The sequence below is a fragment of the Salvelinus alpinus genome, chromosome 26, assembly GCF_045679555.1.
Source record: "Salvelinus alpinus chromosome 26, SLU_Salpinus.1, whole genome shotgun sequence".
NCBI classification, from domain to species: Eukaryota; Metazoa; Chordata; class Actinopteri; order Salmoniformes; family Salmonidae; genus Salvelinus; species Salvelinus alpinus.
The window spans coordinates 11,232,910-11,354,805 of NC_092111.1; the positions used below are offsets into that span (position 1 = coordinate 11,232,910).

The 121,896-nt window shown below is 42.8% G+C and overlaps 6 protein-coding genes across 13 annotated transcripts in view; 5 read left to right on the plus strand and 1 right to left on the minus strand.

The window, feature by feature from the left end:
* The window catches only part of LOC139554695 (secretagogin-like), an 8,875-nt gene extending 1,753 nt beyond the window's left edge, over positions 1 to 7,122 (plus strand). The window contains exons 5-10 of the mRNA XM_071367732.1: positions 2,990 to 3,067; positions 4,282 to 4,337; positions 4,441 to 4,486; positions 4,641 to 4,700; positions 6,094 to 6,162; positions 6,452 to 7,122. Coding sequence (XP_071223833.1) covers positions 2,990 to 3,067; positions 4,282 to 4,337; positions 4,441 to 4,486; positions 4,641 to 4,700; positions 6,094 to 6,162; positions 6,452 to 6,580 — 438 coding nt within the window. The 3' untranslated portion in view covers positions 6,581 to 7,122. The remainder of the gene's footprint in view (positions 1 to 2,989; positions 3,068 to 4,281; positions 4,338 to 4,440; positions 4,487 to 4,640; positions 4,701 to 6,093; positions 6,163 to 6,451) is intronic.
* Positions 7,123 to 26,573: 19,451 nt separating this feature from the next.
* On the plus strand, positions 26,574 to 73,812 carry LOC139554697 (protein MTSS 1-like). Of its 6 annotated transcripts, XM_071367735.1 has the most exons (16): positions 26,574 to 27,058; positions 32,383 to 32,444; positions 34,589 to 34,662; positions 58,055 to 58,139; positions 58,386 to 58,477; positions 59,217 to 59,291; positions 59,829 to 59,840; positions 65,164 to 65,321; positions 66,109 to 66,216; positions 66,440 to 66,537; positions 67,055 to 67,265; positions 68,297 to 68,425; positions 68,760 to 69,011; positions 69,373 to 69,528; positions 70,708 to 70,864; positions 71,150 to 73,812. In XM_071367735.1, exons 1-16 carry the CDS (start codon positions 26,987 to 26,989, stop codon positions 71,782 to 71,784), a joined length of 2,376 nt encoding a protein of 791 aa, XP_071223836.1. In that variant the 5' UTR covers positions 26,574 to 26,986; the 3' UTR covers positions 71,785 to 73,812. The 6 variants fall into 6 exon arrangements, with proteins under 6 accessions (XP_071223836.1, XP_071223840.1, XP_071223839.1 ...); XM_071367739.1 differs by lacking the exon at positions 68,760 to 69,011 and having other exon boundaries at positions 26,575 to 27,058; XM_071367738.1 differs by lacking the exon at positions 68,297 to 68,425 and having other exon boundaries at positions 26,575 to 27,058.
* A 166-nt stretch (positions 73,813 to 73,978) lies between these two features.
* Positions 73,979 to 78,801, minus strand: ndufb9 (NADH:ubiquinone oxidoreductase subunit B9). Its single transcript, XM_071367745.1, has 4 exons — positions 78,605 to 78,801; positions 78,078 to 78,270; positions 75,018 to 75,131; positions 73,979 to 74,411 (listed from the first exon to the last, which is right to left on the minus strand). The coding sequence occupies exons 1-4, from the start codon at positions 78,691 to 78,693 to the stop codon at positions 74,280 to 74,282; spliced, it is 528 nt and encodes a 175-aa protein (XP_071223846.1). The 5' UTR covers positions 78,694 to 78,801; the 3' UTR covers positions 73,979 to 74,279.
* A 131-nt stretch (positions 78,802 to 78,932) lies between these two features.
* tatdn1 (TatD DNase domain containing 1) lies at positions 78,933 to 83,400 on the plus strand. The gene is made up of 12 exons (XM_071367744.1): positions 78,933 to 79,056; positions 79,547 to 79,612; positions 79,787 to 79,836; positions 80,113 to 80,176; positions 80,302 to 80,445; positions 80,608 to 80,650; positions 80,783 to 80,868; positions 80,960 to 81,000; positions 81,135 to 81,211; positions 81,316 to 81,386; positions 81,492 to 81,618; positions 81,841 to 83,400. Exons 1-12 carry the CDS (start codon positions 78,954 to 78,956, stop codon positions 81,941 to 81,943), a joined length of 975 nt encoding a protein of 324 aa, XP_071223845.1. The 5' UTR covers positions 78,933 to 78,953; the 3' UTR covers positions 81,944 to 83,400.
* Positions 83,401 to 83,885: 485 nt separating this feature from the next.
* Positions 83,886 to 88,765, plus strand: rnf139 (ring finger protein 139). 2 transcript variants are annotated; one of them, XM_071367743.1, is made up of 3 exons: positions 83,886 to 84,312; positions 85,773 to 87,482; positions 87,865 to 88,765. In XM_071367743.1, exons 1-3 carry the CDS (start codon positions 84,150 to 84,152, stop codon positions 87,897 to 87,899), a joined length of 1,908 nt encoding a protein of 635 aa, XP_071223844.1. In that variant the 5' UTR covers positions 83,886 to 84,149; the 3' UTR covers positions 87,900 to 88,765. The 2 variants fall into 2 exon arrangements, with proteins under 2 accessions (XP_071223844.1, XP_071223843.1); XM_071367742.1 differs by having other exon boundaries at positions 83,893 to 84,312; positions 85,773 to 88,622.
* Positions 88,766 to 95,538: 6,773 nt separating this feature from the next.
* On the plus strand, positions 95,539 to 121,006 carry tmem65 (transmembrane protein 65). 2 transcript variants are annotated; one of them, XM_071367733.1, is made up of 8 exons: positions 95,539 to 96,655; positions 107,649 to 107,723; positions 111,185 to 111,229; positions 113,161 to 113,228; positions 113,734 to 113,788; positions 116,626 to 116,668; positions 118,094 to 118,199; positions 118,432 to 121,006. In XM_071367733.1, the coding sequence occupies exons 1-8, from the start codon at positions 96,397 to 96,399 to the stop codon at positions 118,522 to 118,524; spliced, it is 744 nt and encodes a 247-aa protein (XP_071223834.1). In that variant the 5' UTR covers positions 95,539 to 96,396; the 3' UTR covers positions 118,525 to 121,006. The 2 variants fall into 2 exon arrangements, with proteins under 2 accessions (XP_071223834.1, XP_071223835.1); XM_071367734.1 differs by lacking the exon at positions 107,649 to 107,723 and having other exon boundaries at positions 95,552 to 96,655.
* The last annotated feature ends 890 nt before the right edge of the window (positions 121,007 to 121,896 follow it).

A 121,896-nucleotide genomic window follows, 5' to 3' on the forward strand; every position in this document is an offset into this window, starting at 1 on the left:
TTAGCTAGTTGTTGTCCACTTTCTAAGTAAACATCAATGAGTGGCTAGAGTTGTTCATGTTTACACAGTTGCTCTAGGTCTATGTTGACACGTGTTGCTTTAAGGGTCTTTCAGAAGGATGCCCCCTGTCCTCTTTTGTGGACAAGGCAATAGGGTTGGGCCTAATCAAAACAGTGCAGTTTTATCAGTTAGTTTATATCAATATGTTGAAAATGAAGTCCAAATGAATGAACTAAGTCTTATTGTTTGCCACACTAAGGTTATTTAATTAGAATGTGACTAGAATATCGTAAATAAGCACAAATATTGCACTGTCTGGAATAATCTAGCAATTATCAACGCGAAACCATTATATTGGATATCGCGATATTTGGAGCAGCATATCGCGATATTTGGAGCAGCATATCGTAGAAGAGCTCTTCCCAAATATTGCACCAACCCACAAGGCAAGGCACAAGTACTTTTCTTAGAATTTCCAAACAAACACATGGTTTATAATCCACAGTACATTTACTGAAGAGTAAATGGACAGGATGTACATACAGTACATTATACTATTTGTGAACACTTTGATTCAGAATAACAGACAAAAGTGTTATGGCACACATTTCTCCCCTTTTTGTATTCGGAGTGGCTGCAGATCCGACTTCTCTGGACCCCTCTTCCCGACAGCTAAAGGTCAGAAGCTTCTACGCATTGCAGGATTCTCTACTTTACGCATAGTCTCCACTCTGCTCGTTTAATAAAGTTAGATCAAAGCTGAATCAATGTCTGCAAAATCACGTAATGACAGTATTCTACATGCTGTATAATGATAGTACTCTACATAACAGAACTGAATATAATAGCATAGTATAACATTACTGTAAGTAAAAAAACATCACCTAATTTCTTATGAGATTTGTGTGAACCGTCGCATTTTTCTCTCATGTGGCCAAAACTCAAAAGTGTACGACACTAGCCAAAACATGTGTTTTGATTTAAACTAAACACAGGTATGCTACATTTGTACGTGAAGTAGAGGTAGAGAAACACTTGAGCAGAATGTAATTCAAATCTTCAGCTCTGGGGACAAGGGTTCCAGGGGGCAGGATGGGGCGGTTACCTGCGGATTTGCAACATCTGACTTTTTAATTTTGTATCTATTTATCCTTTATTTGACCGGGGGACCTCACGGGAGACCAAGGCCATGTTTACCAAGCGTCTCAGAGTAGTAGGACTACTTACAGTATCCAGGATCGGTTTTGTCTTTTAGATTATAATAAATGAATCCTAGATCAGGATACTATACAGTTGAAGTCGGAAGTTTACATACACCTCAGCCAAATACATTTAAACTCAGTTTTTCACAATTCCTGACATTTAATCCCAGTAAAAATTCCCTGTCTTAGGTCAGTTAGGATCACCTCTTTATTTTAGGAATGTGAATTGTCAGAATAATAGCAGAGAGAATTATTAATTTCAGCTTTTATTTCATTCATCACATTCCCAGTGGGTCAGAAGTTTACATACACTCAATTAGTATTTGGTAGCATTGCCTTTAAATTGTTTAACTTGGGTCAAACGTTTCTGGTAGCCTTCCACAAGCTTCCAACAATACGTTGGGTGAATTTTGGCCCACTCCTCTTGACAGAGCTGGTGTAACTGAGACAGGTTTGTAGGCCTCCTTGCTCGCACACGCTTTTTCAGTTCTGCCCACAAATTTTCTATAGGATTGAGGTCAGGGCTTTGTGATGGCCACTCCAATACCTTGACTTTGTTGTCCTTAAGCCATTTTGCCACAACTTTGGAAGTATGCTTGGGGTCATTGTCCATTTGGAAGACCCATTTGCGACCAAGCTTTAACTTCCTGACTGGTGTCTTGAGATGTTGCTTTAATATATCCACATAATTTTCCTTCCTCATGAGCCATCTGTTTTGTGAAGTGCACCAGTCCCTCCTGCAGCAAAGCACCCCCACAACATGATGCTGCCACCCCTGTGCTTCACGGTTGGGATGGTGTTCTTTGGCTTGCAAGCCTCCCCCTTTTTCCTCCAAACAAAACAGTGGTCATTATGGCCAAACAGTTCTATTTTTGTTTCATCAGACCAGAGGACATTTCTCCAAAATGTACATTATTTTTCCCCATGTACAGTTGCAAACTGTAGTCTGGCTTTTATATGGCGGTTTTGAAGCAGTGGCTTCTTCCTTGCTGAGTGGCCTTTCAGGTTATGTCGATATAGGACTCGATTTACTGTGGATATAGATACTTTGTACCTGTTTCCGCCATCATCTTCACAAGGTCCTTTGCTGTTGTTCTGGGATTGATTTGCTATTTTTGCACCAAAGTACGTTCATCTGTAGGAGACAGAACGCGTCTCCTTCCTGAGCGGTATGATGGCTGCATGGTCCCATGGTGTTTATACTTGTGTACTATTTTTTGTACAGACGAATTTGTACCTTCAGGCGTTTGGAAATTGCTCCCAAGGATGAACCAGACTTGTGAAGGTCTACAATTTTTTTTTGAGGTCTTGACAGATTTCTTTTGATTTTCCCATGATGTCAAGCAAAGAGGCACTGAGTTTGAAGGTAGGCCTTGAAATACATCCACAGGCACACCTCCAATTGACTCAAATTATGTCAATTAGCCTATCAGAATCTTCTAAAGCCATGACATCATTTTCTGGAATTTTCCAAGCTGTTTAAAGGCACAGTCAACTTAGTGTATGTAAACTTCTCACCCACTGGAATTGATACAGTGAATTTTGAGTGAAATAATCTGTAAACAATTGTTGGAAAAATTACTACATAACCGACTTGCCAAAGCTATAGTTTGTTTACAAGAAATTTGTGGAGTGGTTGAAAAACAAGTTTTAATGACTCCAACCTAAGTGTATGTAAACTTCCGACTTCAACTGTACCTATCCCAGATCAGCACTCCTACTCCGAGACGCTTGATAAATATGGGCCCAGGTTATCTCATCGGCTTTCTTCCTCTGTGTCCTAACAGGGTTTCCTGCAGGACCTGTTCCTCCAGCACAAAAAGACCATCTCCCCCAACAAACTGGAGGAGTACACCAACACCATGGTAACAACAAGCCCCAGCTCCTTTACTCTGTGCCTCCATCTGAGGACTCTTGAACTGTTGTCTCTCAAATGAGTATATGCTACCTTGTTCAATGGGCAATTAAATTTGGATGTTAAACTGATTTGTAATTTAAGTTTATTTTCTCTAAAAGGATGATTGGTAGAGCTATACACTGAGTGTACAAAACATTAGGAACATAGACTGACCAGGTGAATGCAGCTGAAAGCAATGATCCCTTATTGATGTCACCTGTTAAATCCACTTCAATCGGTGTAGAGAAAGGGGAGGAGACAGGTTAAAGAAGGATTTTTATGCCTTGAGACAATTTGAGACGTTGCGTATGTGTACCATTTAAAGGGTGAATGGGCATGACAAAATATTTAAGTGCCTTTGAACAGGGTATGGTAGTAGGTGCCAGGCACACCGGTTTGAGTGTGTCAAGAACTTCAACGCTGCTGGGTTTTTCCACACTCAACAGTTTCCTGCGTGTATCAAGAATGGTCCACCACACAAAGGCCATCTAGCCAACTTGACACAACTGTGTGAAGCAGTGGAATCAACATGGGCCAGCTTTGGACAGCCTTGTAGAGTCCATGCCCCAACGAATTGAGGCTGTTCTGTGGGCAAAAGGCGATGCAACTCAATATTAGGAAGGTGTTCCTAATATTTTGTTCACTCCGGGTATATTGTAATGCTACTATGCTAGTCAGTGTAGATAAGGAGTGCACTAAATGAGTTTTTTCTCATTGAAGCATGTCATTGGCTGTAATAATCTTGCCTATGAATCCCCTCAATAGTATTAGTAATTGGATGGTACTAGACTGTGATGGAAGGTGATCAGGTCTTTAAAGATATTCAGATAAAGTGATGTGATTTTCACTGTCTAACCATTGTCATTAATTGTGGACCATTAATTAATTACCTGAGACTGAGAGAAAGTTTGTGTGTGTGTGAGCACTTTTATATGTCAATGTCCTGTTGAGTTTGGTGTGTACAACATGGGAAATACACAGGAATCATTTGATTTAGATTATCTTCAGTACTGTTGTACAGTGTTACACATGACATGTCCCCAAGTAAAACGATCACCAAGTAAAATGCTGAGTATGTGTAAATGTACTTGGCGAAGAAAGGTGATTCTGATTCTAATGTGTATGTGCTTTGACAAAATGGCTAATGATTCTGATGCTTTATTCTGTTCATTTTCCCAACAGATGGAGATGTTTGACAAAAACAACGATGGCAGGCTGGATTTGAATGACCTAGCCAGGTACTAATTATCAAGCAATTGTATCCCCCACATTGCTAGGTGGCTCTTACTGTGTTTCTAATGGTTTGTGAGTCACGGAGCCCAACTGTTTTCCTTCTCCCAGAATCCTGGCTCTAAAAGAGAACTTCTTGCTGAAGTTTGACATGAATGTAAGTATAAAAATGTTTGATGAATTTCACTGATAACTTTCAGTCAGATAAGACGTTGTCAATTCACACTCCATCTTCAAATACTTACTGTAGTCCTCACTGGCTTGAATTAGAGGAACTAAATTGTGGGTGTTGTGGTACCACTCTGTTTCAGGCTTGCAGTCAAGAGGACCGGAAGAGGGACTTTGAGAAGATATTTGCTCACTATGATATTGTAAGTCATTATACAGTACGTTTAGCCACAACATAATTGCCTTCAACTTCAATTGGAATTGTACGGTTTATTGTGATAAGCATATTTCATGAAATTACAATGCTTCTGATTGTTCTTGTTGTGATTTTACTGATGCTTCATTGGCCTTAATTATAAAATATAATGTCAGTATAAATGAGATAGAATCCAGCTGTGTATTCTAACGGTTTTCATTGGTGGAAGGAGAGGAGGACCAAAATGCAGCGTGGTACGTATCCATAATATCTTTTAATGATAATGAATACAAAATACAAATAAAGAACAAGAGAATCAAAATGAAAACCGAAACAGTCCCGAATGGTGCAAACACTGAAACGGAAAACAGGAAACAATCACCCACACCACACAATGAAAAAGGCTACCTAAATATGGCTCCCAATCAGAGACAACGATAAACAGCTGCCTCTTATTGGGAACCACACCAGGCCAAACACATAGAAAACAAACAACCTAGAAAAAAGAACATAGACTGCCCACCCCAACTCACGCCCTGACCAACCTAACACAAAGACATAAAAAATAAACTAAGGTCAGAACGTGACATGGATTGAAAGTGGATCAGTACAGGGGCATAGGCACGGGTGGGTCTGGGTGCCCACCCACTGGGCAGCCAAGCCCACCCACTCAGATTGAGCAACATTTTTAAAAAATCTAATATTTTTCCCTAAACATGCAAACACCATCAGATAGAATTCATATCAAGCAGTGCACTGGGTTAGTCAGATTTGATTTAAACATAACAGAATAGATTACCTTTAATGACATTCACGCTCACAGGAGGGGTTGCCAAAAATAACTAACTGAAAGCCACACCCCCAATAAGCCATGAATATTACTGCATTGAGGCATAATATGTCACTGTGCTTGTGTGGATACATGCACCATGGCACTGCCTGTTTCATTTGTTCATTTGGCAAACAAGACAGCTCATCTAGTGCCTTTTATCACAGTCAACACATGCTAGATTTCCTCTCAGCCTTTTTGCAAAATATGTAGAATAGCATGAGATGAGCTATAAAACTGCACATTTTCCTCTCTGCCCCATGGCAAAATGTGTATAATTGCAGGAAATTAGCTATACATTTCTGCAGGTCCACCCACCAACGAATTCCTGGCTACACCACTGGATCAGTACTAAGATGTATTCACCTTACTTAATGAAGTGGAGGTCCTGTTGCAGTGCCATGCTCCTCTGTGCTTTGTGATTGTGGATGTGTGATGTAGTACATTGTCCCATTTAAAAATCTGAATTCTAAGCAGAATTGATATGCTGTCCTCTTTATAATCTCCCAAGGCATACCAGGTGGTAGTTTTCATAGCTTTTTCTGAAGTCAGCCATTTCTTTTGTTAACAGAGTAAGACGGATGCTTTGGAGGGTCCAGAGGTGGACGGCTTTGTCGAAGACATGATGGAACTGGTCAAAGTAAAACATTTAAAACAAAAGTTTTGCTATACCCTATTCTACAAATGTAGTTATATTATATAAACGTATGTATTAACTAAGATATCTGACGCGGTTATATTGATTATGCATTATTGTAAGTTATGGTCTCTGAATTGAGGCGTTGGTTCAGATCCCACTTCTGACACCTTGTTACTTTATATTTATATGGATGAGGCAAAGAGAATTGAGTCAAGGTAACAGTAGGTCCAACTGTATTAGACTGTGAAGGGTTTGAACGGTGAACATGCTTTCTTTATACCCAACATAGCCTACCATTAGTGGAACGGACCTGGACAAGTTCCGCAAGCTGCTCCTGGGTCACTGTGACATGAACGGTGATGGAAAGATTCAGAAGAATGAACTGACCCTGTGCCTCGGCTTGAAATACTCCAGTTAATAGTACTCCAAAGGAAGAATGACAGACATTTTCATTACCCTAGTTAGCACCACAGGCTAACCGCTAACTCACTGATAGCACGCCGCAATGCCATAGCTCATACCTTTTGGACAACCCAAGAGCATTGCATGATGGTTGGTTGAAAGGAAGTTGTTGCATAGGGTAGACCCATTGGGGAATTTGTTTTGTGATCCTTCATTTTGTTTGACTGGATCTGTTTTGATGACAATTATGATTAGCTTTGAGAGTGTTTGTGTGTGTGTGTGTGTGTGTGTGGTCCATGCACATTGCATACGCCTATAACTTGCAGAAATGTAGTGGTGATGTAAGTCTTTTGGGACGGAAGTTGTATTGGGATATTTGTGGGATATATGTTGACTTTATTACCATGATGGCTGCATTTGCTTTCCAGAACTGTAATGTTTTTGATGTGCAAGAAAATATGATGAAAATAACTGTCATTATGGTTTGACATTTCACCTAGTTTAAATGGTATTGGTAGACAACATGTAATGCAATACAGTGTATGATATGAACCACAATCTCTGTGTCCCTGGACATCTCCATGTTTCTCCATTCTGTAAGAACAGTCTGCAATCATAAGCACATACAGCTCTGTTAATGAACAAACTATTTATATAACCATAACTCAATTAGTAGTACATGTCTGATGTATACCCATTGTATCAGAGCAGACAATGCTGTGAGCCTTGGGCACAAAGGAAATATTGACCCGCAGCCGTGATGATGCCCGGGCTTCCATTCTCCATGAGCTCAGTCCTTTCATGCAATAATGGATTTTCACAGAGTTTCATTGCTTTAATGCTTGGTAACCAGAGCATTTCAAAAGCACAACAGACAAAATGCTATGGAAACGGATTGAACAGCAAATCAAAGCACCCATGGAAGAGATATACAAAGCAAACACGTCGGTAGTAAGTAGACCAGTATGGCTTTAAAAGCTTTTCATGAGTTCATTGGGCACTGTGTTATTCTGTGAAACCATAGTACACTGTTATTTGTGTCTAGTTGTAGGCTGATGTCATTGCTAAAAGCCCCACCAGATGCCTGCATGATTATGGCAAGTGAAGTGTCTCTAACTTAACAGCTGCTCACCAGCAGGACCATTACAGAGGACTGCGGTCAAGAGAATAATTATTGTGCCACTTGCTGTGCCTTCCTTGAAACTTGCTGTGCCCTCTAAAATTCCCAACCACAGTATGTATTTTTTGCTCTTAATTCAGTAGGAATACATTAGTCATGGTACTCAACAATACATGTATTTTGTCTCTTCTCTTAAATCAGTGCTTGTCCTGAGTGAAGTTGAAGCTTTCGAAGCACTTAAAAGAAAAATGTCAACAAAGAGATACTTTCTCCTAAAATATATAAATCAATGTACATAGACTGCTATTTAACTAGTCAGTTACCTGGCCTTGCCATTGTTAGAGAAGAGGCCAGCAATTGAGAAAAAAAATCCAGTTCAGATATTTGAGATGTATTCATTCATTACATTTACATTACATTTAAGTCATTTAGCAGATGCTCTTATCCAGAGCGACTTACAAATTGGTGCATTCACCTTATGATATCCAGTGGAACAACCACTTTACAATAGTGCATCTAACTCTTTTAAGGGGGGGGGGGGGGGTTAGAAGGATTACTTTATCCTATCCTAGGTATTCCTTAAAGAGGTGGGGTTTCAGGTGTCTCCGGAAGGTGGTGATTGACTCCGCTGACCTGGCGTCGTGAGGGAGTTTGTTCCACCATTGGGGTGCCAGAGCAGCGAACAGTTTTGACTGGGCTGAGCGGGAACTGTACTTCCTCAGAGGTAGGGAGGCGAGCAGGCCAGAGGTGGATGAACGCAGTGCCCTTGTTTGGGTGTAGGGCCTGATCAGAGCCTGAAGGTACGGAGGTGCCGTTCCCCTCACAGCTCCGTAGGCAAGCACCATGGTCTTGTAGCGGATGCGAGCTTCAACTGGAAGCCAGTGGAGAGAGCGGAGGAGCGGGGTGACGTGAGAGAACTTGGGAAGGTTGAACACCAGACGGGCTGCGGCGTTCTGGATGAGTTGTAGGGGTTTAATGGCACAGGCAGGGAGCCCAGCCAACAGCGAGTTGCAGTAATCCAGACGGGAGATGACAAGTGCCTGGATTAGGACCTGCGCCGCTTCCTGTGTGAGGCAGGGTCGTACTCTACGAATGTTGTAGAGCATGAACCTACAGGAACGGGTCACCGCCTTGATGTTAGTTGAGAACGACAGGGTGTTGTCCAGGATCACGCCAAGGTTCTTAGCACTCTGGGAGGAGGACACAATGGAGTTGTCAACCGTGATGGCGAGATCATGGAACGGGCAGTCCTTCCCCGGGAGGAAGAGCAGCTCTGTCTTGCCGAGGTTCAGCTTGAGGTGGTGATCCGTCGTCCACACTGATATGTCTGCCAGACATGCAGAGATGCGATTCGCCACCTGGTTATCAGAAGGGGGATTACCTCCTGGTTAATCACATTGTGGTTATGCCCTGTTCTTAAGGTGACCCATAGCGGTTTGGCATGTGTGACCAAAGATTGAAACCTGAAAATATCATGTCACAACCCATTCCTTGGATGGATCTTCCACCACGTTGCTAGACAAGATTTTAATCGATTGTAATGGGTGGAATGTAATCAATGGAATGGAGCAAACACATACTGTACAACCAAAAGTTGTGTTCATAATTGTTTTTCCACACTAGAAAAATGAACACACAACTTTAATTTGCATGCGCTTGATACTGTTCTGTTCATTCCATTCCAGCCATTACAATGAGCCTGTCCTCCCCATTGCGCCCTTCAGCCTCAGTCAGTCCATTCTCGCTCCCCCGTTGTCATTACAGGTGATTTCCCCATACAGCCACCTGATTCCTGTTATTTCCTCCAGCCCAGCCGGCACTGAGGGTAATGACACTGTGTGCTCCCTCTCCTGGTGCCTCCCCTTCAGACTAAGCCATTCTCCAATGTATCGGAAGCTTGTGCCAACACAAATCAGCCATAGAGGAAATGAAGACAGCCTCTAATCAAGATGTCTGTATCAAGGGATGATGGGAGGATTATTGGCACGTATTTGGAGTTGAGAGGAAAGAGGGGGATGCCAAAAGAGGGTTGCTGGTTGCAGGCTCTGCAGCTGAGCCACAGAAGAAACAGAGTTGGTGGGGTCTGATGGCTAAATTAAAGACTATGTAATATTTGCTGATGGCCTATAGCCTGGAGCTAATAATGTGCCCTTAGGTTCTCTGGGGTTCATAATCAAACCGCCCCTTTTCACATGATTGTCGACCTCTTGCCAGGGTCCTGTTTATATGTGAAGATGCTCCAAAACTATTCAAACCTGTCCAATAAGAAGTGTTTCATGTAGAAAAACATTTTTGCTACAGTGTGCATTAATGAACAGAACCAGGTGTTGGGATACTGACTTTCAGAGGGTAGTCTGAGTGTACATTGATCACACATTTCCTGCTGTGAGATAAGTTGAGTTATCTGTCTGAGTCATACACTATAGTTATACACTAAGTGTACAAAACGTCTGCTCTTTCCATGACATAGATTGACCAGGTGAATCCAGGTGAAAGCTATGATCCCTTATTGATGTCACTTGTTAGATCCACTTCAATCAGTGTAGAGGAAAGGGAGGGGGCAGGTTAAAGAAGGATTTGTAAGCCTTGAAAGAATTGAGACATGGATTGTGTATGTGTGCCATTCAGAAGGTGAATGGGCAAGATACAAGATCTAAGTGCCTTTGAACAGGGTATGGTAGTAGGTGCCAGGCGCACCAGTTTGTGTCAAGAACTGCAATGCTGCTGAGCTTTTCATGCTCAACAGTCCCATGTGTATTAAGAATGGTCCACCACCCAAAGGAAATCCAGCCACTTGAAACAACTGTGGGAAGCATCAAATCAAATCAAATTGTATTGGTCACACTTACTTGTTCAGCAGATGTTATTGCGGGTGTAGCGAAATGCTTGTGCTTCTAATTCCGACAGTGCAGCAATATCTAACAAGTAATATCTAACAATTTCACAACAAATACCTAATACACACAAATCTAAGTAAAGGAATGGAATTAAGAATATAGAAATATATGGATGAGCAATGCCAGAGCGGCATAGACTAAGATACAGTAGATAGTGTAGAATACAGTGTATACATATTAAATGAGTAATGCAAGATATGTAAAGTGTAACAGTGTGACATTATTAAAGTGACTAGTGTTCAATTTATTAAAGTGGCCAATGATTTCAAGTCTGTGTATGTCGACAGCAGCCTCTCTGCTAGTAATGGTTATTTAACAGTCTGATGGCCTTGAGATAGAAGCTGTTTTTCAGTATCTCCGTCCCAGCTTTGATGCACCTTTACTGAACTCGCCTTCTGGATGATTGTGGGGTAAACAGGCAGTGGCTCGGGTGGTCGTTGTCCTTGATGGTCTTCCTGTGACATCAGGTGCTGTAGGTGTCCTGAAGGGCAGGTAGTTTGCCCCCGGTGATGCGTGTTGCAGACCTCACTACCCTCTGGAGAGCCCTGCGGTTGTGGGTGGTGCAGTTGCCGTACCAGGTGGTGATACAGCCCGACAGGATGCTCTCAATTGTGCATCTGTAAAAGTTTGTGAGGGTTTTAAGCCTTTAAGGTGACAAGTCACATTTATTCAGCTTCCTGAGGTTGAAGAGGTGCTGTTGTGCCTTCTTCTCCACACTGTCTGTGTGGGTGGACCATTTCAATTTGTCAGTGATATGTACGCCCGAGGAACTTAAAACTTCCCACCTTCTCCACTGCTGTCCCGTTGATGTGGATAGGGGGGTGCTCCCTCTGCTGTTTCCTGAAGTCCACGATCATCTCCTTCTTTTTGTTGACGTTGAGTGAGAGGTTATTTTCCTGACACCACACTCCGAGAGCCCTCACCTCCTCACTGTAGGCTGTCTCGTTGTTGTTGGTAATCAAGCCTACTACTGTTGTGTCGTCTGCAAACTTGATGATTGAGGTGGAGGCGTACATGGCCTCACAGTCATGGGGGAACAGGGAGTACAGGAGGGGGCTGAGCACGCACCCTTGTGGGGCCCCAATGTTAAGGATCAGCGAAGTGGAGATGTTGTTTCCTACTTTCACCACCTGGGGGCAGCCCGTCAGGAAGTCCAGGACCCAATTGCACAGGGCGGAGTTCTGTGAGCTATAGTCAATGAACAGCCTTCCTACATAGGTATTCCTCTTGTCCAGATGGGATAGGGCAGTGGGATGGCGATTGCATTGTCTGTGGACCTATTGGGGCCTTAAGCAAATTGAAGTGGGTCTAGGGTGACAGGTAAGGTGGAGGTGATATGATTCTTGACTAGTTTCTCAAAGCACTTCATGATGACAGAAGTGAGTGCTATGGGGCGATAGTCATTTAGTTCAGTTAACTTTGCATTCTTGGGTACAGGAACAATGGGTGGCCATCTTGAAGCATGTGGGGACAGCAGACTGGGATAGGGAGAGTCAACATGGGCCAGCATCCCTGTGGAACGCTTTCAACACCTTGTAGAGTCCATGCCCCGACAAATTGAGGCTGTTCTGATGTTTTTTACACTCAGTGTAGTACCTGAATGTACTAATAATATTTTTTTAAAGCTGGGAGTGAAAATATAATCAGATACAAAATGGAGTAAATAAATATTATCACACCTGGCTTGATGATATGAATCATGGGACATCCAGTAAGAAATTCAACGTGTTATTTTCTAGTCACAGAACTTGACTGTGAATATCAGAATATTCATCAGGCCTTGAGGCAAAGATGCAGTAAATAGCAGACTACTAGGTAGAGGGTGTGAGGTGTTCCACGAGTGTTAATTTTATTGAATTACATATTCCTGAGGGAATTGGCTATATACTTTTCTTATTCAATTGCATTTTCCAAATGTCTGATTTCTGATTTCTCAGCCGCAATGTGTTTTCATTGTCAATATTGCATGCCTGATGTGATTTATTGTGAGGAAAATAAAGTATCTCTTGCAGCCTATGCCATTTTTGCAGTCATGTGAGGACCTCTTGTGGTAGTCTGTAGTACAGTATAATTAGTACCTTCCCTCATTCATAACCAATTAGAACCACAATCCTAACTCTAAACTTAACCCTAGCTCCCACATCCCAGTTCAACCCTAACATCAACCACAACCCTACCCCTAGCCCTAGCTTCATGTCCACATCCCAGTTCAACCCTAACATCAACCACAACCCTACCCCTAGCCCTAGCTTCATGTCCACATCCCAGTTCAACCCTAACATCAACCACAACCCTACCCCTAGCCCTAGCTTCATGTCCACATCCCAGTTCAACCCTAACCCTCAACCACAACCCTAACCTTAACCTTAGCTTCATGTCCACATCCCAGTTCAACCCTAACCCTCAACCACAACCCTAACCTTAACCTTAGCTTCATGTCCACATCCCAGTTCAACCCTAACCCTCAACCACAACCCTAACCTTAACCTTAGCTTCATGTCCACATTCCGGTTCAACCCTAACCCTCAACCACAACCCTAACCTTAGCTTCATGTCCACATTCCGGTTCAACCCTAACCCTCAACCACAACCCTAACCTTAACCTTAGCTTCATGTCCACATTCCGGTTCAACCCTAACCCTCAACCACAACCCTAACCTTAACCTTAGCTTCATGTCCACATTCCGGTTCAACCCTAACCCTCAACCACAACCCTAACCTTAACCTTAGCTTCATGTCCACATTCCGGTTCAACCCTAACCCTCAACCACAACCCTAACCTTAACCTTAGCTTCATGTCCACATTCCGGTTCAACCCTAACCCTCAACCACAACCCTAACCTTAACCTTGGTTTATCCTACTATATTTTTGTTTATCCTACTTTATTCTACTTTGTATCCTACTTTTCTCTTTGGACCTGTAAGGTGCTAAAGCTCAGCTCTACCTGGCTCTCCCTTTGGCACTTGGTGTAAAAGGTCAACTCTGGGTAGCGCTGGGTAGCTCTGGGTAGTTCTGGGTAGCTCTGGGTAGCGCTGGGTAGTTCTGGGTAGCTCTGGGTAGCTCTGGCTCAGTTACATCAGTTCGGTGAAAACCTTTTTGGCGACTTAAGCTTATTTTTATTTTGTTATGGAAACATGGCACTCTCGGCTACTTAGCACACATGCACTCACTCAAGCACACACATACACTCATCCACCCATCTACTCAAACACATACACTCATCCATCCACTCATCCATCCATCCATCCATCCACCCACCCACCCACACACACACACACACACATACTGTATATACATTTACGCTACACACACATCACAACTCTACCAGACTCTTATTGTTATTGCTAAATAGAGCACAATTTAAACACGTGCCCCCCAATCCACCCTTCCCCAAAACAAGTGTCAATATTGGACAATAAATTGTGCCTTTTTGTATTGTACGTATGCTAAAATGTTTTTTCTATTCTATTGAGCCATTTACTTTATGTTCGTATTGTTGTTGTATTGTCGAGGATGATCCATTTCGTTGGACAATACTTTGGTGCGTGTGTAAGATGTGTACCCTCCACATACAGTACGACTAATTAAACTTGAAACTTGATGGCGATAGTGTCAGTAAAATAACCACTAGGTGGCCATAGCTGCATTGGTTACACAGTACAGTACATTTAAACATAAAAAGGATAGTGAAAACATTGCCCATCTTGGCTTACCACTGTAAGGGGTAATGAGGCCTGGTTTAGCTTTGTGTCAATTTACTATGATAAAGTATTATGGCTACAAAGGAGATGGAATTATATTTATTGCCATTTCCTAAAGATTGGAAAGCTGCCGCGGTCATCCCCCTCTTCAAAGGGGTTGACACTCTAGACCCAAACTGCTACAGACCTATATCCATCCTGCCCTGCCTTTCTAAAGTCTTCAAAAGGCAAGTTAACAAACAGATCACCGACCATTTCGAATCCCACCGTGCCTTCTCCGCTGTGCAATCCGGTTTCCTAGCTGGTCACGGGTGCACCTCAGCCACGCTCAAGGTACTAAACAATATCATAACCGCCATTGATAAGAGACAATACTGTGCAGCCGTCTTTATCGACCTGGCCAAGGCTTTCGACTCTGTCAATCACCGTATTCTTATTGGCAGACTCAACAGCCTTGGTTTCTCAAATGACTGCCTCGCCTGGTTCACCAACTACTTCTCAGATAGAGTTCAGTGTGTCGAATCGGAGGGCCTGTTGTCCGGACCTCTGGCAGTCTCTATGAGGGTACCACAGGGTTCAATTCTCGGGCCGAATCTTTTCTCTGTATATATCAACGATGTCGCTCTTGCTGCGAGTGATTCCTTGATCCACCTCTACACAGACGACACCATTCTGTATACCTCTGGCCCTTCCTTGGACACTGTGTTACAAAACCTCCAAACGAGCTTCAATGCCATACAACACTCCTTTCGTGGCCTCCAACTGCTCTTAAACGCTAGTAAAACTAAATGCATGCTCTTCAACCGATCGCTGCCCGCACCCGCCCGCCCGACTAGCATCACTACTCTGGATGGTTCTGACTTAGAATATGTGGACAACTACAAATGCCTAGGTGTCTGGCTAGACTGTAAACTCTCCTTCCAGACTCATATCAAGCATCTCCAATCCAAAATTAAATAAGGAATCGGCTTCTTATTTCGCAACAAAGCCTCCTTCACTCACGCTGCCAAACATACCCTCGTAAAGCTGACTATCCTACCGATCCTCGACTTTGGCGATGTCATTTACAAAATATCCTCCAACACTCTACTCAGCAAACTGGATGCAGTCTATCACAGTGCCATCCGTTTTGTCACCAAAGCCCCATATACCACCCACCATTGCGACCTGTATGCTCTCATCGGCTGGCCCTCGCTACATATTCATCGCCAGACCCACTGGCTCCAGGTCATCTATAAGTCTTTGCTAGGTAAAGCACCGCCTTATCTCAGCTCACTGGTCACCATAACAACACCCACCCGTAGCACGCGCTTCAGCAGGTATATCTCACTGGTTATTCCCAAAGCCAACACCTCCTTTGAACGGCCTTTCCTTCCAGTTCTCTGCTGCCAATGACTGGAACAAATTGCAAAAATCTCCCTCACTAACTTTAAGCATCAGCTGTCTGAGCAGCTTACCAATCGCTGCAGCTGTACACAGCCCAACTGTAAATAGCCCATCACCTACCTCATCCCCATATTGTTTTTATTTACTTTTTTGCTCTTTTGCACACCAGTATTTCTACTTGCACATCATTATCTGCACATCTATCACTCCAGTGTTAATTTGCTAAATTGTAATTGCTTCGCTACTATGGCCTATTTATTACCTTACCTCCTTACTCCATTTGCACACACTGTATATAGATTTTTCTATTGTGTTATTGACTGTACTTTTGTTTATCCCACGTGTAACTCGGTGTTGTTTGTGTCGCACTGCTTTGCTTTATCTTGGCCAGGTCGCAGTTGTAAATGAGAACTTGTTCTCAACTGGCCTACCTGGTTAAATAAAGGTGAAATAAATTGGGGGAAAAAACATACTTTCTCTCCCTGTCCCTAACCCAGTGTTTCCCAACCCTGGTCCTCGAGTACCCCCAACAGTACACAGTTTTGTTGTAGCCCTTGACAAACACACCTCATTCAACTCATTGAGGGCTTGATGATTATTTGACAAATTCAATCAGGTGTGCTTGTCCAGGGTTACAATAAAAAGGTGTACTGTTGGCGATACTCGAGGACCAGGGTTGGGAAACACTGCCCTCACATGTTCCTCTTGATCTGCTCATCATCTTCTACTTGTTATACTCCCTCTCCAATCTCACAATAATAACATGCATTAATACCATTGTTTCATAGGCTTCACATTACTTAGGTTACAGTATTACAAGTATAAGTGATCACATGTAGAAAAAAGGAGGAAGGGAAGCGCTGCTAAGTTACACAATAGTAGGTTTTGGTAAACAGAAGGGGCTCTTTGGTTAAAGGGGTAAATTGGTCATCAAAAAGAAAGGAAGACCAAGGCACTTCATATAATTAATTAAAATGCCTTTATTTGTATGGCATGTTCAATGTTTAAAAATTCCGATGCGTTTCGGCTGCATGGTCTTCGACGGGGAGTAAATAAGTGATCACATATTTCAAATGAGCCTACTAGTTTTACAAATTAGGCTGCTGACAATGGCTAGAGGTTTATGGCTCTGTTTGACAGAATACACATTGTTGTTGGACATGATGTAGGCCAGGGTTCCCCGCAAGTTTTCTGAGCAATTTATATATAAGACTGTTGGAAAAGCATTCCAGGGGAAGCTGGTTGAGAGAATGCCAAGAGTGTGCAAAGCTGTCATCAAGGCAAAGGGTGGCTACTTTGAAGAATCACTTAACACTTTTTTGGTTAGTACATGATTCCATATGTGTTATTTCATAGTTTTGATGTCTTCACTATTATTCTACAATGTAGAAAATAGTACAAATAAAGAAAAACCCTTGAATGAGTAGGTGTCTCCAAACTTTTGACTGGTACTGTATATATACAGTGCCTTGCAAAAGTATTCATCGAGCTTGGCGTTTTTCCTATTTTGTTGCATTACAACCTGAAATTTAAATAGATTTTTATTTGGATGTAATCTAATGGACATACACAAAACAGTTTAAATTGGTGAAGTGAAATGGAAAAAATAACTTGTTTCAAAGAATTGAACTGAAAAATTAAAAACGGAAAAGTGGTGTGTGCATATGTATTCACCCCCTTCGCTATGAAGCCACTAAATAAGATCTGGTGCAACCAATTACCTTCAGATGTCACATAATTAGTTAAATGAAGTCCACCTTTGTGCAATCTAAGTGTCACATGATCTGTCACATGATCTCAGTATATATACACCTGTTCTGAAAGACGCCAGAGTCTGCAACACCGCTAAGCAAGGGGCACCACTAAGCAAGTGGCACCATGAAGATCAAGGAGCTCTCCAAACAGGTCAGGGACAAAGTTGTGGAGAAGTACAGATCATGGTTGGGTTATAAAAAAAATATCAGAAACTTTGAACGTCCCACAGAGCACCATTAAATCCATTATTGCACCACAACAAACCTGCCAAGAGAGGGCCGCCCACCAAAATTCACGGACCAGGCAAGGAGGGCATTAATCAGAGAGGCAACAAAGGGACCAAAGAAAACTGTGAAGAAGCTGCAAACCTCCACAGCGGAGATTAGAGTATCTGTCCATATGTTGCGTTTATGCACTAAAGGAAGGTGAGGAGTCAAACGCAGGAGAGCAGAAATGTCAGTGTAGCGTATATATTTTAATCAGGGCAAGTCCAAAAACACGGTACAGTACCATATCCCCAAAAACAATGGGAACTAACAGTAATCCCGTAAGGTGCAAAAACACAACGCACCTTACTATAATAACCACACGCGAAATACACTGAGGAAAGCCTCCACAAGCAACAAGAAAAATAATCCCGCACAAACCTAAGTGGGAAAACGGGGGTAAATATACACACAGAAATTAAAGCAAATGAAAACCAGGTGTGAGTGAACCAAAGACAAAACAAACGGAAAAGGAAACATGGATCGGTGATGGCTAGTAGGCCGTCGACGCCGACCGCCGAGCACATGCCCGAACAGGGAGAGGAACCACCTTCGGTGGTAGTCGTGACAGTACCCCCCCCCCCCCCCCCTGACGCGCGGCTCCCGCAGCGCGCCGACGCCAGTCTCGAGGGCGACCCGGAGGACGAGGCGCAGGGCGATCCGGATGGAGGCGGTGAAACTCCCTCAGCAGAGATGGGTCTAATACGTCCTCCACCGGCACCCAGCATCTCTCCTCCGGGCCGTACCCCTCCCAATCCACGAGGTACTGAAGACCCACCACCCGACGCCTTGAGTCCAGTATGGACCGAACTGCATACGCCGGGGCCCTCTTGATGTCCAGGGGGGGGCGGAGGGACTCAGCTTCTTGAAGCGGACCAGCCACCACCGGCCTGAGGAGAGACACATGAAACGAGGGATTAATACGGTACTAAGGGGGGAGCTGATAACCTGTAACACACCTCGTTTTTTCTCCTCAGGACTTTAAATGGCCCCACAAACCGTGGACCCAGCTTCCGGCAGGGCAGGCGGAGGGGCAGGTTTCTGGTCAAGAGCCAGACCCGGTCCCCTGGTGCAAACACCGGGGCCTCACTGCGGTGACGATCAGCGCTTGCCTTCTGTCGCCCTTCAGCCCGTTTCAGGCACCCGTGGGCGGCCTCTCAGGTCTCCTTTGAGCGCCTCAACCATTCGTCCACCATAGAAGTTTCGGTCTGGCTCTGATGCCATGGTACCAAAACCGACTGATACCCCAACACACACTGGAAGGGCGATAAGTTAGTAGGGGAGTGGCGGAGTGAGTTCTGGGCCATCTCTGCCCATGAAATGAACGTCGCCCACTCCCCTGGCCGATCCTGGCAATAAGACCGCAGAAACCTACCCACATCCTGATTTACTCTCTCCACCTGCCCATTACTCTCGGGGTGAAAACCTGAGGTAAGGCTGACCGAGACCCCCAGGCGCTCCATGAACGCCTTCCAAACCCTGGACGTGAATTGGGGACCCCGATCAGAAACTATGTCCTCAGGCACCCCGTAGTGCCGGAAGACGTGTGTAAACAGGGCCTCCACAGTCTGTAGGGCCGCAGGGAGACCGGACAAAGGGAGGAGATGACAAGACTTAGAAAACCAATCCACAACGACCAGGATCGTGGTGTTGCCGTGTTACGGAGGAAGATCGGTCAGGAAGTCCACCGACAGGTGTGACCAAGGCCGCTGTGGAACGGGAAGGGGTTGTAATTTCCCTCGGGGCAGGTGCCTAGAAGCCTTGCACTGAGCGCACACCGAGCAGGAGGACACATAAACCCTCACGTCCTTGGCCAAAGTGGACCACCAGTACTTACCACTAAGACTTCGCACCGTCCTACCGATGCCCGGATGACCAGAGGAGGGTGACGTGTGAGCCCACCAGATCAATCTGTCACGAACATCGAACGGAACGTACACCCGTCCAGCTGGACACTGAGGTGGAGTAGCCTCTGAACGTCACGCCCGCTCGATGTCCGCATCCACCTCCCATACCACCGGTGCCACCAGATAAAAGGCCGGAAGTATGGGAGTGGGATCGATTGACCTCTCCTCTGTATCATACAGTCGTGACAGTGCGTCCGCCTTAGTGTTCTGGGAAACCGGTCTATATGACATCGTAAACCTAAACCGGGTGAAAAACATAGCCCATCTTGCCTGGCGAGGGTTCAGTCTCCTCGCCGCCCGGATGTACTCTAGATTACGGTGGTCAGTCCAGATGAGAAAAGGGTGTTTAGACCCCTCAAGTCCTGACGACAGCCAACAAATCCCGGTCCCCCACGTCATAGGTTCGCTCCGCCGGGCTGAGCTTCCTCGAAAAGAAAGCACAGGGGCGGAGCTTCGGTGGTGTACCCGAGCGCTGTGAGAGCACGGCTCCAATCCCAGCCTCGGACACGTCCACCTCCACTATGAATGCCAAAGAGGGATCCGGATGGGCCAGCACGGGAGCCGAGGTAAACAGAGCCTTCAGGTGACCAAAAGCTCTGTCCGCCTCAGCCGACCACCGCAGACGCACCGGTCCCCCCTTCAGCAGTGAGGTAATGGGAGCAGCCACCTGCCCAAAAACCCGGATAAACCTCCGGTAGTAGTTGGCAAACCCTAAAAATCGCTGCACTTCCTTTACCGTGGTGGGAGTTGGCCAATTACGCACGGCTGCAATGCGGTCACACTCCATCACCAACCCCAATGTGGAAATGCGATATCCTAGGAAGGAGACGGCCTGTTGGAAGAACAAGCATTTCTCAGCCTTGACGCACAGGTCATGCTCCAACAGTCACCCAAGTACTCTGCGCACCAGAGACACATGCGCAGCGCGTGTAGCGGAATATATCAGAATGTCATCGATATAAACCACCACACCCTGCCCGTGCAGGTCCCTGAGAATCTCGTCTACAAAGGATTGGAAGACTGCTGGAGCATTCTTCAACCAGTACGGCATGACGAGGTACTCAAAATGGCCTGATGTGGTACTAAACGCTGTCTTCCACTAATCTCCCTCCCGGATACGCACCAAGTTATACGTGCTCCTGAAATCCAGTTTTGTGAAGAAGCGTGCCCCATGAAATGACTCAATCGCCGTGGCGATGAGAGGTAGCGGGTAACTGTACCCCACTGTAATGAAATTTAGACCTCTATAGTCAATGCACGGGCGCAGACCTCCCTCCTTCTTCTTCACGAAAAAGAAACTCGAGGAGGCAGGTGACACGGAGGGCTGAATGTACCACTGCCCCAGAGATTCAGAGACATATATCTCCATAGCCACCGTCTCCTCCTGTGACAGGGGATATACGTGACTCCTGAGAAGTGCGGCGTCTACCAGGAGATTTATCGCACAATCCCCTTGTCGATGAGGTGGTAATTGAGTCGCCTTCTTTTTACAGAAGGCGATAGCCAAATCGGCATATTCTGAGGGAATGCGCACGGTGGAGACTTGGTCTGGACTCTCCACCGTTGTAGCACCATTGGAAACTCCTACACACCTGCCCGAGCACTCCTCTGACCACCCCTTCAGAGCCCTCTGTTGCCACGAAATCTTGGGGTTGTGACGGACCAACCAGGGTATCCCCAGCACCACAGGAAACGCAGGAGAATCAATAAGGAAGAGACTAATTCTCTCCCCATGACTCCCCTGCGTAACCATGTCCAGTGGAGCCGTGGCTTCCCTGATTAGCCCTGACCCTAATGGTCGGCTATCTAAAGAGTGCACTGGGAAGGGCTTATCAACCTGAACAAGGGGGATCCCTAGACTATAAGCAAACCACGGTCAATAAAATTCCCCACTGCGCCTGAATCTACTAGCGCCTTATGCTGGGAATGTGTGGCAAACTCAGGAAAATAAATCAACACATACATGTGAGCAACAGGGGACTCTGGGTGAGTCTGGTGCCTACTCACCTGGGTGCCCGAACAGTGCCCTGACTGTCGTCTCAACTCCCAGAAGAGCTCCTCCAGCACCGGTCAGCAGTGTGCCCTCTCCGACCTCATCTGGTGCAGGAAAGGGCTCCTCTTCCGGTCGCCCTCGCTGCAGCACCTCCGAGCTCCATGGGCGTCGGAGCAGAGGGGCTGTGGGATAAAACGGACAGAGCCCGATCCGGACATCCGCGGGTGGCCAGCAAGTTGTCCAGCCGAATGGAAATGTCCACCAGCTGGTCCAAAGTGAGGGTGGTATCTCTACAGGCTAGTTCCCTACAGACGTCCTCACGCAAACTACTCCTATAGTGATCGATCAAGGCCCTGTCGTTCCATCCCGCGCCGGCGGCCAAGGTCCGGAACTCCAGGGCGAAGTCCTGCGCGCTCCTTGTCTCCTGCCTGAGATGGAACAGACGTTCACCCGCCACTCGGCCCTCCGGTGGGTGGTCGAACACTGCCCGAAAGCGAAGGGTGAACTCTGGGTAGTGGTCCCTCGCCGAGTCTCCATCATTCCAGACCGCGTTGGCCCACTCCAGGGCTTTGCCTGAGAGGCAGGAAACGAGGGCGTTCACGCTCTCACGTCCCGAAGGAGCCGGGTGCACGGTTCCCAGGTAGAGCTCCAGCTGGAGAAAGAACCCCTGACACCCGGCAGCCGTCCCATCGTACTCCCTCAGGAGCGCGAGCCGAATGCCACTGGAGCCAGGTGACGAATGAGAGGGTTGTGGGGATGGTTGTAGTGTGGCTGGTTGAGGAAGGCCACCTCTCTCCCACCTGTCCATCGTCGCCATCACCTGATCCATTGCTGTTCCCAGACGCTGCAGTACGGCCGTATGTTGTTGGACGCGCTCCTCCATTGATGTCGGGAGAGCGTCTGCTCCTGCTGACTCCATCATGCGGGTGCGGGATTCTGTTGCGTTTACGCACTGAAGGAAGGTGAGGAGTCAAACGCAGGAGAGCAGAAATGTCAGTGTAGCGTATATATTTTAATCAGGGCAAGTCCAAAAACACGGTACAGTACAATCCCCCAAAACAATGGGAACTAACAGTACTCCCGTAAGGCGCAAAAACACAACGCACCTTACTATAATAACCACACGCGAAATACACTGAGGAAAGCCTCCACAAGCAACAAGAAAAATAATCCCGCACAAACCTAAGTGGGGAAACAGAGGTAAATATACACACAGAAATTAAAGTAAATGAAAACCAGGTGTGAGTGAACCAAAGACAAAACAAACGGAAAAGGAAACATGGATCGGTGATGGCTAGTAGGCCGGCGACGCCGACCGCCGAGCACCGCCCGAACAGGGAGAGGAACCACCTTCGGTGGAAGTCGTGACACCATAGGACCTCTTTAAGCCGTACACTCCACAGAGCTGGGCTTTACCGAAGAGTGGCCAGAAAAAAAAACATTGCTTAAAACTTGTTTGGGATAGGGGGCAGCATTTTCACGTTTGGATGAAAAGCGTGCCCAGAGTAAACTGCCTGCTACTCAGTCCCAGTTGCTAATATATGCATATTATTGGTAGATTTTGATAGAAAACACTCTGAAGTTTCTAAAACTGTTTGAATGATGTCTGTGAGTATAACAGAACTCATATGGCAGGCGAAAACCTGAGAAAAATCTAACCAGGAATTGGGAAATCTGAGGTTTGTAGTTTTTCAACTCTTGGCCTATCAAATACACAGTGCCTATGGGGTCATATTGCACTTCCTAAGGCTTCCACTAGATGTCAACAGTCTTTAGAACCTTGTTTGATGCTTCCACTGTGAGGTGCGGGCGAATGAGAGGGGATTGAGTAAGGTCTCTCCCAGAGTGCCACGAGCTGACCATGCACATTCATGTGAGAGTTAGCTTGAGTTCCATTGCATTTCTGAAGACAAAAGAATTCTCCGGTTGGAACATTATTGAATATTTATGTTAAAAACATCCTAAAGATTGATTCTATACTTCGTTTGACATGTTTCTACGGACTGTAACGGAACTTTTTGACTTTTCGTCTGCTCCTAGTGATCGCGTGTCATGAATTTGGAATACTGGGCTAAACGCGTTAACAAAAAGGAGGTGTTTGGACATAAATCATGAACTTTATCGAACAAATCAAACATTTATTTTGGAACTGGGATTCCTGGGAGTGCATTCTGATGAAGATCATCAAAGGTAAGTGAATATTTATAATGCTATTCTGACTTCTGTTGACTCCAAAACATGGCGGATATCTTTATGGCTTATTTGGGCTCTGAGCGCTGTACTCAGATTATAGCATGGTGTGTTTTTTCCGTAAAGTGTTTTTGAAATCTAACACAGCGGTTGCATTAAGGAGAAGTATATCTTTAATTCTGTGAATAACACTTGTATCTTTTATCGATGTTTATTATGAGTATTTCTGTAAATTGATGTGGCTCTGTGCAAATTCACAGGATGTTTTGGAGGCAAAGCCAAATGTAAACTCAGGTTTTTGGATATAAATATGAACTTGATCGAACAAAACCTACATGTATTGCGTAACGTTGTCCCGGGAGTGTCATCTGATGAAGAATATCAAAGGTTAGTGATTAATTGTATCTCTATTTCTGCTTTTTGTGACTCCTCTCTTTGGTTGGAAAATCGCTGTATGCTTTCTGTGACTAATTGCTGACCTAACATAATGATATGTTCTGCTTTCGCCGAAAAGCCTTTTTGAAATCGGACACTGTGGTTGGATTAACGAGAATGTTATCTTTAAAATGGTGTCTAATACTTATGTTTGAGAAATTTGAATTATGAGATTTATGTTGATTGAATTTGGCGCTCTGCAATTTAGCGGAACCCCGGTCCTAGACAGCCTTATTCTAAAATAACCAAACACGTTTGGTGTTCGCCAAAAGGCATGTGGGAGACTCCCCAAACATATGGAGAAGGTACTCTGGTCAGATGAGACTCTGGTCAGATGAGAAAAACCTGTTTGTCTTCCAGAGATTTGAAACTGGGACGGAGGTTCACCTTCCAGCAGGACAATGACCCTAAGCATACTGCTGAAGCAACACTCGAATGGTTTAAGGGGAAACATTTAAATGTCTTGGAATGGCCTAGTCAAAGCCTCAATCCAATTGAGAATCTGTGGTATGACTTAAAGATTGTAGAACCCATCCAACTTGAAGGAGCTGGAGCAGTTTTGCCTTGAAGGTCTGTATGGAGGAGTGGGCCAAAATCCCTGCTGCAGTGTGTGCAAACCTGGTCAAGAACTACAGGAAACGTATGATCTCTGTAATTGCAAACAAAGGTTTCTGTACCAAATATTAAGTTCTGTTTTTCTTAAGTATCAAATACTTATGTCATGCAATAAAATGCTAATTAATTACTTAAAAATCATACAATGTGATTTTCTGGATTTTTGTTTTAGATTCCGTCTCTCACAGTGTACCTATGATAAAAATTACAGACCTCTACATGCTTTGTAAGTAGGAAAACCTGCAAAATCGGCAGTGTATCAAATACTTGTTCTCCCCACTGTAAGTATTTAGACCCTTTACTCAGCACTTTGTTGAAGTACCTTTGGCTGCGATTACAGCCTCGAGCCTTCTTGGGTATGACGTTACAAGCTTGGCACACCTGTATTTGGTGAGTTTCTCCCATTTTTCTCTGCAGATCCTCTCAAGCTCTGTCAGGTTGGATGGGCAGTGTCGCTACACAGCTATTTTCAGGTCTCTCCAGAGATGTTCGATCGGACACTCAAGGACATTCAGAGACTTGTCCCGAAGCCACTCCTGCGTTGTCTTGGCTGTGTGCTTAGGGTCGTTGTCCTGTTGGAAGGTGAACCTTCACCCCAGTCTGAGGTCCTGAGCACTCTGGAGCAGGTTTTCATCAAGGATGTACTTTGCTCCGTTTATCTTTCCCCTCAATCCTGACTAGTCTGCCAGTCCCTGCCTCTGAAAAACATCCCCACAGCATGATGCTGCCACCACCATGTTTCACAATAGGGATGGTGCCAGGTTTCCTCCAGATGTGACACTTGGTTTTCAGGTCAAAGAGTTCAATCTTGGTTTCGTCAGACCAGAGAATCTTGTTTCTCATGTCCTGAGAGTCCTTTAGGTGCTTTTTGGCAAACTCCAAGTGGGCTGTCATGTGCCTTTTACTGAGTGCTGCAGAGATGGTTGTCCTTCTGGAAGGTTCTCCAATCTCCACAGAGGAACGCTTGAGCTCTGTCAGAGTGACCATCGGGTTCTTGGTCACCTCCCTGACCAAGGCCCTTCTCCCCCGCTTGCTCAGTTTTGCCGGGCTGTCAGCTCTAGGAAGAGTCTTGGTGGTTCTAAACTTCTTCCATTTAAGAATGATGGAGGCCAATGTGTTCTTACGGACCTTCAATGCCGCACAATTTTTTTGCTACGCTTTCCGAGATCTGTGCCTCGACACAATTCTGTCTCTGAGCTCTATGGACAATTCCTTGGACCTCATGGCTTGGTTTTTACTCTGACATGCACTGTCAACTGTGGGACCTTATATAGACAGGTGTGAGTGCCTTTCTAATTCATGTTGTGCACCGGTGCCTCCCACTCCTTTTTCTATTCTGGTTAGAGACAGTTTGCGCTGTTCTGTGAAGGGAGTAATGCACAGCATTGTACGAGATCTTCAGTTTCTTGGCAATTTCTCTCATAGAATAGCTTTCCCACTCATAATATAGAGAGATATGTGATAGTATACAAATTTAAGCAAGATTTGTAATGATTATGTTTTAGTCAAATATTATATATGTTTGGGCTTCTTGCAGTCAATTTTCAGTCTATAAATGATATGAAATCTAAATATCGCATGACATCTAAGGATTAGGCCTACTGTATAAGATGTGATATAAAAAAAAGTTTCGTTTTTTCCAAACCCTTTGTAATTTATTATGATCCATGCACCGCGATGCATAGAAGTAGGCCTACAGTATCCTTGTACTAGCCTCAAAAGGAGGGGCGACGCGGACGCGCGCTCAAGGTTTGCATGCTGGCGCGCATGGGTAAAACACTTGCAGTTCGCATGTCAGCTGTGGCAAGAAACTTCATTAAACCTCGACTATGCCGTGATAGTACTCGAATTGTTTTCGTTTTTATCACACGTTTTTAGACAACTGGTATTTCCTATTTGTATTCTTCTTTCAGTATGGTCTTAAAAGCAAAAACATGGAATGTATATCTGTGTGGAAACTAACGTGGGGTTTAAATCTCACGGCTGTTTTGCTTTCCATCGTTCGGGTGTGCTACATACAGGATACTGCAGCAAGTCTTTGAAAGGATATTTGCCCTTAAAATATACTTTACTATTGAGTTTCTTTTTTCAGTCAGTTTTGGAGGACAGAATACACATTTTTACTACAGTTTTGGCAAGATAATACATTGCTGAAAATGGAGACTGTCATTGAAAGAGAATGCAGTGCACTCGGAGGACTTTTTCAAACAGTGATAGGCGACATGAAGGTAACACTTCGGGGACTCATGTATTCATTGTTTATCTTAATATTTATTTATTTTTCGTAGGGTATTATCTTCATTTTAATTTTCAAAAGAATAATACGTTTTTTTGATATGGCAGTACGTGCCCTCGTATGGTTATACCTAATCGATATGACATTGACTGTGATAGATAAAGGGCATGCAATTACATTTGATTTTGCAGAATACGATACAAATTCAAAGAGTGGCAAGCCGGCAAATTATTGTGTACAGCCTAGGCTACTAAATTGCGCTCACGGGGGGACTGCATTGAATCGAGACACGCACGGTGGGTGTGTTCTGATTCGTTGACAACAAACGGTTGCATATAAAAGGCTAAATGATCCAGGATATGGATTAGAAAAGAATGTTCTAAAACCACGTCAATCAAGTAGCAGTAAATGCATGTCCTGAAGGTTTCCCCTTGACTTTTGTCCTGAGGAGAGCAATAAAATGTGTCACTGTTGAGATGTGACACTCATTTAGGCTACGCATCTGTTTTATTTAGCTTTTCTCATAAACTCAACAGTTGGAAATGAAAGAAATGCTATTTTTGCACAATGTCATCTCAGAAGGAAGCATGACAATTTGTATTTTCTATGCTTAGCCTAATAAGCAGAGAGAAAAAAAATTATAGAAAAAATCATATTGTCGCACGCTCCAGTCTGCCTGAAAGTGTTGGCGCGCCTATTCTTACCTGTTCCCACCTGTTCCTCTGACAACTGAATGCAGTGAAATGGTGGCAGGCGAATTCAAAAGGGTGTGAACTGTGAAAGTTTGCCCTTTAGCTGTGGCTGAGTGCATTTTGGGGTTTGTGGTGGACCCCTCCCACCCCCCAATATTACAACCTACTGTATGTGTTGTGATAATTGCGTTGTTTGCTCTATAACCTGTTATTTCATATGCCTTGCGACCGTGATATATAGGTGTAAAGGGTCGAGACAATAAGAGGACACAGTGGAAGTATAAATTCAACCACACCTTTGTTTTATCACAAAACCAGATAACAACCTCTGTCCAGCGAAGTCCACAAAGCATATTGCATGTACAGTAACAGACAAGTTAATGTTTCCATTTCAACTTCATCAAATCACCTCTGCTTAGTCTAATACAGTGACAACTAAAAGATACCAAAAACTATTTAGGGCAATCAACGTAAGCTAAATATGTGGCTAGCCATGGTTCTGATTTGTGTGTGTGTGTGTGTGTGCGCGTGCTCCTGCAAGTAGAAAAACATGTTGACTCACCCTACTTGTAGAGAAACGCCAAAGCCATCCTCCTCTCTTGACGAAACAGTTTATCACTCTGTCATACAGTACACACTTATTTTTTGTTGTCCTAGGCTAACTAGCTAAAATGCTTACTCGCTAGCCTAGTTAACATTAGCCTTCTACATCTAGCTACATATTGAACTTCCATCCTCTCAGGCCAGGGGCACAACAATGTATGAATGATTGGATCAGAATTGCCTTTATAATCATTGGCCAGTATGGAGAATTAAGTAAAACCACAAGTCCAAATCTCTAGCCATGGCTAATGTAGGAAAGGGACAATTTTAGCCACCAGAGGACAACAACACAACGAGATGCAACAATTCAAGTTTTTCTGTTAAATCTGTTAAATTTGTCAAGGGGGGCCGATGCTCGCTGGCTTCCCTTGCCTTCAATGCTACGGGCGGCAACAATGTCATACTCGTTTTGACCAGACAGCGTCAGATAGAGGGCCTGCACATACGGAGGGGCGCTGTTTCGCTCGCTCAGGTGCTTTCTCCGGTGAAATACATTCAGCCATTTGCAAATTGAAGGAAAATGATGAAACACAGAGAGGCGAAAGATAAATCATTTTTTTATTGGTCAGTTGTTTTGGGAAGCCAGGCTTCCTTTGGCATCCATGAATACGTGCCACTGGTGGCGGATAAACATTTGATGTAGGAGAATAGAGATTGAGATTCCAAACAAATGAAAACCGTGATGTCCATGATCTGGTTTGAGAAACTTTTGCAAAGCCATGTGATCAACTCCGCATTAACTATAAATTGTTTCAGAGAAATAATGGGACAAACATTAGAGAAATGGGCAACTTTTGTAGATTCTGATGACGACAAATGCTTTCCAATGGTCTAACATTAGGCAGAAATATGTTCATTCATGATAGCCTTCTACAGCCATTTCAGGCATAGGTTTCACTGGACCTGTGTAATAAACCATTTTCGTAGGTGGAGGGCTTTTCCAAAGGGCACCAGGAATTACACTCTGGTCTGCTGGCGGATGTGTACATGTGTGGGTGGGGATTGTCTGTGTGTGCCTATATTTGCTCGCCAATGTTTGTGCTTAAATTGAATCAGCGTGCTGGTTGGTGTGCGTGTGTGTTAATACATCATTCATTTAGATACTGTTCACACATCCCTTATTGTCTAAGCAGACATATTACCTTTCATCTGTTTAACTGGAACCAATCCTACATGCCTTTTCTGAGCTCCAAGCATTCTTTAAACTGAGTATAAATACTGCAGTATGAATGACAAAAAAATCATGGAATTCAGTGATAATTGAATCATTTCAGAATTGGTTCTATAGAGGTTTACTTTTAGGTTTTATTTGTGAGTTGTGCTACTTCATGGATCTGTTTTCTGGATACATTAAGCCTAGTCCTGAAATAAAACCGGCTACTCAATGGAGAGTCTAGGACTAGGCCTAATACTGTTTGTGTCTGGGAAACCGGCCCATAATGCTTTATTCTCTATTACCCCTTCAAATGTATACGTGTTTGAGCACCATTACATTATTAATCTGTTGGCTTGAGGTTGAAGGTAATGCTATTGAGGGCATTGGATGTAGGCCTACTTTGGTTTATTAATAAAGTATTTATATTAAATCAGAGTGGATCATCACTCTGGCTAAAATAATCCTCTCACTGGGGGGTTGGGGTGAAATGACTAGATGAAGCATAGAACTGAAATGGATGGAAAAGATAACCAGATACAACGCAGAGCTCTAGGGTTTATGACCATAAATTGATGGATCCATGAGAAGTCTTGTTGAACATAGAGCCATGTTCTTCTTACCCATTTCATTTCTGAGATGAGCACCATGCGTTAGAGTTGCCTGAGTCAAAGCCTGATCTTTTTGTTTGCCTGACTCAATGCATTTTAAATGATCTGCATTTATTCAGTCACTGCATTGAATCTGAAATGCCGTTTGCGATGCTAAAATGATGATCTCTCAGTAGGAAATCAACGCATCGAAGCCATATAAGTGAGTGGCGTGGTGAATTCATGCAGTGCATACTTCATGTTATTCCTCGCCCAGCGACGTAAAGGATGGGTGCCAGGGAGATTGAAGTGCAGCGTCATTGCCTCGATCGTGTTGTCACGGTAACCAATGTGGAGGGCTAGTGCCGTGGATGAACAAAAGGATGCCTGAGTGAGGCACTGAGAGACGGCAGACTTCACATGTATTCCTCCTCTCAGGGGAGTGCGGCTAGGGCACTAATCAATCACTCAATACATATCACCTTGACAACGACAAGTCTGACAGTGTGCTATCTCGTTAACCCCACCGCCCCGTAGTGTGATTGTTCGGCCCCATTATCAACTCATGGCTGTGATCCATTGCTATCACAGTAAAAAGGCTTACGGTGTATATTTTCTACTGTGTTTTCTGTGTTCAAAACAATAGGGTTGTGGGTAGTTATTTGAATTGAGTAGTCTTTTCAGAGAGTGAATTGAAATGCAGATCTTGTATCTCAAATACACCATGTTCATGTGTTATCACATATTTACTCAAAGAGCGGAGGAAGTTGAGCTGGAATTGAATTGACTCACCTAAGTAGTTTAACCCCTGTCTGTATTCCTGTGCAGGTCTCTTCATCAGTCATGGACACACTTAAGCACTTTTACACACACACACACACACACACACACACACCACACACACCACACACCACACACCACACACACACACACACACTTCTAAGAAGACACTTGTGTTTGCCCACTCAGCGAGCATGTCACTCCCAGCTAGAGGCTGTTCCCTGTTGACTTCCACGGTCTCTTGCCTTCCAGCTGTGGTGTGGCCTTGTTAGCTTCACCCAGACTGCCCTGGTGACAGATGTTTACTGCATGGCCCCCAGACTATAGCTGGCTAGCTACCACTCTGGCCTTTCACCACCACAGCCCTGAACTTAGACGTTAGAGGCCTGGGAGGGGAGGACAAGGTGCTTCAATCAGAGGCCAACATGTCTTTAGACAGGCAGGCTAACCTACAGTCACCTGCTTCTAAGAGTAGTGTCAGTCCTATATGGTACATTTCAGGTCCCGTGTGGCTCAGTTGGTAAGAGCATGGCGCTTGCAACGCCAGGGTTGTGGGTCCGATTCCCACGGTGGACCAGTAAGAACATGTATGTGCTCTGGATAAGAGCGTCTGCTAAAAATGACTAAAGTGTAAAGTAAAAATGTTTAGGGCTGCAGGTAGCCTAGTGGTTAAGAGCACTGGGACAATAACTGAAAGGTTGCTGGTTTGAATCCATGAACCGACTGGGTGAAAAATCTGTCAATGTGTCTGAGCAAGGCACTTAACCGTAATTGCTCTGGATAAGAGTGTCTGCTAAATGACAAAAATATACATTTGCAATGTTCTTGCACCTCATACTGAATAAGCCTTCAAGGTATTAGCACTAACAACAAAGGCAACACTCAATCGATGGGATTCTTATGATGTTTGAAGCATATTTAAGCAATGAGGCCCAAGGGGGTGTGGTATATGGCCAATATACCACGGCTAAGGGCTCTTCTTAAGCGCAATGCATAATGCCTGGATACAGCCCGTAGCCGTATATTGGCCATATACCACAACACCCCCGAGGTGCCTTATTACTATTATAAACTGGTTACCAACGTAATTGGTATATGGTCTGATATACTACGGCTTTCAGCCAATCAGCATTCAGGGCTTGAACCACCCAGTTTATAATCTACTTTTTAGAACTCTTCGGTTTACTGTAGTTCAACTTCACTCAGGTTAGCCTACTTTCTCAACAGAGATACCGCAATGCAGTATTGGGACTTTGAATTGAACCCAATTTGATCCTAACTGTATCCATATTGCCTGTGGGCTATTGTTTTACATACACTGAAAGTGAGAGTGGGGTCTACAATCTCAGTATGGGTCTATGGATTTACTTTATTGATCTCTCCCATTGTTGCTCTTGTATATGTGAGATTTTTCAGACATGAGCTTGTGGACATGTTGCATTAGAAATGTTTTTGTGTGTACTCCTCGTCCTCACATGTTCCTCTTTTATGTCCTCAGAGCAGTTACCCGGTGTGGGATGACTTCATCAGCAAGGCCGGGAAGCTACAATCACAGCTCAGGTAAACAAACAAACAAAACAACACAACAAAGAAACACGGACTTACTGCACATCTCTACACACACACACACACACGCACACGCACACGCACACGCACACGCACACGCACACACACAGGCACACACACACAGGCACACTCCATTTACCCAACCTCATAGAAACAAAAACAAAAAATCCTTCTTCTTCAAATGTTCCTTGTTATCTGTCTAGAATTTCACACTCACCCTGCCCTGGTCTTGTCAGCGTGTTTCTGGATCACAGTTGCACACAGTCACAGCTGAAGGTCATGAGGGAAGGAAGAAAAAAAGGGAAAAACTTAATGAACCTTTCATCAACTGAGATTAACGATCAAATCATAAAGTCATTATCTCAGCGTGGTGGATCAGCGCAGCGCGCCAGAAGCTTTTATTTCAGGCCAAGGGTTACACTGGGTTAACCCGCTGAAAAACATCTTTACTTCCTTGTCCCGCTGAGGTTTGTGGAAGAAAAGGGTTCCTGAGAAATCCTGCCACTGATGTGACAGAAGCCAGCTGGAAATGTCCTCCTCCTAGCCTCTTGGCCTTTTGCTCATTCAACAAGTCTTCTTGCATCCATAGCTCTATAGTCTCACCCTTTACTCTCCGCAGGTAAAGCGAAACGTGCTAACATTACAAACAATACATGCATTTTTCTAGTTTTCTATTTTTCAGCTCTTTCTCACCACATGGTAAATGGTGTGTCTACAATAGCATGTGTGTGAAGCATTTTTTTTTTGCGTCTGTGTACAGCACTGTGCATGTACGTGCTTACGTGACACACACCTCTGTAATCTAGAACAGTAGCAGTGGCACGGTGCACCAACTACATGCTATAGGGAGTGAGTTCCGGAGTGCCAAAGGGCAGATAACCATAACCTCTGCAGTGCCAATTGTGTGCGACCTAGTCCGGGTGTTTTCCTAACACCATTTTAAAGGAGAATTTTGCTTTTTAAAATGGCATGTTATAGAAGGGTCCAGACCCTTTTATTTTAGCGATTCCTCATCCTCGTTGTGCAGCTCTGAAAAAAACATGAATTAATACTCCGAAAACAGCCAAGTAAGTCCTTTTAGAGCCCCCATACTGCACAACGAGGATGCGCGGAAGTGAATCGCTGGTTGGGGTAAGTGAAATTGATAAAAAAGTGTCTGGACCCTTCTACAACTTGCCATTTACATCCAAAATAAAAAAGTGTGTATAAAAAGGCCAAATTCTCCTTTTAAATAGCTCATCTGAATTTAGAGTAGACATGCCCACTCTTTAAGAAACCATGCTCTGCTTTAAATAACGAAGAATGCATGCATCCACTTAGCCTTGTGTTTTTCTGAGCTCAAATGAATAGTCGTTACTTCATTAAGAATGAGAGAAAAGCAACCCTTTGATTGCACATTGTACAACAGAGTACCATCATGCAGCATGTGGCTCAGTTGAATTTCCTAACCTGAAATGATTTATAACATCAAATTGGTGGATGATACCTTGCCTACCTACTGACTTCAATTTCAGCTCAGTTTCTTGTCAACAAAGGTCAGTCTCTACTTTATACAATTTCAGGGAGGGCTGGAACAGACAATTTAGTAATGGATTTGTTTCTCTGGCTGCATGGTAATCTTAAAATGCAGAAATGCAAGGGCGTAGAGGTAAAAATAAATAAAAAAAAGCCTCAACAATAATCCAGATTAAATCTACCGTGACCCCTTTATCCATAGTTTTGTACGCCATGCAGTGTGGTTGCTTATGGTTACCACCTAAGGGGGTTTGAAATTGTGTAAATACGGGGATGGTTGAAGGTTAACATTTTCATATAGTTAGATGGTGAATACTCATGAAAGGTAATGCAAAAAAATGGGAATCTAGTTGGATGGGGGGGGGGGGGGGGGCAATAGAGGTAGATGGAGGGACCCACCCCACCTATATAATTGTAGGGTAAACACTGACCCAACTTGACCAGACTACTAACTCTGTCCACCCCTTTCCCAACGCATATGGTGCTACTAGTGAAGTGATTCAAACCATGGTGAATATGGGTGTTGTATGGTTGTAGGCCTATGTTGTACATATGTTGTATTGTATGTTCTGCTGCCAATAATAATCAGAATGGTGACCAGCTGTGTCTTTCTCATCTCCCAGGACGACAGTTGTCGCGGTAGCCGCCTTCCTGGACGCCTTTCAGAAAGTGGCTGATCTGGCAACCGGCAGCAGAGGTAAGCAGATGTACCTCATAGTCGGGGGGCTGTGAAGTGTGTGTGTGTGGTTTGGAGGACGAATGGCAGTGGGGTATTGTGGGGGCTGGTCGTGATGCTAAGGACACATATTGACAGAGGAAATCACGTTTTCTCCTGGTTGCTGTTGCAGTCTTTCATGTTCTATACATGTATAAGACTTGTCTTAATCATTTAGAATGATTTACAAAGACCCACATCGTAATAATGTATGTGCCCCTCTTTAGACAGCTCTCTGCTTAACCTTTCATTTGGACTTCCAAGAGCCACTAATAGTCATGCTCACTCACCCTCCTGTTAACCTCTAACCTCTAACCTGCCTTTCTGGCAGACACTTGAGCACTGAGCTGTCCACCTCTTTGATGGATGCATGTACAGTATGTTCATGTCTTGGAAACTATGTTTCCTCATACCCACTATCCTAATACACTATGACAGTGTTTTTGTCAACAAACAGCAAAATTTCAACATAACTGGAGCTGCCTTGTCATTTCTGAAGGCATGACCTAACTGACGATGTGGGGAATATTTTTGCTATACACACTTTTATGTGGTAACAGTGAGTGTATTACATTTATGACAGCCTTACGAATGCTATATGAATGTTTTTCTGAAGGAGTAGTCTCCCTCACCCTCAACAATCGGAACTGTCAATCTAATGCGACGTCAAGCTTCCATCAGCAGGATTTGTGGTCCTAATGTTGTTGACAGAGTGGTTGTAAGATGCAGGAAGAGTGGGTTTGTGGTCAGGTCGGGTTGGTCTCTCTGCCCACTACAGAGCGCTGTCATGGCCACTGCCTGTCACGGTGACAGAGCGAGCCACGACCAGGCAGTCACTCTTCGCTTGGCTAATTTAAGGGTCAGTAGGACAGTGGAGCTTTTTCATTTAATGTGAGGGGTGTCACATCTTAAAGAACTGTCATGTTCCATCAAACACTTTTAAGTGTTTCAAGTGTTAACATGAGAATATGGTTCAAGAACACTGGCCACACCATCCTGGGCGGTTGAACCGTGGTTGTGGTCGCGTCTGTGACGGTGCAGCTTTGTTTTGTGGTGAGACTGAGCACCTCCGAGGGTTTACAGTTGAAGTTCACAGGGAGGGCATGTCCTGAATAGAATGGACTTCATTTGGAGACTTTTGTCACTTTAAGTGGTAAGGTGGGATACTCGGCAGTGGACAGAGTGAAGTGAGAATGGTGACCTCCTTTTCCTCTCCTCTCCTTCTTTTCTCCCTCCTTTCTAATATGTAGGCTACTACCCACAATGATTTCCAAGGTTTTATGACATAACAAAGGAAGCCCACAGGCCTTTAATATCAATATGTAAAATGTAAGCATTTTTTTTTTATCTCCCTTGGCTTTCATTATAAAACCCCTCTGATTCTTCAGTAATATGTTATCCATTCCAATCCAAATACATGTTTTTTCAATACATCAGTAATGACATATTGTAATGCCACATGTTTTTATTCAATCCTGTAATGGCTATTGAATCTGGCTGCCATAGATTCAGTGCAATCATTACGTAAGCTACATAACCCTATTTATACATTTCCGCATATTCATATCCTCTGCTGTAAATTATTGCAGCTAGACAATCAGACGCTCACAACTCAAAGGCCACAGTGAGAGGCCTTTCAACACAAAGGATGAAAGGTCAAAATTTGACAATACCTTTCAACTGTGTAGGTGTTTGGGAATATCAACCCAACACAGTGGAAATAGCCACCAGTGCTAAATAAAAGCATTTTCTTAATGCTGAGCACCTTAATCCAGTTTGTCTATGTCATAACTTTCAATACCAGTTTTAGAATAGGCTATTATATAATGTGGCCTAGGACAGCGATTCTCAACTGGTGGGTCGTGAGGTTTTGAATGGGTCACGGTTATCTGAGTAAAAAAACGACTTAAACCAGGTAGAAAGTGTGTTGAAATGTCAGTGTACTTACATTTTTAAATCATTTAATCTCTGAACAATATTTCTTCAATCACAGTATTTTCAATATAGAGTTTAGAAACGCTATTTTGGTTGATTTCTTTTGTTGGTCTCAAACCAGTGAGTTTAACTTTCTTCATCAACAATATGGGCAAAATGTTTTTATTGACAATGAAAGAGGTGGGAATGTTGTTCCCTTGTCATATAATTGCTACATTTTAATATCAGTATGGCATTAAAAATAGTTTTCCAGATTGTACTTTGGCGAGTATTGCGTCGCAACTGAGACAACCTGGTTCAATTTGGGTCCCGAGGCAAAACCAGTTGAGAACCACAGGCCGAGGAGAGGAGGTTGACGAATGAGATTGTCTGCCACAGTGTATGTATGTTTACAGATGTTTTTGTTGTACGATAGGACCGTATTTTCTCCATGTCAACATACATTGTCATATAGACATGAAAATGTCATTATGGGAGGTTCCGTAGTTAGCCACACTGCACCGTGATTAGCCATTGGCCGTTTTTGTGTGCTAGTCCCTAGACGGGGGAGATTGACTGAGTGTAGGGAGGCCCATTTTTCAATCTAAAGTGGAGTACACCTAAAATAGCAGTGCTTTGCCCTCCTTTCATTCTTCCCTTTCATTACTCGGTCTGGGTGTGGTGTGAGACAGCCCGTATGATGACCATGTAAGGTCAGGGCCCAACACAACGTCCAGTCACGGTTTTGTTTATGCAACCCACAAGGCCACTAATGTTTGTTTCTTTTGTGCCCTTTGTTTGTGCCTTGTGCGTCTTTTGTTCCAATGCGTGTTATGTACAGTATTATCCACTTACGCAGTCGCGCAGCCTTTTGAGGAACTATGAGGTTCCTAAAGGACAGGCCTACAATTGTCAGTGCACCTCCCAGATTGTTTGAACTAGCGACTAAGACAGCCACACTACTCCAGTCCACACCCCTATCCTTTACCTTTAATCCAGGATAAACAGTCCTTCGGGAGGCTACGCTAAACCCCCACCTCATTTTCATATTTATCTGCGTCTCAAAGAGGCCGTCGCGAACGGATGGCCATATGTGCTTGGCTCCTGTCCTGTCCTTCCACACAGCAGCTAGTCACAGCCAGACCGGTGCTCATGGCAACAAGTATGGAAATCAGGAGGGCTGGTCCCACCTCTGGAGCCATGCTGTAGGAGTCCTTAGCAGCTCAGCGGTGGGAGACGGCATAAGCAATAGACAATAGGAGTAGACCATTATGAAGAGCAGTGTGTGAAGACACCTGACATAGGACTTTGTTCATGTTGATGCACCCTTGTTCAGTGTGATGGGAGTTTGATTTCAATTTCCAATGGATATGAACACAGTACAGTCTCAATGAGGTTTGCTTGCGTTGGATCATGTGATCAACCCTTTGTGTTAATTAATGGCCATTTGGCGCTCAACTCTACGGCTAAATGCATCATAGAACTAGAAATTACAGAACAGTCATCACTGCCAAAAGCATGTGCTAAACACATGTTTGCTACACTCACATTGAAGTCTCAGTTTGTATGCGACAAGCATTCAACAGCTAAATCCGGCCTACTTCCTCTGACACAGCACCGTTAATGTCTTTATATGAAAACCAGGAGACGCAGTCATTCTGTCTGCTCTATTTCTACATCCAGCACCTATTTGCTATGTATTGTGTGGCTGTGGTTGCCATGGCGCCCCACTGCCAGGAAGGATTCCTTTCTTTAAGAGCTCGGGGTGTTGTGGCAGATGTCAGCAACCCTTCTGTGTTGCCTTTGAGAGAATTAGATCCTGCAGGTAAAAAGGGCTAGCCTGGTCCCAGATCTGTTTGTGCTGCCTTGCCAGCTCACTCACGTGACAATGAGTATAGCAGTTGTCAAGACAGCACAAATACAGTGGCGTAGTGGAGTTTCGCGGGGCCCCCCACAAGGTGCGAGCAAGGCCCCCCGTGGGGCAGAGAGAAAAATGTGCAGTATTATAGCTCATCTCATGCTTCAGTATTTTACACATTTTGCCATGAGGCTGAGAGGAAGTGTTGCTGTTTTAGAGCTTAGGGATTCTTGAAAGATGGGACAATCTAAACTTTTTTTCCCACAAATATTTGTCATACTTTTAACCCAAAAAGGTATATATATTTTGATAGACCAAAGTAGCAGCTATCAAACCATGTAAAGGAACAACCTTCTATTGATTTATTTTTCATAAAATGTAACTAACTGGATTTTTGTCAACTCCGTCAGTCACCATGAAAGGCATTTCATTTTTACAATTATTGTCCAACAAGTGTTTAAAGGCCTTGATTGTTTCATTCTAACATTAGATTATTCAAATAGGGTATACAAATCACCAAACGTCTTTTTGTTTTATTTTATAGCACTACTAAAAGCTCCAGGGCTAATTAGATTTAGAACATAAAACAACATTTATAAAGCAAACATTATCCATTAGGTCCAGCACAGCAAATTGTTTAAGCATATGTTGCAGATCTGTGATTATAATATTTTTTCAGAATACGAAAAAATATATATTGACTCCATCAGTGACGCAGTTGACAAGCTCTGACGGAGTTGACAACATATACTCATAACAGACATTTTTGCCTCTAAAAGTTAAATACAAACATCTGTAAAATATGGAAAATTATTAATTTGGAAATCCCCAATAAAAACAACCATTTTATCAGATCTTTCAGCACTCTGACGGAAATGATGTCAGACAAAAATCTGACGGAGTCGATGTTTTACGGAGTTGACAAACATTTTCTTTTTCATCTGTTGCTTTATGACTATAAAAAACGAATTAAATGTAACATATTTGAACCAAAATTCATATTCTATCAGGCAGAAGGAGTTGACAGTTTATGGTTGTGACCATGGTGATTCCAATATTGTTTGTTTAAATCTATCAAAAGTAGAGAATTTTACAGACCATTAGTGGTCTTGTTGCACTACATTTAATGAGGACATGAATAAGGGGTCCTTATGGTGTAGCTGTCCCTGCTCATTCCTGATTCATTTACGATTTTAGACAACTCTGATGCAGTTGACCAAATCTCCAAACACATCTTTTAGGAATCACAGTTTTGAGATACATATTCTTTAAAGTCACAAAGGGCTATTGCAAGAAACTACCATGAGATAATTGAGTTAATATCCATTATTGACCCATTTTTATATATATATATAGAGAGAGAGCTTTTTGGGGAGTTTGAAAATGAGCTCCTTTGCGCTGGACAAGGACATGTCCAGATATTGAGCCGACATTAATAATATTGAAAGTATTTAGAACATTTCCAAAACAAATCTTCTCCATTATAAAAGTCCTTTAAATGTAAATGTTATAATGTAACAAAATCCATTATTTTCCACTATAAAAACAATTGTCCCTGCCAGACAAGGAATGTCCCGACTTTCAAGAATCTTTGCTCGTGGGCCCCCGTCTCGCGGGGGCTGCAGGGGTGTGTGCTACGCCAGTGCACAAACAGATCCAGGACCAGGGTAAGAAATGGCCTCAATGTAGGTGACAGAGGTGAAAGGGTTTGAAGAATTACTAAGATATACTGTAAGGTCAAGCGGTACGGAGAAATGACTGTTGCATCAGGACTGGCATTAACGTCACATGCAGTGGTTCAGATTGGAGGGACTGGAGTTCCACCAATCTGACAACTGTTAAAAATGGTCATTGAAAAACAAGTCCGACTGAGAATATGAAAATTAGAAAAGGTGAATATCCACATATGCTAATTGATGATTGTAAGATGTACTACAACGTATATAAAACTTTACGTCAGATGATATGTAGTTATTATGTAGATCAATTGGTGGCCCACGGTTTCAAAACCCGGTCCACGAGCCGATTTGATGTGGCCGGCCAAGGCCTTTTCGTTTATGTCCCTTGGAGCACATGCAAGTGGGCAAATCACTAGAGGATGCACAGTGAGTGGTCCCCACACAGACAGAAGGACTGGCATGCCAGTCAGGGGGAAAAGCCTCAGTGCCATCAACTGTACAGATGGACTCCTTTGGCAGCTTCTGCTTTTATGATCTCATCTCTGCAAAAGGGAGAAATCAGATTTACTGCATTGCGCAAGACAGGGCATTTTTATCATTTCAAGGGATTTTCAGTGCTACTTTTCACACTAAAGGGGTAGATTTGTGGAATTGTTTTTGTTAAGTTCTTTTATATCAGTGCAAACTAGCAAATCACATTTTGTGGATGAATTCAATTTGTGGGTTTATTTTGCTGAATTCACTTTCCTTAGTAGCTAGCAGTGGTGGACAAATGATCCAATTTTCATACTTGTTTTAAAGTAAAGATACCATAATAGAAAATGACTCAAGTGAAAGTCACCCAGTAAAATCCCACTTGAGTTTTTTATTTCCGGATAGCCAGGGGCACACTCCAACACTCCAACACTCAAACATAATTTACAGATAGCCAGGGGCACACTCCAACACTCAAACATCATTTACAGATAGCCAGGGGCACACTCCAACACTCAGACATAATTTACAGATAGCCAGGGGCACACTCCAACACTCAGACATCATTAACAGATAGCCAGGGGCACAGTCCAACACTCAGACATCATTTACAGATAGCCAGGGGCACAGTCCAACACTCAGACATCATTTACAGATAGCCAGGGGCACACTCCAACACTCAGACATCATTTACAGATAGCCAGGGGCACACTCCAACACTCAGACATCATTTACAGATAGCCAGGGGCACACTCCAACACTCAGACATCATTAACAGATAGCCAGGGGCACAGTCCAACACTCAGACATAATTTACAGATAGCCAGGGGCACAGTCCAACACTCAGACATCATTTACAGATAGCCAGGGGCACACTCCAACACTCAGACATCATTTACCAATGAAGCATGTGTTTAGTGAGTCCTCCACATCAAAGGCAGTAGGGATGACCAGGGATGTTCTCCTGATAAGTGAATTAGACCATTGTCACGTCCTACTAAGCATTTAAAATGTAACAAGTACTTTTGGGTGTCACGTACATCATTTCCTTCAGGAATGTAGTGAAGCTGTAGTAAAAGTTGTCAAAAATATAAATAGTAAAGCGCAGATATCCCAACAAAAACGACTTAAGTAGTACTTTCAAGTATTTTTACTTAAGTACTTCACACCACTGATAGCTAGGCCTGTTAGACAGAGACTTGCCTGGTACTTTGGCCACTGTCCAATTTTAATAACAGTCAATGCCGACGAACCTAGCAGCACCCTCAAAGTAAACCTCTGCATAGTCTCCGCAGTCTCCTTTTTTAAACCCACGAGCTTTGCCTGAAACCTTTTTAGCTTTACGAAGCTCTACTCCCGTCCCGCCCACCACTCCCCCGTGGGTGAAATCTACAGCCAAGATGCTGTTTCTTCTGAATAATTCTGCGTGAGTTTTTTTTTTACCACGAGGTCATAACATGTTCAATTAGAGAAACCTCAGTAGATTATATTAGATAATTAAGTCATGGTTGAGGGATCAATCCTAGGCGTTGCACTCGGCCTACAAGTCCATTCTCCCTGCAGGTCACTGAAAAGTCTGTTTGTGGCGATGGTGTGGCCAGATCTCTTCCTGTTGCGTGCCTAAACATCCCTATAGTGTCATGGCTGGCTCGTTCCCCCCTGAACCCATGTCCAATAAGGTACTCTGGGAAATACGAGACCGCTATGTGTCTACTCTACTCTCAACTCGGTGGCTACGTTCCAACAATCTCACATATCCTCCTAACTTTGTCTCCTCTCCTTCAGCGCCGCTGTTCTGAAAGGACTTGTTCCAAACAGTCTCAAATATCCTCCTTCCGTCATCTCCTCTCCTTCAAACCTACTGGTCTGAAAGGACTTGCTAGGCGAAAGCATCAAGGCAAAATCATATTCCATGCATTCACATGTCGGAGGCCACAAAGGAAAGGAGATGAGGAAAGAAAGTTGAGTGTGTACCAATGTGTGTGTGGTCTGGCAGAGTAAATAAGTCAACGATCCCCACCTGTCCCTCTCCATATAGATTCTACTGGCATTAATTGAGAGTGTAATAGTATAATTACAAGCGGGCTGACATGGTATGCAGCATAGCAACAGCCGGCGGAGTCCCTGACGTCACTGTGCACTTGATCCACTGTCAGTATGTTTGCAGGAGAGGGAGCGTGCTCTGCCTCTCTAGATGCATACATGAAAAGCCTCCCGTAGATTCAGTGCTCTGCGTACGACGCAATTTACATGGTTGGCTGGGCTAGTAGAAGGAGGGGTGGTAGTGGAGATCTGAGACATAAAGGACAAGCCTTCTCAGACTGCCTGTGATGTGTGAAGTGGCCATCGGTAGCCTATAGGAAGTACCGGAGTGTTGACATAAACCCATAGCTTATGGCACCATAAGAACTGTAAGAGAGGGGTATAACACGCTCTGTCTTTCTCTCTCATCCGTCCATGCATTTAGTCAAATCCAGTTGTTATCATTCAATATCCTGAATTGTGACCCCCCCCCCCCCCCAAATATTTTGCTATCTAATTTCCTTGCAACCAGTGTGGGATTTTTGGTAGCGGGCGAAGCCCGCGCAACATATGTAACGAAACAGCGGCTGTAATTCTTTCTTTGTAACCAAGCCGATAGTGAAAATAGCTGAACACCTCAACTATTCAACGTTGCCCTTTCTCCTGTAGCGTGTATGACCATGTTCTCCCCCAGCTGACCGTACAGCCAGAGGACATGTTTGAATTATTGACTAAGATCACCCAGCAGGTGAGTCTGTTCTTTCATGTGCTTCACAACGCCCCCCCCCCCCCCCCCCCCTTTTTAATTAGTTATGAAGCCCTGCTCGTCTCCGCTCGTTAGCGTGAATCAAACAGCATAATTTACCGCCCGTGCGTCTGTTGATAACTACTTTATTGAGAGTAATTGTACTTACTATGACTGTGATATGTGGTTGTCTCACCTAGCTGTCTCTAAATGACTAAAATGTTAGTCTGTTATCGAGGACCAGTATTGCCCGGTACCTGTAGCCACAATGGAGTAGATGGTAGAAGTTGGTGATAGAACTGGTCCAGGGTCAGATATTATATTTAGGTTCATAATGTTTGAGGTTAAGGTTGGGGGTAGGGGAATCTGATCCTTTATCTGTGGTTATAGCTGTATGGGGAGCTCCGTATCATGGTAATGAAAGAGGGAAGTTCTCCCAGTGCAATAACAATACAAGCCCTTACAATCGCCATTGGCACCTGTCATGAAATATGCAGCACACATTATGAGATACTACTACTTGTTTAAACACGATTGTTCATTGTCTGAAGCATGTCGTCACACAAAGCGGTAGTCTACTGGTGGAGTCCTATCGTGAAACAGCCCACAGAGAGGTGAGATGCCAGAGGATCCTGAGGGAAAGCTTATTCGTCACCAGGGGAGCAGCACATTTTGTAAAGGTTGAACAGGTGTTCAATAATTCACAGGCATTTCATGCTGCAAGACTGACTCACAAAGACTCACAAAGCACAAGTGGTCTGATGTTGAATTTAGGTCAAAACAAAAGTTGATAGTAGGTCACTGATCTCTTGATTGACTCTCAGTTTCCCCAATCTTTTTGCTATAACATGTTTTCATTGAACGTGAAATGGATGCACTGCTATCCAATGAACATTGTGCTTGGGTGGCGTGTAAAAGAGAGAGGCTACCCTCGTCTACCTCAGAAACATTATGTTCTATTTCTAATTATATACATATATTTTATTCTTAATTTTTTTAAATGTAACCTTTATTTAACTAGGCAAGTCAGTGAAGAACAAATTCTTATTTACATTGACGGCCTATAATATGTGGGATTCGAATCCCACATTGGGACTGTTTACAGTAAACTCAGCACAGTGTTTGTGTTAACTCTCACGGTGTACCATTTCCTTGAAATGCACTGTTGTTCTCTCACATTAGCCTAAATGCACAATGTGCCTAGAACAATGCTTCATAGTATTTTAAAATGAGAATACATCAGGAATGGACACAGTTACTGTATGGGAGGGGGTAAGGTTGTCTGACTACCCTTTCTCAGTGCTTTGTTGCACACCACAGTACATAATAATTAAACCATTTACTGCTTTTGTGGTACTTGGCGCACAAACAGCACACACCTCGTCTGACACAATTTCCACCAACAGCACCACTCACACGTTGCTAACCTTCAGGCAGCTAGCTAGAGAGAGCATGACTCTAGTGGCCTGGGACTTTAATGCAGGGAAACTCAAATCCGTTTTACCTAATTTCTACCAGCATGTTAAATGTTCAACCAGAGGGAAAACCACTCTAGACCACCTTTACTCCACACACAGTGACATGTACAAAGCTCTCCCTCGACCTCCATTTGGCAAATCTGACCATAATTTTATCCTCCTAATTCCTGCTTAAAAGCAAAACCTAAAGCAGAAAGCACCAGTGACTCGGTCAATAAGAAAGTGGTCAGATGAAGCAGATGCTAAGCTACAGGACTGTTTTGCTAGCACAGACTGGAATATGTTCCAGGATTCTTTAGATGGCATTGAGGAGTACACCACATCAGTCACTGGCTTCATCAATAAGTGCATCGATGACATTGTCCCCACAGTGACCGTACGTACCACAACCAGAAGCCATAGATTACAGGCAACATCCGCACTGAGCTAAAGGGTAGAGCTGCCGCTTTCAAGGAGTGGGACTTTAACCCGGAAGCTTATAAGACATCCCGCTATTCCCTCCAACGAACCATCAAAAAAGCGAACACTAAGGTAACCTGCCTAAATGACTACAGACCTGTAGCACTCACGTCTGTAGCCATGAAGTGCTTTCAAAGGCTGATAATGGCTCACATCAACACTATTATCTCAGAAACCCTAGACCCACTCCAATTATCAGACCGCCCCAACAGATCCACAAATGATGCAGTCTCTATTGCACTCCACACAGCCTTTTCCCACCTGGACAAAATGAACAGCTATGTGAGAATGCTATTCATTGACTACAGCTCAGCGTTCAACACCATAGTGCCCTCAAAGCTCATCACTAAGCTAAGGACCCTGGGACTAAATACCTCCCTCTGCAACTGGATCTTGGACTTCCTGACAGGTCACCCCCAGGTGGTAAGGGTAGGTAACAACACATCCGCCACGCTGATCCTCAACACGGGGGCCCCTCAGGGGTGCGTGCTCAGTCCCCTCCTGTACTCCCTGTTCACTCATGACTGCATGGCCAGGCACAACTCCAATACCATCATTAAGTTTGCCGATGACACAACAGTGGTAGGCCTGATCATCATCAACGATGAGACAGCCTATAGGGAGGAGGTCAGAGACTTGGCTGTGTGGTGCCAGGACAACAACCTCTCCCTCAACGTGATCAAGACAAAGGAGATGATTGTGGACTACAAGAAAAGGAGGACCGAGCACGCCCCCATTCTCATCGACGGGGCTGCAGTGGAGCAGGTTGAGTGCTTCAAGTTCCTTGGTATCCACATCACCAAGAAATTATCATAGTCCAAACACACCAAGACCGTTGTGAAGAGGGCACGATAAAGACTAGGAGACTGAAAATATTTGGCATCGGTCCTCAGATCCTCAAAAGGTTCTACAGCTGCACCATTGAGAGCATCCTGACTGGTTGCATCACTGCCTGGTATGGCAACTGCTCGGCCTCCGACCGCAAGGCACTACAGAGGGTAGTTTGTGTGGCCCAGTACATCACTGGGGCCAAGCTTCCTGCCATCCAGAACCTCAATACCAGGCAGTGTCAGAGGAAGATCCTAAAAATTGGCAAAGACTCCAGCCACCCTAGTCATAGACTGTTCTCTCTGCTTCCACACGGCAAGCGGTACTGGAGTCCAGGTCCAAAAGGCTTCTTAACAGCTTCTTCCCCCAAGCCATAAGACTCCTGAACAGCTAATCAAAGGGTTACCCGGACCCCTCTTTTACGCTGCTTCTACTCTCTATTTTCTATGCATAGTCACTTTTTGATTCTATGGATACTGCAGATTGCCCTAAATCCAAGATTTACTAGATAGCTATACTAGATTCTATTGGCAGATCAAAGCCATAGGTTTGGCAGTGGAGGCCCAAACAGAGAGTGAAACGGTGCCCAAAGCCAGCTCTGTGTGGTTAACATTACGCAATGGTAATATGTATCACGGTGTAAACCTAGGCCTCCCAGACAGTTTTGTGTGTGTGTTAGTATTGTTGTGGAAAATTCGATCCAAAGACTAAGGCAGAGGATATTGAATGATATAATAGAAAAATATTTAGTAGAATTAGCTACAAGGGAGATCTATCTCTGATTTCACAGGGAAGAACAAAAATAATAAATGGTTACATGCCTTATACTGTATAGTGGGAGGTGATAGTACAATCATATTGTTTACACAAAAGTTCTTTCAATACAAGCAACAGGCCCAGAACACAATGTCCTTGTGTTAGGGTGCAGACATACTAGGAGTCTATGAAAGGCATAGTCCAACACAGAACATATCCCTTGAGAAGTTACAACAGCTCACCCCAAATTCTGCCACCACAGTATTATCCAAGTGCTTTCTCTGGGTACTGGGAATTCAGAAAATCAGTTTAACTTTTTTCTACAAATAAAATACAATTTTATTTTTCACATGCTTCGTAAACAACAGGTGTAGACTAACGTGGGAATTCTTGTTTTTCGGGCCCTTCGCAACAATGCAGTGAAAGAGAAAATAGAGAATGAATAGAAAATTAAAACGCGTAATAATAAATACACAATGAGAAACGATAGCTTGGCTAATATGTGATATTCCCACCTATACTCAATACAACACATGGAACTTTATTTTATTATTATTATTTTATAAATATTAAAACATACAATCTACTTGCAGTGACGCCACTCAACATCTACATCACATGCAGTCATCTAACAGACTCCATCCAGTGTGACCCACAGAAGTAACTTTGTATGCATTTAGTTTTCTTATTTGATGGGACTACACATAGGGAAAACGTGCTACGGTACAGTGCCTTCGGAAAGTATTCAGACCCCTTGACCTTTTCAACAAAAAATAAGGTTACAGCCTTATTCAAAAATGTATTAAATAGATGTTTTCCATCATCTACAAACAATACCTCATAATGACAAAGCAAAAACTTATTTTAGAAATGTTTGCTAATTTATTACAAATTAAAAAATAAAATATCACATTTACATAAGTATTCAGACCCTTTACTCAGTACTTTGTTGAAGCACCTTTGACAGCGATTACAGCCTCGAGTCTTCTTGGGTATGACGCTACAATCTTGGCACACCTGTATTTGGGGAGTTTCTCCCATTCTTTTCTGCAGATCCCCTCAAGCTCTGTCAGCTATTTTCAGGTCTCTGCAGAGATGTTCGATCGGGTTCAAGTACGGGCTCTGGCTTGGCCACTCAAGAACATTCAGAGACTTGACCCAATGCCACTCCTGCATTGTCTTGGCTGTGTGCTTATGGTCGTTGTCCTGTTGGAAGGTGAACCTTCGCCCCAGTCTGAGGTCCAGGATTTCTCTGTACTTTTCTGTGTTCATCTTTGCCTCAATCCTGACTAGTCTCCCAGTCCTTACAGCTGAAAAACATCCCCACAGCATGATGCTGCCACCACCATGTTTCACCGTAGGGATGGTGCCAGGTTTCCTCCAGATGTGACGCTTGGCATTCAGGCCAAAGAGTTCAATCTTGGTTTCTTCAGACCAGAGAATCTTGTTTCTCATGGTCTTCTCATGGTTCTTGGTCACCTCCCTGACCAAGGCCCTTCTCCCCCGATTGCTCAGTTTGGCCGGGTGGTCAGCTCTAGGAAGAGTCTTGGTGGTTCCAATCTTCTTACATTTAAGAATGATGTAGGCCACTGTCTTCTTGGGGACTTTCAATGTTGCAGAAATGTTTTGGTACCCTTCCCAAGATCTGTGCCTCAACACAATTCTGTCTCGAAGCTCTACGGACAATTCCTTCGACCTCATGGCTTGGTTTTTGCTCTGACATGCACTGTCAATTGTGTGACCTTACATAGACAGATGTGCCTTTCCAAATCATGTCCAGTCAATTGAATTTACCACAGGTGGACTCCAATCAAGTTGTAGAAACATCTCAAGGATGATCAATGGAAACAATTTCTAGTCTCATAGCAATGGGTCTGAATACGTTAAAAAAATATATATATATTTAAATGGTGTATTGCGTGTATATTGCTTAGGAAATTGTTTTATTTCATCCATTTTAGAATACGGCTATAATATAACAAAATGTGGAAAAAGTCAAGGGGTCTGAATACTTTCCGAACGCACTGTATATTGCTTTAGAAATGCTGCAGTAGGGTGAATTGGCTACAGAGTAGGAGAGTCACTGAGTTCCTTTGATCCTGGGAGTAGCCGTGCCTATCAGGGCGTACATGTTGCTCTTTGCTTCCCTGTCATGCTCTCAATGTTCCTAATTTCCAAGTTTTATCTGCTAATGTTTATGAAAGCGTTACAGAGCTTGGCCTCAACAGGCTTCAACCCCACAGACCACACACACTTTGGCTGTGGCCCAATTCTCTTAATAGACATAAAAGCACTGGGATACCAACACTGCTTGGCAGTTATGCCCCCCCCCCCCCTCTCTTTCTCTCTGTCTGGTCTGATATGATGAATTTTTGGCTGGTTTGCTTAGTAGGCGTTTTGCTTTCGTGGCTAGCCAGCCATCCAGAAGCCGGCCGGTCAGAAGTGTATTCCACTCCGGAAATTGGGTCTTGTTAAATCCATGCTACCCCGAGGGCACGATCACCCCTGATGCGCCAGCCTGATATTTCCATATCAGACACACATGTGGGCATAGACACACTCATGCACATGCTTGGAAACAGACATGCGGGGAGAGAGAGAGAGAGAGAATGACCTACACCCCCCCCCCCCCCCCCGCCCCCGCCCCCTCATTCTGGTTCTCTGTCTAATTTCAAAGCTCCAACAGAATTAATGAAACAGACAGGGAGATATCTGGCTGCACTAGAGGATGGAGGAGATCGAAGACAGTGGCACATTTTTCAATGGATCCTCTAATAGAGCTGTTTCCATTGGGGGATTTTCAGCGTGAAACGAGTTGGCTGGTGTCTTCATTGTGTCGGCGGCCCTTTTCATTTCTACCTCTCTGAGAATCACCTCAAGGTTTTTTCAATAAATTAAAGCTAATTAAAGGCGAGCAGCGTTCGGGAAGCGGACCTACTGGTACTGCCACCGCCTCACTCACGTTTCAAAGTGAACAAACACGCCAATTAACACCCCAAAATAAGCACGCCACGCACCAGCCCCTCGTGTGCCTCACCAAATAACTATGCTAATCACAGCTGATTACGAAGACAAGGTACAGTACAGTGGAGTTGTCTCGGTAGTAAAAAGAACAATTTACGTTTAAATGCTCTCCCTTCAAACCTCCATTACTCCATAATCTTCCAGACTGTAGCCTCCTTCTCCTTTATTTTCTCCCTTATTTCATCACGTCTCCGTTTTCTCATTCACAGCCCATTGACTTTTATCTGGCTATAGCTGAAAGTAGGCTTATCACCATAACGGTGTCCCTTCTGGTTCAGATTTGGCCTGGTAATATGGGAAGGCCATCAAACACTTGAGCAAGATGGGGATTAGGAGGAAACTTATTTTAGCCCCAGAGGCCTTTCAGCCGCGGCACGGGTCGGCTCGCAACTAGGACTAAACGGTGTCACGTCGTCGCGTATTAAGTCCGGTGAATAATCCCAGATCCAGATATGTGTGTCAAAGACGGAGGGATGAAAAGAAGAGAACTAGGCCTCTGTGGCAGGGTCTTGGAAGACGACAAATGGAGTGGGAAACTAATGAAGAGATTGAAGAGAGAGGAGTGTGTGTGTGTTGGATACTCTGGGGCTTATTCGTTTAGCATTCAGCTGCAATACACATACAGGAAACGGAGCCATGAGTGTAATGCCAATGGGTAGTAGTGACTGAGGCTGCCAGTGGAAAAGTGTTTTCCTGTCCTCACTGGGACTTTAGCTACAGATTACTGCTCTATTGAGGGAAATGATTTTGCTGTGAGACTAGTGACAAGAACTGGGTCATATTCATCAGGGCAAGCCTTAGCAAAACGTTTTGCAACAGAAAACAAAAATGAGTATTTCTTATTCAGGTAATTGCTCCCTGTTTCGGTCCGTTTTCTTCTATTTGGTGCGTAATGAATACGACCGTGGAGTGAAATAACATGATGGGAGGGATGAACTGGATCAATAAATGATGTTGTCTTCATTGGTTGACCCGCATCGTTATATACTGCAATTCGGAAAAGGTCAACAGAATCCTGTCAACCTGGACGTTATTTTAAACCACACCCTAACTGCTGTACTTAACATACAGATGGAATTTCATATTAGTCCCACAGTCTTCCAAACGGCATGCTTTGGTTTTCACAAGCCGTGCCCTCACAGTTTTGTCTTACGCTCACAGTTTTTGAGGCCTGTTCTGTCTCCCAGTCGTCTCATAGTCGTGAGCCATCCTCAAAAGCCCTTATGAGGAAATACCAAGAGGCTGGGACGTCTCTCAAACCCTACCCGTATTCTAGGGCTGTCTGTCTGCCTGCATTCCTATAGCCGTCCTGTCTACCACCCCTACTCTCAGCTGTCAGTAGTAATCCAGTCTCCATGCCCCCCCCCCCAGCCCCAGGCAGCTATAGGACCGCCAATGTACCTAATATAGAAGGGAGAGCCTTCTTCAATCTGATAGTCTGCACAGTTGCATAGACACCAAAACCTGGTTCAAATAGTCTACCATTTGTTTTATTGGGGCGTTGGATTGAGCCTGCGGGCAGGGTTTGCAATTTTTGAACTTTTGGGACTAAGTACTGTTGGTTCCCTTGTGCCAGGTGAGCTCAATCAAGCTCAGCTTAAGTATTTGATAGATTAGTTGTATTATTTGAACCCAGGTCTGATGTAGACCGGACTGCAGTCTGTCTTGTAGAGTCTGGCCCATCATACAAACACCACATGTCTATGGCATGAAGATTGACAGGGCTCTACAGGGCTATAAGCTGGGCTAATGGGGTGATAGGATGAGTGGGAGGGAAGGAGGTTAGGGGGTTCTCTGGGTCTTATTTAAGGAATCTTGATGGAATGTGAAGACTGTGCCCCCACCCTTGAAGCTATTTGGAATGTGTAGTTCATTAGTTTCCGCCCTCACTGTTTTGAGGAGGAACACCCTGGGTAAGGAATTTGAAAAAGGACTTAAGTTGACCTTGAGGGCTGTAAAGAACTGATGTAACACCCTGCAAAACTGTCGAAGTGATTTGATATCGACAGCTTTCAGATACTCCTGTCTCATGATTGGGCCTGCCCATCGTCCCTCAGCCAATCAGAGCTTCCTCAGCAGTAATTGTGACATGATCACAATGGGGTGTTTTTGTTGACTTCACAGGTTGTCACGACAGCGTAGTGGTGTCATTGGCAATTTTGCAGTAGAATTTGCTAAATTGAACCACATCCTTTTCCTCTAATGTGAACTTCTTTTGGAAAATTAGTTCTGTTTAGCTAAGAACTCAGAGCCTGTTTTTTTTTTGTTCTCTTTTTTTTGTCCTCAGACCTTGTGGGACTTTTCGCTATTTCAAGGAAGGCATCTGCTCATATTCCTTACTTTGTCATGCCCCAGTTAATAAAGTGAATGAAATGTCCGATTCCGAGGAGGAAGGGCTTAGTACCACAGTGCTCTATCCATTACCCTGGCTACAATAGGACTCATGACAATTGACACGATTAATTGACTCGATTAAAAAAAAAAAATAAACAAGTCAAAGCCCAGACACATACAATCTAAAAGAGTTAGCTTCGTGGTGGTGCACTGAATCCAACCGTTGCCACGCTGAACCATCCTCATCATGTCCACTGTATTCATGGGGTTTTTGGCTCTGTCTGGCCCCATCTCTCAGCCTCGGCCATGTCCTCGTCCTCATCTGCTCTAATTCCCCGTCCCGGTTCTCTCCCTCCACCACAGGCCCCTGTGGCGCCGTGGCTGGGATGGTGCTAGCACTAGCGTAGCGTCACACGCTAACACAGGCTAACACAGAGAGACAGGGACAGTTCTGCCTGCCTTCCCAGACTCCCGTCTCAGTAAAGGGTGATTCTAAAACACTGCTGTATCTAAACAGATATATAGGCAGTGTTATGTTTCACTATCATAAGAAAAGCTTGGTTGTTAGTAACTGAAATTTGGTGCTCAACAAGGAGATGGATTTAGTCTTCAGCTTCAGTTTCCCTCCAATAAGAGCCTTCCCACTTTTACACCCACTGACAGCCACAACAATCCATTCAAAACAAACCACAGACAAAACAAAGTCTACACGGCTGTTTCTCATCTACAATATGCTCTTGACTCTGCATGGGCCTCTTGACTCCCTGAGTGGGCCTCTGACTGCCAGTAGCAGTGTGGTGAGTCTTCATCCCTGCGTTCTGCGCTTGTTTGTGGTGCCCTGCCCTTGCCCATGCCACCCACACACACACACACACACACACACACACACACACACACACACACACACACACACACACACACACACACACACACACACACACACACACACACACACACACACACACACACACAGACACACACACACACACACACACACACACTCCACACCACAGCATCCCAGAGATATGCCACACATTCCTCATGCCCTGTCACATTGTGTGAGCAGTGGGAGATGGAAAGGACAGCTCCATCTCTGTTACCTACTCAGGGGAAGGCTGATGCACTGACATACAGAGACAAGTGGCTGAATGGGCTTTCAGAGTAACCTAAAGAAATACACCGCAGATACTGTAGAGCAACATTGGAAATAACTAGAAGAAGAATGTGCCTTAAAGCATCACTCCCTCTGATTGTCCCACGGATCTTGATAAAGTAGTCGGTGACATACTGCAATTTTATGGTAAGTAGTATGTAGACTAGCCTAATTATAAGTGCACTTCACCGTTTTCAACATCATATTCATTATCTCCAGCACCACACCAGTGTCGACATGTGAAAACGGCCATTTTCTAGATTCTGTTGTCAAAAATATAGGAAGGAACATACGCCAAAAACATACGTTGACAAGTCTAGCTACATTTTGCTGACTTGTCTAGACCAGACAGAATTATGGCGAGACACGTTGGTAAACACACTGGACTGTTAGCGCTGGTCTGGACAAAGAGGTGAATCGATCAGGCTGATTGTCATTAAAATGCCATCAACTCTGCTGTGGTCAATATGTGTGTGACAGCTGTAGCCTGTTTGGCCAGAGGGCGTTGGCCAGCCTGCAAAGTCAGTACAACATGGCAACACTAAACTGCAAAATGGCATCCTATTCCCTTTATAGTGCACTACTTCCACAGGGCTCTGGTCAAAAGTAGTGCACTATATAGGGAATAGGTTGCCATTTCACACAAACTTTTTTTTTCTCCCAGCTTCCATTGCTCTGTATATTTCTAGCACTCTGAGAGCCTATACTGTAGCTACTGTAGCTATGTAGGGCTCTGTCTGGTTTGTAATATATTACTTTATGTAGGTCTGTCTGGTTTGTAATATATTACTTTATGTAGGTCTCTGTCTGGTTTGTAATATATTACCATATGTAGGTCTCTTTCTGGTTTGTAGTATATTACTTTATGTAGGTCTCTTTCTGGTTTGTAGTATATTGCTTTATTTAGGTCTCTTTCTGGTTTGTAGTATATTGCTTTATGTAGGTCTCTTTCTGGTTTGTAATATATTGCTTTATGTAGGTCTCTTTCTGGTTTGTAATATATTGCTTTATGTAGGTCTCTTTCTGGTTTGTAATATATTGCTTTATGTAGGTCTCTTTCTGGTTTGTAATATATTGCTTTATGTAGGTCTCTTTCTGGTTTGTAATATATTGCTTTATGTAGGTCTCTTTCTGGTTTGTAATATATTGCTTTATGTAGGTCTCTTTCTGGTTTGTAATATATTGCTTTATGTAGGTATCTTTCTGGTTTGTAATATATTGCTTTATGTAGGTCTCTTTCAAATTAATCTGGGCCGACTGTTCCGCAACTAGATCAGACCCTTCCTTGTAGATATTTTACGAAAAAGCTCATAAAAAAGCTTTGCATTTTAAGCTTGTTGTTAGTGTCTGCCTATTAAGTTTATTAGCAGTCGGTGAATCATTTGTCATCTACAAATGATACATCAGCATAAACAGTTACCATTTGTCTTCAGTAGGAATAGGTTATGTCTATATGTTTCTATTGAAATGCTTGGTCATTCTACAAAGACCAGACTGACAGATAGAGATATCAGAGGCAGTCTTCCTCTTGCATCAAAGAGGTAACGAAGAAAGAAGAGGAGGGAAGAGGTAACTCACAGAAGGGGAGAGGGAAGGGGAGGGTGAGAGAGGGCGTGAGGAGAGGGTGAGAAAGAAGGGAGGTGTTGGTGCAATGCAGTGCTCACCATGCCACAGGGCCCCCATGTCACAGCTATTAATAAGGAGTGCTATTCCATACATCAGCTATTCAGGAGGGATCCTGGCAACCAGAGCCCCCGCGCCAACCAATCGGGTTATTTATAGATTTGGGGGTCAGGAGATTTTTTTGAGACTGGCATTGTAGGGGCGGGACTTCACATACTAGGAGTAGGAGACAGTGTGTATGTGCGTGTGTGGTGGGGGTGTGAGGAGATTGGTATGCGTGTGTGCCTGTGTGTGTGTGTAGAGCAGGAAGTATGTCCGGAATTTTCCAAACCTCTTCTGGATTTCAATTAGATGTAAACACACCACCACCAAAGTATTGTAGCATATAAACACTACTCTTTATGTAAGATAGTGAGCGAAGGACGGTGTAGAGAAAGATTTGAATTGTAACGACTGTGGCATAATATATTAGGGAGGAGCAGGAGATTTATTACAGACGGATGCCGTTCAGCAGAGGAAGTCAGATACATTGGTTCTGCATGTAGAGAAGGATGAGGAGGGAGAAAGAGAGATTGAGATTTATGTTGACTGCTGCTGTCTCCGTGGCAACCCTCGAGCATCATGGGGTGGAACATTGTATTTTCCCCCTCTCGTTGCTGTCGTTTGCAAGAGACCTGTCATATTGACAAGGAGCTGAGGCGCTTACATTAGAAAAAAACACATTTTTTCACTGCTGCTACAACAATGTAGAGATTTGAATGGCAGTGGAGCAAGTGCTAGGCTAGGATAGAACTATGTATTAATCCATCTGCAGCTAACTTCTGAGTTTGCCAGCGTAAGTGCCTATAAGAGAAAAACCTTACAGTTATAGATCTGACTGTCCAGTGGGTACTTGAAAATAAAGAGCCCCGTGTTACACACAGACATGGACGATACATAATAGGAGAGTGGTGAACAGAAATCCCCCTAACAAATGTTGAGCTAAAGGAGCACTTTACAGATGTAGGATCTTAATTTGAGCCAGTTTTCTACAGGAGGAAAATAATCCTGCAGCAACAGGAGAAGTGAATTATGATGTGGATTATAATCAATGGACATTTTTGTAGGGGTTGAGGCATTTTTGGTAAGGGAAAATCAAGTTTTGAAATTTCCAATTGGAAATGACAAACTTCAGAAGCCTTAAGAGTTCTCTTGCAACAGGCTGATCAAATTAAGATCCTACAGCTGTGCATAATACTGTAACACAATACCCCAACCGCCCTTTAAAATAATGTAACTCCCGGTTTCATTTTCAATAGCTTTACATGGCCAATCTCTGCAGATGGAAATATCGGTTAGAAATACCATACAATAACATATGGATATATCATACCACAGCACATTATTATATTTCTGTTAATGCAATAGTAGATGGATGACAGAGGGGTCATACAAACAGAGTGATGACAGCCAATACACAGAAACCTAGTGAATGATGGATGAGGAAGATATGAAAAGGAGCTGGGAACTTGAGAAGGGAGAATGTGAACCATGGCTGATGAGCTCCAGTTCATGGTTGGATGAATTGACCAGAATGGTCTTTTAATAATTCATCGACTTAACCCTAGCTATGGATATTGAAATACATCACGGTACTTCCTAGGAGATCAGTGACAGTGCGATGAAATGGATTTTGAGTATGAAATGGATTTGGTTTGAGAAACATCATCAGAGCTTGTACTGAATTGGGTAGAATACTGTAGAAAAACTCATTTGTTTTACAGTAATGACTAAATGCACAAGCTGTTTTCTGCAATCCCCACGGTTTGAAATGATGGTCATCAGCAGTGGTTGCAAGTGCAGCAGTACAATACAAAACCCAAATAGATTAGTTACAGTGGATCTGGCCATTCCATTGTCCACTTCGCCATTGAATCACACACCCACTTGTTATAATGGGATGTTTTTGAAGAACTTCCTCCTCCATAGAGCAGCCTGGGTCTTTACTGATGAGGCTTGAAGTCCGAGGAACAATAGCCCAGGAGGGAGTCTCTGTCTGGGGGAGAGAGTGGCCATCTGTCCCCTGGTGCCTGCATAGCTATTAGCTACTGCTAGTCTGCTACTGTTGAGTGCTAGTCAGTCAGCACAGGGGGGTCAGGAGGGGGTGTGGCTTTTTTACTGTCCCAGGGAAACCAGGGGGGCTTTGTGGAGGATGACATGACTTTTTCTTCTGGCGAGGAATTTTTCAACACTTCACACCCTCCTCTACTCCCTCCTTTTTTTCTGGAGAGGTGAGGTCATAGGCTTTCTTTGCTTTTCACTAGAAACCCTAACGGTCACACTTAAGTGATTACGGCTCTGTGTGTGTGTGTGTGTCAGTGAGTGATGGAATGAACAGTGTGCTACCTCTCCCCTAGCAAGCTCCTCCTGATAGTCCTAGACTGAGACAGACCAGGCCAAATGGAACAGGTGTGTTACAAGTAGTAGCATTTTGAGAAACCACGAAGTCAGCTAAGTGATGTGTGCTGACTGTCTTTTGACCCCTGTCAAAAGGACCTATCACTGCCTCTGTTGCTTCAGCCTTCCACTGTGGAACTAACTCTCCTGTTCGTGTACATATTTGGACACTGTATGAGTCATTGACGGCGTACTGTTATGTTGGCCTCCGCTGCTCAGGGATACAGCATCCAACTACTACTATACGTTATGAGATACTTATGTTTCACTTACAGTATTTTTCACAGTAGCACACTTACTGCTTATCAGTTTGTTGACGCTGTAACACAAAGCGGTTGAAAATGGAATCGGCTGTAAATTATCATATTATCAGTGACTAGGCTTGAAATTCATTTTGATATTCTAGTTTAATGTGAAACCACTTCTATGCATGCTCTGACTGTTTGTGATTTAGCTCGTGAACCCCTTCAATCATTTCAACAACCTTCAATCATTTGTACAGGGAATAACAAATCGTTATAAAACATTATGAGACGAGATCCCTCTTCAACAGACTCTGCCTGACAGCTTGTGTTGTTGGTCTGGTTTCAGGTGGCACCAGAGACATCGGTTCAGCCCTCACCAGGATGTGTATGAGGCACCGGAGCATCGAGGCCAAGCTCAGGCAGTTCTCCATGTGAGCCCCCGTCTCCTCCTCCTCTTCATTCTGCCTTTTCTCTCTCTTTTCCATCCTTCTGTCTGAATGGGCCCATTAGCTCATATTGTGGAGAGAGAGAAATAAGCAGAAATGAAGAGATGAAATTGCGTACAGTGTCTACACACCTAGAGGAATACACCAAAAAAGTAGCCTTGTAGCAATTTTTCTCTGCTACAGATCGTTATTCTCCGCTCTGTTTGACTTGAGTTGTAATCCCCACCCAAGGGTTTTCATCGACTGCCTGATTAACCCTCTGCAAGACCAGATGGAGGAGTGGAAGAGAGTGGCCAACACGCTGGACAAGGACCACGCCAAAGGTAGGGGCTACACACACACACACACACACACACACACACACACACACACACACACACACACACACACACACACACACACACACACACACACACACACACACACACACAACCTCCTACCACTACAACACACACACACACACACAACCTCCTACCACTACAACACACACACACACTTTCTCAAACCTCTCCATTTACAGTCTATACTCCTTCACCCCATTATTGCCTGCAGTGCTACAGTGTAATGGTTAGCTAGATATCTCCCTTTATAATCCATGTAGGTCAGAACACACCGTTTCCCCTTCAGCAGGTAAACCCTCAGAGGCTCTCCAGAGCGAGCAATCAAATCACAAAGATGCTAGTCGTTTATCACTAGAAAATAGATTCCTTTGTGTTTAAAGGCATTACTTTGCTTAGTTAACAGTACAATAGTGCTTTTATGTGCTTCAGCTCACCACCTCGAACCCAATCCCCCTCTCCGCTCAATAATCCCCAACCTAGGAGTTCAGTTCTCCCCCTTAGAGAAACAGGGTGCTCCCTCATTGCAGGGTTTGATTCCAGCCACCGCTTATCATAACGAAGTTACAGTAAGATGGAAAACGCGTCGCTCAGAACAAAGATCAATCAGATAGTATTCCTTTTTAAGAGTCGCCCACGTTTTGGGTGTGCTGCCGCACTTCAAAGCACTGACAATGGCAACGTGCGACACGTTGTGTCCACTGTGTTTCCCTTCCTTCCGCAGAGTACAAGAAAGCCCGTCAGGAGATCAAAAAGAAATCCTCCGACACTCTCAAGCTGCAGAAGAAGGCTAAGAAAGGTAGGGTGACTCTGAGGATGCCTGGTGTCGGGTTTGGACTGCTTACGACTGGAACTAGAACTTACGACTTTGACTTTTGAAGCTAAATCCGATTTTGGGGGGGTGGCGGAAGGACACTAAAGTGTTGATACTGAATTCTACCAAGACACATCTCATACTGTCCCAGGTGACTTGCCAAAGGGTCAAAATAGTAATGGGATGATAGGCAGCTGAGCCACATCATTTTGGGAAGTTATGTGTCTGGATTTAGGAGGGACTATATTGTGCAAATAACAGGATAGGATAGAATAGTACTCGAGTCACTAATCCTTGCTGCATCTTGGCAAATCCTTTGGATTTTATTACAGACCTTATATCTTTACGATTTTGGGCCAAAGTCTAATATACTGGGCAAGATGATAAGGATCTGTGACAATTCTGCAACCTGTAGCCATTCAAGAACAGGTCCCCTTCTCCTGGGTCTAAACTGACTGAGATTTCTCCTCTCTGCTCCAACAACTGCCATGTTGCATCCAATCACGCCCCTGTTCTTTCCAGCTGACGTGTTCGGTAAGTCGCTGCCCCCTCTAGCTCCCTTTGTGTCACGGTTCTCTGTTGACCTGTTGACCTCCGTTGACCTTTCCCACCTGTGTGTGGTCTCGTCCCTGTCCCCCCACCCCATGTACCCTGTCACATTGTCTACTGGTCTGTTTCATATTGTGCGGTCACATTCCTCACTCAAGGGTTAAAAATCTCCTGAATGCCCAAAATAGTTCATCTCCCTGCTTCTCTTACTCTGCTGGTCTCCCCTGAGGTCCCCTCCCCCACCCACTACCCTCACTGGGTCATGAGTTTGGTCTGCTTCCAAATATACCTCACTGACTCCCTTGGGATTTTGGCTGTGGCTTAATTTTGTATCATCAGGGGAGATCGGGACTGCGGCAAAGTCAATAAATAATTGTGGAGTTCATTATTTGTCTGGCTCCAATATACAGGTAAATGCCAAAATAAAGGAAACACCAACATAGTGTCTTAATAGGGCGTTGGCCCACCACAAGCTGCCCGAACAGCTTCAATGTGCCTTAGCATAGATTCTACAAATGTCTGGAACTCTCTGGAAATAATTGGCAACTGGGCATTTTTAAACATGACCCTAAGCATGATGGGATGTTAATTGCTTAATTAACTCAGGAACCACACCTGTGTGGAAGCACCTGCTTTCAATATACGTTGTATCCCTCATTTACGCAAGTGTTTGCTTTATTTTGGCAGGTACATGTAGATCTCTTCTGAAACCCAGTCACAGCCAACAATCATGGCCTCTTCTTTGACAGCTATGATATTATATAGATTTGTGAGAAGCTTGTCAAGAAAATCGCTTGTTGTTTAGAGTTATGTTTTGACCTGACTCCTGCACTGTCTCACCCTGACCGTATCCTGCCTGTTATGAAACCAAGTACAGCTTAGTTTGTATCTTGTATTGTGATATACGTGTTTACATAATTTGTAGAGTTTAGGTGTATATCATTCTTGTTTGTAGAGGTTTGGAATGTTGTAATATTCAATGTGAGAGAATGATTCAACATTATGAATGATATCCCTTTGCATACATTCACCAAACACAAAGAATTTGCAAGTACAACGAAAAACTAGACATTTGCCTTTTGAACCAGTCTGTTTGTCTGTTTTAGTAGCACAAAAGGCCTATTATGTTTATAAACAAGGCCATATTATCCTGACCGTCAAAAGAGTTTGATTTCCAGCTTCAATCTCACATGTAAGACAAAACAAACAGGACCGATAACTGACCCCTGAGGAACCTCAGATGTGGCCAGAGCTCTCTGGTTCAATAGTCTCCCTAGCCTGTTATATAGCACAGGGAAACTCCCCCAGTGCATTTCTATGAGTGAAATAGAGAGCAGCAACATGCCGAATGTGATCCTTCAGCACACAGTAAATACTGTGGGAAACCAAACGTTGCATTCTGTGTCCTGTGAAGGAATTCCTCTGCAGTGCTTTCCCTGGAAAATAAGAAGGGCCTCCATCTATCTAGCCTTAACCACATAACTAGTACTGGCTCTTCTAAGAAATGTAAAACTTTAATTGCATGTTTACGTCCTTAAAGCCTACAGAGGAGATTATTGAACCTTTCTCTACAAGTTCAGACTAGAGTGTTATCATTTTAGCACACAATGTCTTGATACTTAATCTACTTAGATTGTGTTCTTAATGCCCTTTCAGTGTAAGAGCTGTTTGAAAAGGCAGACCTAAAATTTCAGCCTGTTTGTGGGATGGAGTTTTGGCCTGCCTGGTGTCATCACCAGGTGGTCAATTAGTTAATAGACCAATAAGAAAGAGTTCCAAACAGGGTTGGAAATGAACACATGCTACCTGCCAAATGCGGGTAGATTTTTTTCATTGGCGAGTAAGAATGTCTATTTCACCAGCCATGTTGGCGGGTGGTCACACAAAGGATTTGGGATATATTTTTTTTAAAGGCCGCATGTAGAAGTTGTTCGAATTGACAAAAAAAGGCTACTAAAGTGTGACTTTGTCCTCGTGTTTCTTGGCCAGTTACATTGTTTTGTTCACAGGCTAGGTTAGATGCTGCAACTGTCTGATGCTAGGAAGGCGTCACAGTCAGAGATTTTTTCATCACAGACATGCAAGTGCCAAAGTTATCACGGTAAAGGCTTGTCCCTTAAAGGGGCAGTTGGACATTTTTGAATCACCTAATGATTGTGCTTGATTGAGCATGGATCAGTCCTAAAAACATTTATTCATGAACTTTTAGTAATTTCTTATAATTAAAACACTCAAATATGTAAATTGTTCTACTAGATTTGTTTGTGTTCTTTTACATTTCTAGTTACTGATGTAGTCCTTGTAAAAAAACTGTCCGCGTAGCCGTAGACCGTAGAGCCCTGAACAATAATAATGAATAAGCCATATCACTCAGCCTTTTGTGGCAGGGTTGGCACTCTGTTGATTCTTGATGTTCGGTTTTAGAGCTGTTTATCTGTTTTTACTATTGTATCTATACTGAACAAAAATATAGGTGTTGGTCCCATGTTGGATGACCTGAAATTAACGATCCCATAAATGTTCCATATGCACAAAAAGCTTATTTCTCTCAAATGTTACACACAAATTTGTTTACATCCCTGTTAGTGAGCATTTCTCATTTGCCAAGATAATCCATCCACCTGACAGGTGTGGCATATCAAGAGGCTGATTAAACACCATGATCATTACACAGGTGCACCTTGTGCTGGGAACAATAAAAGGCCACTCTAAAATGTGAAGTCTTGTCACACAACACAATGCCACAGACGTCTCCAGTTTTGAGGGAGCGTGCAATTGGCATGCTGACTGCAGGAAAGTCCACCAGAGAATTGAATGTTCATTTCTTCACTATAAGCAGCCTCCAATGTCATTTTAGAGAATTTGGTAGGATATCCAATTGGCCTCACAACCACAGACCACTTGTGATTACACCAGCCCAGCACCTCCACATCGGGCTTCTTCACCTGTGGGATCATCTGAACCAGCCACCCGGACAGCTAATGAAACTGTGGGTTTGCACAACCGAATAATTTCTGCACAAATGGTCAGAAACCGTCTCAGGGAGCTCATCTGTGTGCTCGTCGTCCTCACAAGGGCCTTGACCAGACTGCAGTTCGGCATCATAACCGATTTCAGTGGGCAAATGCTCACCTTGTTGTGTGACAAGAGACTGGCACGCTGGAGAAGTGTGCTCTTCATGGATGAATCCCAGTTTCAACCGGGCCGATGGCAGACGTGTGGGTTATGGCTTCGTGTGGGCGAAAGGTTTGCTGATGTCAATGTTGTGAACAGAGCTCCCCATGGTGGCAGTGGGGGTATGGTATGGGCAGGCATAAGCTACAGACTATGAACACATTTTATCAATGGCAATTTGAATGCACAGAGATACTGTGACGAACTCCTGAGGCCCATTGTCGTGCCATTCATCCACCACCATCACCTCATGTTTTAGCATGATAATGCACGACCCCATGACGCAAGAATCTGTACACAATTCCTTGAAACTGAAAATGTCCCAGTTCTTCCATGGCCTGCATACTCACCAGACGTCACCCATTGAGCATGTTTGGGATGCTCTGGATTGACATTGTACGACAGCGTATTCCAGTTCCCAACAATATTCAGCAATTTCGCACAGCCATTTAAGAGGTGTGGGACAACATTCCATAGGCTACAATCAACAGCCTGATCAACTCTATGCGTAGGAGATGTGTTGCGCTGCATGAGGAAAATAATGGTCACACCAGATACTGACTGGTTTTCTGATCCATTGAACTACCTTTTTTTAAAGGTATCTGTGACCAACAGATGCATATCTGTATTCCCAGTCATGTGAAATCCATAGATTAGGGCCTAATGAATTTATTTAAATTGACTGATTTCCTTATATTTACATTTACATTTACATTTAAGTCATTTAGCAGACGCTCTTATCCAGAGCGACTTACAAATTGGTGCATTCACCTTATGATATCCAGTGGAACAACCACTTTACAATAGTGCATCTAACTCTTTTAAGGAGGGGGGGGGGGTTAGAAGGATTACTTTATCCTATCCTAGGTATTCCTTAAAGAGGTGGGGTTTCAGGTGTCTCCGGAAGGTGGTGATTGACTCCGCTGACCTGGTGTCGGAGTTACAGAGTGAACTGTAACTCTGTACAATCTTTGAAATTGTTGCATTTTATATTTTTGTTCAGTGTAAATTATTTATTTGAACATATATTGGTTTGAAGACGCAGGTCACACAAATTCAATTAAGCAATATACCCCATTAATTCTTACTAGTAATACATAATTTTGGGGGGGAAAAACAGAAATCATGCTCGTCTGTTTATATGTATATTTTTTGGTGTAATTATGGCAACAACAAAAAAATTGAGCTGGTAAAAAATCTGAAGGCTGGTAGATTTTTTTATTTACCTGCCACGGTAGCTAGTGGGAAAAAAAGTTGATTTCCCACCCTGGTTCCAAACCTCTGTGCCAATAATAGCTAGTTTTCAGTTTTCCTCATTCAGACCACTCTGACAGTCCTAGCAAAATTCTTGCTTGAGAAATTGATCTTTGCTAAGAAGCTATTTTTGTTTGTTTTCAATTAAAATGGTCAAAAACAATCACAGTAAGTTACTTAATTGTTACCCACAAATAATTAGATATTGAGATAAAAATGGCTGCATTGGACGTTTAAATAAAAAGTGACACTTTTATATTAAAACACGGCTAGATTTTTGAATGTCAGTAAAACCAAAGACACTGATTTGATACGATTAAGTGGTTGAATTTGAGAGGGTAAAATGTCCAAATCAGAACAATGCTCCATTTTGTGAAGTGCGATTACATAAATGCACTCCATCTCCTAAGGCGATGGTTCTTCAGTATGTTCCCAAATCCTAAGTTTGTCTAATACTGTGAGGGTGTGACCCTGATGTGAACACCAACTGGTTCCACAACATGATTTGATTGGTGCTTGAGATAGCACTCTGAGGATTGTACTAATAGATATACATTGTCTATGATTACACTGACCATTAGTGATCAAAAGATTAAGCGTGAAGTAGTGCAAGGGATTGATGGTTATATCTATATAACCATATATCTAATGGTGATGATGACGACTGGAAACCACAACAATTCAATTAAAACATACCTTTAAGAGACATTGGTGTCTTTTCGTGCTGTTTTCACCTCAGCCGTACGTCACACGGTCACAGTCCCTTTGTCTGGTTTGAGACCGGACATAGATTATGTTGCTGTGTACTCAGAATGACCTTGTCCCCCTAAACCCTAAGTTAGGATAAAACTAACAGAGATGGTTGTTGTGTGTGCCGCAGGCCGGGGGGACATCCAGCCCCAGCTGGACAATGCCATGCAGGACATCAGTGATAAGTACCTGCTTCTGGAGGAGACAGAGAAGCAGGCGGTCAGGAAGGCCCTGGTGGAGGAGAGGAGCCGCTTCTGCACCTTAGTCTCCATGCTGAGGCCTGTCGTGGTGAGTCCCCACCAACAGTCTGTGTAGTCAAACACACATCATTTGTTAGGGGGTTCTGGGCTGAAGAAAGCATGTAGAAATGAAGTAGGACCCCGCATACACAATTGCTCCAACACATTATAACCAATCATGTTGTTCCAACAAATGAGTTCCAACCAACAGCGTCTTTTGTTATGAACGTTAATATACAGTGCACTCTGTGCGTCCAAACAACCATCTCATCCTTTTAAAGTGAACTATTTTGCTATTTTTAATGAAGGTGTATGTGACTCAAATGTTGCATTTGTTAGTAAATGTTTATTCTGGAAGTATACACAATCTGCGGTAGTCCACGCTGGTCAGTTTACTTTAGTTTTTGCTTCTCCTATGCACCTGTGAACGTGATTAATGTAATCTATTCTAAGTTTTTCTATTGCCATTGAATCTTGCTCTCCAAAGAGATTTGGAAAATCCCAGTAGAGAGGGATGACCTGCTTCAATTCACAGTCTAAAAGTAGAAGTTTTGAGTTAATGGAGAACAAGATCTAATTTGAAATGTATACCACATTCATAAGCTAGCACAATCCTACACCAGGGCTCTCCAACCCTGTTCCTGGAGAGCTACCATCCTGTAGGTTTTCACTCCAACCCTAATCTTGCACACCTGATTCTAATAATTAGCTGGTTGATAAGCTGAACCAGGTTAGTTACAACTGGGGTTGGAGCGAAAACATACAGGAAGGTAAGCTCTCCGGGAACAGGGTTGGACATCCCTGCCTCACACCAACCCGCCATTCTTGTTCATCAGGAAGAGGAGATGTCCATGTTGGGGGAGATCACTCACCTGCAGACCCTCACTGACGACCTGAAGGCTCTGACCATGGACCCCCACAAGCTGCCCCCTGCCAGCGAGCAGGTCAGTGATTTGGTCCGCACTCTCAGGACAGGGCTTAAATAGTCCTCTTTTTGCATGTTACACTCATGTCCTGGATAAACGGTTAGTGTCTCTGTTACTGATTCACATGATTGGAGGTACAATGGTAAAGAAACCCATTTCCCTCTAGAAATAGGGCTGCCAATAGCTTTTTTACAAGATTCTTTGTTCATAACTTCCCTTGTTCTGATGTTCTTCCTCCAAGGTCATTCTGGACCTGAAGGGATCTGAGAGCAGCTGGTCCTACCAGACCCCTCCTTCCTCCCCCAGCACCACAGCATCCAGGAAGTCCAGCATGTGCAGGTTAGTGAGCATGCCCACAAATCACCACTACTACACCACTACACCCAAACCTCTCAGCTGGTTGAGAACATAGTATGGACTGGGAGTGACGCATCAGCCTAGCATTCAGTCCTCCTACTCCATCTTGTGGATTGGAGGTGGTAATGTAGCTTTGACATTCTTGCCATAATCTGAATGTTTACAAATGTGAGGCCGCAGAACGCCTCCGTAATGAATGAGTTAACTGTCTCAATAATTTCTGTGAAGTGTGAGGCGTTAGGGCCAAAGAAACCATCATATTTGTGTTCCAGGCGAGCTTGTTAGCAACCTCTGCTTGTGGCTGGCGCTGTAACTTGTTCAAACTGTAACTGTTTGCAATTACCTAGTAACAGTCTTTTAAAAACCTTAACATGTAAATATTGTTTTGAATCAATATTTATTTATCTATTTACGTAGTTTAACCAGGCATTTCAGTTGAGAACCAGTTACCAATATCCGTAATAACCAAAAGACTGTGTTCTCTCATTGTTTCTCCCAGTAGTCTGAACAGCGTCAACAGCAGCGACTCTCGCTCCAGCGGCTCTCACTGCCACTCCCCCACCTCCCACTACCGCTACCGGAGCTCGGCCCTCCCTCAGCAAGGCCCCGCCCGCCTTTCTAGTGTCTCTTCCCACGACTCCGGCTTCATCTCCCAGGATGCCTACCAGTCCAAGTCGCCCTCGCCCATGCCCCCTGACACCCACCCACAGGTACTACGGAGAGACGAGAACAGGAACTTGTGGTGTTACGACTGCTTTATCAACACCCCTCAAACAGACATATTAGAGAAACCCTAAACCCCTAAGAAGCAGTAACATACTATATGAACTAAAACATATGCACACAGTAACGGTGGCATTGTATTCCACCCGACACTTCACTCTCCCCACCTGGGCTCTGTTGCTGGTGAGAGACAATCCTCCCAGGTTGCTAGGTAACGGAGCTCATTAGAGACAGCAGAGGTGGTGTCACTGTGAGAAACGGTGCAGATAGATCTCGATGAGTGTGTGTGTTTAGTGTGTGTTTAGTCACTGCACGTAGATCATGTAGATTACGTACTGTATACCTGTATGACAACTACAGTGTTGCTTAGATACAAGATAAGGCTTGTGTGGTCTCAGTGGTGGCTGGAAGTATATGCCTGCTTTGTTGCTGCTCAACTCAAACAATGCCCTCGTAGCTCTAATTACCACTGAAATGGCTGTGCTATGTGGAAGGCTTTTAGTGGCTGAACAGCTCCGCTGTTTTCTGAGGTGTGTACATAAGCGCTCAATCCGACCCCCCCCCCCCCCCCCCCCCACCTTAGACTCAGCACCTGCTGTATGACTCTACTATTATTAATACAGTCCATTGCAATCTCTGCATCTGCATACTGTTAGCTGTTTAGTGTGTGACAAGTCATGCTGATTTGCATAACTTTCATGCTTCGCCGTAGTGCTTCTAGTTTTTGTACGATAAGTTTCATATGTTTTCCTTGTTATCGATGTTGCGAACCCAGAATGTTTTTCTTCTGTTCTTTTTCTCTGTACTTATGTCTGTGCGTCTTGTCTTTTTTACGTGTCTCTTTGTGGCTGCTCTGTTTTGAACTGCTTCTTTATGTGAATCTGTCTGTCTGTCTGTGTGTGTGTGTGTGTGTGTGTGTGTGTGTGTGTGTGTGTGTGTGTACCTGTGAATCTTTTCATGTATATTTGTGTGTGTGTGTGTGTGCGCCTTTCTGTCCTGCTGCACGGCTTTGCTGCAGATCTCTGGCTCTTCATCCTCGGCCGTCTCTGAGACTTGCCAGCCTGTCAGTGAGGGCAGCTCCTCCTCGTCCTCCTCTTCCTCACCTGCCTCCTCTAAGGAGACCTGCTCCAGCACTAGGGTGGAACAGGTGAACACACGTTTAGACACTAGGTGCACTTTTGCTGGTTGATCAAACCTCCCTCATTCCTGTCACATAGACAACAGCGTCATGTTCAGCAGGCCTCAAATACAGGAGCATTCTTATTGGACGAGTAGTAGCCTACCTTCTCCGTTTCTCTTTTGTTTCAAAATGTACCTGCTGAACATGACACAGGTGTCTGCTACCAGGATTTGATGTTATTAGATTCCATCTGATTTCAGTCGTGTGCATTATTTTGACCTTCCTTTTTCATCACCAGCAGCTGCCATTTTGACTTATGATTTCTCATTGTTGTGTCACTTTGTCCTCCACTCACATTCAGCTGTCAAACGGGTATGATCATCATCATCACGGGCCCTCCGCAGCCCCATATCTGTCTGGCGGGGGCATGCAGGAGGTCTACCCCGACCTCCCTCCATCCTCCCCCTCCACCCCCCTCGCCTCGCCCTCCTACTCTCCCACCTCCCCCGAGTGGGCATGGTCGAGACCAGGTTCCGCCCTCCCGGTGGACAGCCCCCCCTATTGCACCCTGGGACCGGGCATGATCCCCTCCTCCAAGGTCCTCACCTGGAAGGTGCGTCCGTTCTGTTATCGACCGCCTCCTCCTCTTCCTCCTTCCTTATTCTCCTCCTTCTCTTCCAGTCTCCTCTGTGGATGATCAGACACTGATACAATCACTTCTCACAATCACATCTCACAATCACAGGGAGATTGCAAACACTCTCCGGTTACATTATGCAAGTCTTTATATGTGAAATCATACAGCATAAATGTCATTCATAAAGGCATGAATGCTATAAAAGCCCAATCAGTTTCAGTCCTTTTTCTTCCGTTTCTTGCGTAATGAACACAACAGAGCTATCAGAGCTACACAACAGAGCAGAGCTATTTTTGGCGGGCGTTGCTCAAGCGCTTTGTCTCTCTGTGTTTTGTAGGACTGGGCCAAGCCGGGGCCCTACGACCAGCCCATGGTGAACACCTTGAGGAGGACCAAGGAGAAGAGGGAGACTCCAGATCCCAGCAGCCCCCAGGCCACCACACCAGGGGATGAGCCCCAGAGAGCCAAGGGCACCAATGCAGTTATACAACGGGTGGGTCTAATCCTGAATGCTGATTGGTTAAAACCACATTCCAGCCGGTATCTATTCCACAAGTTACCACCGGCTAAATCTATGAAGTTAAAATGCCTATTTACTCTGTTCCATCAGCTCAGCCAATCAATTTAAACATTTGATCTCCACTATAAAAAGCATCTAGGCATTATCTCACATTTCTTTTAGACTAACATTTAGTTTTCAAAGCGGAGATTTGTATAATCTCTCCGACATTTAAAAAAAACATTGTTTAAATATTCAAATTCGATCTCCAGCTGTCCCATAGTAATAAACGTGTAGGGGTCGGGACGAGACAGGCAGGCAGCGTTTCTCAGCAGGTGAAATCATGAATCAGCTACACCCATAATTACAGAAACACGTGGATGCTAATACCTATATCCTTAATGTAGAGGTGTACAGTATATGAATGTGTTTTATGACCATGTGAATGCCATGTGTGTATTTTATTGTACGACAGACCTGTCAAATGTTTACTGTATACTATAAGGAAAACTAAATCAAGCACAGCTCAAGTTTTTAAAAGTATTTGACATAGTATTTAACCCAGGTCTGTTGTGTGGCTGTTAAATGCGGTTGTCTGGATGGTGTGAAATATGTGTTTTAATATGTATTTTGCTGTATGCTTGAGATAACATGGACTTCATAAAATGTGGACTTAGGTCAACATTTTTTTACTTAAGTCCATATTAAAGGTTTACTCCCCCACTTTTCAATCTCATTTTCATTATCTCATCACAATACCATTGTCTACATACTGTATGTGAAAATGGCGCATTTCTAAATTTTGTAGAATAAAATATACCCGATGACATCACCAAAATGTTACAACATTTTATTAACAGTGATTTTCAAACACTATGAGATTCACGGTGACGTGGGGAGCCAGAAAATATCCTCCCTCGTTAAAAACTTGTAATCCTACTCTGTGATGTCACAGATGAGCATTTTTTAGGACCTTTCGTCTTATCTTCTTAACCACAGATCATAGACCGTGCCGTTTTCAGATATGTAGACACTGGTATGGTGCTGGAGTTAATGAATGAGGTTGAAAAGTGGCAGGAAATGTCCTTAAAGTCAACTTATCCCAAGTCTGAATAGGGCCCATATTGCATAGGTATGTATAAGCTATACGTCTTAATATGTGTGTGTCGGCAGGAGGAGGCGGAGGCCCATGAGGAGCTGGCCCTGGCTCTGGCCCGCGGGTTGCAGCTGGATATCCAGCGCTCCAGCAGGGACTCCCTGCAGTGCTCCAGTGGCTACAGCACCCAGAACACCACACCCTGCTGCTCTGAGGACACCATCCCCTCACAAGGTACTGTAGTGTGTATGTGTGTCTCCCGCTGCATGTTAGGGGTAATCGCCGTCAGTCCTTAATATGTACAGTAGAAGGTCAATGTATGGATATTTGATAGGGATCCACTCACTTTGAATTATAGTGAACAATAGTAGGTGTTAGTCGTGTTTTGACTAAGGATCTGAACCTCTGTCTAATGGCATGTTCTTATTAACATCCATACGGATGAAAAATGTGTATTTGAAGTGTACTGTATGTGTAGGTGACAATGATCCTCATCCACATATTATCTCTTCCTGCCAGTGTCCGACTACGACTACTTCTCCGTGGGTGGTGACCAGGAGTCAGACCAGCCCGACTTCGACAAGTCCTCCACCATCCCCCGCAACAGTGACATCAGCCAGTCCTACCGCCGCATGTTCCATGCCAAGCGGCCGGCCTCCACAGCGGGCATCCCCACCACAGCCCCCTCCCCCGCCAGCATTGTCACCCCCGGGGTGGCCACCATCCGCCGCACGCCCTCCTCCAAGCCCAACCTGCGCCGGCCCTCCGGAGGCCTGGGTCTGGGCCCCATCCCTGTCAAGCCCCCCATGATCCCCGTCAAGACGCCCACTGTGCCCGAGCACCCCGGGGTGTTCTTCAGAGGAGAGAGTGAGGGAGGGGGACCACTGAGCCCACGGAGCCCACTCTCTTCAGCGGCTGACAACGGGTTGGTGTCTCCCAAGGCAACTTGGGACACTCAGGCCCCCTCCGATTCTCCCACTTCCCCACCTCAGTCTGGTAGTAGGCTGTCAGAGTGGGACCGCGAGGCCCTGCCGGAGGTTCAGGAGGAGGAGCCCGGGTGCGGCGAGGGGGAAGATGTGCTCTTGGCCATAAGGCGAGGGGTCAAGCTGAAGAAGACGGCATCCAACGACCGGTCGGCGCCGCGAATAGTGTGAGGCTTAGTGTGCAAGGTCCACTGCCCCTCAATGTAGCAGATTGAATCACATACAGTATCTGTGTCTTCACACATAGGTTTAAGAAAAGGGTGGGAGTCTAGATGCGTGAAAATACACGGGAAAGTTGGGGAGGAGGGAAACGGAGCGACAACTGCTTTGACTATTTTCAAATGACGGAAAATATATAATCTTTTATTTGTATGTACATATTTATATTTTGATGCGTTTGTATGTTTCGTGTTCAATGCTCCTCTTCGTACTTTCTTGTTTTAGCCGTCCATTGTCATGAAAGGTGCCAAAAGACTTAGAGCTGAATTAACTTAAATTACTTTATTTTACTGAATATGATTAATATTTTCTGTGAAACCACAGCAACAAAAACAAGATTGGAGGGAGAAAGATATAGAAGGTAAGACTGTATGGAGAAGAGGGGTACATAGGGAAATAACCACAATGGAAAGCAACATTTTACTTTCCTGTAAGAGCAAGTGTTTTATCCATTTTCTTTTGCCATTGAAAAATAAATCAAATTGCATGTTCTACCCCAATTAATTGCACCCTAATAAACTAGACCGCCAAAGATTCAGAGCGAGAATAAATACAACCCACTGTCAATAGGAAGCTTCTTGGTCAGCAAAGAAGGACGCAAAGACTTGCCACACTAACAATCGAATGAGTGGTTGTCAACGTGTGTCACATAATTTGTCAATAGTAATATGTTGCAAAGGTTTCTACCTTGAATGCATCTCTGGTGTCAGTGCAAGCACTCATTAACTGGTGGCTATAGAATAGGTGACTTTACTTTCCTGTTTTTGAAATGGTATACAGAGGATTCATACGCAAATATAACTGGAAAACGTAACAAGTGCTTGTACTGCTGTGAAAATACTAGTAGACTCTGTGAAAGCTAGTGGTGATCACTGGTAACTAGAAGTCATTCGAAACGTGAAAACAAACTAATAGTATTAGAATATGTCCCCAAAAAATATTCAAAAGTGAAAGGTAACATAGTGGAGTTTGTGAGCTTGTGTTCAGCACCGTGAACTGAAGACAGAATTCACTATTGCGACTACCTAAAGTATTTCACAAGATGACATGGCCTAATATGTGTAGACATTCTAAACATTGTCATATCTTCCACTATAATTTTTCATGAACGCCATACCTTTGTTTGTGGTGTTGTAGACCAGCTTCACTGTCAAACACACAACCCGTTTAAATGAGATCGAGTAATGCATGTTTTTTTTGTTATTTTTTACTCAAATGTGTTAAAGCTCATTTTTATACTGAACCTATTTATCCCAATACATTTCCCCCATTTGAGAGCAGTTTGACTTTCTGCATAGTGACTGCAGCCTGATTATTTTTCCATTCAAGACAGGGGAAACTAAAGTGTGGCCGATGCAACGACATGCATATGAAGCTGAAAATCCTGTATGGCTCACAACTCAATTATTCTATACAAATGGTCTGATATTGTCCATGTAAAACTTAGCTGTAATATACTGTAGTATTTTTCGAAAGTACAGCCATTGGTGTAAAGATACGTTGCTAAATCTTATGTATGCTAAATGGTTAGAAGTAATCAAAGTTAGTTTTTGGTCAGACTCACACCTTGCAAATACGAGGTTTTGTCCCAATAGTCTGCAACGGTTTCCTTCTCTCATTTCCTTTTCTTCATGGTCAGATTCAAGAGAACTTAGCCTACATATGTGACAGGTAAAAGTAATATGATGTAAACAGTGTTAATCTTGAAGTTCACGGACATGAGGGAAAAGAGGCGAGGAAATTAAGGAGCATTGGGACGCAGATTGTGGTCTAGATTGACACACACTAGTACTTTAGCCTTGTGAGTCTGTTGCTGATGACCTAGAGACATGTTTGGACAGAGTTGACCTCTTTCTGTACCTCTGACGTTGTCTAAGATAATTATTGTTCAGTTCCGGAATTCTGTCTCCTATTTTCTATGTAACAGTTGTTTCAGCTAAAAATAAAGATGTAGCAGAATGTGCGTCTGTTGAAAAAGAAGTGTTCTAGAAGTGTTTCTTTGATTTTCTGCTTTCTACATTTCATATCAAGTCTCATCTTTGTTGTAGTATGATTTCCTAACTATAAGTGGAGATCATAAAATTGGTATCACTTGCTCAAGATACTCAACACTACAATGCCAATACTGCATATCAAGAGACACATGAATCATTTCCATATTTATTTAAACAGATGTCCTTGTACAGGAAAAGAAGTACATCTACAGTACATTTGAAAGTCACCCGCTTTTACTACTAAATAATTACTGTCAATTCAGGCAGGGTGGAATATCTTCTGACAACATACTGCAACTTCTTCCAAAACGACTCCATTATATAATTATCTTTACAGATGGATAGTAATTCACCAGGAGGTGAATCTGCATACTGTTGTGTGGTAGTAGGTACCGTGGTGAGCTGCCATGTGCCACTATGGAGTTATCACCAGGTAGTGTCATCCGGGGGCTGTTAGACGGGGCGCTCCCTGGGGCGGGTGACGTACTGCCACCACAGAGGGGGAAGGTCGCCGTCCTTGCGGGCCGGGGGGAGGGCCTCGGTCTTGGGCCCAATGGCAGGGGTCTCTTCCTGCAGCTGATGAACCTGAAACGAGAGATGACACCACCTTAGACTCAGAACAGTCCAAATTTCAACAATTGATGTAGATTGATAAGGTCTGAAGTGAGTATGATTCATTGGGTTATTTAATTCATATGAACGTTTGTTAATCTGTCATATTTCTAATCCAACAGGAGGGAAGTAATTTAAGAACTTCAAAGAAAGTGTGACTTGAACGAACATTGCATAAATCAAACGTTTCCAGACTTCCAACTCAGACCCTTTTTGGAGGATTTAGGTTGGGGAGTGTACTTGTCGGCAAATATAAAGATATAAAATAAAAGTACCTTTCGTAAACTAACACTTGCCCTTGGCTTCCCCCCCCTACTAGCAGTGACTTTTCTGATAGCTAGGTGGGACGACCACATATCACAGTCATAGTAAGTCAATTTTTCTTCTAAAGTAGCTATCTTAAGATGAATGTACTAAGTCGCAATGGATAAGAGATTGTGCTAAACTACTAAATGTAAAAACAGACCCACTGGTGAACATCAAACCATGCATTCTTTAACTTTGATGCTTTGTTTAGCACAGAGAATGGACAGAATTCTTCACTTCATGGAAAAGGGACTGTAGCCTAACTCAACTCACCTCTCCTGCCCAGCTCTGTTCTCGCAGCTTCTTCCACTGCTCCCTCTTGGCAAAGTAGTCAGGATACATGGCCTTCTCTGACGGATGCCAGTGATCTAGACACCATTCGGGGACCTGTAAAAACAGAATACAAGAAATATGAAAACTGCTTCTCCAATAGAATTCCCAGATCAAGCTTGGAGATGTCATGGCGACTTTGGCTAGCTAAACTCATGCACAGAAAAACGTCATCGGTTCTAACGGTCTCTCGTGCCGAACTGCGCATGTGCAGGCCGTAATGCAGTCCTTCGATATGAAGTAGTTTTTTGAAAATGAAAATGTGTCAGCTATAATAACCTGTTCAGCAGCAGCTACTTAAGATATTGGGTTGTGCCTTTAGATTGAGAAAATGAAAAACTAAGAATTCCGTGTAAACTTGCAAGTTAACACGACCCCTAAGTTTATCTAAACAAGTGGCTGAATTAATAAGGTCACAAGGCATCAGTGTTCGGATCGGCCGTGTTTGAGAAGTCAATGCCCTTTGGATGAGTTATCTGTACAGCTGCCACTGCGTGGTTTCCTTGCGTTTTTTGTCCTGTCCGTTCTCGGCCTGTCTACTCCTGCCACCTCTTTTCTAAGCAGAGCAGGCAGGACCGTTGCTCTAGCGACTCCAGACTCCGCACAGGCACAGCGTGTACACATTAGATTTTTTATTTTTCCTTTATTTATACAGGTTTTTTCTCATTGAGATAATATCTCTTTTCCAAGAGAGACCTGGTCCAATAGCAGCAGGGGGAACAACGTTTCAGACAAAACTTACATACACTAACACAACATTAAACAAAACTATAAACACACATACAGTACAACAATTACATTAAAAACAAAACATCTTGACTAAAAACAGCTGGCCTAAAAACAATTACACTCTTCTATGATATATACATCGATCAAGTGTTTAAACTCCACCATCACATTTTAAAATGTTCACAAACTATTTCTACCATGACCTGTTCTAATTTTTGGTACTGTACTGTTAGAAGCAAATCAGAATGGGACCGTAATTGATATTTATTTACTGACCTGACTAAAAAAGAACAGAGATAAAATGGCATTTTACCCAATATGGCCTTATAAATCAGTGTATAAGCCTACGCAAGGTCAATGACGACCAGCCAACAGCGCTGTAGAGATCACAATGATGTGTTAGACGTTTCTGATTTGTAATGAATCTGATGGCTGCATGATACACTGAATCAAGTGCTCTCAGGGTAGTAGCTGAGGCCTGCAAATATATAACATCACTAAAATCTAAAACCGACAGTAATGTACATCGTACCAGCTCCTTCCTGGCCTCAAAAGAAAAACAAGCCTTATGCCGGTAATAAAATCCATGCTGCTTCAGAGCCTGTACTGTTCTTCTTAGACAAAACTTTGTTCATTTGCACAATGTCTCTCGTTCACATTCGCTTGTAAATGTCCAAACTCGACAAAAATGACATTCAGTAGCTCCTATTTACAGTACCAGTCAAACGTTTGGACACACCTACTCATTCCAGGGGTTTTCTTTATTTTTACTATTTCCTACATTGTAGTGAAGACATCAAAACTATGAAATAACACAGCCAAAAAGTGTTAAAATTGAAATATAAAATATTTGAGATTCTTCAAAGTAGCCACCTTGACAGCTTTGCACACTATTGGCATTCTCTCAACCAGCTTCATGTGGTAGTCACCTGGAATGCATTTCAATTAACAGGTGTGCCTTGTTAAGTTAATTTGTGGAATTTTCTTTCTTTCTTAATGCGTTTGAGCCAATCAGTTGTGTTGTGACTAGGTACACAGAAAATAGCCCTATTTGGTGAAAGACCAAGTCCATATTCTGGCAAGAACAGCTCCAATAAGCAATGAGAAATGATAGTCCATCAACACTTTAAGACACGAAGGTCTGTCAATCCGGAACATTTCAAAAACTTTGAAAGTTTCTTCAAGTGCAGTCGCTAAAACCTCTCTTCTTGGGCCCAGAAACACAAGCAATGGACATTAGACCAGTGGAAATCTGTCCTTTGGTCTGATGAGTCCAAATTTTAGATTTTTGGTTCCAACTGCTGTGTCTTTGTGAGACGCAGAGTAGGTGAACGGATGATCTCCGCATGTGTGGTTCCCACCGTGAAGCACGGAGGAGGAAGTGTGATGGTGCTTTGCTGGTGACACTGTCTGTGATTTATTTAGAATTAAAGGCACACTTAACCAGCATGGCTAACATAGCATTCTACAGCGATACGCCATCCCATCTGGTTTGCGCTTAGTGGGACTATAATTTGTTTTTCAACAGGACAATGACCCAACACACCTCCAGGCTGTGTAACGGCTATTTGACCAAGAAGGAGAGAGATGAGTGGTGCATCAGATGACCTGGCCTTCACAATCACCCAATCTCAAACCAATTGAGATGGTTTGAGATGAGTTGGACCGCAGAGTGAAGGAAAAGCAGCCAACAAGTGCTCAGCATATGTGGGAACTCCTTCAAGACTGTTGGAAAAGCATTCCAAGTGAAGCTGGTTGAGAGAATGCCAAGTGTGCAAATCTGTCATCAACGCAAAGGGTGGCTACTTTGAAGAATCTCAAATATATTTTGTTTTGTTTAACACTTTTACAGTTACTACATGATTCCATATCTGTTATTTCATAGTTGTGATGTCTTCACTATTATTCTACAATGTAGAAAATAGTACAAATAAAGAAAAACCCTTGAATGAGTAGCTGTGTCCAAACTTTTGACTGGTACTGTATATATGTATAACTAAATGAGCTGGATTGCCTGTCTTTGTAATTTGTTTATTTTCATTTGCGCTCGTTATCATATTCAGCTAGCAGCCTCCATGGAGATTTGCTATTACTTGTGCTAATTTTGTTTGCATTGTTGGTAATAGACGCCCAATCAATGGGCTTTTATGCATCTTTTTGGTGCCCCCTTGTGTACTTAACTAGTAATACTGTAAATCCCAGGATAAAAGATGGACCCTAATCCGTAACACACAATGCACATCCTGATGTTGGACAATCTTCTAATTTAGTTACCTTGTACATTTCATATCTTTCATAGGAAGTTCCTCCTGGAGAGTCAGGGAATAGGTATGGCTGGGGGTGTTGGTTAGACCAGAATTCCTCCTCTCCTGCCTTCAGCATCATAGTGGCTTTGACCATGTCCTTCTCATCCTTGGCCTCGTCGAAGCGTGCCCTCATCATGCACGCGTAGAAGCGGTATTTATCCCTGTAATCCAAATTAGTACTGTTAGGTGGTGCCGCGGTTGATGTCAACAACAACAGGCTACACTGACTGTGCGTGTATGGTCGACAGCTAGCTAAACACATTAGCTATCATAGTACAGAGGCAAGCACCAACTTGAATCGAGCAGATAGCTAGCTAATTTATAGTTTATCCACCAGCTAGCTACTATAGCATGTCAGAGAGCGTATCGTTACATTAGCACCGCGCAGGGGTAAACAGAGGGTGACCTAGCCAGCTAGCTAGTTGGTCCCATGCAGTCGATAAGACCATTGCACATTATTCAATACGACTCCATAACGAGAACTACTTTGCTTACCTAAAAATACACCATGATTCAAGGTGCCTCAAGGATTTTTTGTACAGCCTCAAGACTTTTTGTTGGTGAGTAAGGTACGCAGTTGCCATTTTTTCTGTCCCCTGTCACCTTCGGCGGCGATGAGGATTGTGGGACATTAGATGTCTGCGATTTGGCATTACAGTTTACACCTACGTGATGCGTAATATACATTTTTACTATTTTAGCAATATTGATAATAGCAAAGAATATCTGATAATGATCTATAGTGGCTGTAATAATACACAATACATACTATTTCCTTTCGTTATCATTTTTCGTCACCTTAGCCAAAGGTAAATATTAGATATGCGCATCTATTTGGTTATACATGGTAATTGTGTATGAGGTTGTAGAATTATGGGAAATGCTCAAAATTGCATGTGGAGTTTCTTTCAGCAGCCTGGCAAGGATGGCACACTTAAAATTTATAGGTAAGACGTTACCAGGGATCGGATTGAGCAGTGCTGCCAGATACTACAAGCAACTATACGTTGTCTAAATTAGAGAAATGGGTGTTGCTGAATGTACAGTACTACTGCTAGCTATTTTAGCTTACAGAACCCACCACAACTGCAGAACGACAGCTAGTCTAGCCAGTTTTCTAAACTATGCCCCTTGAAGGAACAATACGTTATTACATTACATTAGCTGTACATGGAAGCTTGTACAGAATCATCTATAGAATCAGAGATGGTCTATTGTTACTGTGCCACTTTACAATAGCCTAACTTTATACACGGTTCAAAATTGCTGATGAGCCTATTTGTGGTAAAGCTGAACGTGATGTAAGGTTGTCTTGTGTATATTATGTATTATGTAAGTACTAAGCTGCTTAGTACTTACTATAGACATGGATGCCTATAAAGCAGGGGATATATATGATTTCTGAGTTATGATTATGTATGCCATTCTCCTCCACAGATATCGGTATTAACCTAACAGACCCTATGTTTCGAGGAGTTTACAGAGGAAATCAAAAACACCAAGGTACGTGTGAGTTGAACATGCATTGCGGCTACATAACACTGCCAAATGAAACATCTGATCTGATATGTGCAATATGTATGTATCTACGTTACATTTACTAGGCTGTACTTCATTGTTGCCTAGTTATATACTCATAAATTGGTCAACTTTTTTTATTTACATTTTTTTTTGCAGGTGACTTTGATCAGATAATTGACCGTGCTGTCAAAGTTGGAGTCCAAAAGGTAAGATTTGTGTCAATGTTTAATTTCATGTCAATATCATAAATATAATATTGTGTGAATAGCCTATATCAGGGCTATCCAACCCTTTTCCTGGAGAGCTATTGTCCTGTTGGTTTTCACTCTAACCCTAATCTACGGCACCAGATCCTAATAATTAGCTGGTTGATACACTGACTTAGGTTAGTTACAACTGGGGTTGGAGTGAAAACCTACAGGAGGGTAGCTTTCCAGGAACCTGGTTGGAGAGCCCTGGGTCATGTTCCTTAATGCTTACAGTTCATGATCACGGGGGGAAATCTTGAAGACAGCAAGGAGGCCCTCAAATTAGCAGAGTCCAGAGGTAATGATGATGTATCAAAATGACTAGGATAAAAATTATTATTCACTCGTGTTTAATACATTTTGTCAGCGCTATCAGAGTTATAACAGTTTCATTATGGTCATACAATTTCTGTCTATGCACAGAGGAATTTTACAGTACGGTTGGATGTCATCCAACACGCTGCAGTGAGTTTGAACAGAGTGGACCAGATCAGTACTTCACATCACTGAGGGAGTTGGCAACATCAAACAAGGGCAAGGTGGTGGCCATTGGAGAATGTGGATTAGGTAGGTTGGCAGCCATATATATTGTCATCATCTCCAACTCTTAACAGTCCCTGTTATACATGTATGTTTTAGTGTTGTTAACAGTTTCAACATACTGGTACATGTACAATAAATGGGTCAAGTTATTTAGCCCACTATATGCCTCTGCTCTCAACACCACAGATTTTGACAGGTTGGAATTCTGTCCAAAAGAAACTCAAATTAAGTGAGTTACCTTTTTTCTTTTAGAATAATGTTTATAGACTGCACCAATACAAATAATGTACTGCACTTAACAAAAGGAAAAATGTAAAAGTTAAGATTATAAGTGCATCAAACCACTTTTTCCCTGTGACAGGTATTTTGAGAAGCAGTTCGACTTGGCTGAGGAAACCAAACTGCCAATGTTCCTTCACTGCAGAAACTCGCATAAGGATTTCCTTGGTATGTTTGTTGTCTCACACATGTACAACATCTGCCTCTTGATGCCATGACAATGGCTAATGTTTTATATTGCCATTGTTTTTCTTGGCAGACATCATGAAGAGAAACAGAGACAGATGTGTCGGAGGTGTGGTAAGGAAATGTCTCAATCAGATGTTATTTTGTAGTTGAGAACCATTCATGTAATGAATACATTATTTCTCCTTGACCCCTAGAAAAGTTATAAATCAGAGTGTCATTAATTAAATGCTTTTCAAATCTACCAGGTCCATTCTTTTGATGGAACTAAAGAAGATGCTGCTGCCCTTACTGACCTGGATCTATATATTGGCATAAACGGCTGGTGAGATCATTTTGAGGTTGAGAAGTTATTATGCAGAATAGTGACCTGTGTAAATATTGTCTATTTCAATCCAAATCTTTGTTTTTGTTCTCTCACCATTTCAGTTCTTTGAAAACAGGAGCAAATATTGAAGCGATGAAGTCCATTCCCAGTGAAAGACTGATGATTGAGACAGGTTTGTGACTCTGCTGAGAGAAAGTGCTTATATTAATCTGTCTCCGTTTGCTTCAGAACATTGGGAGAATGCTAGTTTGAGTGAATGCTCTCCTCTCATTTCTAGATGCTCCATGGTGTGGGGTGAAGAACACTCATGCGGGGGCCAAGCACATCAAAACTACATTTCCCACCAAGAAGAAATGGGAGGCAGGACACTGCTTGAAGGACAGGAACGAGCCTTGCCATATCATGTATGTCAGTTGGTTCCTAGGTTGAAAGGGATTGTACAAAATCTGGGGGTCTCGTTAGCATATAGTATGTTACAGTGATGACCCAACTTGGACTTGTTCATTCATTCATGCTAATCTGAGCATTACCAGCTGAATTGATTAGCCCTGTGATCTCATTGTGTTGTTGTTCAGGATGATATCTGACTTTTTGTAATGTCAATCACTTTTTATCCTTTGTTCCAGACAAGTGCTTGAAATCATGGCTGCTGCAAGGAATGAGGATCCTGTGGAGATGGCAAACATCATTTACAACACCACTATGAAAGTGTTCTTTACTGGAGGCTGATTACTTTTCCTAAAATACATTTTCCCTGACATAATTTGAAAATGCCTTTTGGCCTTAAGGAAGAGCATTTCATGCTACTCTTCAAGAGTAGTTTATGTTTACACCATCTGCCAACAGGCTCCAACTGCTCATGTTAGCACTTGCTGGTGTCAATCAGGGAAGTCCTCAGAAATGCCTTATCACCAACTTTGCATGGAGAATTTAGTTAGCATGGCCTTAAAATGCCTATTTGCTCTGTTCCATCTGACTGTGCAATCCACTGTCTCATCAGCCCAGGGAGGGACGTTATAAACTTGATCTCCACTATAAAAATAATCTAGACATTATCTCACATCTATTTTAGACTAACATTTTGTTTTCAACATCTGAAAATTTGTATAAACCTTGCTGTCTGTCTCTGACATTTGCAAAATTGTTTCAATATTCACATTTGATCTCCCAAATGTCCCATAGTAATGAACATGTCGGGACGAGAGAGGCAGGGAGCGTTTCTCAGCCAGTCGAAATCATAAATCAGCTGACATTATTTTTATGGATATATATGTACAAAGAAATGTAAATAGGAAAAAAGGTAAAACAAAGTTTTAGACTAGTTTGCTAGTCTTTTCAGCTTCAGTTTGAAGTTATTGTGTTAGCTGTGTTGTTGGCTAGCTCCTCTGAACAACAGTGTCCTATTGCCATACTGGCTGGCAATGTTCTTATCCCATGCTTGCTAGCTAGCCAACTACGGCTAACTTACGGTCATGTCAAACGGTGCAGACAGAATAACAACAGTAGCTGCATTTGTTTAAACTGTTTTGTTGCAACATTTATTTGGATACATCCATAACATTGAGCTAATGAGGCACGGTTTCGCCTGGCATAGTAAATGTGCTCTCTCGTTAGGACACTGTTGTTCAGAACAACTGGGTCGCGTCCATAGATACAGAACAAAAAGACTGAACGACTGGGTAGGGTCTCTGGCAACCGAATCAATAGAACGAACGACCAGCCGGCTTGGGTAGCAACCCTAGATTTGTATCAGGACTATCTTGTGGAAGTGTGAAATAGTATGAATTAATTAATCAAAATAACGTTTTTAATAAAAATGTAAATCGTTATTTTAATGTGTTGTATAAAAGGGGTAATGCCCTCGAACCCGGCCCGAACAACACCCATGCTAATATGTCCTCCAAACACCGGATTCGAGGGCATTATCACTTAAGTATAAGTATTTTAACCTTTATTTAACTAGGCAAGTCAGTTAGAACAAATTCTTATTTACAATGACGGCCTACTTGGGAACTGGGTTAACTGCCTTGTTCAGGGGCGGAACCACATATTTTTACTTTGTCAGCTCAGGGATTCTAAAGGTTACTGGGCCAACGCTCTAACCACTAGGTTACCTGCCGCCCCTTGTGTTTCCCATGTACCTATTTGTATTGATGTATTATTGTAATAAAATTAAAAGTATCCTATTTCCGACTAGCACGTGAACGCGGCAGAAAGCGCCATATGGCCACAAATAGAAGAATACGCCAGATATTTCGCCAGATGTCTAAATGTGAAGCATCCGGTTGGCGTTTCCACTCACTACCAAATATGGTGATGAGAGGAAGAGGCCCTGTGGCCGGTAGCGGGGAAGATGGAGCGAGATGGATTTTGGCCGACATTCTGCTCATTTTCTCATCAATAAAACATTTGATCTACATACAGTATAATGTTTCCAAAACTAAAATATGTAACAAAAAGAGTGGACTGCGTTTTGTAGACTTCACCCTTTGCCAAAGTTTACTATGAGTTATTACACATGCGCACTTCACAGATTAGACAAATATGCAAATCAATGCTACAACGCGCCAATAGCATCTCAGTAGCTGGTGCTTGAGCGTCCATCATCTCCTTGCTTGTTCTATCCACTATGATAAAATTACTCCCATTGGAAAAGACAGGCTCTGGTCTATCTTGGGTTAGTTATAAAAATCTTTGATAAAGCACGTCGATACGTCACAGACTACACCTTTCGACGTCCAAAACGTCACGAGGGTTTAAAAAAAGTTGCTACTTCCGCGTTCTTTGCATAGCAACAGGAGGGCAGCGAAGATGGCGGATTGTACGGACCCCGTTAAATAACGTGTGGGAAGTTGACACCAAAAGAAGCGAGGAGCTGGAGTTTTTAAATCTTTAAACGGAGGGACCGAGTCCTCCAGGACTTACGCCCTAAGCCATGGCCTCAGCTAATGTCCGAATCGGCCAACAAGCCTTGACCGTGCTGGATGTGGCATTTCGAGTCCCTTGCATCTTTATTATCGACGCCATTTTTAACTCTTACTATGATCCTGGGTCAGGATGGGCCGGAACAGCGGGCAAGATTTTAATCCGAGTAATGGGTAAGATTTATTAGTCGTTTTGGACCCCTACATGCGAGCCGCTGTCACCCTCTTGACAGCTAGCTAGTTACTATTGCAGACGTCAGTGTGGCTGACTCGCGTCACCTGTCAACCGCAGCCCAGTCCTTCCAAAGCCGTTTTATTTTTGTTATTTGACCTTTATTTAACAATGCAAATCAGTTAAGAACAAATTCTTAATGACAATGACGGCTAAACCCCAATTCCTGTGCGCCGTATTATGGGACTCCCAATCACGGCCGGTTGTGATACAGCCTGGAATTGAACCAGGCTCTGTTGTAACGGCTCTAGTACTGAGATGCAGTGCCTTAGACCGCTGCTGCTGTGCCACTCGGGAGCCAGTGATAACAACACGAAGACCATGTTCTTTGCAGTTGTTAGCCAGTTAGGTAGCTAATAACCCTACCCCTTACCCCTAGGCTTTGTAATACAGTTAGCTAGCCAGCTAAGTAACGTTAGGCAGGCATATGACCAGCATATTGGCTATCAGACAAATGAATACCAGCCAGGTGTTGTAGGATAATTTGCCTCTGGCCAAGTAGCTAGTAAGTAAAGTTATGAAGTATGGGTAAACCTGTTTTGTCAATGCAGGACAAATAACTGATGTTGTGGCCTTCACTTTGGCCTGTCAATACCGTCACAGGCAAACAAACAAGTCTAGGTAGTTTGCTGACCTCAGTGTGTGTACGAAACAGTTACTTTTTGGCCATACTTACTGCCCTCAAGTCCAACACTATGTTTGCATGACCCTTGTCAAACAGCCTACCTACCCTGCAAGTTACCATACTACTCTCTCTCCTTGCAAACATGTCAATCGTTACACTTCGACCTATGTAATGTTTTCAGACATTTTTAGATACCGACCCTACCTTTGCGCTTGATTACACTGAACTACACTGGGGTCGGAATGCAATCATGGTTACATTAAGACACAGTGGAGCCGAAGTGAGATATGGGTCTGAAAACGTACCTCCATGCAGGGATGGGATATGCCACTGTATATCAAGTTATACCTTCATCCACACTGATGAAGCAGCCATTATGAAATGTCACGTCACGTTGAACAATGGCTGACACTGCCATTTCAAAATTGGCTGCAGTGTTTACTGTTTGCTAGTATGAGGACGAAAAGGGCAGTTTTCCAGGAAAACTAGCAGTATTTCAATATTCTCGATGTATCAGTGTGGATAAAGGTACAATTTGGAGTACAGTGGCATATCCCATCCCTGCATTGAGGTAAGTTTTCCGACCTCAGTATAGTTCAGTGTAATCAAGCTCAACGGTAGGGTTGGTAGTTTGCCTAAAGTAAGATACTACCAAATTACTGATCCCTCTCCAGCTAAATGTAGTTCGAAACCTTATCATAAATCAAGACCTTTTGTACAGTAGATGGTCTGTTTCACTTGATGGCATGTTGACACTATGGTTTAAATTTGTTTCAGGTATCATGGTCTCCAGTGTGGTCCTGGTGTTGTCACAGAAGGCCCTATTCAAGTTCTACACGCTATTCTTCGCTGTGCTCCTGGGAGTGGTGGCCATTCTTATCAACTACTATGCCATATCTCACATAGACTTCTACAGCGCCTACTACAAAGCAGCGCTGGGCTTTAGACTCCTACCACGAAACGGGCCCACCCTATGGTTGGGCATGGCTGTGGTGCAACTCCTTTTTGGCATGGGCTATGTGGTGCTGCTAAACATTCAGTCTGTGTTTGCTGCTCTTGTGGTCCTGGATATCATGATTCCGCTCTGGGGGCTCATCATCGAGCTTCCCGTGGACGTACGGCAACTGGTAGCGGTGGCCTCTGGCCTGGCTCTGGCTCTGAACACGGCTGTGTGCCTGGCCCTTAAGCTCAAGTGGTTCTACTACTCCTGCCGCTACGTCTACCTGCTGGTGCGCCACATGTACCGCATCTACGGGCTGCAGCTTCTGGTGGAGGACACCTGGAAGAGGATCCGCTTCCCGGACGTGCTGCGTGTCTTCTGGCTCACACGCATGACAGCGCAGGCCATCATCCTGGTCTACGTAGTCAAGGTGGTGCGGCACGAGAGCGGCGAACACAGCTACCTGACGTGGGACGTATTCTGGGACCTGTTCAGCAACCTCATCATCAGCGGCTGCGACTCTACACTGACCGTGTTGGGCATGAGTGCCGTCATCTCCTCCATCGCCCACTACCTGGGCCTCAGCATCCTGGCATTCATCGGCTCCACCGAGGAAGAGGACAAGCGGCTGGGCTTTGTGGCACCCGTTCTTTTCTTCATCCTGGCCCTGCAAACGGGCCTGAGTGGTCTGGACCCTGAGGAACGGCTGGTGCGGCTCAGCCGCAATATGTGCCTTCTGCTGACTGCCATCCTCCACTTCATCCATGGCATGACTGACCCCGTGCTCATGTCGCTGAGTGCCTCGCACGTCTCCTCCTTCCGCCGCCACTTCCCAGTCCTGCTGGTGTCGCTCTGCCTCTTCGTGCTGCCCATTGTGCTCAGCTACACTCTGTGGCACCGCTACGCCCTCAACACCTGGCTGTTCGCCGTCACGGCCTTCTGCGTGGAGCTCTGCCTCAAGGTGGTGGTGTCGCTGACGGTCTACGCCCTCTTTATGGTGGATGGCTACTACAACGTGCTGTGGGAGAAGCTGGACGACTACGTCTACTGCGTGCGCTCCACGGGCAGCGTCATCGAGTTTGTCTTTGGCGTCATCATGTTTGGCAACGGCGCCTACACCATGATGTTCGAGGCGGGCAGCAAGATCCGCGCCTGCATGATGTGCCTCCACGCCTACTTCAACATCTACCTGCAGGCCAAGAACGGCTGGAAGACCTTCATCAACCGCCGTACGGCTGTCAAGAAGATCAACTCCCTGCCGGAGGTGAAGGGTGGACGGCTGCGCGACATTGAGGATGTCTGCGCCATATGCTACCAGGAGTTTGCCACGTCGGCACGTATCACGCCGTGCCAACACTACTTCCACGCACTCTGCCTCCGTAAGTGGCTCTACATCCAGGACACGTGTCCCATGTGCCACCAGAAGGTGTACATTGAGGAGGAGGCCCGGGACAGGGTGCCCTTCAACAACAACGGCTACGTGGCGCCAGATGGGGACCTGGGCCAGTTTGCAGAGCCCGACGGGGCAGAGGCCGCAGCAGCCGCAGGTGGGCCTGAGCATGAGAATGAACTACTGGAGGATAATGACAGTATTGAGTATGACGAGGATGAGTGGGGGACAGAGAACGGTGAAACGCCCATAGAGGAAGACTATATTAATGATGACACAGACTCTAACGGGGACTGATCAGCCCTATAGAGATAAATATATTATATATATTTAAGTTTAAAAAAAACATCTTCATTTTCTCAACATCAGGGATGTCACTCATTTTCACTCTTAAGATTTGTTTCCTTTTTTGTTTGTCTTTGGGTTAGCTCCTCCAAGGGCTTGCAGAGGTGTAGCTGCTATGATAGTGTGCCTAGGTGGTTGGGTGTTCCAACAGGTGCAATTCTGTGTGAGAGACCCACATTCCTTGTGTTTTGTAGGGATGCTGTTGGTCGTGTGTTTGCTGTTTTGCTGAAAGAAAGTAAGCAGGGAGCCGAGAGGGCCTCCAAGAGCTCCGCGCCAAGAAGAGGTTTAATTAAAACGTGAAGTTCTACTGTAATCACAGATATACCTCTTATTATTACTACTGGTCTCTTGTGTGACCTTGCTTAAATTGTGTACGTTATTGTACATGTAATAAAAATACACTTTCCCTTAGAAAAGAGAAGGTTGTATACAAATGAGTGTTTTGAGAGATGCTACTTTACTCGACCTTAAGAGATGTTTGATTCTTACCTTGAAAATGAAATCGCAACATTGCACCATGTTTTGCTCAGACCATGTGTTCATTAAGCGATCTCTGCACTTCAACTCACTTGGTTCAAATAGTTTTGTTAGTGATGCTTATCCGCACTATTGCAGTTTTAAAAGGGCAGTTGATTTTACATTTAACAACTGAAATGACATTCTTTAGAAATGGCAACAGCTTCCAGAGCAACTAAAGATTACAATGTTATCTTCAATACAATAGTAATTATTATTAATCATGGTGAATTGAAATTACTGAAAGTATCACTTGTCCTAATCAGGAATTGAGAGGCATCTTATTTAATTGAAAAGCTGTGCTTTCAGTTTGTTTCAGCAATGAAGGACTTTGATTATTGGTTTAGTTGTTTGCTTTTAATGAAAGGTAAAGCTGTTCATTTTGCATTTTGTAAAAAAAAAAAAATTAATGTAAATAAAATAATCTTTAATAGTGGTTTGGTCAATAGGTGCTCAAGAATAATAGTACACGCTAGTGCGTTACCTTTCCAGCATGACATGAGCTATATTTCCATCCAATTATCATAAGATTTTAATGCTAATATTCTGAAATCTGCATAAAATAATATGCACATTTTACCACGAGTTGTATTTTTCATTCGGTATTGGAATATAACAGCGAACGTTATTTTTATGTCATCACGCACAGACTTTTATCCTCAATAGTTAGATTTTTTGCATTTTCAGAAAAACTGTTTGGTTAACGTTATATAGAAATCAATTCGCAGCTACAGTGCGGGTAGGATACCTACATGAGATTATTATGGATAAAAGTGATATTTGTATTTGTCAAACGGCAGCAAAGCATCGATCACCATGTCATCAGAATAAGACCCTCTAACGTTACATATATTGGAAAGGAATGTCAAACTCATCCACGTGCACTTTGACCACCCTGTGAAGTTCATAATTTATTTAATCTGTAGCCTAATAAACTGCATGGTTTCACGAGTCGTACTGTGAGGACCACACAACATATAATTGCGTGATGGTTATTATATCATTATTTGCGCATAAATGTGTTTCCACCGCAATTTCTCGCATAATTAATTTTACAGACACAAAAAAATCCCACCATGTTGAACGAACAAATTGTCTCTCGGCATTTATAAAATTGTACCGGCATATCCTGTTTCCATCAACCGGTCGGTCGTGACATTCTTCATCCGTCAGGTAATTCATCCACATGAAATGGCTGGATGGAAACCTGGTTAGTGATGATGAACATTGAGTTACTTTGATAAGTACCTTGGCGGAACTACCAGGGATTAGAGAACAACATAGTCCTGCCCGCTCAACCCTGCATACAACACACAAACCAAATATAAACCTTATGAAACAAATGCTGAATCCTCACACACGATACAAAAGTATGTGAACACTCCTTAAAATTAGTGGATTTGGCTACTTCAGCCACAACTGTTGCTGACAGGTGTATAACATCTCCATAGACACATATTGGCAGTAGAATGGCTTTACTGAAGAGCTAAGTTACTTTCAACGTGGCACCGTCATAGGATGCCACCTTTCCAACAAGTCAGTTTGTCAAATTTCTGCACTGCTAGAGCTGCCCCGGTCAACTGTAAGTACTGTTATTGTGAAGTGGAAACATCTAGGAGCAACAACAGCAATGAAGTGGTAGGCCACACAAGTTCACAAAATGAAACCACAGAGTGCTGAAGCGCGTCGTTCCTTGGTTGCAACACTCACTACCGAGTTCCAAACTGCCTCTGGAAGCAACATCAGCACAAGAACTGTTAGTCGGGAGCTTCAAGAAATGGGTTTCCATGGCGGAACAGCCGCCATGCGCAATGCCAAGCGTTGGCTGGAGTGGTGTAAAGCTTGCCGCCATTGGACTCTGGAGCAGGAGTGATGAATCACGGCTTCACCATCTGGCAGTCCGACGGACAAATCTGTTTTTGCGGATGCCAGGAGAACGCTACCTGACCCAATGCATAGTGCCAACTGTGATGTTTGGTGGTGTATGAACAACAGTCTGTGACAGTTTTTCATGGTTTGGGCTAGGCCCCTTAGTTCCAGTGAAGGGAAATCTTAACACTACAGCATAAAATTACATTCTAGACGATTCTGTGCTTGCAACTTTGGCCCTTATGCACAAAGCGAGGTCCATACAGAAATGGTTTGTCGAGATCGGTGTGAAAGAACTTGACTGGCCTGCACAGAGCCCTAACTTCAACCCCATCAAACACCTTTTGGATGAATCAGAACGCCGACTACGTACTACCTCACTAATGCTCTTGTGTCTGAATGGAAGCAAGTTCCTGCAGCAATGTTACAACATCTAGTGGAAAGCCTTCCCAGAAGAGTGGAGGCTGTTAAAGCAGCAAAGGGGGGACCAACTCCATATTCATGCCCATAATTTTGGAATGAGATGCTCAACGAGCAGGTCTCCACATACCTTTGGTCATGAAGTGTAGATGCTTGACAATGCAGCAATTACAACACATTATTTCGCAAAACAAAGGTACTTATTATTATCCTCACACGTGGATACTAATGTAATAAGAAAGATAAGTTTAACTAACCCTGGATAGTTAATCTGTGTCGTTTACAGTGGGAGCAAATTAAGCACAGTGGGCAGAACAGGCAAGGTCAAAGCCAAGCACGAGCTAGCAAGATACTATTGGCGCGTTGTATCATGTATTTGCATATTTCCGTTAGGGAACGCCTCCTCTGAAGTGGGCGTGTGCACAAACTAAATTCGATCTGGCACTTCTAAACAAGATAATTTTTTTAAACGTTGGCAAATCGTCAAGTCTATAAAACGTAGTGCATTGTGTTCGTGACATATTTATTGAGATCAGATGTTTCATCGATGAGAAAATTAGCGGCCCAGTTTCAAATAGTTCCATCCTTACCCACTACCCGCGACTGGACTTTCCTCTCACTACCATATTTGGTGGAGATAACGTTCAGTGTTACCCCTTCTGTCTGTGCAGGGTTGCCATGTTTGTAGTTTGGGGCTACTTTAAAAACGATGTAGTGGTGAAAATGTATTGGTCGCGGGTTGCGTGTTTTTGGGCTATTTCTAATTTGCACCGCGGCCGTCATGGCATTTCTCTTAAAAATATATATTTCATTGTGACCTGCTGCTGACGGTCAGGCAGTGATTAACGCTGTTACTGAACGCGAGGAAAGAGCAGCACGCGCGCACATCGTGACTACGTTTTACCATTTGTAGGTAGGCTATTTAGATCGTAATTATGGGGACATCTATTTCCAAAACTTTTTCCTGCACATCAAGAAATAATGGAGGCAAAGTAGTGGAAAACGACGTTGGGCGCACTACAGCTCGTTACATAATTATTATAATGTAGACTTTGCCTTCAAGCGAAGGTTTTTATGCGTGCTCAGTTCTTGGGTCTCGGGTGCCCCCCGAGTGGAAATTTTAAATGGAAGTTCGGGAACTCCCTCGCGTGATTCTTTTATGTGGAGAATGATACATTTGACTCTGTTGGCCATCAAGTAGCCTATTAATTTATATACCATTGTCGGCTACCATTTGATACAATAAATATGTTGAAATTATGATATAATTTAGTCATTGCAAATCAATGTGCCACTTGTGTAGCCTACATGGGGCTGTCAAACCAATTTAATAAATAGTCTATAACTGTTGTAGCCTTGTGTTATTATGCAATTATTAATGGACATGTTTAGTTAATTACAGTTGAAGTTATCTAAACTGTATCGCAATTGCCGGTCAGTTAGAACGCATTAGATTGACGGTAACAGTAGTCAGATTAGGCTACAGGTTGTTTTTTTAAATATCCAAAACACTGGCTGTTGTTGACAAGCATATTCTGTTCATATACACTACCATCAAACGTTTTAGAACACCTACTCATTCAAGGGTTTTTCTTAATTTTTTTATTTTCGACATTGTAGAATAATAGTGAAGACATCAAAACTATGAAATAACACATATGGAATCATGTAGTAACCAAAATCAAAATATATTTTATATTTGAGATTTTTCTAATAGCCACCCTTTGCACACTCTTGGCATTCTCTCAACAAGCTTCAGCTGGAATGATTTTCCAACAGTCTTGAAGGAGTTTCCACATATGCTGAGCACTTGTTGGCTGCTTTTCCTTCACTCTCCAGCCCGACTCATCCCAAACCATCTCAATTGGGTTGAGGTCGGGGGATTGTGGAGGCCAGGTCATCTGATGCAGCACTCCATCACTCTCCATCTTGTTAAAATAGCCCTTACACAACCTGGCGGTGTGTTTTGGATCATTATCCTGTTGAAAAACAAATGATAGTCCCACTTAGCCCAAAACAGATAGGATGGCGTGGCTTTTCGCTACAGAATGCTGTGTTAGCCATGCTGGTTAAGTGTGCCTTGAATTCTAAATAAATCACAGACAGTATCACCAGCAAAGCACCCTCACACCATAACACCTCCTCCTCCACGCTTTATGGTGGGAAATACACATGTAGAGATAATCCGTTCACCCACACCACGTCTCACAAAGACACAGCGGTTGGAACCAAAAATCGCAAATTTGATCTCCAGACCAAAGGACAAATTTCCACCGGTGTAATTGCTCGTGATTCTTGGCCCAAGAAAGTCTCTTCTTCTTATTGGTGTCCTTTAGTAGTGGTTTCTTTGCAGCAATTTGACCATGAAGGCCTGATTCACACAGTCCTCTGAACAGTTGATGTTGAGATGTGTCTGTTACTTGAACTCTGTGAAGCATTTATTTGGGCTGCAATTTCTGAGGCTGGTAACTCTAATAAACTTATCCTCTGCAGCAGAGGCAACTCTGGGTCTTCCATTCCTGTGGCGGTCCTCATGAGAGCCAGTTTCATCATAGCGCTTGATGGTTTTTGCGAAAGTTCTTGAAATTTTTCCGTATTGACTGACCTTCGTGTCTTAAAGCAATGATGGACTGTCGTTTCTCTTTGCTTATTTGAGCTGTTCTTGCCATAATATGGACTTGGTCTTTTACCAAATGGCTATCTTCTGTATACCCCCCTACCTTTTCACAACATAACTGATTGACTCAAATGCATTAAGAAGGAAAGAAATTTCACAAATGAACTTTTAAGAAGGCACACCTGTTAATTTAAATGCATTCCAGGATGATTACCTCATGAAGCTGGTTGAGAGAATGCCAAGAGTGTGCAAAGCTGTCATCAAGGCAATGGGTGGCTATTTGAAGAATCTCAAATATAAAATATATTTAGATTTGTTTAACACTTTTTTTGGTTACTACATGATTCCATATGTGTTATTTCATAGTTTTGATGTCTTCACTATTATTCTACAATGTAGAAAATAGTAAAAATAAAGAAAAATCCTTGAATAAGTAGGTGTTCTAAAACTTTTCACTGGTAGTGTACATATTATTAATATTTAATTCAGTGATTGAAATTATGACCCCATCCTCAGTAGCCTATTCCAGCAGGCTATTGGGGAAAACAAGCACTTCTTACTTCGAAATCGCTTCACTATTCATGTTGAATAAATTAGTCTGTTCATTTGAAAAAAGCAAGCTGCTAAATTGTTCAGTTGACATTTTACCTTCATCTTGTCTAGGCTACTGTAGACTATATGACATGAGATGTAGGCCTATCAGGAACTACCTTTATCTAAGCAAACCATGGCAAAGTTGAATTGATAAACCCAGATTTTTGTCTGTAGCCTATGCCTATTGAAATGACAAGCCAATCTCACAAACGGGCCATTTATAACGGTTTGTAGTCTTAACATCTGACACAATTGCCAGAAAATAGCCTAACATTCGTTTTTTTTCAAGTTTGTCTGAGTGTTTCTAGCTCAGAGATTTCAAAAACCTCTGACCAATTTTTATCACTCAAACTCTCCTGTCTGATTTATCTATAGTTATGCACATGCACAAAAGGGATTTAATTACAATTATAAACCTGGTTCAATCCCTGAATGCTGCTTGGCTGATAGCCTTTTTATATCAGACCATATACCACAGGTATGACAGAAAATTACTTTTTACTGTTCAAATTACATAGCAATAAGGCACCCCGGGGGGTTGTGTTATATGGCCAATATACCACCGCTAATGGCTGTATCCAGGCACTCCAAGTTGCATCAAGCTTAAGAACAGCCCTTAGCCAGGTATATTGGCCATATACCATACCCCCTTGTGCCTTAATGCTTAAAACCTCTTAACCTCTATGGGATCCCCGCGGGACGGTTGAGCTAACGTGCGTAATGTGATTAGCATGAGGTTACAAGTAACAAGAACATTTCCCAGGACAGACATATCTGATATGGGCAGAAAGTTTAAATTGTTGTTAATCTAACTGCACTGTCCAAGTTACAGTAGCTACTACAGTGAAAGAATACCATGCTATTGTTTGAGGAGAGTGCACAGTTAAGAACTTAAAAAAATGTATTTAAAAACCAATTAGGCACATTTGGGCAGACTTGATACAATATTTTGAACAGAATCCAATGGTTCACTGGATCAGTCTAAAACGTTGCACATACATTACTGCCATCTATTGGCCAAAATCTAAATTGAGCATAAACTGGAATAATACATTGTGGCCTTTCTCTTGCATTTCAGATATGATTAAAAATAAAATACACACGTTTTTTCTATGTATTATCTTTTACCAGATCTAATGTGCTATATTATCCTACTTAATTTCACATTTCCACAAACTTCAAAGTGTTTCCTTTCAAATGGTATCAAGAATATGCATATCCTTGCTTCAGTTCCTGAGCTAGGCAGTTAGATTTGGGTATGTCATTTTAGGCGAAAATGTAAAAAAAGGATCCGATCCTTTTCCCTTATAGCAGTCAAACGAGTTAAATTAACATCCATTGATGGAAGATGATCTGGCGAGTTTAATAAAGGCACATTATCTTTTCTCTTGCGATATATTCAAATTATTTTTAATATGTCATGTCATAGCTAGCAACAATTATTATTTTGAGGTAAACCGAATTTTGCTTAAAATGTTGGTACAAGTTACTACGATATTCCTTCTTAGTTAACTCGATAACAATATGGGAAAAGGTTTATTGTATAAATATGGCAACTCCTGCCGTGAAAAAATGGGCTCATTTTCAAACCTTTTGAGCAGTTTTTAAGTGGTCATTGGTCTATAAATTGTAGCTGTTTAAAACCACAAGGTGGTAATAAAACAGCCGTTTGAGTAACTTTGTTTGACAAAAAGACAGCACGGGATAATTCCCTAGTTGTCTGATTGCCCTTTTAGCCGAATGTATGTACATTGGAATAATGTATATTTTATATTTGTAATGAATTACATTTTATTTGGATACGTTTTGTGTTGCATTTTGGTAAATGTGGTTTAATAATACTCGGGACGAATTTCATGATCAAATTTGGAACAACAAATATCTCAGGACACGTGGTAGCTAGGAGCAAAAATAAATAATCTAGATAAATACATCTAAATGATATTTCAGCTCAATATAGTAAATTAAGATTGAGGAAAAACACGAGAGGAGAAACCATAATGTCTTTGGGAGAAAAAAAAACTACATTGGTCGCAAGTGGAAGTAATCGAGGAACGCTTCCAGTCGACGACAGTTTATGACGTTGCGCTCTATTTTTTGGGGTCCATATCAATACTTTCTGATGAATTGCACGGACGTTTGCAATGAAATTGCTTATTTCTCAAGCCAAAAAGAAAGAGGACCCGCTAACGCCACAATAGTAGCAGGCATATCAGATCACGCGCGGTTTTGTGCAATTAACGTTAGCTAGCTACTGTGTTTTCCTTTCGTGAACTGCTCTGTCTTGCCAGACATATTTAGTAACGTTAATGTATTATTGCAGAAATGTAACAGGAGTCGACTGTAGTTGCTAGCAAACGTTACATAAAACCAGTCTTCCCAAATAATAGAATAGGAGAGAGGACTTAAATGTTACATGTTGGGCATTAGCTACAAGGTAACGTTGCAATTTGGCAATAATACTTAACGTTACCTAGCTTAGCTTTACTTGCTAGCGTACTAGTGTGGGTTCGCTACTTTGACAGCTCTCATTACTCTAACACTTGCAATATTAGCTACTAACGTTACAACAGCGAACACCTTAGTTAACGTTAGTTAGCTGAATTATCTGGTTGGCAGTGCCGTTGAGCGTTAAACTGATAAAGAACCTAGCCATTTTATTTGAAGTTTTTTTGTTTTTGTACGAGCATATTTGCTCTATTTTGCCACAATGTTCAAGCTTTGTCTTCAGATAGCTCTACGACCCACCATCTCAACAAGAGCAGTGCTGGAAAGTGTCACGGTCAGAAAGGTTTTGAAGGTGTCCCACTTGCAAAGTTGTTGGATGGGAACGCTCGGACGCAACGAGCCGCGGGAACCCCTAAACTCTCCGAAAAGAGCGAAAGAATTCATCTACAGCATTCACCCCAAAGAAAGAACATGCTTGCTGAAAGAACTGCAGAGCTTTGAATCCATAGCTATAGCTCAAGGTAAGATAAAAACAGATCTTGCAAGCAAGTTCCTCTCCCATTTTTATAATGATTGACATTCCTTCCCTCACTCCCTCTGCAGGCAGGGTGACTTTGTGTTTCCTATTCTTACAGTGATGTCAGGAATGTTGAAACTTCCCACCCCAAGTTAGTCGCTATCGTGGTGGGAACAGTGTCCTCCACTTTTATCAATTGGGATATTCTGGGCAACATTTCAGTCATACATTTGTCATCTGTATTTTTCTATTTTCAATAGTCACTATTAGGATAAAGTAATTGCTGTTGTCAAATCAACTGACAGGCTACCATTTCGTTAATTTCATTTTTCTTAAACTTGTGTTTGACCTGCACAACTATGGGTGTTTTTTTTATTATCCTGAAGAAGTTCCTAATACGGTGTGAAAGTGTCCCTCAGCTTTGTAGTTTAACTTTTGTAGCCTTTTTGAATGGCCTTCAATAGGGAAAAACGTAGTGCAGTGGTCTTCAAGTGCAAAAACTTCATAAGTCAGGTGACAGAAGTAAATTCATCCACTGACACATAAAAAATAAATATGTATATTATATACATACATACACACACGCACAAGTATGTTGACAACACTTAGAATGATTGGATTTGACTTTTTCAGCCACACCCGTTGCTTACATGTGTATAAAATCGAGCACACAGCCATGCAATCTCCATTGACAAACATTGGCAGTAGAATGGCCTTACTGAAGAGCTCAGTTACTTTCAACGTGGCACCAACAAGTCAGTTCGTCACATTTCTGCACTGTTAGAGCTGCCCCGGTCAACTAAGTGCTTATTTATGTGAAGTGAAAACGTTTAGAAGCAACAACGGCTAAGCCGTGACGTGGTAGACCACACAAGCTCACAGAACGGGGCTGAAGTGCGTAGTGTGTACAAATCGTCTGTCCTCGGTTGCAACACTTACTACCGAGTTCCAAACTGCCTCTGGAAGCAACGTCAGCATGAGAACTGTTTGTCTGAAACTTAATGAAATGGGTTTCCATGGCCGACCAGCCACACACAAGCCTAAGATCACCATGTACAATGCCAAGCGTCTGCTGGAGTGGTGTAAAGCTCGCTGCCATTGGACTCTGGAGCAGTGGAAACACGTTCTCTTGAGTGATAAATCATGCTTCGCTAGCTGGCAGTCCGACAGTCAAATCTGGGTTTGGCAGATGCCAGGAGAAGACTACCTGCCCCAATGTATAGTGCTAACTGTAAAGTTTGGTGTAGTAGGAATAATTGTCTGCAGCTGTTTTTCATGGTTTGGGCTAGGCCCCTTAGTTTCAGTGAAGGGAAGTCTTAATGCTACAGCATACAATGACATTCTCGACGATTCTGTGCTTGCAATTTTGTGGCAACAGTTTGGGAAAGGCCCTTTTTCTGTTTCAGCACAAAGCGAGGTCCACACAGAAATTGTTTGTTGATTGGTGTGGAAGAACTTGACTGGCCCGCACACCTTTTTAGATTAATTGGAACGCCGACTGCGAGCCTGGCCTAATCGCCCCACATCAGTGCCGAACCTCACTAATGCTCTTGTGGCTAAATGGAAGCCAGTCCCCGCAGCAATGTTCCAACATCTAGTGTAAAGCCTTCCCAGAAGAGTGGAGGCTGTTATAGCAGCAAAGGGGGACCAACTCAATATTAATTCCCATGATTTTGAAATGAGATGTTCAACGAGCAGGTGTCCACATACTTTTGGTAATGTGTCTGTGTATATGAAATGAAATGCAATGCGTTTTCACTCATTTGATGATAGAATCAGAGTTTCTAAACCCAGAGGCCAAACATTGCGAGGAATGCTTGCGAAACAGACAAGGCCGGAGTTTGAGGTTTGAGAAGTCTGAGAGAAGTGAAAAATTCTTCCTTATTTCTTTATTTTCTCATTCTAAAGGCACAACCTCGATTTGAGACAACGTCCTGCAGTCAAAAACTAGATTTTCTTGTGTTTTGTATATATATTTCCACGCTGAGTTTGGAATAATACAGTGAAAATTATGATAATGCCTTTTTTAGTGTAAGAGATGTTTGAAAAGACAGTCTGAAATTTCAGCCTGTTTTGGTGAGATGTAGTGTTGGACTGCCTGGTGACATCACCAGGCGATACATTAGTTAATAGATTAGACCAATAAGAAAGAGTTCCCCTCTGCCAACAACAGCTAGTTTTCAGTTTTCCCCTCCCCACTCAGACCACTCCTAGACAGTCCTAGCAACATTCTTGTTTGAGAAATTGCAATTGATATTAAAAACGGCCTTATTGGACCTTTTTAATTAGCCTAGTTGAAGATGTTATTGATCAAACCTTGTGAAAGTGATAAACTGACATGTTTTCATTTTTGTCCAAAACAACTTTATATTGAATGATTGGCTTTGATTTGACTACCTGCACATGTGCAGTTTGGCGCAAGACCGTTTCTCTGCGCATGAGCTTAGCTAGCCAATGTCACCATGACATCGAAAGTTTTTGCCTATTTTCATACTGCATTGTCTTTGATACAATCGTAAAGCCCATTCAAAAGATTGGGGGGACATGATACGGACGTAAACCGGAAGGGATGGTTACTTCCACTATGGCAGCCATGCAGTGCATGTTCATTGCACAACCTTACCAAATGCTTATGCCGTTTTGTGTATTTGGTGCTGCAGTGGTATCTGAAGGCATTTGGAGTAGAGGTCGACCGATTTTTCAACGCCGATACTGATTATTGGAGGACAAAAAAAGCCGATACCGATTAATCGGCCGATTTTTATTTTTATTTGTAATCATGACAATTACACCAATACTGAATGAACACTTATTTTAACTTAATATAATACATCAATAAAATCAATTTAGCCTCAAATAAATAATGAAACATGTTCAATTTGGTTTAAATAATGCAAAAACAAAGTGTTGGAGAAGAAAGTAAAAGTGCAACATGTTCCTTGCTCAGAACATGATAACATATGAAAGCTGGTGGTTCCTTTTAACATGAGTCTTCAATATTCCCAGGTAAGAAGTTTTAGGTTGTAGTTATTATAGGACTATTTCTCTCTATACCATTTGTATTTCATATACCTTTGACTATTGGATGTTCTTATAGGCACTTTAGTATTGCCAGTGTAACAGTATAGCTTCCGTCCCTCTCCTTGCTCCTACCTGGGCTCGAACCAGGAACACATTGACAACAGCCACCCTCGAAGCAGCTTTACCCATGCAGAGCAAGGGGAACAACTACTCCAAGTCTCAGAGCGAGTGACGTTTGAAATGCTATTAGTGCGCACCCCGCTAACTAGCTAGCCATTTCACATCGGTTACACCAGCCTAATTTCGGGAGTTGATAGGCTTGAATTCATAAACAGCAGAGCTGCTGGCAAAATACACGAAAGTGCTGTTTGAATGAATGCTTACGAGCCTGCTGGTGCTCACCATCGCTCAGTCAGACTGCTCTATCAAATCATAGACTTAATTCTAACATAATAACACACAGAAATACAAGCCTTAGGTCATTAATATGGTTGAATCCGGAAACTAAGCATTTATTCTTTCAGTGAAATACGGAACAGTTCCGTATTTAATCTAACGGGTGGCATCCATCAGTCTAAATATTCCTGTTACATTGCACAACCTTCAATGTTATGTCATAATTACGTAAAATTCTGGCAAATTAGTTCGCAATGAGCCAGGCGGCCCAAACTGTTGCATATACCCTGACTCTGCGTGCAATGAACGCAAGAGAAGTGACACAATTTCACCTGGTTAATATTGCCTGCTAACCTGGATTTCTTTTAGCTAAATATGCAGGTTTAAAAATATATACTTCTGTGTATTGATTTTCAGAAAGGCATTGATGTTTATGGTTAGGTACACGTTGGAGCAACGACAGTTCTTTTTCGCGAATGCGCACTGCATCGATTATATGCAACGCAGGACACGCAAGATAAACTAGTAATATCATCAACCATGTGTAGTTATAACTAGTGATTATGATTGATTGATTGTTTTTTATAAGATAAGTTTAATGCTAGCTAGCAACTTACCTTGGCTTCTGACTGCATTCGCATAAGAGGCGGGCTCCTCGTGAGGCAGGTGGTTAGAGCGTTGGACTAGTTAACCGTAAGGTTGCAAGATTGAATCCCCGAGCTGACAAGGTAAAAATCTGTCATTCTGCCCCTGAACAAGGCAGTTAACCCACCGTTCCTAGGCCGTCATTGAAAATAAGAATGTGTTCTTAACTGACTTGCCTAGTTAAATAAAGGTGTAAAAAAAAATATATAAATGTTTTTTTAAATCGGCAAAATCGACGTCCGAGATTACCGAATTCCGATTGTTATGAAAACTTGAAATCGGCCCTAATTAATCGGCCATTCCAATTAATCGGTCGACCTCTAATTTGGAGTACCATAATATGCTATGGCGTCTCTCTGCAGCTGAATGTCTTCTCATTCCAAAGTATGCCGCATCATACTCATTAGCAATAGGCCTACTTCGGGGATGAAATCAGACTTGACAATGTAGCCTATGGCTCATGTATGACTGCCATACCATGTAACTCCCTGGTGGGGACTTCTTGTTCCATTCATCCTTGTAGAGTTTTGTACAGTAGGGTTGGGCGACATTACGATAGTATTGGATATCGAAGATGATTGACCGCTATCGTGATGTGACAGACGATTTCAACTTGACTGGCAGCACGCATTAAAGAGCTGACCGCGCAGCCCACAGCAGGGCAATGCCAAGTGGCCTATTCCTTTCCTATAGCCTGAATAACCTATTTCAATAACTGTTATAAACTACAAGCTAAGATTTTCACCAAAGCAGTGCATTCTCAATGTTGGATGATTTGGGCCATATAGCTGAAGCACATTACAATTTTTTGTAGCGGACACTCAATTATAAAAGCCTAATGGTGTATTTTATCTTAACGGAGTTCTAGACTCAAAGTTTTAAGCTGATCTGTTCAGTCTCTTATTAGAATGGCATGCTCTTAGCACTGACTGATTTGTAGATCCATCACTGGAGGTAAATTGTGCCCCTAAGTATATAGCTGGAATCCTGGTCCTGTGAATAGTACAACTTCTCATGGTCCTACACATTTCCTCTCCTCTCTAAAACTAAGTGCATTGTATTTGGTAAAAATAATTCCCTAAGTTCTAGACCTCAGCTGAATCTGGTAATGAATGGTGTGGCTTTTGAACAAGTTGAGGAGACTAAATTGCTTGGGTTTACTTAGTGATGCACCGATATGACGTTTTTGGCCGATACCAATATTTTCCTTGCCCAAAAAAACGATACTGATATTTTTTTTATTTTTTTTATTTTTTAAATCAACCCTTTAAGCATTCTAGTGCAGTTAATTTACTTAATACCCATCCCGGATCCGGGAGCATCCTCATCAAAAAAGATGACTAGCCTAGCCTAACGGGACAGGGATATCATATAATATAATTTTCATGAAATCACAAGTCCAATACAGCAAATGAAAGATAAACATCTTGTGAATCCAGCCATCATTTCCGATTTTTAAAATGTTTTACAGCGAAAACACTATGTATTTATATTAGCTAACCACAATAGCCAAACACACAACGGCATATTTTCACCATGTTTCCACCGCATAGGTAGCTTTCACAAAACCCACAAATAGAGATAAAATGAATCACTAACCTTGAACAACTTCATCAGATGACAGTCTTATAACATCATGTTATAAAATACATTTATGTTTTGTTCGAAAATGTGCATATTTATAGCTACAAATCCTGGTTTTACATTGCAGCCACCATCACAAATAGCACCAAAGCAGCCAGAATAATTACAGAGAGCAACGTGAAATACATAAATACTCATCATAAAACATTTATGAAAAATACATGGTGTACAGCAAATGAAAGATAAACATCTTGTGAATCCAGCCAATAATTCTGATAAAAATAAAAATAAAAGTGTTTTACAGCGAAAACACAATATATATTTCTATTAGCTCACTACAATAGCCAAACACACAATGCCATTTACTCTCCGCCAAAATAGCTTTCACAAAACCGACAAAATAGAGATAAAATTAATCACTAACCTTGAACAACTTCATCAGATGACAGTCTTATAACATCATATTATACAATACATTTATGTTTTGTTCGAAAATTTGCATATTTAGAGCTGCAAATCGTGGTTATACATTGTGAATAAGTAGCAACAATTCACCAAAATATCCGGAGATATTTTGGACAGTCATCTAATCAAATAACTCATCATAAACTTTACTAAGAAATACATGTTGTACAGCAAATGAAAGATACACTGGTTCTTAATGCAACCGCTGTGTTAGATTTTTTTAAATAACTTTACTACAACATACAAAATGCATTATTGTGAGACAGCGCTCACCTATTCTCCGCTGAGTTGGAGTCAACATATTACACAAAAATACGAAATATAATCATAAATTGTGTCTTACTTTTGCTGAGCTTCCATCAGAATGTTGTGCAAGGAGTCCTATTTCCAGAATAAATCGTTGTTTGGTTTTAGAATGTCCATTTTTTCTGTCGAATTAGCAACTTTGGCTAGCATTGTGGCGCGAACATGCCCATCATCTCTTGGCGCAAAGAACGGAAAATTCCAAAAGTCCCAATAAACGTTGAATAAACTGATCAAACTCGGTTGAAAAATCCTACTTTATGATGTTTTTCTCATATGTATCAAATAAAATCAGAGCCGGAGCAATTCGCCGTGTATACCGAATGCTTTTCAGACGACAATGTCGAGGTCCCCCGCGCGCTGTCGAAAACAAACAAAATACCGGACCTGCCACTCCAAAAGCTCTTATTCGGCCTCAGATCAAGCTAGACACCCCATTCAACCTTCCACTGCCTGTTGACATCTAGTGGAAGGTGTATGAAGTGCATACATATTGATAAATAAAAGCCAGTTGAATAGGCAGGCCCTGAAACAGAGCCTCGTTTTCAGATTTTTCACTTCCTGTATGGAAGTTTGCTGCCAAATGAGTTCTGTTTTACTCACAGATATAATTCAAACAGTTTTAGAAACTTCAGAGTTTTCTATCCAATAGTAATAATAATATGCATATTGTATGATCTAGAACAGAGTACGAGGCCGTTTAATTTGGGCACGATTTTTTCCAAAGTGAAAACAGCGCCCCCCTATTCACAAGAAGTTAACTGACTTGCCTAGTTAAATAAAGGTTACACACACACCACACTGACCAAAAAGTTATTTTGTTGGCATTTACGTATGTCCCCATTACCAGTAAAACATAATCAAAACCTATTTCTTTCACTTACTTGCTGTGCTGTTTCGTTGTTCATTTTATTCAGTCGTTTCATTCTCAACCCGGATTTCTCATACTATGGAACGCCGTTGGGGTCTTGGCGTGTCAAAAAGGATACACGTCAAATAACACTATTCGACAAGTCAGGACCTGAATACGACTGCACGTCACATAATAATTGAATGCGTTCATTCATTTTTTACGTTATTACACATTGATTACACTCACTCGTATTTCATATGTCACAACAATTCATCGATATGTATGCTATGATACTGGTAAAGTTGTATCGCGCACCTACAGTGCTGGTCATAAAAAAAGCTAGCTAGCTCATGGATGCAAACAATGTTCTTCCCCAAAAACATAGCAAAACGTCAATCTGTTTCAGTAGCTATAGTTAGCTAGCTAACTATATAGCTAGGTGTCATCTAAAATAACCCTAATTTATAAGACAGTTCTTATTTGATTAATGGTGGTCGGACCCATCAATGTGACGCTAGCCACAATAGTGGACTTTGCGGTTAGCCTTCAAAATAAACGTATGTAATTGACAGTGATGCAAATTAATACAAATAGTATAATTTTGCCATAATTGAATAGATCATGCTAAACGAGGTTGGAATGTTATATAAAATCAACAAAAGACAATAATTTGTTAATTTGACAATCTGTTGAAATCACACTGGATGTATTATACTTTAGAATTGCTTTGCATACTTATTTCACTGTACAGCCTTACCTATGGATTGTGGATCAATGACATGGGGTATCAGTCTACTCAGTGATACCCAGAGAACATTAGCGTCGTAGCTCTTATTGCGGGACTCTGAAACAATTGTGAATTGAGCCACATTTATTGTCAACCTATGTGTATTGAACACTATTCCCAAGGAAAAACAATACTGCGTGGATGTTTTGGAGTCTGATAACTCTGAGGAGGACATTTGGAAAATTGAGTAGAGTTGAGTAGAGTGATACCCCTTTTCATTGATCCCCAATCCTTAGGGAAAGCTGTACAGTGCAATATGAATGTCAATTCACACAATAGGCTGACTGGGGAGGTGATTTCACACAGTCACAGTCCTGCGATAAGAGCTACAATGCTAATATTTGCATAAATTCTTCACAGTTGTATTCTGTGGGTGTCACCGAGTAGACTGATACCCCATTTCATTGCTTCACATTCCAACCTTGTTTAACATTATCTAGTCTAAATATGGCATGATTCCACCAATTGTAACCTTCTGCATCACTTTCAAAGAGGTACTTTTATTTCGAAGGCAAACCGCAAATTCCACTATTGTGCCTAATAGTTATTGTGGCTAGCTTCACAACACATAACCCGGTCCGGTCGAGCCTCACTAGCCAGATGAAGCTAGCTGGCTGCTTATAATGTTAGCTTTGGGCAACAGGGTTAAGTAGCTAGCTAGCTATTTATTTTCATGAACTGAAGTTCAATTTCAATAGGCAACCTAGCTAATAGTTACTCATAAGGATTCCTAAATCGTTGCTAAGAATAATGAAAATTACTGCAGTTTCTCTACTGGTCATTGGTTTCAGGCTGGTTGTATTGGTGCAGGCTAGGTACCAAGCTAAAGCTAGCTAGATACCCCAGAAGTTGCGGTCAAACAAATAATGCTTTATTACCAACACGGTATTGTAATCACATCGTTCGTGGCCGGTGTTTGCTTGTTTGCAGACTTTTTTGTACAGCTTTGACAGTGCTACTGATAGTAGTGGTGGTGCTTGGCTTGCACGTGCAAATTCAGAACACACAAAATTCTATAATAGAACTGGGTTATTTGACGTGTCAAATTAAAAGCTTATTTAACTCGTCAAATAGTGTTATTTGACTTATCTATTTTTGACACCCAAACGCCGTTCCATAGTATGTTGTGAAGCTAATAGCAGTGGCGCCATTACTGTGTAACTCCGGTAGGGCAACATCTGAAAAATAGCACTCTTGGTAGTGTGTAGTTGCCAAAATCACCCTTGACAGAGAACGGTTGATTGTCAAGGGCAATGAATTCCATTATCTTTGCATTAATGGATTTCGCCTTTGAGTTGTCTCGCTGAAATTTTCTTTCTCTTTCAAATGACTGCTCGACTTGTTGACTGCTCGATCCACACAGCAGACATTGTGGGCTAGGTTAGGAATTCTGTGTTGCACGTGTAGCGCAACATTTTACTTGACGCCATTACGTCATGTACCTACGTTATATAGGTATGCACGTTAGCTTTGACATCGGTTATTAACATACGCTTTAAACTAGACATCGGACCGATATTATAATTTTTAGCTAATATCGTCCGATTCCGATATGTTTTTATTTATTTTAATTTTTTTTTTAATATCGTGCATCCCTTGTAAACTGTCATGGTCAACCTATAGATTCAATGTTGTAAAGATAGGGAGAGGTTTGTCCGTAATAAAGATGCTCTGCTTTTTTGACACCGCACAGAGCAAGTCCTGCATGGTTTAGTTTTATCTAATCCTGGTTATTGTTAAGTCATATGGTCAAGTGCTGCAAAGAAAGTCCTAGTTAAGCTGCAGCTGGCCCAGAACAGAGCGTCACGTCTTGCTCTTCATTGGCTAAGAGTTGAGGAAAGACTGACTGCATCACTTGTTTTTATAAGAAACATTATTGTGTTGGAAATTCCCAATTGTTTGCATAGTCAACTTACACACAACACTGACACGCGCACACTTACCCGACCAGACATGCCACCTGAGTCTTTTCACAGTCCCCAGGTCCAGAACAAATTCAAGGAAACGTACAGTATTATACAGAGACATGAGTGCATGGAACTCCCATCTTAAATAGCGCAAGGGAACAGCAAACCTGTTTTTTTTTAAAACAGTGACCTTCTTGTTGTGTGTATCTCATAGATGCGCACACACACTACATGTTTATGTATGTAAATTGTAAAGTCTTCTGTCTGTAATGTATTTTTTGTAATGTGTCGGACCCCAGTACGACTAGCTGTCGCCATTGGCGTCAGCTAATGTGTATCCTAATAAATCAAAATCCTTGACTTTAACCCCGGGAGAAATATGTAAGCTTGAAGTACAGTGACCTTTTCCAGAGCTCATTCCTGACCCTCCCTCATGCCAGCTGGTCTCTCTTGGAGCAGGCCTCTGACAGATGGGCTCCCTCCACCATGTCCCTGTTATGCCAGCCTCTGGTAAATACCCAGGAAACCAGTTAAGCACTATTAGCCCTCATGCCTCCTTGGTCATGCATTCAGAGCTTTAAATGGACAACCATCATGCAATTCAGGTTCTTCTTTTCCCAGAAGTGCTCACTCTATATGTGAATGAGTGCAGTGGCTAATGTTTTGCACTGGTGCTCATTATAGTTTCATTTTTATAGTAAAATTGTTGAGGGTTCACGAGAGAGACCTAGGCGTTTATCTTCTTTAATTGTACATCCAATGTCAATGCATTATGAGGAGCATTTTCTCTTGCTGTTTGAACTGAAATTATAAAAGCCACCCAGTCAGGCGAATTAACTTTTGACATCCAGTACATACCGTACCTCATAGCTTATTATTAAATGTTTGAGGAATTGAGGAGTGTGACAATGTACTTCAGCTTTCAGTAGATGAAGCCCTTTTTCCATAGAAGTCCCAGTGAAACTACCTTTACACACACAGCCATGCCCAACTCTTCTCTTTATGTGCCCCGTATCCCCCTTTTTTCCCCCTCCAGACTCTGAGGTGTCCAGCTGCACAAGCCAGTTGCGTGGCCAGAGTGAGACACCTGAAGGAGAAGTGGGGTTACAGGGTACAACAATGTGTGTTTTTCTCACGGACGGACTGCCAACATTTCCCTTGCCTGCTTTGTGTACCTTCAGTGTTTCCCCTAAGAACACGGGCTGGGGTTTTCCTGTTTTTATTTATTTATTTTTCATTTTATCTCCTGCTCTCAATGACATCACCAGCCAATTCTATATTAACCCCAAAAATGTTTTGCTAACGTAACGTTACTGTAACTTAGCTAACAATTATTACATACTGTACATCTATTAATAGGGTTGGTTCATGGAGATAGTTAGAGGATGCAACATGTGTCTGTGAGAGCACATTTTCTTCTACTACTATGAGTTGGAGTGTGTTTGAATCGGTATATAGCCAAGGTTGGTGACAAAGATATATGTTGTTGTCACTCTGATCTTAAGCTCTTCTCTGCAGAAATATTTTTGTTGTTCCGGCAATGATTTAGCAGCAGCAGTGCGCTGCGCTAAATGAATATAGGGGAAACACTGACTTTACTCAAGTTTGTCCATACTGTTGCCACATTGTCGGCTGGCATGACAATCCAATGCTGCTGCCTTGTTCCATGTTACTCTGTGTTCAACATGAAATCCCCAGGAGAGTCAGTTTAGTGATTCAGATAAATTTTCTTTTTTCACATTCTTGTTTGTCCCTAGTTGTGAGGCTTGTGATTACAACATCGGCCTAAACAGCGTTCAACACAGAAATTGCCCTGAATGTCAAGGGGCACTGTGGCATTTCAGTAATGGGCTATTTAAAATGTTAATCCTGTGAACCAAACCTTAAGGCCCTATTCCCACTACGAGATATGAAGGAGAGTCTGAGGAGCGGAGTGGCAAAAAGGATTTCTACTTTTCAATTCACATTACATCCTTACATTTCGTTGTGGCTGGCGATGCGACACTCTTGGTCCGCAGCTCAAATTGACCTTAAATATCACAGTAGTCAGTAAGCACAAACTATTCAACAATGACAAACTTTTCTTCTAAAACATTTTACACTATTGAATAATGCAACCAAACCATATGACAATTTACAAGCATGTGGAGACAGTGTTTATTTTCTTGTCTGTAGGCTACAGTCATTACATTTTAGCTTCAAGACAAATGTAGAGTTGCTAACTGCATGTCTTCATCAAGTAACGTTAGCCTATCTAAAATTTACGATTTTTAAACCTCTCATATGCATATAAAGTACAGTAGGCCTACTTTACAACAAACCAGGCTTCATTTTTTAAAATCAATATCATGCAAATCATTACATGTGCTAAAAGCAAATTGCAACTGAAAACGTGGGTGTAAGTGAATGCACTGCGACAAGCTGTTTTATATGGAAGCCCAAGCCCACTACCAAAATTGTTTTTTTTAAATTGCCTCATGATTTGTCAATGTGCACAATTAGTCTGTGCTTCAGTCTGATCAACTGTAGCTTACTGATAACAACCACAGCTGCATGTAGCCTAGAGAAGCCTAAGTAAAAAAAAAAATGAATGGAAGTAAATATGGAAGTAGTTTAGTGGCTAAAATAAGAGGTTAAATAGGTGATCTTTCTTATCTCTCAGATATAAGATAGACACTTCACAACAAATTTTCTTTATATTTTAGATTTTTTTTAAACGTTTCTGTGGTCTAAACTCAACGTTTCATCCATAGATTTTTTTGGTACCTTTAGGAGTCTTAGAATAGTTAAATGATGACTATTTTATCTTAAAACAACCCCCCCCCCCCCCCCTGCCGCCGACTTAGAAATGGCTTAGACTCTAGAGAGGGATTTATTAAATGGGTTTCTTCTTTTCAGAGCTCTTTGGTGAGCATTTTGATGTTCTTGTGTGGTTGGTATAAAGTGATGATTTTATTTTTATATTGTTACAGTCCTTAGGTTGTCTGAGCAAGAAAATAGTTAGATTCCATAGAGATTGTAAAATGAGTGCACTGCCCTAACTTTGTCACTGGGAAACAACACATATTGGCACATTTCCTTGTTCCGCTCCAATTTTAATTTGGGAAATATTTACATCCACTACTTTAATTGGGGAGAATTAATTGGCCCGCAAAAGAATAGCAGACTAAAGACGAACACATCTCCTCTCCAATTCCGTCCTAGCAGCAGGTAGTCCTGCACTTCCCCTGTTAAACCTTTCTAATGTGTTGGAGTGCCAGTTCCTCAGAACTGTGACAGCGGGCAGATGGTGGTGACTATTGCCACAGACAGCAGGAGTAGACACTTCTGTAATTAGGTAGTTTCACATGCACCACTTCAGCTAAGCTCTGAGGGAAATGACTCATCAGCACTGCTGCTGCCTGCTGTGACCGTTGTTGTTTAGAAGGGTAATATAGCAGGAGGGGTTGGACATTGGCGTGACCGATGACAAATATGTAGCCTTATGCTATTTCTCATTGAACATTTGCCTGAAGTCTACTGGCTGCAGATTGCACAGATATCAATTTTGTCATCTAGAAGTTTATTGATATTTTCCCATCAGCCAAGTGTCCTCCTTGAGTCAACAGAAATTAAATCGCACAAATAAGCTTTTGTTGTGTAGCGTTGTGTTGCATGGCCTTGTGCCGCAAGGCGTTGTGTTGCATGGCCTTGTGCCGCAAGGCGTTGTGTTGCATGGCCTTGTGCCGCAAGGCGTTGTGTTGCATGGCCTTGTGCCGCAAGGCGTTGTGTTGCCTTAGGGTTACCTACAGACTTTGACCATGCCCCCTGCTCAACTCGTTTACTCGGCCACTAGCAAGCAGTTTATTATGGGTTTTATAGCGACACTCTCCCTCAGTGGGAGGTTCTACACTCCACACTGAAAGCCTGTTCTCTTCTATGAGCTGCTGTGCACTCATGAGCAGATTGACCCGCTGTTCTGATTAATTAGTATTCCATGACGGTCAATAGTATTTCCATTCTCATTAAAGTAACCTCGTCAGCTGGCGGTCACCTCGCCTTAATCTTGGGTTCACCTTTCCAGAAATAGCACCCCAGCCCCTCTGTCTCAAGGTTGGGTCCTTGACCTTTCCAAGCGGCATTCATGTTAGAGGTGTGACTCTGTTTAGCACTGGGGTTTGTGTGTTAGTCTTTCTCAATGAATGAGAGACTACGTAGTTTGATAACTGTAAGGGGAGACTTTCATGTCTGTCTGAATTCACTCCCACAAAACAGTTGACTGTCTAGTAGTCCTACGACTTTTTAAACACACGAACACATTCACTTGGAACATGCCCCTTTAGTTCTTAATGAATTTCCTACCAAGAATCTGTTTCTCACGAGACTATAGAATATGGAGCCTCTTGGACAGAGCTGAGTAGTCAGCATTATACAGTGAACATGTTTATATTTGTGGTGAAGAGTTTGCAGTCTACACCTCTGTGCCAAACTTTTTGGGAGAGAAAGCATGAGGGTTGATCAGGATCTGAAAGTTCTACCCCAGTGCACATCATTTTGCAGATATGAATCTTTGTTTTTGATCTTGTCTTTCAGGGACTCAAGAGGCTTCACCGCTTACTCAAGCTCAGATCAAATACGGTAAGATAAAAGCGGTCTCTGAAATGATGAATGTAATTTTCTTTATACCATAGAGATTTATAGCTCAAAAGTTCTCAGTGGGATCAAAAGGGTCTATGCTTCCGTAGTCACATTATACCCCTTTGAAAACAGTTTCTCAAAACAAATTAATTATGACCTTTTCAGCTTTTGTTTCCCAGCAGCTATATCCGTGCTATTTCTCTTAATGAACCCACAAAATAAACTTCGCAAAAGAAGAAACGTCATCTCACTGTCAACTGCGTTTATTTTCAGCAAACTTAATATGTGTAAATATTTGTATGAACATAAGATACAACAACTGAGATGTAAACTGAACAAGTTCTACAGACATGTGACTAACAGAAATGGAATAATGTGTTCCTGAACAAAGGGGGATCAAAATCAAAAGTAACAGTCACTATCTGGTGTGGCCACCAGCTGCATTAAGTACTGCAGTGCATCTCCTCATGGACTGCACCAGATTTGCCAGTTCTTGCTGTGAGATGTTACCGCACTCATCCACCAAGGCACCTGCAAGTTCCCAGACATGTCTGGGGGGAATGGCCCTAGCCCTCACCCTTCGATCCAACAGGTCCCAGACGTGCTCAATGGGATTGAGGTCCGGGATCTTCAGGATGAGCCTGCAGGAGGGTACCACATGAGGGAGGAGGATGTCTTCCCTGTAACGCACAGCATTGAGATTGCCTGCAATAACAACAAGCTCAATCCGATGATGCTGTGACACACCGCCCCAGACCATGACGGACCCTCCACCTCCAAATTAATCCCGCTCCAGAGTACAGGCCTCGGTGTAACGATCATTCCTTCGACGATAAACGCAAATCAGACCATCACCCCTGGTGAGGCAAAACCGCGAGTCGTCAGTGAAGAGCACTTTTTGCCAGTTCTGTCTGGTCCAGCGACGGTGGGTATGTGCCCATAGGCGACATTGTTGCCGGTGATGTCTGGCGAGGACTTGCCTTACAACAGGCCTTCAAGCCCTCAGTCCAGACTCTCTCAGCCTATTGCGGACAGTCTGAGCACTGATGGAGGGATTGTGCGTTCCTGGTGTAACTTGGGCAGTTATTGTTGCCATCCTGTACCTGTCCCGCAGTTGTGCTGTTCGGATGTACCGATCCTGTGCAGGTGTTGTTACACGTGGTCTGCCACTGCGAGGACGATCAGTTGTCCGTCCTGTCTCCCTGTAGCGCTGTCTTAGGCATCTCACAGTACGGATATTGCAATTTATTGCCCTGGCCACATCTACAGTCCTCATGCCTCCTTGCAGCATGCTTAAGGCACATTCACGCAGATGAGCAGGGACCCTGGGCATCTTTCTTTTGGTGTTTTTCAGAGTCAGTAGAAAGGCCTCTTTAGTGTCCTCAGTTTTCATAACTGTGACTTTAATTGCCTATCGTCTGTAAGCTGTTAGTGTCTTAATGACCGTTCCACAGGTGCATGTTCATTAATTGTTTATGGTTCATTGAACAAGCATGGGAAACAGTGTTTAAACCCTTTACAAAGAAGATATGTGAAGTTATTTTGATTTTTACGAATTATCTTTGAAAAACAGGGTCCTGAAAAAGGGACGTTTCTTTTTTTGCTGAGTTTACATTAGAAAGTGTATAATGAGGGGAAATGTTCATGTCAGCCATTGAAAAATTGACTGCAAGCTGTCTTTCAGTAAATGCATTTGGATTTTCCTCAATGTCAGTAGGACACTGCCCCATAAACATACAGTACACACAGGCACAAACAAGCAGGCATGTGTGAGTCACTTAGTGACACGTGTGTTCTGCTGCCAGTAAGTTCCATTACTCAATGGAAAAATGTATATTCACTTGCAGAGACCTAACTCCCAAGACAAGTTGATCTTAGCAGCAAATGATAAGAAAATGTTTGTTTTTATTGGGGTACTATCTTGTTTGCAGTGCTTCTACACAATGCGATCCCCTTTATTGGTTTTGGCTTCCTGGACAATGCCATCATGATTGCAGCAGTAAGTGGTATGACTTTTTCTGGTGTTTAAATTTACCTGTATTCATTGTTTAGTTTGAACTAGCATTTAAAATGTATTTTGTATTTCACGTTTTCATTAGATACTGGCCGTGTCTGAATACCCATACCCTTCGCGTACTACATAGTATGCAAAAAAAGAAAGTGACATAGTATGTGACATTTCGAAAATAGTACTCTGACTGCGTCATCTCATGTGCGATTGCGTTGACTCCCGCCATTTGTTCATTTTGGTACAACCAGTCAATTTATCTGATTATCAGCTGTTGGCAGACATGTAAATCAGAAGAGACGAGTGAATTCTATTAGATCAAACACCACTGAGGGGCCCATGCAGTTTAAGTATGTAGTACACTAGTATGGGTATTCGGCCACTGTGAGGATGAAAGGGAACATTGCAAAAATAAATTGGGTGGGAAAGTCAACATGATTGCTAGCCCACCAAGAAACAAATGTCCACGTAATATTTCTGCTTTCTTGACTTTTAGGGAACCCAGATTGAGTTGTCTATAGGTGTCACCTTTGGATTATCGACCATGGCAGGTAAGACTGTTAAATTGTGATCTGAAATGTTCAAATTTGGCAGTAGCTCCCTTAATAAACATTGGTCAGAATACTTCTCAACCTTACAGGGGTCAAATATTTTTCAATGTAACAAAAGTCTACCCAGCCTCTACCCAATGGGTTAGATTAACTGGTGTTCTGGAGATCACATCAAAAGATACAGCATATTGTTCTTATTTCAGAGCTAAACCAAAAGTACATATTAGGTTACCATCCAGTCTTGAAAGTGATGATGGTCCCCAAATTTTTTTGGGGTCACCGCCTTGTGTATTACTCATCTTGAATCACACTGTGGCAGTAGATGGCAGTCATTTTACCCTCACTATGGGGCCTGATGGTATTTTGTAGGCTGTTTTTAGAAGCATGTAGGCATCTGTCCCTGATTTATGAAGCTCTTCAAATAACATACTTTTGTCTATTGGAGCCCTGCTTGTTCCATTGATGGTTACTGCAGCTATTCACATTAGACAAAGCCCCTCCCAATAATTGTGGGATTGTTTTGTTTAGGCTATATACTTTTGTTTCGAGTGGACATACAATGCCAGACGGAAGCCACTCCTCAGTAAAAGGCACGACAGCCCGCTTGGAGTTTGCCAAAGGGCACCTAAAGACTCTCTGACCATGAGAAACAAGATTCTCTGGTCTGATGAAACCAAGTTTGAACTCTTTGGCCTGAATGCTAAGTGTCACTTCTGGAGGAAACCTGGCACCATCCCTACAGTGAAGCATGGTGGTGGCAGCATCCTGCTGTGGGGATGTTTTTCAGCGGCAGGGACTGGGAGACTAGTCAGGATCGAGGCAAAGATGAACAGAGCAAAGTACAGAGAGATCCTTGATGAAAACCTGCTCAGGACCTCCGACTGGGGGCGAAGGTTCACCTTCCAACAGGACAACGACCCTAAGCACACAGCCAAGACAATGCAGGAGTGGCTTCGGAACAAGTCTCTGAATGTCCTTGAGTGGCCCAGCCAGAGCCCGGACTTGAACCCGATCGAACATCTCTGGAGAGACCTGAAAATCGCTGTACAGTAACGCTCCCCATCCAACCTGACAGAGCTTGAGAGGATCTGCACAGAATGGGAGAAACTCCCCAAATACAGGTGTGCCAAGCTTGTAGCAATATACCCAAGAAGACTTGAGGCTGTAATCGCTGCCAAAGGTGCTTCAACAAAGTACTGAGTAAAGGGTCTGAATACTTATGTAAATCTGATATTTCAGTTTACTTTTTTTTTTAAATAAATTGGCAACAATGTCTAAAATCGTGTTTTTGCTTTGTCGGTATTGTGTGTTTGACCGGGGGGACGGGGGGATTATTTAATACATTTTAGAATAACCTACCAAAATGTGGGAAAAAATCCAAGGGGTCTGAATACTTTCCGAAGGCACTGTACGTTTCTCTCGTGTAGGAATGAGTAGTGCAAATTTATCTGGGTTAATTGATTGGCCACTGAGCACGTCTTCTCAGTCCCAAACAACTGCTTTTGCAAGGCTTTTGGTTGGTTAGAGATACTTTCTGCTAATGCTCCCCCAAAAACGTTTTGGTACAATTAAGCTTTCTTTCTACAAAATCCATGTAGGGATGCAACTAGGGCTGGGAATTGTCAAGGACCATATGATACGATATTATCACGATACTTAGGTGTCTATGTATTGCGATTCTCACAATACTACATGTATTGTGATTTGATACTGTGATTGCGATTCGTTCCAAACAAATTTCTGATGCCGAAGGACGAGAGAGCCACGAGAAAACAATACCTTTTGATGAGTCATGGAAATAAGAGCTCCCTATTTTTAAAGCTGCAATATTTTACTTTTTGGGCGAATTGGTCAAATTCACATAGAAATGTGAGTTATAGATCTATAATTTGCATCCAAATCAAGTCTAAGAAGCGGTATATGTTCTATGAGTGCTATTTCTACTTTTGGTTTTGTACACCAGCTGAAAATACAATATTTGTTGTTATTGAAGAGAATCAAGTGGTTTAGATGGTACAATGATTCTCTACACTAAACTGAAATTAGGCAAAGTACTACAATTTTAGTAACCAGGAAATGGCGGAGCGATTTCTGCATATTGCACCTCTTAAAAAGATGGAGAACAAGCTATACTGGAATTTTGGTGCATGTACAGCAAACTAGCACAAAAATAATATTTCAATATTTTTGATGCGGTATATTGTAAAAAATGATATCCCTTCCCCCCCATCACTAGATGCAACACTAGTATGTGGACCAGAATCCCTGGACCATTCTAGTGCCTTGGGGATCATTTTTTTAATATCACCACTGTCCAATGAATAACAGTTTGATCATTGAAAACAAGAACACATGCTAGCCAATTCCAATCCTAATAATCAGTGCTGTCTAATGCTGTCACATATTTAATATACATCGATCTACTTGAATGAACTGTGCTTGATATTGGCTTGTCTCATCCATGATTTACCAAGTTCCACCATACATCCACAATGCAATTTACAGTCGCTCCTCATCCCAGTGCGATTCACAAACAGCGTTTTCATGAGGCTTTCAGGGTTTATAGCAGTTGGATCTATGCAGTTCCTTGGGCCTGGTTCATATTGTGACTGACTGCTTATGAAATGAAGTAATAATACAATTCAGTACACTGATCCGATTTATAAACTGTAGAGACAGTGACCTTTTTGAACGTTTGAAAAAGGAATCAACATGGCACAACAGCTGTTCAGCGTTATTTACATGTTTAAACAAACATCAGGAGCAGTTGTATTGAAAAATTTCAAGAATCGTTTAATTTAGAGACTGTGTAAAATCTTATTTGTCTTCTGTTACAGCTGCAGCTCTTGGGAACCTAGTGTCAGACCTGGCTGGACTTGGGTAAGAGCACCAACCACTTCTCCATTCTGTGTAATATTTAGTCAGTTATATAACTTTCAAAGCATTGCAAGTATTTCAGGGGTGGGGGTCACAAGTTACTGGGTAGACGGGTATGATTTTGACATACTTTTGGTAATGTAGTGTATGTGGACACCTGCTCGTCGAACATCTCATTTCAAACTCATGGGCATTAATATTAAGTTGGTCCCCCCTTTACTGTTATAACAGCCTCCACTCTTCTGGGAAGGTTTTCCACTAGATGTTGGAACATTGCTGCAGGGACTTGCTTCCATTCAGCCACGAGCATTAGTGAGGTCGGGCACTGATGTTGGGTGATTAGGTCTGGCTCGCAGTCTGCGTTCCAATTCATCCCAAAGGTGTTCGATGGCGTTGAGGTCAGGGCTCTGTGCAGGCCAGTCAAGTTCTTCCACACCGATCTCGACAAACCATTTCTGTATGGACTTCGCTTTGTGGACAGGGGCATTGTCATGCTGAAACAGGAAAGGGCCAAACTGTTGCCACAAAGTGGAAGCACAGAATCGTATAAAAGGTTTGGCTGTAGCATTAAGATTTCCCTTCACTGGAACTAAGTGGCCTAGCCCGAACCATGAAAAACAGCTCCAGACCACTATTCCTCATCCACCAAACTTTATAGTTGGCTCTATGCATTCGGGCAGGTAGCGTTCTCCTGGCATCTGCCAAACCCAGATTAGTTTGTCGGACTGCCAGATGGTGAATCGTGATTCATCACTCCAGAGAACACGTACCCACTCCTCCAGAGTTCAATGGCAGCAAGCTTTACACCACTCCAGCTGATGCTTGGCATTGCGCATGGTGATCTTAGGCTTGTGTGCTGCTGCTCGGACATGGAAACCCATTTCATGAAGTTCCAGAAGAACAGTTATTGTGCTGACGTTGCTTCCAGAGGCAGTTTGAAACATGGTAGTGAATGTTGCAACCGAGGACAGACAATTTTTACACGTTTCAGCACTCAGCGGACCCATTCTGTGAGCTTGTGCGGCCTACCACTTTGCAGCTGAGCCATTGTTGCTCCTAGACTTTCCACTTCACAATAACAGCACTTACAGTTGACTGACTGGGGCAACTCTACAGGGCCGAAATGTTATGAAATTACTTGTTGGAAAGGTGGCATCCTATGACGGTGCCACGTTGAAAGTCACTGAGCTCTTCAGTACGGGCCATTCTACTGTCAATGTTTGTCTATGGAGATTGCATGGCTGTGCTCGATTTAAAAATATATATTTTTTTTAATACACCTGTCGTCAACGGGTGTGGCTGGAATAGCCGAATCCACTAATTTGAAGGGGTGTCCACATACTGTATGATTTTCTTGAAATGGAATGGTAATACAAATTTTACATGACTACCATAGCTGTGTTTCTTATATTGTCTGTCTGTGGGCAGTCTTGCCGGATACGTGGAGGTCCTAGCCTCTAGGCTAGGGATGCAGGTTCCTGACCTCACCCCCAAGCAGGCGGACATGTGGCAGACCAGGGTTAGCTCCCACATGGTGAGTGATTTAGAAATGATTACCTTTTATGGGCTGGTCTACTCCTGTACTAAAAATCTTAATCTGGTTAGGGGAAACTGGCCCTATAAGGTTGAGATATTTAGAGGATGGGTGGGTTACTAGTGATCCATGTTCAAAGATTTATAATAACCTTAATAGTAAGAGAAACATGCACATAACTCAAACTGTTGAACTTCCCATTTGACATGCATTTTTCTCCCGTCGTGTGCAGGGAAAAGGCATTGGAGTCACAATTGGATGCATTCTCGGAATGTTCCCCCTGTTATTCCTAGGGGATGATGAGGATGAGAGCAAGAAAAAATAAGCACACACCAACACCACAGACTCTTAACAGCATGCGAACCAGCTTTCTGGTTTCAGGGTCAATTGCAAGCTGCATCATCAGCATGATTTTAAATTCATCTCTAACTCTGGAAAACCTTTCTTCTCTATTTCATAATATAAGACATGTCATTTATCCAAAGTGACATAGTCATGGGTGCATACATTTTACATACAGGTGGCCCGGTAATCGAACCCACTGTGCTGGCGTTGCAAGCGCCATGCTCTACCAACTGATCTTCCAAAAGTTTATTATGAGCCATTAGGCTTATTACAAAGTAGTTGCATTTGATGGCAAGTTATTTTCATAGGATGGATTTTGTAGATGAATTTGCCTAGGAGTTGAAAATGAGTTTGAGATGACTTTAAACCAATGTTATAAGATTGTGAAACAAAGGAACACGTGTCAACTGCTACCTCGATGGCATTTTATTTTTGGGGGGGATTTGAAACGGCAAGAGTTCAACTAGCTTGTGCAATATATATTTTCAATATTTATTTTTCTTTTGTTGAGGAATTTCTGTACAGTATATTATGCATTGAACTTTATTGATTGTTTGTCAACAAGGAAAAAGCAATTACGCTATGATTTGAAAAACTGGTCACAAATGCTGTTATTACCACTACCAACCCTGTTTTTCAGATGCATAATTACAAACATACCTCTACATTGAGTGTGCGTAATGCCTTGGGTTCCTAGCATGTCAGTCTTAAGTTGCCTATCTATTATTCTAACTGCTGATCTCTCTTAGCTTTCACATTTATTTTAGCAAAGCCAATTTTCACAGTCCATACCATAGAAGTGCCTCACTTTATTGTCTTCACATCACTCTAACCAAATGTATTTTTATTACCTTTTTAAAAACCAGCACATAGGAGATTTTATTTAGTGAAATATTTAACTTCATGTTTGAAAGAACGTCATTGTTAATCTGCTGGATTTGAAAGAAATTAAGTAAACGAAGTGAGCTGAACAACAAAGAGTAAAACTGCGCACTCACTGTTTGTTAAAATGCAATTACAGCACCTATTCCGTTGCCAATATGATTGACTTTTTGTAGGATAGTTACTGTTTGTTCACTGATAGACAACCATTTGCTTATGGTGGCCTAAATCAAAAATTTTCACATTGATGTAATCAAACTAGTCCTTTATTGTGTGAAAGGATCTTCTTTGTTTTCTGTTTATGAATATCGGTGTTCGTTTTTCCGCTTGCCTTTTCGTATTACAGTAAATGCAGTACTTAAACTGGAATGCCCCTCACCATGCTGCTGTATTTCCTCATGAACTGTAGTGAATGTTCATAATGACCCTTATTATTTAAACTATTACTGTCAAATGCATTTTTTTTGTCACCAAAGTACTTGGCTATAAAAACTGCATATTTCATCACAACCAGATTGATAAGAAAATGGGCACCAAGGTGTAACATAAATGCTTTGATGGTTTTGTTCGAAAGCAATGGAGATGTTCTGTTCTGGGTGAGTAGTATTTCTGCAGTTTGATCATGATCTCACTCCATCCTTTTCTTTAGTGCTAATAGAAGCCATGCACTTGTTCCTCACCTCCTCTGCCCTCTGGTGGACGGAGACAATTTTTATTTGCCCCAACTCATTCTCCCTAATGCTTTTCCTCCTGGTGTCCTCTGGTCTTGCTTGTTGCACCAGTGTTCTGGGCTTGCTGGAGACTCCTGGTTACATGTGCCCTTCAGCTGTTTTAGGCTCTACAGCTCCAGAGACCCTTGATCCACACGCTCTGTCCTTTTCTATTTGGTGTTTGTCTAACACCACTCCATTGGTCTCCTTCTCTATAGTCTCGGAAATCCCAGACATATGTTGGAACATGTTAATGTGGAAAGTAAGCCATCTTGCTAAGGGATATACCATCTCTAGGATGTATTTTGCTCTTGCCAATTTTCTCCTGCAATCTTCATGGGATGTCTCCATCTCTTCTGTCTTTCGCCTTAACACTTTTTCTCTCACAAACATGTACATCAAGTTTCCTTCAATCTCATTTGGTGTTCTGTTCTCCAGTTTGATTCCTGTGGTATGGTTCTCTGTGTTTGTCTGTTTTGCCATCTGTATCTGAACCTCACTCCCCGTCATTGCTTTCCAACTCTTCTCTCCTTTCTTGGCTATTGGTCCACCATGATAGTGGTGTCCTCGCACCATGATATCAAAGCACACCTCCATCGTCCTATTCTGTTTTCTCTTTGTCACCATTAACGACATGCTAGAAAGTCTGGCATGGTAATAAGAACTATTCATTTAAACATACATGGACTTATCTAATGCTCATCCCCACTCCCATGTAAACGACAGGCACATAAAATGTATCTATGCTGCCATGTTTACATTTTAAAATGTATACTTATGCCAACAGAAATAGAGAAAATACTTTGTGTAAAAATACTGTTTGATCGCTCTTGTATTTTGTAATGATTTAATAAACCGATTGGAACTATTTCACCGTTTGACCTCTAGGCTTTATGGGTATTATGACTCATACTGTGGTACACTATACTAATCAACTGAAATACACTGCTCAAGAAAATAAAGGGAACACTTAAACAACACAATGTAACTCCAAGTCAATCACACTTCTGTCAAATCAAACTGTCCACATAGGAAGCAACACTGATTGACAATAAATTTCACATGCTGTTGTGCAAATGGAATAGACAAAAGGTGGAAATTATAGGCAATTAGCAAGACACCCCCAATAAAGGAGTGGTTCTGCAGGTGGTGACCACATACCACTTCTCAGTTCCTATGCTTCCTGGCTGATGTTTTGGTCACTTTTGAATGCTGGCGGTGCATTCACTCGTGGTAGCATGAGACGGAGTCTACAACCCACACAAGTGGCTCAGGTAGTGCAGCTCATCCAGGATGGCACATCAATGCGAGCTGTGGCAAGAAGGTTTGCTGTGTCAGTCAGCGTAGTGTCCAGAGCATGGAGGCGCTACCAGGAGACAGGCCAGTACATCAGGAGACGTGGAGGAGGCCGTAGGAGGGCAACAACCCAGCAGCAGGACCGCTACCTCCGCCTTTGTGCAAGGAGGAGCAGGTGGAGCACTGCCAGAGCCCTGCAAAATGACCTCCAGCAGGCCACAAATGTGCATGTGTCTGCTCAAACGGTCAGAAACAGACTCCATGAAATGTCGGATCCGCAGCCACTCCGTTAAAAGAAAGATCTGAAATCAAAATGGCCAACTTGAAAATGAATTGGCTCCGAGTCTCATTTTTCCGAAATACATTTTTTTTTACAAACTATTTGCCAGGCATCATGTCCTCAGTTTGTAAACCTAAGTTCAGATCTGGTTTCAGATTTATCTGAGACGGTGGGTGTCGGCCAC

Excerpts from the sequence above, each read along its gene's own strand:
- tmem65 (XM_071367733.1), top strand. The coding sequence starts at position 96,397 with ATGTTCAAGCTTTGTCTTCAGATAGCTCTACGACCCACCATCTCAACA. Across the intron at positions 96,656-107,648 it reads ATCCATAGCTATAGCTCAAG|ACTCTGAGGTGTCCAGCTGC; the intron begins GTAAGATAAAAA and ends TTCCCCCTCCAG. Across the intron at positions 118,200-118,431 it reads CCAGGGTTAGCTCCCACATG|GGAAAAGGCATTGGAGTCAC; the intron begins GTGAGTGATTTA and ends CGTCGTGTGCAG.
- LOC139554697 (XM_071367735.1), top strand. The coding sequence starts at position 26,987 with ATGGAGACTGTCATTGAAAGAGAATGCAGTGCACTCGGAGGACTTTTT. Across the intron at positions 34,663-58,054 it reads TCTGGCAACCGGCAGCAGAG|GTGGCACCAGAGACATCGGT; the intron begins GTAAGCAGATGT and ends GTCTGGTTTCAG. Across the intron at positions 58,478-59,216 it reads GGACAAGGACCACGCCAAAG|AGTACAAGAAAGCCCGTCAG; the intron begins GTAGGGGCTACA and ends TTCCTTCCGCAG.
- rnf139 (XM_071367742.1), top strand. The coding sequence starts at position 84,150 with ATGGCCTCAGCTAATGTCCGAATCGGCCAACAAGCCTTGACCGTGCTG. Across the intron at positions 84,313-85,772 it reads GATTTTAATCCGAGTAATGG|GTATCATGGTCTCCAGTGTG; the intron begins GTAAGATTTATT and ends AATTTGTTTCAG.
- tatdn1 (XM_071367744.1), top strand. The coding sequence starts at position 78,954 with ATGGTAATTGTGTATGAGGTTGTAGAATTATGGGAAATGCTCAAAATT. Across the intron at positions 80,446-80,607 it reads CATTGGAGAATGTGGATTAG|ATTTTGACAGGTTGGAATTC; the intron begins GTAGGTTGGCAG and ends TCAACACCACAG. Across the intron at positions 81,387-81,491 it reads AAGACTGATGATTGAGACAG|ATGCTCCATGGTGTGGGGTG; the intron begins GTTTGTGACTCT and ends TCTCATTTCTAG.
- ndufb9 (XM_071367745.1), bottom strand. The coding sequence starts at position 78,693 with ATGGCAACTGCGTACCTTACTCACCAACAAAAAGTCTTGAGGCTGTAC. Across the intron at positions 78,271-78,604 it reads GAATCATGGTGTATTTTTAG|GGATAAATACCGCTTCTACG; the intron begins GTAAGCAAAGTA and ends TTTGGATTACAG. Across the intron at positions 74,412-75,017 it reads AACAGAGCTGGGCAGGAGAG|GTTCATCAGCTGCAGGAAGA; the intron begins GTGAGTTGAGTT and ends CTCTCGTTTCAG.